This window comes from Lynx rufus, unplaced genomic scaffold (assembly GCF_022079265.1).
Source record: "Lynx rufus isolate CCGP_SWC_20201006 ecotype Redwood Valley unplaced genomic scaffold, mLynRuf1.p SCAF_13, whole genome shotgun sequence".
In the NCBI taxonomy this organism is placed as follows: Eukaryota; Metazoa; Chordata; class Mammalia; order Carnivora; family Felidae; genus Lynx; species Lynx rufus.
The window spans coordinates 53,242,737-53,386,915 of NW_025814827.1; the positions used below are offsets into that span (position 1 = coordinate 53,242,737).

Genomic DNA, 144,179 nt, shown 5'->3' on the forward strand with positions numbered 1-144,179 from the left:
ACTAACTGATGTATGGTTAGTGCTATTATACTTATTTTATGTTCAGGAAACAGACCCAGGGAAGTTATGTAATCTCCCCCAAGGTCATGAGCTAGAAAATAGTGAGCCAAACTTTAGAACCTAGGTGACTATTCTCTTAGTGCCATGCTCTTTAACCATATCACTCCACTGCAGTGGTTGAGAATGCTGATTCTGGAATCATTGCTCTTCTGTCTCTGTTAGCTTGTAAGTATAGGCATCTATAAATTGAGGAGAAGAAAAGTACATCATTTAAGATTGTTGTGCTAGAATTATATAAGCTATTGCATGTGGAGTACCTAGCAGTGCCTGGCACATAATAAGGGCTCACTACATCTTTGCCTAATCTTATCATATCAGAAATAGATTCAAAAGGCCACAGAATAATTAGGACTTGCTTGAGGAGGCATTAGACAATTATTGCAGCTTCTTGAACCAAGGATTGACATGTTCTGTTATAAAGGACATAAGGATATACTGTTCTTTTATAAAGGACAAAGGACAAGAGGGGAAAAAGGAAGGAAGACTGGAATCAAGGAGGCCTCCAAGAGGCAGATATTCAACAGATGACAAAGTGTGATTTTATTTGCCCCTAGAAACAAAAGTAATAAATATTGATTGGGGATAATTTTTAGATTTCAAAAGAGGACAAGGCAGAAAATTACAATCTCCCATAATACCATATCTAAGAGATAATCACTGTCAGTATTTTGGTATATATCTATCCGGACTTTTATGTTTTTGTGTTTTTGTGTGTTAATTCACATTTTAAGTTTATCTTATTTACCTATATTTAAAGTCACACTTTTGGTGTACTATTCTATGAATTTTGGCTAACACACACTGTTATGCAATAACCAGCACAATTAAGATACAGAACAGTTCCATCACTTTAAAATTTTTCTTTTGCTGCCCTTAGTCCTCTTACTGCCAACCCTTGTCCCTGGTGACCAATGATCTGTTTTCTGTTCCTACAATTTTGTCTTTTCTGGAATGTCATATAGTGGAATTTTATAGGATTTAGCCATTTGAGTCTGGCTTCTTTCACTTAGCTTTGGCATTTCAGATTTATCCATGTGTGTATGAGTAGTTCGTTTCTTTTTATTGCTGAGTAATATTTCACTGTATAGATGTACCACAGTGTATTTCTATTCACCAGAAGGACATTTGAGTTGTCTCCAGTTTTTAGCAATTTGAAGAAAGCCACTGGAAAATAAGTTTTCATTTCCTTTAGGTAATACCTAGAAATGGGTTTGCTGGATCATATGTTATGTAAATGTTTATAAGAAAATGCCAAACTCTTTTTCAGAGTGGCTCTACCACATTGCACTTCCACCGGCAAGTATAAAGTTTCTAGTTGCTCCACATCCTGACCCAAACTTAGAATGATCAGGTTTTTTTTAAGCCCCTCTCATAGATATGTAGTGGTATATAATGGTGGTTTAATTTTCATTTCCTTATACTAATGTTGAGTATCCTTAGATGTGTTTTATATCTTTGAACAGAGAAAATTTTATTTCTCCTTTTCCAAGTATATGCCTTTTGTTTCTTTTTCTTGACTTATTACATTGGCTAGGACCTTATGTCCTAGGAGTGATGAGAATAGACATCCTTACCTTAGTCCTGTTCTTAGAGAGAGAGTATTCATTCTTTCACCATTGGGTATGATGTTATCTGTAGGTTTTTTTTTATAGATGCCCATTTTTAACATAAGGAATGTCCCTTCATTTTCTAAGTTGCTAAAAGTATCATGAATAGATGTAGAATTTTTTTTCAAATGGTTTTGTGTAATTATTGAGATGATCTTACAATTTTTCTTCTTTAGTCTATTGATGTAGTGAATTACACTGATTTTCTAATGTTGAACCAGCCTTGCATTCCCATGATAAGTCCCACTTAGCTATAATAAACTATCTTTTATATTTGTTGTACTTAATTTAATTGTGTGTATATGTGTTTTTGTGTATGTATATTTTTTAAAATAGTCCCATACATACTTGTTTGTAGTCTTTTTCTGAAAACTCATATTTTCTTTAAATGTAGAAGAAATACATGTTTGTAAGCTGCTCTCTGATTACTTCAGGAAGTTCATTTTTTCCCTATGTGTTCTCTTGGTAGAAGATAGGTACCTCTCTAGGTAGAGGTAGTTATTATATGTATTTTGTTTCAGTTTCATTAAATTAAAAAACTGGAATGAGAAGTTTCCAACCCACATAAACAAACTCTTAGCTGATAAATTTTGAAAAGAACTATTTGCATCTTGACAAAATGTGAAGAGAAAACTGCTGTAAGTTTTGAAGGCCATTATAAATGCTGAAAGCAATGGAATGAAGGTAGACCCCTGAAATGTAGCTATTCATCAGGAATCTATGGAGTCTAAAATTTCTGTCATATGATAGTTACCTTAAATAACTGAATATACAACAGACAGCTCTGATGTTTATGAAGTAAGTTTTCTTTCTTCCATTAATAAACACTTGGGGTACCTGTGTGGCTCAATCAGTTAAACGTCTGGCTCTTGACTTTGGCTCAGGGTATTATTTCACAGTTGGTGGGTTTGAGCCTGCATCGAGCTCCATGCTGACAGTGCAAAGCCTGCTTGGGATTTTCTCTCTTTCCCCTCCCCTGTGCATGCTCTTTTTCTATCTCAAAATAAATAAAATTTAATAACCACTTATGTAGATAGATAGAGATATACATATGCACATACATAAGCTTAAAGAGAGCATCAACAACTTTTTGATGAATTTTATTCTGAAGCTTTCTTTTTTTGAGGTATTTCTTCCCTGGACAAGTAAGGTTTTTTGATTAAAAAAAAATAGAAATATGAAAGTTTTCTACTCCAGAAAAATGCTTTCAATACTAATATACTCCAGGCACCCACTTTAGGCCTATTTTTAGAATTCCAAAAATCTAGTTTTTTTGCAAGATTTATTTTAGAAAATACAATCTAGTTACTCTTCACATCCTCATAAAGAAAATGGCATTGCTTCATTTTACATGTGAGACAGAGTTCCAGATCATGGTAAATCTCACCAAAGGTCTCAAGGACACTAAGCATGAACTTTGGGAGGAGTTTTTTGGGGTTTTGTTTCTTTTTTTCTTGGTGTCTCTCATTCCCAGTCCAGGTTAAGATGGGTCTGGGTCTCTCAAAATGTTTGCATGAGAGGATGAACTTCAATGTTTGCATCATTTCCCCTGTTTTACACTCTCCTCGCATAGACCACAGCTGAGACTTTTAGAGAAAAGGCGCTTTGGGCAAGTGCAAAGTGGTATTGTCATGTTGCTACTGGAGCTGTCTGTGAGAGCCAAGAAAATAGGACAGAATGAAAAGGAAGTAAAATAAGTCATAGTGAAAACTTCTCCCTCAGAGGAAGGAAAGCAAACATTGAAATATTGCTTTTTCCTGGCTGCTTATTAAAGGGGAAATTTGCCTACTGTGCTGGAAGAGTCTTTTATTCATCGTTCTGTTGATGCACAGCATCCAAGTTCAGGTTTGTTTTTGTATGCATAACCCGTTCTGTTTCTTAAGGTGAACTCTACTGACAGTAAGTATTGAACAGATTCAGGATTTCTCTGATTACAAAACATGTTGATTCGTTTTAATCGTTCAATAATTTATACTAGATCAATTCCCCAAAACAATTTAATTTAAACATGTGTTGCTGCAAAGTCTGTCCAAATTTCTAAAATATATGAAGTCATTGTTTATATGAGAGTGGACGTCTTATTTTATTTTTAATATGGATCCCTTTGTTTGAAATAAGATGCTACTTGGATATTTTTGTAAAACTTACATAATTTTGTCACTTTCAGAAATGTTTAGGTACAGGCTATTGTAAATTAATTAACTAGTATGAAAACCTTGAATTTATAGGTATAGAATTGTAGTGCCACATTATGCAATTAAATACCCCACATTCTATTTTCACAAGTATAAGGTCATTGGTCTACAATTACAATTATATGATTTCTGTTATGATTATTGGTGATTGGTATAATTTGACTAATTATTGACTAAACAATAGAAGTTGGCTGGGACTCAAATTGCAACAAATGCTTTTTTATATGAGAAGAGCAAGGAAACTGAATGCTTTTCTTCTTTTGTCATTCATTATGATGGGCTGCAATTAATCATAGATATTGCACTGGGGGGTGTAGAAAGCTTTCTTTATTTTCCAGGACCATCTTGCTTGAACAGGATAGAAGGAAGCCCTCGAGAGAAAAATAAATGATTGTGTTTAGAGAAACATCACATTGACTGACTAATTGGAAGGATAGTGGAAAAATCCCACAGGAAATAGTCTGGAGCCTGTGACTTTTATAGTCAATACTCTTCTTAGACAGAGCAAACATTCCTTTTAATGGCATAAAAATCCATTTAAATTAAAAGTACCATCTGCCAAACCTTCTTATCTGACCACAGGGTCAAGAATAACCACTGTCAGATAAGGTAATAATAAAAATGTTTTGTAAAATATAGGAGAAACTTGTGTCTACACAACAAGAGTGCAGTTACAACTTTGCACTGCCTTTTGAAAAGGCACTTGTACTTTTAGACAACTACATATTACATAATTTACTAATACCTTTTTAGCCTTTCCAACTAATTTCTTTGGCTGTTTTGACCACAAGCTTTGAATAAATCGGTGATAAGAGAATCTGGTCGTTGTCATTTTCCAAAGGCCTGGAGATATGTGTGAGTGTAGATAACACAGAACGCCACAATTGGGAATAGAAAGGTAGGGAAGAAAATAGTATGCACTATTTAGCTGTGCACCCGAACATGTTGGAAATTGCACAGGGTTCTTGGAATTCCTTGGCATCTCTGCTGGGGCTGAGGAAACCACTGGCCCCTACAAGTGAGTAGGGAGCTGTAAGGATCCACTGCTGAGGTACTGCTGGGACATCCTAGGCTCAGAGTTGGTGACAAGTTCCTCCTGAGAGCCTCTAGGCTGTGAGGTTTTCCAAGTTAAAGTGACAGAAGTGAGAATTCAATCTTATGGCTACTTCCCACAAATTCTAGGAAAGGGTTGCCCCATCTTCTCCAACACCTTGCAAGGAGACTTGTCACTTGGAGTGTGTTGAAAGAGGCCCTAAGTCCATGTCTCTAAATGTTGTAGGCTCAATGCAAGAGAAATTCCTATTGAAAGAATAATATTGTATAGGGCAAGTTTTCCATGCTAATATCACATTCCCAAATTAATAGTATGGATTCTGAAGTACTGAATGAAATAAATTGCCTTTAGTACTGCACAATGTAGCATAAATAAAAATGTAAGTTCCTCATTTAAATCTCATTTGAACATTTTACGTTGCTTACCTTAGAGATTGTCTCATTTCCTTGGCAACTAATCACAGGTAGGCAGAAACAAGCTAACCATTGTAGAGCTGGACTTTGAGGAAACAAAAGAGGCCTTCTGGGAGGTGGTATATCATATTGCTTAAACATGTCAGATCTGGAACCCTGTGGCCTCAGTTAAATTCTTATCCTGCCATTACCAGCTATGAATCTTTAAGTTGCTTAACTTTTTGGACTTCTGTTTTCTCATGTGTAAAATGAAATATATAATTATACCCACCTCAAAGGATTACTATGGAGATTAACCAAGATCTTTTGTGTCAAATACTTGATAAATTTTAGCTGCCAGTATTATTAATTCATTTCATCTACTTTGATATTCCTTCTTCTAGCCTTCCAGACCCCGAGATTATTCAGAATGATTATTAGTTGGAATTATTATTGAGAATCATTTAGCCTACCCGAATTCTGAATACCTAAACAATTCTAGAAAAAGCTCTTTACTATTTAGGTACAGAATAGACACATTTCCACTAAAAGCCTTTCTGTGTTTCTCTCAACATTGATAGGATATTCTTACACCATAATTATACTCAAAGTTATTTAAGTGGGCCCAATGCTTCTAAGAAATGAGGTAAATGCAAATTTTGCAGGCCAAGTAGAACTCTGACGATTTCTGAAAGTCATGATTACAGATGTCCCTGGCCCACTAGGGACATACATACTCTTCTCATTTGTCTTGGTAGAGAGAGCTTTGTAGTTCCACTGGCCCCTTTCAGACTCACAGAACTGGTTTTTTTTTTCATCTTACAAGATAAACTAAAATGTGAAGGGAGAAGTTACTTGAGCGCCTACATAGCCTAGTGCCCCCCCTTGGCCTTTGATGGGTTGTCAGTGGTTTGGTTCTGGAGTTCATATTTTGAGTTATATGTGGATTAGAGGTTATTGGCTGGCATTTTTTTTTAAAGCCAGGCCAAAAAAAATTTCCTTTGGTTTTTTTTAGGTCATAACATTTATGAATGTTATTAAAGATTAGTATGGAATATAAAAAAAATTGTTTTCCTTAGAATTCTTGACCTAAAAAAGTAACCTTTTCATTTTAACTTCTGAGCTTACCTTGCAATACAAGTAAATAGACTGTAGCAATATTACACTCCTTAGCTGCAGCAGAAAACATTTTATCTTTCTTGGATGCTGCAAAATCATAAACTGGAGAAGTCAAAGTCAATTTATGAACCCTCCAAGATCTTGCTAAGGAAATAGCTAGAAAAATACATAGAAAAAGAATATTTATCCTTATGATACATACGAAATAATCTCAGAACACTTCCCTAAGTGACTCTACTATGCTACACAGGCTATGTAAGATTATGAATGCAATGAGTTTACTTAATATGATGCTTTTGGGAATGTGGTATAATTGAAAGCTTTGGAGATAAAACTAGCATCAATTGAGTTGAAAAGTTCCTTTTTAAATAAGAGCTGTTAAATTATACTGCAAAATGCTGGAGAAAATATTACACACTATCTAAATGTGAAATTAATGTCTCCCTCAACATTGCTATAAGTAGTGCATCTCAACTTAGTTCATAATTGAATGAATGTGTTTTTTTGTTGTTGTTTCTGATGATTCAGATTTCCTGTATAACAAAATACCTTTTTCTCATTTCTCTGTAACCAAGTTCTGCCACTCAACTAGGCTGCCTGAACTAGCAAATTAATGCCTCCAAGGAAGGTGTTAATAAATTACAGGGCAAAGAGGAACATTTCCAAGGAGGTAAATGTCTACACAGTTTTCTGATAAGTACAGCAAGTTTGCTTCATGATTTTCCTCAGTGAGTTAGAACCATAGCCATTTCACCGGTGCTCTTTTTTTCTCTTTTGTAACTTGCGTCTTCATTTATATGACTCATTTCACTTGTTAAGCTTGTCTCCATGCACACTAACTGCCCAATAAGTCACACTTGGCATTTTAAAACAAGATGTAAATCAACAATTCTCAACCTGTGTTTTCAGTATCCAAGGATGTATTGATGTAAATCAAGGGGTATCTTTAGTTCTTTAAAAACAAGCTCAAAATAGCTCTGGACTTCAAGATGCAACTGAAAATGAGAATGAATGATTGTGTAACAACTTGCTTTCTAAGATTGGAAATACTATGTACCTGAAGAAGTCTTAGTCTATAGGCAACTACCTGATTGAAGAAATTGGTTGCTAAGCAAACAACTGAACTGTCTTAAAAATATAACTGAAGTTGGGGCGCCTGGGTGGCGCAGTCGGTTAAGCGTCCGACTTCAGCCAGATCACTATCTCGCGGTCTGTGAGTTCGAGCCCCGCGTCAGGCTCTGGGCTGATGGCTCGGAGCCTGGAGCCTGTTTCCGATTCTGTGTCTCCCTCTCTCTCTGCCCCTCGCCCGTTCATGCTCTGTCTCTCTCTGTCCCAAAAATAAATAAACGTTGAAAAAAAATTAAAAAAAAAATATATAACTGAAGTTATACCTGCTTTCATTTTTGGATTCCATCCCCTTCCCCCAAACCCATGATATTTGGAGGCACTGTGTTGATATAAAATTTATAAAGAAAGTAGAGTCTGCTTCTTTCGTTTCATCATTGAAATGTTTAGACCGTTTAACTCATTATCATTTAAAATATTGGCTTTCTGCAGCCAAATAAAATCAGAGATGTGTGATTTTAGAAAGTCTTCATTTTACACATGAGGGGGCAAAGTCCCACAACAGTTAAAGGAACTGTTTGAGTTTACCCAACTGGTTGGCAACAGAGTTCTACCAAGGCCACTCCCACCAGTATTGTATTTTTTCCCCACTACAACAGACTACCGCTTTTACTCATACCTCTACTACTATGGCATGGCTCCATCTGATTTAGAATAAAGCAAGTGACAAAGCAAGGCAATAGTTACCTGAGACTTGGCAATTCGGGGTAAGGTCTGTGACATTGTTTCTTAAAGTGTGATCTGAGGACCACTTATATTAATTACCTAGATGCTGTTAAAAATATTGATTCCTGGGGGACGCTTGGGTGGCTCAGTCAGTTAAGTGTCTGACTTCGGCTCAGGTCACAATCTCATGGTTCATGGGTTTGAACCCCACGTCGAGCTCTGTGCTGACAGCTCAGAGCCTGACTGCCTTTGATTCTGTGTCTCCCTCTCTCTGCCATTCCCCTGCTCGTGTTCTGTCTCTCTCTCAAAAATAAGTGAACATTAAAATTTTTTTTTTAAATGTTGATTCCTGGACCCTACACAGACCTATTGAATCTCAATCTTCCAGGGATGGGACCCAAGAATATGCAGTTTGAACAAGCTCTCTAGGTCATTTTTCTTACAGTTTGCATTCCATAGACCAATGATATCTTACATGTTTCATTAGAAACTTATTTAATAAATTTTAAATTGTCACTATAATGTGATATATTCCCATTTGAGAAAAGTGTAATGTTTTGCAGTGGATTCTTTTTTTTTTTTTTTTTAAGTTTATTTATTTTGAGGGAGGACCAGTAAGGGAGAGGCCAAGAGAAATGGGGAGAGGGGATCTGAAGCAGACTCTGTGCTGAGAGCCCGATGCAGGGCTCGAACTCTAGATGGTGAGATCATGACCTGAGCCAAAGTTGGACACTTAGCTGACTGAGCCACCCAGTTGCCCCTGTTTTGCAGTGGATTCTAAGGAATGGTGCAGAGGAGGCCTGTGGTGAAAGGGAAGAACATTGAGTTTAGGTTCCAATACAGGCTCTACCACCTTGCCATGTGGGGCTGGGCAAGTGCCTTAAGTCTCTGAGCCTCCAATTTTTCTTCTTTAAATAAGAATAATGCAAACTTTACAAGATTACTGAGAGATAATGGATATAAAATACCTGGCAGGCACTGGGCCTAGTGTAGGAGAGGCCTGTACCTATTAATTACTGTCATTACCTAAGCTAATATAACTATTATTTTCCAGGCCTCTTCCCTTACTTTGTAAGGTGCAGTACACTGGATTCTACATTGTTTCAGACCTAGCTACCATTTGTGGATTATTTCTGTCCTTTGTTCCTCCTCCTCCCCTCTGTGGCCTCCTGCCTACCTTTTGGCTACTTTACTGTTCATTAGTCACCTCCACCAGAAAGAAAGGGAAAATAAGACGTTCGACTCAAGGCATCCATTTTCCTTATATGTTATTACTCTTACTAAAAGGTTTGGTTTGAGGGAAAGAGGCTGAATTACTGGCCAAAGTACTATTTTTTGTTTTCTGAGAGTTTAATTCACCTATTTTTAGATCATTTCTATTCCTACTCTTATAATGGATAACTTAACATACCCTCATTTGAAAACAGTGATTTTAATCAACATTGCATGATAAATGGACATTTCTAAATGAATCATTTTGATTTGGTTTTTAAGGAAACTGAGAAGTTTGGTTTAACAAAACTCATTAAGATCCTACGGAGAAGGAGCCAGAGTATGAACTAGGTCAGATTCTATCTTCCTGGTCATGCCCTACAGGCATTGCTGACACGAGTTTCTAGCTTGACAGAAGCGGACTGTGTGTGGATGGATTCCTAGATTGCAGAGCTCCTCCGTCCAGGCTGACACCTAATGGTAAGGTGACTCTGCAGGGCGTGTGGTCAGGAGTCTTGATTTTCATGTAAAATGTCCTCAGTTTTTTCACATGTTTGGGTTTTGCCTCATGAAAGGCCCTGTCTCCCAGGTGCTTGGTGTTAGGTATCCACTGGTTGGAAAGAAGAGCCACGAACTCAGCTGCAGCCACCGAGACTCCAGAGCCTGTAACAACCCAAAGCCCCACACGAAAGTGAGTGTAGCAAGAGGGAAAATTTTTCTTAACCATGCTGGTACGTAGTCAGACTCTGGCAGGAGAGCAGGGGTGCAAGGTAGGGGTGGGGAGTGGCAGCTGTCCGGAGGCCTGGTCTTGTCGGCTCCCCATTCTTTACCTATTGTCAGGCTTGTGTCCTGACAGGATGTTTGATCTGGAATGTTGGCTGACTGTTGATCTGGTTGAGACGTGTGGCATGACTGAGCCACTAGAATGGCATCTTCTGGAGGCCAGGTATTTTTGTCTGCTTATCCACTGCTCTAATCCTACACCCGAAACCAGGTCTGGCATAGAGCAGTCACTCGATATATATTTATTTGTTGAACAAATGGATGAATTAATTATGAGAGTTAATAAATGCTTGTTGAAGCAGAGAAAGAAAAAGGGGGGGGGAGATGGGAGAGGAAAATCGTGAGATGATGATGGCTTGCTTGAATCAATCTGATTATGTGAAGACTGCCTTTTTCAGATAAAAGAAGATACTTCTTTGGTCAAAGGCATATGAGATTCCTGCTACTGTTAGGCCCTCCAAATAGTTTTAGTGTCTACTCCTGATGGTATTAATGCTGGTGACTGGTTGGTTTGGAAAAATAACAAAAATGAGGATAACAACAACAGCAGCAACTAACATTTATATAGCATTTACACCATGTGCATTATCTTTTCCAATCTGTTTGTAAAAACTTGATGAATGATAATACAAGTCTAATGGCACTTTGCCACAGCAGTGTGAATATTATATCCCATTTTGATATTACATGGTAGCAAGGCCATTTAGTCACTGGAGTGTGATGTTATAAACAGGTCCTAAAGGCAGAAGGCAAGCCTGGTTTCTCTAAAAAGATACTGTCTGTATGTGTGGGTATACATCTAAATGCCTAAAGCCTCCTCAAAATCATTTTAGTAATAACCTCGATTCTGGAAGTTGGGTTGCTAGGTAAGGCTAAGTGTCATTTTTACCTTAATACAACATCCTTTTATTCAGATCATAGTTTTCTGGGAAGTTTCCCAAACCACAAATGCAAATGACACATGCATCTCTAGAAAATTCCCTTTTAGGAGAATGGCAGTATGCCAACAAGGGTGAAGTATAAAGCATACTTTTTAAAAAGATCCCCAACTAGGCCTGTATTTTATAGATCTGCTGTGTGACCCTTATTTTGTCCTCTGTGCTGCTTTAACACTTTGGCTCTTAAAGGCACTTTATTTAAATTCAGTGAAGGCAAACTGGAATGAATGGAACCATTAAATAAATTGTAGTGTCCTTGAGTGTGTCCTCTGTGAAGGGCCATGGGTTTTGGAGGAAGACAAACCTGACTGGTGTGAATTCCAGCTCTGCCAGTGGTCACTTGCATGACCTTTGATAATTTTCTTAGTAAACAGAATTCTCCACAAAATAGAGAGTAATAACTTCTAAGGGTTGTTGTAAGGATCAAGTGGTTAATATATGCAAAAATGCATAGCACAATAACATGGCAAATACAAGGTGTGTACATAATTATTTCCCTTATTACCTGGTCTTATTAACCCCCTCAGCATCCTGCACAGTAGAGACTGCTTAAATACCTGCACATCCTAGAACTAGAGGAAATTAAGGAAAAAATTAATTGTTCCTTCTGTGTCTTCTGCTTTACTTTCACACAGAACACTTCACTTCTGATACTTCTGGTCACCAAATGTTTGTGTTTTTTTCACCCACAACAAGCAATTCTCTGTGACATCCGCTGGGTGTCCTACAATTTAACTCAATTGTGACCCTATCTATTTGGAGACAGTATGTAGATCCCACAGGTTAAGTGCTCACTGCCACAAAACAGCTCCCATCCCACTTCAGATGCCAGTCATAAGTAGTACATCCCCAGGTTATCCCAAACTTTTGTCTGACTCAGTTTCAAGTCAGAGGTTCCCACTACCCCCCTCCTCAGGTTTGATTAGTTTGCTGGAGCAGCTCACAGAACTCAGGGAAACTCTCACATTTACCACTTTCTTAAAGGATATGGTAAAGAATACAGATGAACAGCCAGAGGAAGAGATACTTAAGTCTGGGAAGGTCCTGAGTACAGGAATTTCTGTCACTGTGGATATGGAGTGCATCACTTTCCCGATGTGGATATGTTCACCATCCTGGAAGCTATCTGAACCCCATACTATCGGGATTTTCTGGAGGCTTCCTCATATAGGCATGATCAAATATTAACTCCATTTCTAGTCCCTGTCCCCTCATTGAAGAAGTGAGAGTGGAGGAGAGCTGAAACTTCCAAGCTTCTAATCATGGCTTAGTCTTTTTTTTAAGTTTTTTCTTAAGTTTTATTTATTTATTTTGAGAGAGACAGAGACAGCATGAGTGGGGAAGGGGCAGAGAGAGAGAGAGAGAGAGAGAGAGAATCCCAAGCAGCCTCCACGCTGTCAGCTCAGAGCCCAATGTGGGACCCGAACTCACGAACTGTGAGATCATTACTGAGCTGAAACTGAGTGGGATGTTCAACTGACTGAGCCATCCAGGCACCCCATCGCTTAGTCTTTCTCGTGATCATCCCCCAAACAGGGGCCATCTAGGCACCCACCCAGTGTCACCTCATTAGAACAAAAGATACTCCTAGTGCTCTTGTCACTTAGGAATTCACAATGGTTTTAGGAGTGCTGTGTCAGGACTTGGGGACACAGCAAATACATATTTCTTATTATAAACCACATTATCAAGTAAGAGCCTCAGGGAAGACCATTCTTTCTCTCCTATACTGTTGCAGTTAGAGCTAGACATTGTACTCCGGCCCACTCTCTACATTGACACAAGCATTACCTTCAACACACATGCACACACACACACACACTTTTATATTCCATACCCATGTTAGCTTTCTGCTGCCTACAGGATAAAGCCTAAGCTCCTTGTTGAAGCATATAAGCCTTCCTCTCTAGCTCTAGGTCTGTTGACTCGTTTCTTGCTGATCCTGATGTGTTTCTTCAACCTTGCTATGCCCTTTTATACCTCTGTGACTTTGCATATGTTGTTGTTGTTGTTGTTGTTGTTGTTGTTTTGTGTGTGTGTGTGTGTGTGTGTGTGTGTGTGTGTGTGTGTAACAGCTTAGAATGCCCTTCTGCTCTTCTCCACCCAGGGAATATCCACTATTCTTTCTTTCAAGACAAAGCTCAAAGCTCAAATGATATCTCCTCTATAAATCATCTCAACTGCCTGAAGCCTTCCTAGCCTGAAGCCGACTTCCCTTTATGCCTTCCTAGCTCCCATAGTTCTTTGCTTATATCTTTATTATAGCAACGTCATGTAGTAATTAAACTCAAACATGCCTAGCAATGCCACTTTCTGGATGTGTGACCTTGGGCAAGTACTTAACTTCTATTAGCCTTGTTGTCTTAATTTGCAAAACGGAGGCAATATTAGTGCCTAACTGACAGAGTTATTTCAAATATTAAATTAGATGCCTAGAACATGGTCTTTATCTTAGACTTTATGTTAGACTATAAGCTTCTTCATTTTTGTATCCCTACTACCTAGCACAAAGTCTGGAACGTAGTAGGTATTTAATATATGTTTGTTGGAAGAAAAGAAGGAAGCAAACAAGCTACCATTCATCCATAAAGAAACAGAAAATGTTAAACCATATTTATGAGGAAGGGTTAACTGTCTTTTCTTTCATATTTTAGTTAATTTTCTTGGATCTTAAGTTTCACCAGCTATAAAATGCATGCTCTCTCCCCTCTCCCCAAAAAGTTTACAAGATATAATATATAAAAATGACACTGCCTTAAGTCCTGTAGATATTTCTTAGCTATATAAACTGAGCCAATACTGTCCCAAAAAAGAGAAGAAAAATTATCTCCTATTTTAAGAATACATATAGGGGCGCCTGGGTGGCGCAGTCGGTTAAGCGTCCGACTTCAGCCAGGTCACGATCTCACGGTCCGTGAGTTTGAGCCCCGCGTCAGGCTCTGGGCTCATGGCTCAGAGCCTGGAGCCTGCTTCCGATTCTGTGTCTCCCTCTCTCTCTGCCCCTCCCCCGTTCATGCTCTGTCTCTCTCTGTCCCAAAAATAAATAAACGTTGAAAAAAAAAAAAAAGAATACATATAAAAAGTGAATTAATCAAACTTGGTAAAATGGAGGTCAGATAAGCCATTCAAAAGCATTTCTAGAATCTTCTGTTGTTGTATATAGTGTCAACATTTTTGTCTTCAGGAAAATTCACTTGCCCAATTATCAATTCTTTTCTAATTAATTGTTAATTAGGGGCGCCTGGGTGGCTCAGTCGGTTGAGCATCCGACTTCCGCCCAGGTCATGATCTCACGATTTGTGAGTTCGACACCCCCCCCCCCCCCCCCCCGTGGGCTCTGTGATGACAGCTCAGAGCCTGGAGCCTGCTTTGGATTCTGTGTCTCTTTCTCTCTCTGCCCCTTCCCCACTTGTGCTCTGACTCTCTCTGCCTCTCAAAAATAAAATAAATGTCAAAAAAAATTTTTTTAATTGTTAATCAAATAATATTGTTGTCTTCTACTTAAAATTCAAGACCCAATTATTAAAAATGAACACAATGTTTCACTGTAGTGGTCTATTTCATCTCATTTATTTCTGTTGGTTTAAGTGTATTTTTTGAGAGAGAGACAGAGAGAATGAGTGGGGGAGAGGCAGAGAGAGAGGGAGGGGGAGGGGGAGAGAGAGAGAGTCCCAAGCAGGCACCACACCATCAGCATGGAGTCTCATGTGGGGCTCAAACTCACGAAATGTGAGATCATGACATGAGTCGAAACCAAGAGTCAGACACTTAACTGACTGAGCCACCCAGGTGCTCCTGTTTGTTTAAAAGTTGAGCATCATCATGGGGCGCCTGGGTGGTGCAGTCGGTTAAGCGTCCGACTTCAGCCAGGTCACGATCTCGCGGTCCGTGAGTTCGAGCCCCGCGTCAGGCTCTGGGCTGATGGCTCGGAGCCTGGAGCCTGTTTCCGATTCTGTGTCTCCCTCTCTCTGCCCCTCCCCCGTTCATGCTCTGTCTCTCTCTGTCCCAAAAATAAATAAAAAACGTTGAAAAAATTAAAAAAAAAAAATAAAAGTTGAGCATCATCGACAGTGTGCAGTAAGATTTTTGAGTTCTAGTGCAGGAGCAGTTATTGACAAATTGATTAATCCAGCCAGGTTTATAATTTACCATATTCATAGCACTGCTGATTATCTCTCAGATGCTTTGAAATTTTTAACACAATTTTTTCTACAGTTCATGTTCCTTCTTTGCAAAAGAAGAAGGTACAAATACTTATGTGAGGGTATGAAGATTAGAGTGAAGGTTAGATGAATAATATATATATAACATCTAATATTATGCTTTGCATGTAGCAGACACCTAATAAGTATTATGTTCTTTCTCATCAGGATTTTGCTTACAACACCATGTTTTATTAAGATCAACCTGTTTACATATGCGTGTCCCTTACTCTGCTATAAACTCGCCCAAGACAGGAATTATGTCATACTTATCTTTGGATCCTGAGCATCCAGCACACTGACACATTACAGGTGTTGAATACATAGTTATGAAAGGCAGGAAGAAAGGATTAGAGGAGGGGTGCCTGGGTGGCTCATTTGGTCAAAGCTTCTGACTCTTGATTTCAGCTCAGGTCATGATCTCGTGATTTGTGAGTTTGAGCCCCGCATCAGGCTCTGCACTGACAGCGTGGAACCTGCTTGGGATTCTCTGTCTCTCTCTCTGCCCCTCCCCCACTTGTGCACTTGCTCTCTCACTCTCAAAATAAATAAATAAACATTAACAAAAAAACCAAAAACTATTTAAAAAAAAAGATGGTAGGAAGAAGAGCAAGAAGAAAGGGAAAAGAAAGGAACTAAATACCATGAGTACCATGGGACAAAAATGCTTGTGTGATTATTCAAGTTATTGTTTTGAATATTTATGTTTTCTCATATTAATTCCAAAAATTCTAAATTGCCATCATTATAAAAAATATAGTTGAATACTCTTTCATACCTTTGAAATGAAAGAGACTGATATATGTCTTCTTTTGTTTTATGCAATTTCATATGAACAAACATTACTGAATGAAAATTGCTTGTCACAAATGTAACAAATGGGAGATGGGGCTGTGATTTTGATGGCATGTGTCATTTATGCCAGCAAAATGAAGAGTGTCATCATGTTTCAGGGCTCTTATGTGGCAGTTAGAAAACCCTGCCGTGTGCAATCTACTCATTCTGTGACCTAGCCAAGGTGATTTATCACAGGTAAAAAGCGTATGTTTCATGCCTTTTTAGTGACATGCTTGACACGTATTACAAAATGATACAATCTGTATGGCATAAAGTTGCAGTGCATACCAATCAGAGTTGTTATGCTTTGGGGTTACACAATGCACTGTTTGAAAATACCTTATCTGATATCAAGAAAAGATCAAGAAGTGGCTACCAAGATAGTTTTTAGTCTTCTCAAATAGACTTCCAGTACCCTTTTTCTGATGTGTACTGTGGCTCCTGACTTTCTTCGCTTTAGGCTTTTTGTTGCATTGCTGTTCTTTTCTCTTGGTTAACAGTTAGTGAATACTGTTTACTTTTTAATTTTTAAAACAGTTTTAATCATATAAATGACAGCAACATAAAAGCTTGAGAAGTAACAAATTTCCCCTTTGATATCTATTTACCCCATTTTCATGCATTCTATCCACTTTCTTCCACAGCTGGGCATCCTTCCCAACTTTGCCTATATATCAGATGTATAGACATATGTACATGTACATGCACATACATTTTTGAATATAAATGGGATCCAGCTATATACATATGCATTATTAAGCAAAATTATTTTCTCACTTAATATGCCTTGGAGATTTTTTCATGTTAGTACACATAAGTAGATCTCATTTTTTTTTTTTTTTTTTTTTTTTTTAAGAGATAGAGTGCATGGGCGCCTGGGTGGCTCGGTCAGTTGAGCATCCGACTTTGGCTCAGGTCATGATCTCTCAGTTTATGAGTTCGAGCCCCGAGTCGGGCTCTGTACTGACAGCTCAGAGCTGGAGCCTGTTTCTGATTCTGTATCTCCCTCTCTCTCTGCCCCTCCCCCGCTCATGTTCTCTCTTTCTCTCTCTCTCTCTCTGTCAAAAATAAACATAAAAAAAATAAGAAAAAAAAAAAGAGAGAGAGAGTGCACATGTGCACGTGAGCTGGAGCAAGGCAGAGAAAGTATCTTAAGAAGGCTCCATGCTCAGTGAGGAGCCTGAGGTGAGGCTCAATCCCCCAACCCTGGGATCATGACCTGAGCCAAAATCAAAAGTCAGACCCTCAACTGACTGAGCCACCCAGGTGCCCCTACATTTCATTCTTTCTAATGGTTGTACAGTATTCCATACCATTGTTCTAACAATTGATGTACCCATTCCTCTTTTAATCAGAATAGTTTGTTTTCCTGTTTTCATGATATAAATAATACAACAATGGACATTCTTGTCTATTTACATCCCCATAGGACAGAGTCCTAGAAGTAGAATTGGCCTGTTAAAGATCACACCGTTTTTGGAGTACCACTTAGAGCAGTCTTTTGCAATATTTAGTAACCATTGCATTTTGTCATTCTTTCCCATTTTACATGGGTTGGAATTTTACTCTGGTTTAATTGATTCTTCAAATACTATATTGAGATGTCAGCATAAAGAGAACTTAGCTTCTTAAACGGAACGGGGAAAAGGAAAGATTGTGCCACTAATGTTAATTTAATCAGCAAGTTTTAATGATGTGATATTTGGATTTTCACCATAACAAAACTCATTTTAAAGTTGAATTCAGCTTAAGTTTTATATTTATTTTATGTTATGCCACATCTAAGGAGATTTTAACTATTTGAATGGGTAGTCTTATCTTAAAAAACTTATCCTACATCATGGATTTGAAGGGGAGGGTGTTTCAGGCAAATATGGGATGAAGTGCTTTTCAGCATATAAGACTATTGCAATCCAGTTCTGTTGAAATGCTACAAAATGATTTCTGCTAAATTTAATGTACATTTTCTGTTTTGTTTTCTTTCTGTTTTTGTGTTGAAACAAATACTTCCATTATTTCCTTTGTATTGAATAAAGGGAAGCACCTAAGAATTCTGAACTTCTAAGTGTTAAAAATGAGGAATGTAGGTTATCATTATATGGGCCATATTTTGAGCTAACTTTCAAAAAGGGCCATATTTTGAGCTAACTTTCAAAAAGGTAATGGAGATTTCTAAGAATGGGGATATATCGCAGCCTCTCAAATGGGAAATTATGAATAATGTTCAAAGAGGGTTGAGGAGTTAGGGTCATATTGGCTGATGGTTTTTATGGGCTGTTTGATGATGCCTCTCGGATTCCCTCCTGTATTCTCCCAGTTCCTTTCCCCACCTATCCTGACTGCTGTAGTCACAAATGAAAGTTGATCTTTTTCTTTTTTTAAATCACTTTATTGTTACATTTGTGTCACTGCTTTAAAAATCAGAAGATTTTAAAGTGGATAAAGAGTCCTTGGCCATTGATTCCTTTCTCTTGCCCTGAAGCAATAAAACTCTAGTGTAAACACAAGTTATCTGTCTTTCCAAATGATTCCTACTGAATTTCTTTCAGCTTTTTTGTAATTAAGAAAACTTGATGGCTGATGAGAATGGAGTGATCAAATCAGACTCCTCCCTCTCCTTGCCCTCTGCACACGTGCCCATTCCTTGATTCTTTCTGACTTCCTTCACCATTGCAGTTCCTCCTCTTCCTCCTCTTTCAAGCTCTGGATGGAAGCATTCCTTGCTACATCCTCACCCCAGAGGAGACTCTTCTTGCATCATGTTTATCACTATGATTCGAGATGGTTCTCCTGTTTGTCTCTCCAATTAAACAGTGAGGAGAGGGAATGTGTCTCTTTCTTCATATGTCTAGTACCAAGCACAATATCCAGCTCTCAATAAATGTTTAAATGAGTGAGTGAATGAACAATTGACTGAAAAAACCAATGGACAAATACTCCATCCTTAGATATCGTAAATGTATTTCAATCTAGAGGAAGAAAGATGGGTTAGAGGTCCCTCTCTATTTTCTGAGTCCATGTTAAAGCAATAATCCTCTTATTTAGACTCTTTAAAGTCTTTGTGTGAAGATGATAACCACTCACTTTGGACAATGACTACCGCATGATTTGGTGTTTGTTAATGTGCCAAAAGGCATCATGACAGCATTTGTCCATCCATCATTTGGTAATTTCCTGGATTCTTAGGCAATGGAAGTGATTCCAGAGGTTTGTCGTAGAGACTTCTGATTGTTTGGATTGGGCCGAACTAATTTATACAAATTTGAATCTTTAGGGGGCATTTGTACCAAGAAATATTCTAAAATTTGTGTGTGATTAAGTCCAGGTTTGATTGCCCACCCCCCCCTTTTTTTTAATTTGTAAGTTGATGGCAAGATTGACAAGACAAAATATGTCATGAAAACTGCTAAACAGTGGCACTTGGGAATCATGGTGTGTGCTTTTGTGAAAGTGATTAAACTGAAACAGGATTAGCAAAAATTTAGGGTTCAAGATTAGCATAGAAATTAATTTCTGAACAAGCAGGTTGTCTTGTTTCATTTAATAGCTTCCTGTGTGATTATGTAAAGTTGAAATTAATTTCTGAACTTTTTTTAGGCTTGAAATAATAGTAGTGTCTCTCCACTTTCTACTTGTGTTTGTGTCTAGATTCCCATCTTGTGTCCTCCCCTCATGCAGTGGCCAATCAAGAGTTTATTTTTACCCTCATGAGTTTCTGAGCAGTTGCTTCTGCCCCTATTTATCTCATGTGGCACTTTCAGGTTGTATCTGAACCATTCCTTAATCAGTATATTTTTGAGGAAGATCTTTACCCTGCTAAGCAATCCTGGGAAACTTTTATGAAGAGACTGCTCAGCAGCCTTGAATTCGCAAGTGCTTAATCAGAGCACAAACTTGCTCCAGCTTGCAGAGTCAGTGTCCTGAATGCATCCAAATCCACACAGCAGAGTGACTGTGCAGGGGGCCAACCCCTTACAGGGACTTGCAATGTGGACCCATCATCCTACTTCACTGAGGAAGAAGAAAGATAAAAAGAAGAAAGAGTTGAGTTGACAGAAGTCTCAGGTGCTATACTTCCTGGCTCTACAGAAGTTTTCTGGGTTTTAGTTCCTTATGATTTAGGCTCTATTTTTTTCTCCTTTCCACTGCCAGCTAAACCCCTGCCTCTTTATCATGCCTATCTTGATATGATTCCTTAGATTCTTAATAAAATGTTTTATGCCTGTGTGAAGTGTAAACATACTAAACCCTTGTTAAACTGGTACTAGTTTATTCTGGACAGAGTTCTCTTGATCCCAATTGAAAGCTACTCTTCTTCCAAGTACATTAGGTGCTCAGTTGAGCTTAAAACATTGGCTACCCCAAGTTTCTTGAAGGAGAAATATCTTTATTTCTTAACTTCTAGTAGCCTAAAACAAGATATTTTCCTGTAGTTAGGTTTTAAAATGATGGTGCAATTACAAATAAAAGTTATTCCTATGGCTACCTGAAATATCCACTGAGAGTTCAAAGTGATCAAGAAGAGGAACAGATGTGTGCATGGCATTTAAATAGTACATATGCATACTGGTGTATAAGGTCATATTAGTTTTGTATATAAGCTCACTTCAGGAAAAACATAATCAGAAGAGTAAAATAAATGCTAAAAATAACACTAGAATTTGCTGAAGAAAAGTAAACATATCAAACAGATATATAAACATTAAAATGTGACTTGATATTTAAAATTTTTAAAGTACACTTATTGGGGCAACATTCAGTTGGTTGCACATCTGACTTGATTTTGGCTCAGGTCGTGATCTCACAGGTTTGTGGAATGGAGCCCCAAGTCAGGCTCTGCACTGACAGCATGGAGTCTCCTTGAGATTCTATCTCTCCCTGTCTCTCTGCCCCTCCCCTGCTCTCTCTCTCTTTCTCAAAATAAGCACTTAAAAATAACAAACTAACTATAGTATATTTATTGAAATTTACTAAGAACAGCACTTAATAGGATTCCAGTAACTCATTCACTCTCAAAATTTTCCTGAAAATACTATTTACATGCAATAATATTAATATTAAATATTTAAGGTAGAGTTTAACTTCAACATTTAAGAAACACACAAATCCTGAGATAGCAGCATTATAATCTTTTAATCAATTACAATCAAATAGCATAAACTAGAAAAATACTGAGTTAATAGTCATCAGTAATTAGGACAGTGACAATTTTGGATAAGAAAATCATCTGCCATGATTATTTCAATAACTTACTCATTACTGTGAAGAGAGCATAAACAGATTCTTTTACTGTTCTTTTCGTGTTCTTTGCAGAAATAATCAAATGACAGCTCCACTCTAAACCATGTCACTGACTTATTGGATCCTTTGGACAGCCTTCATTGTTTCCATCAATAAGGATAAACATGTTGAAACCTAATTTTTAAGATCTATTGACTAAATGAAATATAAAAAATAAAGCAGTATTTAAGTATAGGTATACTGGATATTTATAATGGGTTCACTAAACATAAATACATAGCAATATTGACAAATTTTTTATAAGAACAACTTCCCTAGCATGAAAAGCATATTAATAGTGCCACACATTGACATTTACATCCACATATGGCATTTAAATCCAGTTACATATGGTTGCTTAATAAAGGACCTGATACAATCAAAGAAGTTTTAGAGCTTAAAGGATTCTTGAGAGCAGCTAGTCCAACCTCCTTATTTTATGGATAAAAAAAATTATGGTTCAAAAAAGCGAAGATATTCACTCATATGTCCAAGGAGTTACTGCAGATCTAGGTGTCCTTGGCTAGGTGGGGTAGTTATTCCCTTAGAGGGCTGACTTTTGTTGGGACCTTTGAATACATATGCCAAACATTGTCTGGAAAATTAATACATAACTTTCCACAGGTGCAACTTTTCCGATGTATATATGCCACTGGGATTAACAAAATACACTCTTTTTAAAAAATGTTTATTTATTTTTGAGAGAGAGAGCATGCGTGAGAGCAGAAGAGGGGCAGAGAGAGACGGAGACACAGAATCTGAAGCAGGCTCCAGGCTTCAAGCTGTCAGCACAGAGCCTGATGCGGGGCCTGAACCCACAAACTGTGAGATCATGACCTGAGCTGAAGCCAGGCAGTTAAGCCACTTGAGCCACCCTGGCGCCCCAACAAAATATAGTCATTTTAAAATGGTTTTAAGAATTGGTGGTAGTTTTTTGTTGTTGTCATTTTGTATTAGTTTCATCAGTAGATTCTCAAAATACAAAATATCACATGGAAACCATTGAAAAATTTTGAAGTGAATATGAAGTTGGGCAACCACAACCCAATATTCCTTTTCCTTACCTATTTATTGAAACTCATAATGATTCAAAATGTCACAAAAATGGGAAAGGGATAATGATTTATTTGTTACCGATTGTTATTATTATTACTATTATGATGATGATCATGATGATGAACTGAAGGAATGGAGGACCAGTAGTACTGATCAAAAGATAAGTCTGAAACTAAATGAAACAGTAGAATATAACAGTAATTCTGATATTGGTATGTACCCCAGGCCACTGGAGCATTATTACCATGTGCTCATATCAAGTGAAAGATAATCTTTACACACTTGTTAAGATACATGGAACATTTGATTTTAATGGCATTTTCCACTTAAGAGTAGCATCATAGGAATATCTGCCTAATCCTTTATCCTGACTTAACAGCAGCACCCCTGACTCTCTCTCATTTTTAAACATCTCTAGAGAAACCTGCAAAACCCTATGGGTATCTAATTTTTAAAATCAGCACTGGCAGGTCTTCCTTCTTTTTAACCTTATGGCAGGGTAAGCTTATTTCCTTTTGTTCATTCATTCTTCATTGCATTCTTTATATGGTTAAAAGTAGTATTCCTTTTCTCAAGCAAAAGAATCCAAGTTACTTCAGCTCTTATAAAGCATCTTCCCCACAAATTAGCACACTCAAAAGTATCTGTATAAAATCTTGCTCTGTGAGTAGACCGTGAGCAGCACATCCCTAGAACAAAACACTCTGCCATGAGTCTGCACAAAGGCAGGGTTTGAGAAAATATGCCAAGCCTTTCCCAGATGAAATGAGGACCCGAAACACAACCCTTATTACAATTCAACAAACCAATTGCTCATTCACAGTCAGAATGTTCTCAGAGTCTCCTCTGCTATTATATTCTGTGGGTTCCATGCTCGCCTTGATGAGTGTGCCTCATTCCCATTAACTTTAATGAGTTTTACCCGCACATCAAAAGAGACTGACCCACTGTATGTGGGGAACTGCCATAGGCTTTATTTCTCAGGAAACAAGATGCCACAGGGGTAATCCTACACGGTATGATAGCAGCAGTCTTCCTTAAGGTCTCCTCTCCATAACAGAATCTGTTCCTGTTTCTCTTTGTATTTAAAGTGCTTGGAATCCAAATAAACTTTTGCATATAAAAGAGAAACTAAGATTTTTAGGCTACAAATTTGGCAACCCAGAAAAACCTAGTTTTCATTTCAACAATTTGAGAAATAGCACAAATTGCTAAAGAATTGCGACTATTATTTGTATTGAATCAACTAATACATGTACAAAATGACATTTTTAACTCTTGGATTTCTTAGATTTGTTTAAAAGGGTTGACATTTTATGTGCTTAACTATCTTAGAATTATTTTTCTATACTACTCTTACTACTGGTCTTGCTGTTACTACCGTTAACATACTACCAAAAGGACTTGCTGAATAAGAATTCTGTTTTGCTTGTCTTAAACATCTCCCTTTCTCATTTTTTTTTGGAATGTCCTGCCAAAAGTTTAGTTACATTGAAGGAAATGGAAACAGTATATGAAGGAGGGATGGCTTTTATGAAATGGAATTTGTGGAATGCCCTTATTTTGGATGAGTTGCAGACTTCCAAATTCCATAGAAACCCAAATAAAAACAGTTATATGCCAGTTAAAACAAGACTTCACTCAGACTTGGAACAGCCTCTGTGTCATTTGGTGGTATGGCACTAACCTAAAGACTGCAAAACAAAGCCACAAGACTACAACATTGACAATGGAAGAGAAACATGAGTTGATTCAAAGTGCCTCTAACATTCAGCATGTAAGTCTGAAAATATCCTGATCACAAAAGTAATTTGAGCAAGCTAGTTGTTTAATTTGATTAAGAAGAAATTATTGCCCATTCAAATTTGTCATTCTTCAGCAGTTTATCTACCTATCTACCTATCATCTATCTATCTATGACCTACCTACCTGTCTATGCTTGTCATGTTTATAATAAGAAATTATAAGTGATTAAGCTATTATCAGATAATAGAGATTGAAATACTTATTTGCTCTTCATTAGAAGATGCAATCTATGGGCCTACTTCTAGGACACGATCCCATCCTGACTTGAAAATGAGCTCATTACAATAGGAACCATGACTTTCATGTTTATATTTCTGATTTGAGTACAGTCTTTGGCACATAGTGGGTACATATTGATGGTTATTGAATTAGAGGGCATATCAAAATGGTATTCCAGGGATGCCTGGGTGGCCCAGTTGGTCGGGCGTCCGACTTCAGCCCAGGTCATGATCTTGAGGCTTGTGGGTTCCAGCCCTTCATCAGGCTCTGTGCTGACAGCTTGGAGCATGGAGCCTGCTTTGGATTCTGTGTCTCCCTCTCTCTGCCCCTTCCCCAGCTCACAGTCTCTCTCTCTCTCTTTCTCTCTCTCTCAAAAAAAAAAAAATAATAAACATTAAAAAAATGGTATTTCAAAGAGATAGTCTACCTAAGTTTCAAAACTCCTGTTCAATATATTCTGCCAGTCAATGTACTTTTAAGGAATGTTGTGAATGAGAAGGTATAATTATGTGCAGCATTACAAAAAATTCTCTACTTTAAATTCTAAGAAAGAATGTAGATATATGAGAAAGTATATATGAGAAAGTATATAGGATGCACATGTAAGAAAGAATATATGACAATATATTCTCAGAGTCTCCTCTGCTATTATATTCTGTGGGTTCCATGCTCGCCTTGATGAGTGTGCCTCATTCCCATTAACTTTAATGAGTTTTACCCGCACATCAAAAGAGACTGACCCACTGTATGTGGGGAACTGCCATAGCTACTGTTAATGTTTTCACATATTTTTCCCCAGGCTACTTAAGTATTCATATTTTTTTATATTAGAACAAATTTGGGATAATATCAAATTTCCAGAATATATCAAACTCCAAATATGTTTCATATATAAAATAATCCAGAGTAAACTGAAAATAACTACCCTATAACCTGCATGCACTTAATATATATCACTTTCAAACAATAAGAGTTCTCAACAAAATTAATCTAAAAACTTAAAGCAAGTAGGATTTGGATCATTGTGATGATTTAGCTAAAAATACTCATCTGAATGGCATGGGCTGTGGCAGCTGATTACAGCCGAGTTAACTGATGAGATGACTGGGGAAGGTGAAGAGTTTTACCCTAAGGTAAAATCAAAGAATTGTCAGCAGCCTGTTCCAATACAAGGTGAACATACAGAACACTGTCAAAGCCAGAGCTCTTTTATTAGGATTAGGATGACACTTGGGATACATACCACAGTAACATGAACCCACAGGCCACACCGTGGATGTACACATAGTAAATCAGAAGGGAGGACTGAAACTGCAGTAGCCTCTTTTCTTTCTAATCCCTAAATCACTGTGGCACATGATTTCTTTGGGGCCAAGAAGTTGCCTTGCACTGCAAAATATTAAAAGGCATGGCAGTATTTTGAGGCATCAAATGAAAAGATCACTTTGAAGTGCTCTAAAATTATACTCCTTTGGCTGAAAAGAGTTAACTCACTTTCAAAAATACTTACAACTGAAAACGAATTAGGCACCATGGAGAAGAAGATTAGTTGCAGTTACTCACTTTTGATTGAAAAGACTCAAAAGTCTTGCTCAAGGCTCATGTTATTGAGATCCTAATTGGTGTGGATCAGGGAGCTCACTGTTTAATAATCCTACACCAGTTTTTCTGATAGAATGAATATACTGTTTCCAACAATAAGATCAAATGGGATAATTGGCTTGATGCTATACTGTTTGAATAAGGAGGAATTGGGAAAGAAAGCTTGATAAACAATGTATTGCCAAATAAATAAACTGGCTATAAGAATGCCCTAGAAGGGTAAGTATTTCACTCAATGACGTTTTATCTTTTCCAACTTTTTGCAAGTTGGGAGAAAGAAGTATTACAAACATGCAAGGAAGTGATTCTTGGGAAGTATTGGGAAATATTAAAATAAAGTCATAGTTGCAGGACACCTGCAACTATGTGATAAACACATAAGTGTTAAACACATAAGAAATGCTCAACATCACTTGTCATTAGGGAAATGTGAAGTCAAACTACAGTAAGACATTACTTCATACCCATTAGAATAACTTTAATAAAAAAGGCAGACAATAACAAGAATTGGCCAGGTTGTGGAGAAACTAGAACTAACTCTCATACATTGCTAATAAGACTATAAAAATGGTACAGCAAGTTTGGAAAATGTTTGGAATTTTCTTATAATATTAAATATAAATTTGCTATAGGGGCGCCTCGGTGGCTCAGTCGGTTAAGCGTCCGACTTCAGCTCAGGTCATGATCTCATGGTTTGTGAGTTCAAGCCCCGCGTCTGGCTCTGTGCTGACAGCTTGGAGCCTGGATGGAGCCTACTTCCGATTCTGTCTCCATCTCTCTCTGCCCCTTCCCCGCTCATGTTCTCTCTTTCAAATATAAATAAAACATTAAACAATTTAAAAAATATATATATATATATTTACTATATGACCCATTAATTTCATCCATAGGTATCTAAGAGAAATAGAAACATATATCCACACAAATATTTGTGTATTCAGAGCAGCATTACCCATAATAGCAAAAAAGTGAAAACAATCTAAATGTCAACCAACTAGTAAATGGATAAATAAAATGTGGTATATGCATATAATAGAGTACTAGACAGCAATGAAAAATAATGAATTATTGGTGCATGCCAATATATGGATGAACCTCAAAAATGTTATAGCAAGTAAAAGAAGCCAGATGCACAAGACACATATTGTATGATTACATTTACATTAAATGTCCAGAATAGGCAAATCCCGAAAGAAACAAACAAGATTAGCAGTTGTCTGGGGCTGAAGATGGAAACAGGATTGTCTATATGGACGCAGGGAGAAAAGACATGGACTGTCGGGACCCAGTATTGACTACTTGGATGATTTGGATTATACTGTTTGAAGAGTATGCAAAGTGATGAATACATTGTGGGAGAGTTGTGGACTTAGAAACCACAAGGCAACCTTTTGTCAAGGAAGGTTCAGAGCACTTGACCTTATAACAAGGAAATCCAGAGGTTCAAACCTAATGAAATAGATTTTAGGGATGAATATTAGAGTATTAGAGTATTAGTATTAACTTTCTTTCATTAGGATAAAGGCTTTTTTGTTTTGTTTTTTTTCTCTTTATTAGGGAGAGTTGAGGTAAGGGCCCTAGACAAAACCAGTAGGGAGACTAAGAGTAACAGCCTTGTCTGGGTGTGGTGGTGGGTATGGGTAGGTGTTTAAGCGCAAACCAGAATGAAGTGGTCCCTGGGCTAACCCTGCAAAATAATTTCAAACTTAATAATGTTAGAGTGGTAAAGGCCCCATTTTGTGGATGCAGAAATTTCAGCTCAGAGAGCTTCAATGACTTCTAAAGGTCACACCATAAGCAGAACCTGAGATACTAATTCAGGTCTCCTGACTCCCAGTTTGGGTCTTTCTACTACAAATGAATTTGTGCCCCAGCATTTCTTTGCAGTGTAGTAAGACCATTTTTGCCTGTTCTTTAAACTGGTAATTGATTATCCTGTGCTGAGGAGGATGCAGTGAAGGAGGAGTACTACAAGATAAATGCTCTGACTGAAAACAGCAACCCTCAGTTCCCTGGGGTGATGGAAGCCAAAGGTAACTTCCAAGTATCAGGAAATCCACATGGGAAACCATCCAAATGGAACACATTTTATCATAATCCTTGTGGTCCAAAGGGGAATACCAGAGCATGTGGAAAGATCAGTTCGGCTTTATCAGCAGTAGAAATTCTATCTATTGTCTATGTCAGAAAGCTTTTGAACAGTCTTAGTGTAGAAACAGTTTAAAAATAGAATCTGTGCCATGAAATCATCAGCAATATAGGCAATAATATGGGCAGATTTATATAATTAAAAATAAAGTCATTAAATATAACAAAATGTACATTCTTTGATATATTTTGGTCTGTAGGACCTTTAAAAAAAATTCATCAAAGACAGGCTACAATCCAGTGGTGGCAATATGTTTATCCAGGCCATTTCATTCCATTACCTCAGAGGTTGCTGCAGATGGAACCAGTCAATGCCCAAGGTGGCCTGTAAAAGGCACAAGAGATAATTAAGAGAGTAGGAAAAGCAGATGGAGAATCAAAAAGGAAGGAAGGAAGAAAGAGGAAACAATCTAAAATAGGAGTAAGAGGGAAAAAAGAGAGAAGTAAAGGAAATAATAAAAGAGAAACGAATAGAGATATATGTGGTAGGCAGTTCATTGCTTCAAGAGAATTTATCTCATCCTGCTTTATATATTCTCTCTCCATTTTCAACACCACCATAATCCAACATTTTATTGCAGAAGAAATAATGTTTGTTGTAAAAAATTAGAAAATATAGAAAAGCAAAAAGAAAATTAACATTAGCTATAATTCCACCATCTAGATTAAATCACTGTCAACATGTCAGTCAATAACATTGTCATCTTATTTTCAAAACATTTTCTTTTTACAAAAATGGAATCATACTACCTTTATTTCTCTGTAGCCTGATTTTTTTTCACAGAAATCATTATAGATATTTTTCTACCTCAAAAATATATACTTTTAAAATATTTTATTATTACTTTTTTAAAGTTTATTTATTTTGAGAGAGAGTGCCTGTGTGTGCACACTTATCCGTGCAAGAGAGGGAGGGGCAGAGAGAGAGAGGGAGAGTGCAAATCCCAAGCAGGCTCCACTCTGATAGTGTTGAAAGCGTGAAGCCCTATGTGTGGAGCCCGAAGTGGGGCTCAATCTCATGAACTGGTGAGATCATGACCTGAGCTGAAATAGAGAGTCGGATGCTTACCCAACTGAACCACCCAGGTGCTCCTAAAATATTTGAAATATTTGCCTGCATCGTAATGTAATTTCATAAGAATTTGATCTACAGTACACGTTATGAATTTTTGCTACTTTACTTTTACTTTGTTACCATGTTTGTAAAATCTCAGAATTTCTAATGTAAATACTTTTTGAGGGAAGAAAAGAATTATTTGTGGGTACTAAGGCTAGAAATAAATGATTTATATGCTGAAGTCCTGTACTAGACTGTGCTGAAGAGAGATTGGAAGCCTATTTGGGGAAAGAGGAATATTATTATTCCTTACTATGTAATAGATGTGTTTGAAAGAAGTTGTGTGTCCATCAGAAAAACCACATTATTATTTGAGAAGCTTTTTGAAGAAAATGCAGAAGCATGGATTGGCAAAGCAAACATTTATCATCTACTTGCAACTTATAATAATAGGGAAAAATAACAAAGCCTTAATTATGAAGTGATTATACAGCTTTTCATTGATTTCAGAAACTCTTATGCTGCACCAGGTCTTTACAATGTTCCCTGATATTTCAGATCCACAGTTATTTGTTGCTAGTAACTCACATTTACCTTCTAGAGAGATGTGATTTAGAGAAATATGGGTTGTACTCAGGGAAGGGCATCTAACTTGACTTTCACCGGCTAATTCAGCGACTGCTTTAAGTGATTTGTATTTTCCAAAGTGATTATCTCAGCTGGTATTTCAAAATATAATCTAAATCCTTCTGTTAGTAATAAATCCACAGAAATCCATAAAACCTAAAGTGTTTCATGTTATTATTATTATCAAACATTCATTGAGCTTTCTGACTATGTTCCAGGTATTGTATAGGGCCAAATGTTCATTTGCGATTCTTACCTAGAGGGGCTCACAGTCCAAATTTGGCCTAAAGAGAGCAGGAATAAGAGATATTTACAAAAAATTATGTTCTTGTGGTTAGTCAATGAATACAATTTCCTGTTTCTCACTGTAATAATGATTTATGAATGAAGGTGGTAACAATCTCAAAGAGACAATTCCGTTAGCAACCTCTGCAATTATTTTTTAGCTTTGTGGGGTTAACCTTATTGGGGTTGATTAAATTCAAGCTGTGATATTTCATAAAAACTCAATGGAGGGTCCAGATGGCCCAATAATACCTCCTTTTGTGAGAGAAAATAACTTGAAGATTTTTGTCTAAGGTATTTGTGCTGGTGGGACCTGAATGAATTGTTATCCCTTTAAAAGGAGTCTGCATTACAAATAATTTTTATAAAATACTAATTATTAAAAAACAGAATTCTGCTTTCACTATTTCAGTTATGTTCTAGGACCAGAGTGGCAAGAACATGACATTTTGAAACTAGACTCTGATACCATCTTTGGGATTTCAGTCTGAAAATACAATTCTGGAAAATCAACAGAACAAGGCTCTGTGGAACAAAATGCCAGGAAGGTCAATGCATTACATTCCTACTGTTCCAGTCCCATGCTCACAATTACCTTAACTCTTGTCAAAATATTTTCTACAGTAACAGCCAAGACATAATTAGCACCTTTTCTTCACGCTGAAAATATCATTGGTAGCCATAAAACATAAATAAATTTGGAGAAAGCCTTTCAGCACCCAACTCAGCAAATGGTTACAGGGGTTATTGGGTATATCACGATTTGCCTACTAGTGGGAATAGCACCCCATCTTACTCTGGCTTCTGTTTGTCTGGAAGTTCTACCTGTATGAGACAGGGAGAAAGAGAGAACTTTCTCTTTCAAAGGTGGGGGTTGGTGGGAGGTGGAAATGAGTTATGAAATTCAACAGGAAATTACACAATAAACAATCATTCAGTGCTTTAATTATTTGGTTAATTTTCCTTCCTTATCCAACTTCTTTGTGTATTTTGTGTGTCATCAGGCGACATTGTGAAGTAGTTTGTTCTTCAAACTACTTTGCCTGTCTTGTATCAGAAGGGCAAAAGGTATTGGTCAATTTTGTCATGAATGCAAAGGCCCTTTATTTGGCTTTTTGTATGTTCTTGGTGGAGGCTACAAAAGCGAAAGTGGTTATGATCAGAGATTTCCAGCAGGGGGTGCAGCCGCTTCTATAGGGTAAGTTCTTTTGAAGCCAAATCACATCAAACATCTGAATATGCAGATGGAATTTTGATAACATTTATGGCTGCCTTCTCTTTTGATCCTAGAAAAACCATGCATATTAATATTTTGTTAGGATATGTTAAAGAACTAGAAATTTGTGGAGAATATTTAGATTAAAAACCTAAAATGCCTGACTGAAATCTTATTCTGCTAATTTTTTCAAAGTAAATGACAAACAAAGCTTCGGGTAATTTTAATTATCCAGTAGAGTGGAATAAGTGGTTAAATTTTTTATTTTAGATAAGAAGAGTAGATGGTCTGAGAGAGCTTGGTAATATTTACTCATCTCTCACTCTCTCTCTCGTGTGCATGTGTAAAGAATAAATCACTTATTTTCTCAAAATTTCTCCTTTGGGTGGGGAGGGTGAGTGTTTAAAGCTATTTATCTGAAGGCCTGGCTCCTGATAAACTTTAGGAGATGCCATCTTATTCTTTGTCTTTTATTTTTTCCTCTTTATTGCCTTTTATTTGTAGATATCTAAGCATTTTCAGCCATAGGACTTTGGCCCCCAATCCTCATGTTCAGATTTTTATTTGTACAGAAAACTATATGCTTCATTTTTTTAGGAGAGTAATATAAAAACAATAAAAATCTGTTAACTTTTTCATAATAGTAAGCAGTTTTAGACTATGTATTAATAAGGAGCAAAGTTCTAAATTTCTATACCCCTTAAATCAAGATGGATGATGGACTAATAGTAATGTCAGCTCTGAAAATTATCCTTTGAAAACTATGGCTATGTTTGTTTGTTTGCTACATTTTCTGGGTCTTCATTATGAGATAATGAGATTTCAAGTCTTTTTTTCCCTCCAGATTCAGGTCTTGATTCTTTAGTATCATGTCCTGTTTTAAAGGAAACATCATCATATAAAGAAGGTATAATTTTCACCTTCTTTATATGATGATGTTTCCTTTAAAAGCCCTGATTTATTTGACTTTGGTTTATGTTGATACATGTCCATGGTTAGGACATTTCTGATTATTTAGGGAGTAATTTTTTAAGTATCTTTCGGGTGGACACCTTATAACACTTAACATTTCAGAGTCAAAGTTGTGACTCTGAATCAGCTTACTGTATTTTTAAGGACTCTTAGTACAAAGGTCATGAAATGCATTTAAATGCATGAACTCTCTTACCTGTACAAGTGGTATGGGTACTTTAGGGCATCAGTACCTCACTTTGATGGTTCCACTCCCTTTCCCCAATTTATTCCTCTTCTCTTTTTCTCCTTTCCTCCCCTCTATATTTACTTTAATTGTAAGTTTTCTTTTGCATCCTTACCTGTGTATGGTTTGATAGAAAATAAGTACCTACAATCCTTAACTACTTAACATCTTTGGCAGCAAATGCAAGAAAGTGGCTACAGTAAGGAATTTTAGTGATGCCTTTTTACAGTTAGGGGGTAAGAGACAGAGGAATTAAACACCTCTCTTCTGCTTTGTCTATTAAGTTTACCTTTGAGAAATAATGCAGAGTAGAGGGGCAAGGGTGTGAACAAACTTGTGCTGGAATACTGGAATAGATTTACTGACAAATTTTGTAATTTTTACGAAAAGGCACTTTTGTTTTTCTAGTTTAGTAACAGACCATAAATGTACTTCTGGTTGGCAGCAGCTGCATCATTATAACACAAAAAAACAACCTTGGCTACCTCCAGTACCTTATGTAAGAAATAAAGAGTAACTTGAATTTAAAAGACTTTTTAAATGTTAACTTTACTGATGATTAACTGTTTTCAGCGTAGAAAACAAATCTTCCCCCAAGAGAAATTCTCCCCCAAATTACTTCTTTTAGACTTAACAAATTGGGGTAGATTCATGTTTTTGCTCATTTTTTATCTGCTGGCAACTATTTTCAGATCTCTAAGATTCTGATGACCTTGGGAAAGTCGCAGGACTTCAGTTTCTTCAATGGTAAAAGGAAAGGCATTTTTCTACTGTCCGTCCTTTCTCCACCTTTCAGTACCAATGCCCAGAAGAGAAATACATAGAAAGCCCAGGGCACCCCCAAACTTGTAAAATTTCTGTAAGCTTAAAAAAATATTGAATATACTTAAGGCTGTATAATAGAAGCCTGGTGGCCGATGTTTCCTAAGATTGGGCTGGTAGTGGTGTGGAGCTGGCGTCTTTGGGGCCACTTTAAACCCCTAAATCTTGGTATCTCGCTCAACTTCCATTAAGAATGGAATAAACCACGGGCCTGTGCGTCTCTGCTATGTCGATGGAGAATGGGATTCTTGCTCCCATGGAGTTTTGCCTTCTGGGTGAGTATGGCACCAGGTCCCGGGCGGGTGATGTCTGTAGTAAGCGAGCGATCCCCAGACAGGAAACTGGCTGCACATGCAGAAGTATCCATGCGAGCAGGTCCCCGCCAACGTGTTAGGGCGCATATTTTCCTCTCTTCAATTCTTTAATGCTCTGAGACCGTAGGGGAATTTACCGAAAATCTTTCAGTGCCCGTGCGATGTTTTGCAACGGCTAACACGGTATCAGGTTCTTTTGCAGTACTGTGGTTTGCTCTCAGTTTCAGCCAGAAACCGGAACAGAAGGAAAGGGAGAACGCAGGGAAGGTTCGGAGACTACCGCGCTCAGGGCTGCATGGTCTGCAGCTTCTAAAGCGTGGAGGATGGGACGGAGGAGGAGAATACGGAGAAAGGGGAAAGCGGAGGAAAAATACCCACGCCAATGGGTAAAAGGGAAAAGGTGAGAAGGAATGGAGTAGGAGAGGGAACCAATGGGTGGGAGAGGCGGAGGAAGAAGGGGGAGGGGCAGAAGCCAATCGAGGAGCCCGGACGCGAGCGAGGACGCGGCCCCGCGCTTGCTCCCCTCCCTCCGGCCCAAGCGCTCGCGCCTTCCCAGGCTCCCCGGAGACGAGGGCAGGGGCGGGGCCCAGCCGGGCGCGCGGCGCGGGAGGCGCCGCGAGGTGAGGGCGGCGGGGGCGGGGAATTGTGGGGAGGGCGGTGCGGGCACGCGCGCGCGCGCGCCCCGTCGAGGCTGCGCCGCCGCTCCGCCCCCGGCCGGGTGTGTGGCTGCGCGCGCGCGCGTGCGTTCCGGCGGTGCGCGCCGGGAGAGATGCTGAGGTAAAGTTCGGGAGAGAGGGAGAGAGATCCGTCAGCGCGAGGGAGCCCGAGTGGCCGCCATTACTGAGCCCGGCGCGGCGGCGGGCACTGGGGAAGGGGGGAGGGACGGGGCCGCCGCTGGTGGCGGGAGGGAGGGAGGGAGGGTGGGTTACCCGGCAGCGGGAGCTGTAGGGCTTAAGGTTTCGGGGCGTGTGTGTTGGGGAGGGCGGGGGGAGGTGGCTGAGGGGACGCTGCGCTGGGTGAGCGCGCCGGGGAAGAGAGGCGAGCAGAGAGTGGAGGAGGAGGCGGCGGCGGCGGGAGCGCTCCCCAGGAATGTCGCTGCCGCCGCCACCGCCGGGGCCGCTGCCGTTGAGGAGGAGACGGAGGAGACCCACGGTGTTAGGTAGGACCTTGCCATCTCAGCCCCTCCGGGCCTGCCCGCTCGCCCCCTCCCCGACCGGGACCCTCCCGCCACCGGCTGCCCCGCTCGGTCGCCGCCGCCGGTTGTAACCAGTTCAAGGCGCTGGGGCCCCGCAGCCACGGAGGGGAGCCTGGCGCCGCGCTCGGTCCTCGCAGGCCGAGCGGGGAGCGGTTGCCGCGGGGGGGGGATACGGTCGGCGTGAAGGGCAGAGAGGCCGGGGGAGGGGGCGCTTTCTCCACAGGTGACGCGGCCGGGGTCGCTGGAGGCCTGGTTGTGGCCGGGGATCGCGCCGGCCCCGCCAGGCGTCCGCTCTCGCCCGCCGCCCTCACTTGCCCTGCTCTCCGATGGTACGTTGGGGAGGGAAGGTGGCGGTGTCTGTTGGCTGGGTTGCTGCTGTTAACGAGTTCCACCTGGAAGGGGGAGCGGGGGGGTGGGCGCATATTCATGGAAACACAATCTTCATTGCAAACTTAAGCGCTTTTCAGGGGGATCGGCCCTTTCACTTTTCCCCGATCTCCCCCACTCCAGGGTTCACTCCCTGGGTTCTGTTCACCAATTTCCCATCTGCTGCGAAAGCTCGGGCAAGGGTGTGAGAAGTTGCACTGCGCAACCAAAACACGGGAGTCTTCTGGGTTGACTGCGTCCGGCTTGAGGCTTTGATACTGAGTGCTTGCTAGAATAACCTTTAGATTCTTCCTCTGTTTCCACTAAAGAAAAGTATCGGGGTGGGGGTGGGGAACAGCGCGGGAGCGCGCGCGCACTTATCCACACATAAATACTCACTCCCTCACACCCTCCCTCTTCAGCGTTATTAGAAATGCAAGTGAGGTGGAGGCTGTGGGTGTAGCTGACGCCGAAAGGTGCTCGGAAGTAAAGGCAAACTATTGGGACGTTTGCTAAAATTCCGACAAAGTTGTAGGGAGACGCTTATACTTTTGCCATACGATAGAAATCCAGTTTTGGCTCATGCTTAATAAATGGGAATTTTAAGTGTTTTAAGTCTCGACCAAAATAGACCTACGTACGCCCGTTTTTAAGTTTAAATTCCTAAATATAATTTGCCTTTTTCTTTGTGATAGATAGGAAACGATGTCATTTTTTAAAACTACTCAGTTGTAAAACGGTGGAATACGTCGTTGTATTTACTGGTATTTGCTTATGCTGCCTTCTACAGGTGTGTGTGTGTGTGTGTGTGTGTGTGTGTGTGTGTGTGTGTGTGAGGGGTTTGCCGGCTTCACCTAAAACACCCAAAATCAGTACTCAGTTTGAAAGTATATGGGGGGGGGGGCGGAGGAGTTATTTGCATTGAATTCATTTGTATTCACTTCTGGAAATATTTCTCAAAATCTTCGTTTAAAATGGTTCTTTTCACAAAAATTTGATCCAGATGCAACATTTGGAAAAATATTTGGTTAAGATATATTAGTAAAATGTGTTTTGGAGATGTTTTACTGTCAATTTCACTTGACTTCACTATGATAAAACTGTATTCTTAATGAGTATTTTTAGATATACATACCATATAGGTAATCTACTACTAGACAGTTGCCAAATTAAGGTTTTATTTCCATTTTAAATTGCTTTCTCATTTTTCGCTCTTTCAAATTGACCCACATTTCCCATATGTGTAGTAGAGCAGAGGAAGAGAGTGTTAAGTGTGGATCACCAAAAAACTTGCACAGGCCTTGGAGCACTTTATGAGACTAAACGTACATGATTGAAAATCTGCGTAACCTATGTATTTAACTTTCAAGAAATAGCACTATTGATCTGACTGACTTAAAGCAGTCTTTAGTCAGAAGGACACAGATGACTAGATGACAGTTGATTTGGTTGTCATGTGTAGGCTACATTTTTTTAATCCACCTTAGCATATATTATTTTACCATTCTTTGTATATGTTAGTTATAAGAGCATTGGGGAATGGATCAGTTATACTTTGCTATAAGAAAGAATTGTTGCAGAATTCTGATATGTTTGTCATTTTTTAGTACCCCACTCCCATTTAAATTAGGGGTTTTTTTTGGTTTTGTTTTGTTTTTAAGGAGAGTGTGCAAGCGGAGGAGAGGGGCAGAGGGAGAGAGAGAAAGTCATAAGCAGGCTTCACACTAAGCTCAAAGCCAGACTTGGGACTCCATGCCACGACCCTGGGTCGTGACCTGAGCCGAAATCAGGAGTCGGATGCTCAGCCGACTGAGCCACCCAGGTGCCCCACTTTAGCAATTTAAAAAATGTATTCCAAAATTAATATCTTAATTCTGTCACATCTGTAAAATGTTTTAAGCCCCACACTTTTTTTTTTTTTTTTTTCTGTTGTAAAGCAGAGTTAGTACACTTAACCCTTTTGGAGAAAATAAATTATTTTGACCTTGAAAATTAAGATTTTTTTTTTTTGAGGAATAAAATACTGTGTTTGCATTACTTTTTTGGAAGTTGTGGTACAGCTTAGAATAATAGTTTTTAACTCATTTTTTTAATACTGAAGGAAAAGTTATGTCTCAGGAAGACTACTAAGCTTTTTCAACATTAGCAGGAGTTCGGGTAAGTGTTGCCTTTAGTATTCCTCACTTAAGTATGAAATGGCATAATACAAATTTTCTTGATAGCTACAGAGTAAGTTTCATTTGTTGCAACTTCAGTTTCCTTAGAAATTTTAAAAAGTATTAGAGCTGTAAGACCCATGATTTTTTTCTTCGCACACAAGAAGGTATGCAGAGAATATAATTGACTCAGGTGTTCTGCTTTAGTAGTATCGATGTTTCTAAAAAATGTTTGTAAAATACATTTAAAGTACACTAAGAAAATTTGGTTTTCTAAGAATGGTGAAGAAACCTTGATAAAGTCATTCATCATATGGTGACTTGAGTAAGCAAGCTTCTATTTGTTTAAATGCAGGTTGTAGTTAATCATTTTATCAAACCAGGAAAAACCATATTAGAAATTTAAAAAGTTCAGTGCTAAAAATATTAAGTATGAACTTTAACTCAATTGGTTTTAAAACTCTGGTACTTGAACCCCTTACGGATTTTTCCTGGATGGCATGAGACCTCCTTTGACAACCCACCCTCCCAAACCACAGTCACTTCTATTTTTGGTAAATCTATTGTACTTAAATATGAAAATTCCTTTGAAAAAAGAAATCTATGTGTAAAAGAAGGCCTTTGATTTGTTATTCATTAATTCATATTATCTTTATTTAGCATTTGCTGTGCGCCTGGCCTTGAGGATACCAAGATAAATTAGAGATTGTGTAGCTTGAGCTTTAGTTGACAAGGTAGTAACTATAAAGGAGTAAATACGTACAAGTACTAAGAGATGCAGAAAAGAGAACAACTATTTCTATCGGGGTCTCTTTGGGAATCGTTTACAGAAGAATTAATCATTTTAATTTGGATATATTAACTGCAAATAGAAGTTTGAGATGGTAAGCAAGGTTGATTTTTTTTTTCCCCCTGTATTTTGGAGGTTGCCTGTCCACAATACTTAGATTTGCAGTAAAAATAGATTATTAATGTTTGGTCATGTCTTTGCGTTGGACTCCTTAGAACTATTACTTGGGAATAAGAGTTATGAATAACTTTATAATTTTAGGGTTAAAATATGACCCGTATGTGTCTCTTGGTTAGATTCTACAGCTTTCATCATGAAGAGTTAATGGTAAAAGTGAATTTTCATTTTTCTAGCTTCATATTAGATTTAGCATATTTTATTCCTGAACAATAATTTATTGAGCAGCTATGGCACTGTAAGTGATACAAGGAAATATAAAATATTACTCCCTTAAAAGAGCTTATAGCTTTGTTGGAAAGAGAGCTGGACAATTTAGCAATGGTTAGATGCCAGCTCAACATAGAGTAGAAGGAGCCATATAGAAGGCAGGACATACTGATTTAAAAATCAGTGTAAAGGAATTAGATAAAAAAGATAAGATTTGGAAATTGAAGAGGATTGGAATAAGTAAGGAAAAAACAACTAGATAAGTTAATGACCTTGTAGACCAAAAGCACAGGGAAGTGAGGATAGGTTGGCAGGTGAGAGGAAAATATAAGGTAAAAATGTAAGAGCATCAGTTTGTACCTTTTGAGAAAAACTGAAAGATGTGGGGAAAAGTTAATAGGTTAGATAGAAGGTTAATAGAAGGAGTGATGGGGAAAGAAACAATTTTTGCGTTACTATTTATCCTCTTTGCTGTATTTGGCATTACCAGCAGCCTTGAAAGAAGTTGTACGTTGGTTCTGATAGTTTGTTAGTTCTCTTCCCGTTTATCATATGTTCTTCCTGATCCAAAATTTTGTTTCTTTCCATACTTAACTTTTCAAAGCCAAATAATAGCTCTTTTTATTTACTTATTTTTATTTTGGTTGACAGTTTATAGAACTAGTGGAAAATTAACATTCCTATATGATCTGAGCTTTGAAAAATCCAGATTTGCTACTCTTCTTTGTTGACTAAGTAATTACTTAGATGTTTTTTATAAGAGTAGTAAATGATCTCTTACATAATTTTCTTAAGGTTATGATCTTCAAATTTATGTTGCTAATCTTGATGTTGCCTTATTTCATTTCTTTATTTTGATTTTTCTTCAGAAATACTGTCACCTGAAACTCAAGTGATACTACCGTCTGTTGCTGAAACTGAGTTTTTCATTAAGAAACATTGACTCATTTGTCTTTATTATCATTAGCAGCCAGTCACCAAATTCTTTTTTCTTGGATTGCTCTTTTCATTTCTGTGATAGTTCAGGTGTTTCAAGTCTCCAGTATTTGTCCATCTCTTGGGCTTTGTGCCTCAGCAAATCTAATTTTGTATTCCACTGCTAGTTTATAATGGCTTCCTATTGCTTATTACAAGGTTTAACTCCTGCTTGCCCTTGAAGACCTTCTTATTGTTGTACCATTTATATTCAGAAATAAGTGAAATAAGAAATAAGTCTACTTTTCATCGTGACAGCTATGCTCAACCACTCCACCCTAATCACACACCTAGAATTACTTCTTTTTAAAATTCAAATCCAGTCTATTTTTCAGAGTTGCCTCCAGTCCTTTCTCTACTCTGAAACTTAATCTATTCCAGGAGTTTCCAAGTTATGACCCTTGGACCAGATCTGGTCTTTTGCTTCTGTATAATGGCTTTTTACATTTTGAAATGGTTAAGAAAACAGTTAAAAGAATAATATGTGTGATATGTTAAAGTTATATGAAATTCAAATTTTAGTTCTCAGACACAACCATGGTCATTCACTGAAGTATGGTCAATGGCTGTTTTTGCGCTATGACCACAGAGTTGGATTGTTCTAACAGACACCGTATGGACGCAAAGTCTAAAATATTTACTGTTTGGCCTTGTGCAGAAAAAAGTTTTCCAAACCCTGATCTATTCCAACTTGCACTGATCTTTCATTTTTTTGAATTCCTATTGCACTTACCAATTCCATGGTATAACACATTGTCTTTGTCTTCTCAGTTATGGTGCTGTAAAGTTTCTTTAAAAACAGTGGAGGAGGTACTTTTAAGCCTCCCCCCCCCCCAATATATACCTTCTTTTTAGTCTATACATCTTCCTGAGATTCTTATTCAGCCTCTTAATGTTCCCATCACGGAGAAAGTTGTTAAGCCTTATTTAATGTAGTTTGTATCATGAAAATAATGATTTCCCTCTGGTATAGCATTATAATTTTGAATGTGAAATCATGCCCTTCCCTTTACTTCTCTGTTTTCTCCAAAGCGAGAAGACTCAGACTCTGGAAGGGAGGTGAACATTTTCATAGTGCCAGCTTAGTGGACTTTCCTGCATATACCTTTGTACCCTCAAAACTTCTGACATAAAGCTGAGCAGATAGTGGTAACCACAGTAAATACTTAATGGATTGTTTACATAGGTTGATATAAATCAGGCGACCTTTGGTTCTTCTGTTTTCACCGGAGTGAGGAAATGGTCTAGAAAGAGTTCAGAATAACTTTCATACCAAGGCGTGGGACATAACATGTTGTTAGAGGAAAGTGTCGATTAAATAATAGGGTAGGCAGTAATTCTGTTTGGAAATATTTTAGGTCATTGGTTTTCAAATATTTTATGCAGTGAAACTTTTTTCAAAGAATAAATATTTGAAATATCAAAAGATAAAAATGAATGAAAACAGAATTATCTTTACTGAGTAGGGCTTGGGGAGGGAGCTCCGGAGTACTGCCTACTTGGACCCTCCTGGAAATACTTCCATTGAGCCTTCAGGCTTGCCTAATTTGTGTTAACCAGCAAACTGTTGGTCTTGGACAAATCTGGACTTTTTATATTAGAATATTATGCTATACTAATAGACTTAGGGCCCATAGCATTGTGCAATTTTTGTTAATTTTGACTACAAATACGACTTCAGTGGTTTAGGATCTGAGTTTGAAGACTGGTCCAATTACTCATCAAATATTTGAGCAGCCAGTTTGTGTCAGGCACTGTTTAGGGTGTTGGGAATGTGGTAAAAACAACAACAAAATCTCCATTCTAACGTAGTTTAATTCTAAATCCTAACCAGGATATGCTTCCAGGTTATTTAGTCACTACATAAATTGTTGAAATTTTTAATAGATTCTCTTCATTCACTTGATTATAATCTTGTGTAAAGACCAATTCACTGGAATGATGTCTTTAGTGTTCCTTTCAACCTTAAGATTATGTGCTTATGTGGTAGAATTCTTGGTCAAAGAAAATGTTGTGGAATATAATTGACTCTTCTACAAGTATTACATTGTTAAATGACTTAACTATTGTATATGTTAAAATGGCTTTTTCATTTCCTCTTCTAGTTTTTCGCTAATAATAAATTTGTTAATTAATAAATTTGTTACTGAGAATAAGAATTAAGTAATACTGTATCAATATTGTACCATATTCATCTTTAGTAAATCAGTTGATAACTTTTATTAAGCTAGGTTACATCACCTGAGACTGTGAAATATATGACAGTCTTCGGGCTCCGATCTGTCTTTTCTCAAATATTTGATTATGTAAGAAATAACTTTGTTTGACTTAAAGAAGCTGGAGCACGTAATTACAAAGATCCTTCTGTTTAGTTCTGGAAAATGTAATTTCTTATAATATTTCTGATTCTAAAAGTTTCAAAAATTAGGGCTAAATGTATTATAGATCATAGTCTTTATTCTGGTGGCTTAAGTTTTGACTGTTTTTGGAATCTTGAAATAAATGTGCATTTCTTCCATTAGTAGCTTTAGATTAATATATTACAGTGCTTATTCAGTAAACAAATGTGCTTTCCTCTTTTTTTGACCAAAGAATTAAGAACATTTTGATTTTAATATTTATTAGCATTCATGCATTTATTGAGTACTAAGTAGGAGGCACTGTTGGAATCTTGTGGAATATATTGATGAAATAAAGATTTATGCCTTTGTGGATCTTTGTTAAATCTGGAGTAGGGGTGGGGAGAGGGATAGAGTCTAATGACAAGTAAATAAGTTGCAAGTAAATTAGGAGGCAAGGTGGACTTTGGAAGTTATTAGGAAAAGTAAGTGTAAAGGCAGAGGCATGCTTAGCATGTTAAGAAACTGTGTTAGTGTTCCTCAGTGTGTTTAGAGCAGAATGAGTGTGGGAGAATATATGAGAGTAGGTCAAAGAATAAGATAGGTTTGGAGAAGGCAGATCTTATGCCATAGAAAGGATTTGACTTTTAGGAGCCACTGGAGGTTTTCGGACCTAAGAATGGGAAGCTCTGACTTTCGTTTTAAAAGAAACTCTGGCTGCTCTGATAGTGATAGGGGAAGGGGAGCAGGAGTGGAAGCACGGAGATTAATTGGGAAGCCTTGGAATAATCTAGGGCCAGATATGATGGTGGATGGGTCAGATTAGAGCACTAAATGTAATGAAAAGTGATAAATTCTAGATATATTATGAAGATAGGACCAACAGGAATTTCCTGACATGGTGTAATAACTTAAAAGTGTAAAATAATTAAGATATCACACCTTTTATCTATGAATGCAGAAGTTTTGTGAGAAGATAGAAAACAAAGTTTTAGTTTAAATCCAGAATTACTAAGAATTTATTTTTTTCAGTTTCCTAGATTCCTTGTAGAACTTAAAAAGCTTTTGTTTTTGTTTTTCATGGAAAGCCACTTCATGTTATTAAAACTCGATTAAGAGGAACAAGTTGTGTTTGAATGACTTAGTAAAATATCTTTGAAAACTTAGTTGTATAGATCGCTTCATTTCTGAGACAATTGTAGGGACCACTCAAGAAGAATATTAGGCAAATAGTTGCTCTCTCCCTCCAACTCTCTCATCAACTGTAGCTCCACTGAAGTTAAACGTTTTTCGTTAATTTCTGTGAAGATACTTAATCTAAACATTTCCTTGAAATGGTTATAAGGTAAACTTAAAGGCAGAATGAGAAAGAAACTGCATTGCAAACATAAAAAGCAGTAGTCCTGCTTAAGAAAATAAAGATGGGTCATCCAGAGACTCATTTTAACTGGATTGCTTTGAGTAGGTCATTGCTACTTTTGTCTTGGTTCCTTCATGGGTATAAAAATATGAGAAAATGAGAACAAGTTATATGAAAGAAAGTCACACCAAAAATCAGAAAGATGTAGGAATCAACATTATCAGATATTACCATTACACATATCTGAAAGGAATTTTCAAATTAAATTGAATAATCTGCGTATATATATTAGCCATTAGTTTATTACTGGGAGCACACAAAAAAAGAAAGGATTTTTTTTTTTTTTTTTTTTTTTTTTTTTTAAGCACAGAAGAAAACTGCCTCAGTTGGTTAATGGACAGGAATTTTGACCTGGATGTTGAGGGCCAGAAGGTAATTATGTAAGTATATACTATCCAGGTGTCTGAAATTAAATGCCCTTATAACCTATTACAGTCAACCTCATGAAAGCTATCTTTCTCCCATGAGGTGGTAATACCATACTCACCTAAACAAATAGCAAAATGTTTTGGATGACCGGTGACAGTTTTTTTTTTCCCTAGTCTATGGTTTCTCAAACTTTTTTAAAATCTGAAAACATTTTTTATTACTATATTTTATTTTATTTTTTAACATTTATTCATTTTTTTTGAGAGAGAGAGAGAGAGGGGGAGAATGTGAGTGAATGGGGGAGGGGCAGAGAGCCAGGGAGACACAGAATCCAAAGCAGTCTCCAGACTCTGAGCTGTCAGCACGAACCATGAGATCATGACCTGAGCTGAAGTTAGAAGCTTGACGGACTGAACCACCCAGGCGCCCCTGAAAACATTTTTATTAAATTAGGGCTTTTGAAAAAAAATTAAAAATCTTTTGGGTTAAGTAAACTTCTAAATTAGATAAAGAGTGCACTGCTTTGATGAGAGATTTGGAGGGAGAGAGCAACTATTTGCCCGGTATTCTTTTCTACCTGTAGGTGAAAGAATTTTCCATCATTGTTTGAAAATCACTATGGTGACTCATGACATAAAGCTCTGCAGCTGACTTCATAATACCAGCAGGTAGCCTTCTTGAAAGAAGAACATGGATGTTACTTAAGTGTCTAATTGATAGTTTACTGTGAATTTGGTGTGAAAACCATAAATGTCATGTAGAGCTACCTTATTTCTAATTTAAACTTTAATATTCATGATTCAAAGCCTGCCACTATCAAATTTATTAGGATGTGTAGAAGCCTCATTATAAAATTTGATATAATAGTTTTATTTCTCATTAGATAAGAAGCTTTCCATTTTTCACTGACCTGTGAAAGGGTGGTAACTTCATGCCTTCACTCATCTTCTTTTAATTTTAAGACCCTTTTCTTTCTGAAATTTTTATTTTTAATGTTTCTTTATTTTTGAGAGGGAGAGCTCAGGTAGGGGGGCAGAGAGAAGGGGACAGAGGATCCAAATTGGTTCTGTGCTGATAGCAGTGAGCCTCATACAAGGCTCGAACTTGTTAACTGCGAGATCATGACCTGAGCTGAAGTCGGACGCTCAGCCAACTGAGCCACCCAGATGTCCCTGTGAAACTTTTAAAATACATTCTACGATAAGAGTGTTTTCATTTCTGCTTACACTCTATAGCTTAAGATAGAAAGCTACCTCAGTATTTTGAGGTACATGCTGTAGGAGAGCAGAAACGTGTCTGTTAATGTTTGGGTAAGCATATATGAGGAATGAATAGTGACTGTTAAGGCAAGGGATTAGGTTTGTAGTTGAGAATTTTCTATAATACTTAGGTTCATATGACAATGTACTGTTACTTTTCTGTTAACTTTGTGTCTCTTAAACTGGAAGGCAGGGGACAGTCTTAACATGCTTTGAATTGCTTAGTTTTCAGAATAGATGTTTGTTTAATAAAGAGCCATATGTAGTGCTAGTGTTTATGCTGTTGAACATGAAAATTCCCCAAAGTAATCACTAGGTAGGTTTTCTTTTGATGTACATTTTAAAGAGTATTGTCTGCAGTTTTCTGCTTTTCTAGTAAGACGAAAGGATTCTATTCCTTGTTTTCGATTTTTTTCTTAATTGTTAGTTATGGAATCATTGTGTTGTTTTCCCAAACTAATTTCCTTTTGCCTTTTTATCACTGTATATAATGTTGTTATCCAGTTCATTCACTGTGTTTTCTTACCAGTAAATACAAATATTCTTTTACACAGTTTAGGTAAAGAAAGTTAAACTTGTGCTAGGTGTAAATACCCAATTTGACCAGATTAAGATTTTTTAAAAGGTTTATTAATGAAAAAGAGTTAATAGGATTGGAGGGACTGCCCCAATTTCTCTTACTTCTAGTTATCATATACATTGCTGCCAGATAAATTTTTTTAAATCACAGGTCTGACCAGATCATTTTTTTGAAAAAATCCTTGACAGTTTCACTGGTTCTAAGAATCAAATTAATAAACAGAACTAATGCTTATTAAACCCTTTGTTGGCTAGGTGCTTAACATTTAAAAAAATGATTTACTTCTTAAATTTGTATAGATACACAGCCCCATTTTATAGATGGGGAAAACATGTATCAAAGCAGTTTTGGTTTTACTGTTGTCACAAACTCAAATAGATTTGAAAGAACTTTAACTATTTGTGTTGCTTTTTCTACATAGGATTATTTTATTAGGAAAGTGAATCTAGTAAATGCTTTGTTTGAATGTCATATGGCAGATGCTAGTATTTATAGTTGAGGCTAATAGAATAAAGTACATGAATACAAAAATCTGAAATTTTACTTTTTAATATTATTTTACCAGAAATGTTAGTCATAATTCTGAATTACAATTTCTGTTACTCATTAGTTGTTAGTATAGTAAATGTACAGTATATTTTGAATAAATGTTTACTTGCATTTGAGGTCAGTGTAGAAGCCAGGTATTTGGGGCAAGTGGTGGTTCTTTTCTTTGTATTTTTTCTCTATGTACTTTATTTTGTTTGAACGGAAGATAATTTTCACATATGTTGATGTCCAAATGATATATTGCTTTTAATTCAACCTCAAAAGAATGAGGAATCTATAAATAAGATTATTCTAAAAGACTGATTCATTGCTTCCACATAAATAACCTAAATTAAATTGCATGTAGTTCTTCCAGGTTATTTAATGTTGCTAGTGTATCAAATACTTGTAGAAGATTATCTCAAATATATAATCTCCAAATTCTTTAGCTTACTGCTACTTAAAATGTGGTCCATGAGCTTTTTGTAGCTACTCTTAGAGGAAATAAATACAGAAATCAAGAACATTTAGAAATAATTTGACAGTGGTGTTATGTCTCTTCAGTCTAATAATTGGGGCTTGGATTTTTAAAAAACTGCATTTACTGCATTTTGCAAAATTGAACGTGCAGATATGAAATAAAAATTGATCCTTTGATAGTTTGAGAAACTTTGGTCTGGTTAAATACTCTCAGTATTTGTATTAACTGTCCATTTCTACTTACCTATTGAAGTGTGTGAATATTTTAAATTTGTTTTTGGGCATAAAATTTTATAGATTTCACAGGAGCATGTTGAAACTTTATGAAAAATTTTATTTAATTCTAACATCTTGCTAAATTTGTATGAAATTCCATTTTAGGGAACAAGTTTTGGGGAATAATGTAATAGAAAGCAGGTTGTTTTGAAAGTTGTGAGGGAGTTGTTAAGGCAACTAGTTGCTTTAGTTATCAGCAAACATACCTCCAGTCACAGAAGGCAGGAAAATTGAGGGAGGGGAAAGGACTAGTTGTTTCTTCAAACTTCTAGGAAGGAATAGAGACAAAACGCACATTTGGTCAGTAGGGGCTTAGTTTAAAGCTTGTGAAACATTAAATTTTGTATGTAATTATTTTAATTATTAGATTTCTCTTAAATTTTGAAGTCCGGTTGCATTTATAATGGTAAATCATAAGCAGTGTTTAATGGTGGTTTCAAACCTAAAATACATGTAACATTAATATCCATAGTGCTTTGTTACGAACATCTGTAGTATGTATATAATTTAATATGTAATTCCTGATTAAGTTTTGTCCTTTTTCTCCTCTTTCTAGGAAGATGATTGTTATGATCTTGAAGACCTTTCTGCATAGAAATGAGGGAAGTACAAAGAACCAAATATAGTTCTGAACTTTCGGATCTGTATTTTGAGATGATTTTATTTTCAGAATGAGAAGTATATCTGGTTATCTTTATGAATGTAGAGACATGAGAAGAGAGTTATGATGGCAAAAAACAAAGAGCCTCGCCCCCCATCCTATACGATCAGTGTAGTTGGACTCTCTGGGACTGAAAAAGACAAAGGTAACTGTGGAGTTGGAAAGTCTTGTTTGTGCAATAGATTTGTACGCTCAAAAGCAGATGAATATTACCCAGAGCATACTTCTGTGCTTAGCACCATTGACTTTGGAGGACGAGTAGTAAACAATGATCACTTTTTGTACTGGGGTGACATAACACAAAATGGTGAAGATGGAGTAGAATGCAAAATTCATGTCATTGAACAAACAGAGTTCATTGATGACCAGACTTTCTTGCCTCATCGGAGTACGAATTTGCAACCATATATAAAACGTGCAGCTGCCTCTAAATTGCAGTCAGCAGAAAAACTAATGTACATTTGCACTGATCAGCTGGGCTTGGAACAAGACTTTGAGCAGAAGCAAATGCCCGAAGGGAAGCTCAATGTAGATGGGTTTTTACTGTGCATTGATGTGAGTCAGGGATGCAATAGGAAGTTTGATGATCAACTTAAATTTGTGAATAATCTTTTTGTCCAACTATCAAAATCAAAAAAGCCTGTAATAATAGCAGCAACTAAATGTGATGAGTGCGTGGATCATTATCTTAGAGAAGTTCAGGCATTTGCTTCAAACAAAAAGAACCTTCTTGTAGTGGAAACATCAGCACGATTTAATGTCAACATCGAGACATGTTTCACTGCACTGGTACAAATGTTGGATAAAACTCGTGGCAAACCTAAAATTATTCCCTATCTGGATGCTTATAAAACACAGCGACAACTTGTTGTCACAGCAACAGATAAGTTTGAAAAACTTGTGCAGACTGTGAGAGATTATCATGCAACTTGGAAAACTGTTAGTAATAAATTAAAAAATCATCCTGATTATGAAGAATACATCAACTTAGAGGGAACAAGAAAGGCCAGAAATACATTCTCAAAACATATAGAACAACTTAAACAAGAACACATAAGAAAAAGGAGAGAAGAATATATAAATACTTTACCAAGAGCTTTTAATACTCTTTTGCCAAACTTAGAAGAGATTGAACATTTGAATTGGTCAGAAGCTTTGAAGTTATTGGAAAAGAGAGCAGACTTTCAGTTATGTTTTGTGGTGCTAGAAAAAACACCTTGGGATGAAACTGACCATATAGACAAAATTAATGATAGACGAATCCCATTTGACCTCCTGAGCACTTTAGAAGCTGAGAAAGTCTATCAGAACCATGTACAACATCTAATATCAGAGAAAAGAAGGGTAGAAATGAAGGAAAAATTCAAAAAGACTTTGGAAAAAATTCAGTTCATTTCACCTGGGCAGCCGTGGGAAGAAGTTATGTGCTTTGTTATGGAGGATGAAGCCTTCAAGTACATCACAGAGGCTGATAGCAAAGAGGTGTATGGTAGGCATCAGCGAGAAATAGTTGAAAAAGCCAAAGAAGAGTTTCAGGAAATGCTTTTTGAGCACTCTGAACTTTTTTATGATTTAGATCTTAATGCAACACCTAGTTCAGATAAAATGAGTGAAATTCATACAGTTTTGAGTGAAGAACCTAGATATAAAGCTTTACAGAAACTTGCACCTGATAGGGAATCTCTTCTACTTAAGCACATAGGGTTTGTTTATCACCCCACTAAAGAAACCTGTCTTAGTGGCCAAAATTGTACAGACATTAAAGTAGAGCAATTACTTGCCAGTAGTCTTTTGCAGTTGGATCATGGCCGCTTACGGTTGTATCATGATAGTACCAATATAGATAAAGTTAACCTTTTCATTTTAGGGAAGGATGGCCTTGCCCAAGAACTAGCAAATGAGATAAGAACACAATCCACTGATGATGAATATGCCTTAGATGGAAAAATTTATGAACTTGATCTTCGGCCAGTTGATGCCAAGTCGCCTTACTTCTTAAGTCAGTTGTGGACTGCTGCCTTTAAACCACATGGGTGCTTCTGTGTATTTAATTCCATTGAGTCACTGAATTTTATTGGGGAATTTATTGGAAAAATAAGAACTGAAGCTTCTCAGATCAGAAAAGATAAATACATGGCAAATCTTCCATTTACATTAATTCTGGCTAATCAGAGAGATTCCATGAGTAAGAATCTACCAATTCTCAGGCACCAAGGGCAACAGTTGGCAAACAAGTTACAATGTCCTTTTGTAGATGTACCTCCTGGTACATATCCTCGTAAATTTAATGAAACCCAAATAAAGCAAGCTCTAAGAGGAGTATTAGAATCAGTTAAGCATAATTTAGATGTGGTGAGCCCAGTTCCCACCAGTAAGGATGTATCAGAAGCTGACTTGAGAATTGTCATGTGTGCCATGTGTGGTGATCCCTTTAGTGTGGATCTTATTCTTTCACCGTTCCTTGATTCTCATTCTTGTAGTGCTGCTCAAGCTGGACAGAATAATTCCCTAATGCTTGATAAAATCATTGGTGAAAAAAGGAGGCGAATACAGATCACAATATTATCATACCATTCTTCAATTGGGGTAAGGAAAGATGAACTAGTTCATGGGTATATATTAGTTTATTCTGCCAAACGGAAAGCGTCAATGGGAATGCTTCGAGCATTTCTATCAGAAGTTCAAGACACCATTCCTGTACAGCTGGTGGCAGTTACTGACAGCCAAGCAGATTTTTTTGAAAATGAGGCTATCAAGGAGTTAATGACTGAAGGCGAACACATTGCAACTGAGATCACTGCTAAGTTTACAGCACTGTATTCTTTATCTCAATATCATCGACAAACTGAGGTCTTTACACTGTTTTTCAGTGATGTTCTAGAGAAAAAAAATATGATAGAAAATTCCTATTTATCTGATAATACAAGGGAATCAACCCATCAAAGTGAGGATGTTTTTCTACCATCTCCCAGAGACTGTTTCCCCTATAACAACTACCCTGATTCAGATGATGATACAGAAGCACCACCTCCTTATAGTCCGATTGGGGATGATGTACAGTTGCTTCCAACACCTAGTGACCGTTCCAGATACAGATTAGATTTAGAAGGAAATGAATATCCTATTCATAGCACCCCAAACTGTCATGACCATGAACGCAACCATAAAGTGCCTCCACCTATTAAACCTAAACCAGTTGTACCTAAGACAAATGTGAAAAAACTGGATCCAAACCTCTTAAAAACAATTGAAGCTGGTATTGGTAAAAATCCAAGAAAACAGACTTCCCGGGTACCTTTGGCACATCCTGAAGATATGGATCCTTCAGATAACTATGCGGAACCCATTGACACAATTTTCAAACAGAAGGGCTATTCTGATGAGATATATGTTGTCCCAGATGATAGTCAGACTCGCATTATTAAAATTCGAAACTCATTTGTAAATAACACCCAAGGAGATGAAGAAAATGGATTTTCTGATAGAACCTCAAAAAGTCATGGGGAAAGGAGGCCTTCAAAATACAAATATAAATCTAAAACCCTGTTTAGTAAAGCCAAGTCGTACTATAGAAGAACACATTCAGATGCAAGTGATGATGAGGCTTTCACCACTTCTAAAACAAAAAGAAAAGGAAGACATCGTGGAAGTGAAGAAGATCCACTTCTTTCTCCTGTTGAAACTTGGAAAGGTGGTATTGATAATCCTGCAATCACTTCAGACCAGGAATTAGATGATAAGAAAATGAAGAAGAAAACCCACAAAGTAAAAGAAGATAAGAAGGTAAGTTTAGCTTATAAAACTTTACTAAACACTAATAATGTTTATGAAGATGTTTGTTTTGCCTTTTAAAATACATATTTTTAAAGGTAACGAATTGAATATTATTGAGAACTTAGGCTGCATTATGTCATTCGGTAAATAATTAGCTCTTTTTAATGTTTTTAGTATTTTGTGAGGGTGAATTATTTTCATTACTTTTTAAATTGCATTATTTTTTACTTGTGTCTTTAGAAGTTTGAATTCTTATTCTTCAGTGTAATTATTCTAGGTGAATATGCTTATTTTCCTTTTAGAAACGGAGATATAAAGTGATTTTGCTCTTTTTTTTGTTTTTACATATCCCATTTATCTTTTTGCCTTCTTGACCTAGCAGTTTTGCAAAATTAATTTGACCTACCAGTATCAAAGATACTAAAATATAATTAATAATTTGTAATATTGGAAATTCTTCGCAATTTTGGAATTTACAGTTCCAGGAAGCTTCTTTGTGGATGGTGGTGTAATGCCTAAAGACATGCAGAAAGGTTTCTGAAGTTTGAATTGTAACGTTCTGACCAAATAGCAATACAGTATCCATTTTCAGTAGATATTAATTTACCTGATGGTATTAAGCATTAAAAGCTTAAATATGTATGCTATTAAAGTTATAATTAATAATTTTAATTAGATCTTTATCACAGTGGTACCTTAGCACCTTTACTTCCAGTACTCTTTGACTCTTGAGTGTGCATAAACTTTCTTCAGATTTTTTATGGTTTTAAGATAGTCTTTCAGCAGGCTTTCATTGTCCATGTTGGTAATTTTTTCATCAGTTATGTATGTCCATCATCTTAGTACATATTTACTGCAGGTACTCACAACACATGCTACTAGCTAACGATCTTTCATACTCAGCTATTAATCACTAGTTTTTACTATACATTTTATCACCACCAAAAGACTTCAGCATTTTTTCTTAGGTTATTAAAACTACTTAATGCATATTAACAAAAATAAAGCATTTACAGCCTTTCCATTTTAAATTGCTTTTGTGTATATGTGTGTTATTTTTCTATTTTTGATCATAAGTTTACTTAGTTGTTTTGGTAACTTTTTTTTTTTTTTAATTTTTTTTTTTTTTAACGTTTATTTATTTTTGAGATAGAGACAGAGCGTGAACGGGGGAGGGTTAGAGAGAGAGGGAGACACAGAATCTGAAACAGGCCCCGGGCTCTGAGCTGTCAGCACAGAGCCTGACGCGGGGCTCGAACTCACAGACTGTGAGATCATGACCCGAGCTGAAGTCGGACGCTCAGTCGACTGAGCCACCCAGGCGCCCCGGTAACTTTTTATTATAATTTCAACTTGGAGAATAGTTGCAGGAAGGATAAAAGCTTTTGTATATTCTTTACTGAGATTTACCCTCAGGAAGCATTTTGTCCTGCTTCCTTGACCTATTTGATGTGTGTGTGTGTATTGAGGTTTATTGTTTTGAGCCCTTTGAGATTAAATTGGAGATGTTGGACTCTTTCTACCATTAAATACTTTATTTTGTGAGAACAAGAACATTCTCTTAAATAGTAACAGTACAGATACCAAAATGAGGAAATTTAATGATGGTGTAGTACTATTAGTTAATATACAATCTATGAGCAAACACTTAGGTTTTCAACATCTTTCTCAATAGTTTTCTTTATATTTCCCCATTATTCCTAATTTTTATTTAGTTGCAGTAGTAGTGTATATGTGCTTTTTTATTTTTTTCACTTAGTTGTATTTTTCCATATTGCTCCATAGTATTTCAGTTAATACCTTTACTTATTACATTGTTTTCCATTTAACAAATTGTTTTAAAACTGGGTGGCTAGGCTTCTAGGTTTTTAATTTTGCTATCATTTTTTTATTGCAGTGGCCAATTTGCATGAAAGATTGTTCTTTTTAGATTATTTTCTTTTTTAAATGTTTTATTTTTGAGAGAGAGAGCATGCGAGTGAGCACGGGGAGGGGCAGAGAGAGAAGGAGACCTAGAATCTGAAGCAGGCTCCAGGTTCTGAGCTGTCAGCACAGAGCCTGATGTGGGGCCCAAACCCACGAACTGTGAGATCATAACCTGAGCTGAAGTCAGACATTTAACATACTGAGCCACCCAGGCACCCCTAGGTCATTTCTTTAGGGTAAACATGTTCAACAATTGAATTCCAAAGACTTAAATGACTCGATATTTATTATTACTATAGTTACTTTAGTGTTAATTTCTTAACTGTGACCACTGTGAGGAAGGAATATACCAAATTTGTATTTATATTCTGAAATTTTAGCACATTACCTGATTTCAGTTAGTTTAGTAATAATATTCCTTGAATTAAATGTTTCTCATACATGATTTGTCTTACATAGTCACTTAAGTATATACATGGTCCTTGACTTAGGATGGTTCCAACTAAGATTTTTCAGCTTTATGATAGTGCAAAAGCAGTAGCACATTCAATAGAAACCATACTTAGAATTTTGAATTTTGGTCTTTTCCTGGGCTAGTGAGATGTAGTACAATATTCTTGTGATGCTGGGCAATGGTAGCAAGCTGCAGCTCCATTCAGCCATGCAGTCATGAGGGGTAAACAACCATTCTTTGCCCACAAAATCATTCTGTTTTTCACTTTCAGTACAGTATTCAGTACATTTCAGAATATTCATCACTTACTAATAGCATAGGCTTTGTGTTATGTGATTTTGCCCAACTGTAGACTAATGTGTTTTGAGAGCATTTGAGGTAGGATAGGCTAAGCTATGATGTTAGACGTGTGAGGTATATTAAGTGGTTTTTTGATTTAATGATACGTATTTTCAACTTACAATGGGTTGAGCAGGATATAACCCCATCCTAAGTTGAGGAAGTTCAGGAAGATAAGAATTTTACTGAATCTAATATCCAGTGTTAATTGATATTATAATTAATACAGGATTTTATTGTTTCTTTTTTAAAGATACATAAAGTAATGTTGGTATTTACATTCACCACATCTTAAAATCACTAAATACAGTAATTTGTCTTTAATTTTTGTTATTATTCCACAGAGAAACATGGGCCTAGGTTCTCTTCTTCTTCACTTGCAATGGTTCATATATTTGCTTCTACTCAGCCTTTTGTATAATGTACCTCTTTTCATTTGGTGTCAGTCTTGTCCTCACTTCTATTGAAGTGGTGCATTGGCTTTGGGTCGTATTTATAATCTGCTTTCAGTTGACTTAACTCACGGTAGTTTACGCTATTTTAATCTTTAGAGCTATTTTAGAATTTCCTTGTACTTTCATATAACATTGCTTTAGTTTTTAGATTCATGTATTAGAATATTTGAACTCTAAGAAAATTGAAGAAATTCTATTTTAGAAGTTTTTAGGTCTGTAAATAATTTTTAATTTTTTAATTTATCGCTTAAATGTTTAGTTTCTATACCTGTGATCTTAAAAAGATAAACATAGTTTACAGTGAAATTTTACAGAAACAGTGTTGGACCACAGCTATATTTTATGGATTTGTGTGTATATATGCACAGTATATGTCTTAGCTCACTCCAAAGCTAACTTTATATAAGTTATCCATAATATTTTTTGTTTTCCAAGCAAGGCTGGAGCACTTTAGTGCAACTTAATTTTCCTAAAAATTATTTTCATTGTGTAAGCTGGACTTGAGTAATTGTCGTCTCATGTTTCAGTTCAGTAAGCATTAGCTAATAACCTGCTAAACACTTAAAGTCTGTGCAGAAAGTTGTTGAAGGATATAAAAAAAAGAACACACATCCCCTTAAAGAGTTTAAATGGGTAGTTAGAGAGACCATACCTTGTGCTTGGGGCAGTGTTAAGAAAGTACTACTAGAACAATTTAAGGAAGCATAGTTAAGGGCACATGGTTTGTTGGAGCCAGACTTCTGGGATTTGAATCCAGGCTCTGTCATTTACTAGCTGTGTAAGTGTGTAATCATTCTGCACTTCCAACTAGGAAAATGGAGATAAACATATTTCTTGGGACTGCTATGAAAAATCAGTTCATATTTATTTATAGCAGTGCCTGACGCATTAGTAAATTTGTTAAATAAAGTATGTACACTATTTTTTGATAGTATCACTTAAGTATAAATATTAAAGGAATACAGGCTGAGCTATTACCCTAGAGTTTATAGTTAATTTCACAAAGCTTCATGAAGAAAGAGGTACGTCACCAGTTTGGGGTATTTTGGTTGGCTTTAAAGAAGGAGAAAAGATTTTAGGTGGGGAAAATCATGTTTACAGAGGCATAAAATTGTTACTAAGTAAGGTGAGAGATGATAGGAAACTGCCCTTATTTTGGGGATATTGTGAAATAACACTGCATTTATAAAAATCTGCTAAGTTGAAGAGCTAGTTTAAATCCAAAAGCAGTTAGTTAAGCAAGGCCTGAGGAGTAAGGAAAGTTGTGTTGGATTTCAGGTTGCAGGTAGGGAAGTGATTGGCCTCACATAGTCTAGGTAGGAAGCTGATGTATATACTCCGTTTATTTTTACTTATTTTTTTAAGTAATCTGTATACCCAAAGTGGAGCTCGAACTTAGAACCCCAGGATCAGGAGTCACGTCATCTACCGACTGAGCTTCCTTACATATTCATTTTTGAAGTTAGAGAGCTACAGAAACCAAATGAGAAGTCAATAAAGCTAAAAGTTGACTCTTTAAGAAGACTAGAAAAGTAGACAAATGTCCTTCAAGATTAATCAGAAAAAAAGAGAAGGCATAATTAAATACTGACAATGAAAAAGGGAACATAATCACAGATAGATTAAAAAAATAATAGAATATTGGGGCACCTGGGTAGCTCAGTTGATTAAGTGTCTGACTTCAGCTCAGGTCATCATCTCACAGTTCATGAGTTTGAGCCCTGCGTTGCGCTCTGTGCGAACAGCTCAGAGCCTGGAACCTGCTTCAGATTCTGTGGCTCCTTCTCTCTGCCCCTCTACTGCTCATGCTCTGTTTCTCTCTCTGTCTCTTTCAAAAGTAAACATTAAAAAAAAAAATACTTAAAAAAAAGATAATAGAATACTATCAACAGTTTTATGTCAGCATATTTGAAAGTTTAAACAAAATTAACACAAACTCAGAAAAATACAGACAAGAAAGCTTTGAATAATCCCATAACTATTTTTGTTGTTGTTTTTAAAAGAAGGAGAGTGAACGCAGTGGGGGGTGGGGGAGGGAGAGAGAGAGAATCTTAAGCAGGCACCACATCCAGTGCAAACATGATGTAGGGCTCAATCTCACGACTCTGAGATCATGACCTGAGCCAAAGTCAAGAGTCAGACACATAACCAACTGAGCCACCCAGGCACCCCAGCCCCATAAGTTGTGGAGTAATAGTTTTATCTTGCACAAAAATACCAGGCTCAGATCATTTGATAGGAGACTTTTCAAGGAATGGATGATTTCAGTGTTCTTCAAACTATTCCAGAAAACAGAAAGCAGGAGAATACGTTCTTTAATTCATTTTCTTGAAGTCATCTAGTCTTAATTTCAGAATCAGACAAGGATGGTATAAGAAAGTAAAATTATACCAAAAAATTATGTCCTGTTTTGCTTAGGGGAGTGTACATGCAAAAATCCTAAATGAAATACAAATACAGGTCCACAGGCCCTTGACTGCAGTTTTGAAATCCAACAACTTCTGAAAACCAAGTTTTTTGTTTTTGTTATTTTTTTTCAAACTTTGCGACACAATCTGATTTGACCTGCTCTTGGTTGCAGAATCTTATTTGAGGCTATTTTTAATCATTGCTGATCTTATTTAGAGTAAATATCCATACAGTTCACTGCAGAACCGACCCACACTTTAATGGGGTTACATAATTGACAGTTTTTGTACTGTACATTATGGCTAATGACTAAAAACTTCCAAATGCTAAAACATATTTTCCTCAAGGGTTTTAGATAAGGGATTTTGGACATATAATAGCAAAAAACATGCAGCAACAATGTATGAAAGGCATTTTATTAAATTTAATAAATTCATAGAAAACTATATTATGAATAGATAAGAACCTTAACTTGGAAAAAAGGTTTCTACAAATAAACAATTGAAGTCTGCAACAAATATCCTGCAACAAATGCCCTAAATGGGGAAATGGACTCTCTTTTCAACCAGGAACAAGATAATGTACACACTGTCACCACTTTATTCAGTATTATGTGGAGGTGCTAGTCAAAGCAATAAAATAAAAAAAATTAAATGCATGAATATTAGAATGGAGGAAGCAAAATTGTCATTATTGGCTGATGTGATTGTCTATGTAAAAGCCATAAAGGATCAACAAATAAATTAATGGTAGTAGAGGAGTTAACAGAAATAGTTTGAGTAATATCAGTTACCAAAAGTCAATTGCTTCTCTGTATATTGGGAATAAATAGTAAAAATAATTGGAGAAGATACTAGTGCACACCACTATGTGGAAAGGTATTGAAAAACAGTGAAAAAGATCTAAATAAATGGGGAACTCTAGTGCTTTCCTGTCCATGAATATAGCATATTATGAAGAAGTCATTGCTTTCAGACTAATCTCTGGATTCAGTGTTTCATTCAGAGTGTCAGGGTTTTTCAGGTTACTTCACACAGTGTTTTTAACCCACGTATGGAAGAGTAAAGAGCCTAGAATAGGACACTTTTTAAAAAAAAAGTTTATTTATTTTTGAGAGATAGCAAGAGAGGGGCAGAAGGAGGGAGGGAGGGAGAGAGAGAGAGAGAGAGAGAGCGAGCGAGAAACCCAAGCAGGTTCTGCTTAAACCCATGAATTGCGATATCATTACCTGAGCCGAAATGAAGAGTCAGATGCTTAACTGAGCCACCCAGGTGCTCCTCGAATAGGCCACTTAAGAAGAAAGGCAGAGGTGGAGTGGTGGTGATGGGTGTATGTGCTTATTTTATCAGATAATGTAAAACTTTAGCATGTAAGACTGGTATTGGCACAGAGATAGGCATATTGACCAATAGAATAGAAAAGTACACCTCAAAACATCTAGTCTTCTGTCTTGGAACTGTTATTCCAGTATGGTAGCCAACGGGGCTATTGAAATGTGGCTTATCTGAATTGAGATGTGCTAGTATAGAGGGTGAGGAAAGGCCTCCCTGAGAAGTGTCATTTTAAGTCAGATATGATGGGTTAATAGGACTTAACTAGTGGAATGGTTGGATGGTTGGAAGACTATTTAATGCTGAATGAGTAGAGTGTTCATGTTGTGAGAGGGAATGTGGTATGTTCTTTAAAGAGGTCACTGTAAGTGGTCATTAATCTAAGGAAGGTACTGGCATACTTTCCATAGAGTCAGGTAGTATTTTAGGCTTTGCAGGTAACGTAGCCTCTGTTATAACTGTTCAGATCTGCTGTTGCAGTATAAACACAGGCAGCAGGCTGAATTGCTTACCCTTAGTTCTGTGGGAAAGAGTAGTACAAGGAGAGACTCGCTAGTTGGGACTAGACTTGGACCTTTTTAGCATTGTTAGACATTTCTGTTATTTAGCTTTGAAGTGATACACTAGACAGTGGATGGATTTGAAATCACTTGGTTTCCATGTGGTGAATGGGTTGAGCCATGGAAGACCAATTAGCATATTACAGTAATCTAAATAAATCATGATGAAAACTTTTGAGTAGTTGGAATGGGAAGGGAGAATGATGGCAGTGGAGGGAATGAGATGGATTTAAGAGTACCTAAAATCTCTAAGATTTGATGGTGTATTGTGTGGGGAGAAAGAGTGAGAATGGTAAATGAGATAGGAAAGATACCTTCTTGGTTTCTGGCTTATGCAGCTTTAACAGTGTTGATGCTGTTTATGATGTAGAACATTAGAGATTTACCAGGTTTAGAGTTGGGGAGTGGAAATTATAACTTTGGTTTTAGAGTTCAAGTGGAGATGTTAATTTGCAGTTAGATGTTCTCACAGGAGAGGTCTGAGTTGGAGATACATATTTAGGACACACTGAAGTAGAGATGGCAGATGAAATTGACCTTGGGGAGTACAGAGGAGCGCCTACCAGAGCCTTGAGGAACTGCCAGTGTTGAATGACTAGTCTTTTGTTCCATTACGGTGGATTAGTTTCTATATTCATTTTTAAATTAAATACTCTTATGAATTCTGAACCCAAGTTTATACATTTCTTTGTTTCTTTTTCCCCTCTAAGAGGAGAGGTCATTCTGTTTATCTTCGTTCTTTGATTCCAAGATGGGAGCTGTAGTCTTAAAAACCTTTTTTCAGATTCCTTAATACCTAAAAAGTTACGACTTTTGGGCATTAGTGGCATCTAAGGAAGATCTGTTTCTCTTAAAGTGGGCTTATTTGTCATTCCTGCCAATCAAAGAAGGCTTTATGTTTGATCGTCCTTTATTCTCTGCTCCAAAATGAGTTTAGTGTTAGTTATGAAATCAAAACCTTTTAAGACATTTCTTGATTGCAACCATCAGAATTACTTTGTTTATATCATACACATAAATATTTCTCCATAAATGAAATCTCAAAAAACAATACTGTATACATTATTTTGATTTTCTAGTCCATTACAGTGAAATAAAGAGGTGCTGGTTGTGACCTACTGAATTGATTTCATAACTTACAGGTGTTTGAAAAAGTGCTTTAAGACCGTGAACTGAATGAGAAATTTGAGTTGCATTGGTAAAATTGCCAGTTTTTAATACACTTATTCAATGAAATGAGGTATACCTGTGATCAAGCCAGTTTGGTTTTTCTTCAGTATCTATTTCTGTTACGCTAGCTTGACTCAGATCGGAAATAGTAAATTATTTGTTGAATTTTATGGTGCATTAGAGTGAGTTGGTATTTCAGCTTCTTTTAATTTTTTTTATTTTTTTAATTTGTTTTTCTGTCTTGTTTCCAGGTCCTGAGTCTTTTCATCCTCTTATTTATATTAGTGACTACCAATTCCTCTTTTATTCTCAAATGTTGCTTCTAGTCTATATTCTTCTCGATGTATTTTACTGCTTCTTTCTTACTAAACCTGATTCTGAGATAATGCCTTAGAAGATTCTGCTGCTTTAGCCCTTGTAATACGGTTTGAGGAAGAATACCAAAATAGGCATGTTACCTTTAAAAAAAAACCAAAGAGGTAGATGCCTATGTATGTAATGAGTCACAAAATGTTAATTTAATATTAATAGTGAATTGATACCTGCTATTAATACTTTAGATTCTTTTGAATGTAATGAATCTTAGGTTTAGTTTTTACTTCTGACTTGTAGAATCTGTCTTTATTAAATAAAGTACTTTTAAATATACTGTTAATCAAACAGTGGTGGCCAGAATTTTTTTTGATTTATAAATTGTTCATTCCAGATATAAGAATGAGATATATATCTGCATTGAACTGTTTTGTCTGTATCAAAATGCATAAGTTACAGGGTAAGTTTGCCTTTCACGTCTAGTGTGTATCCCTTAACTTATTGACAGTTAATTTGATGGACTATCGGTGTTCACATCTGAGAAAAACTGAAATTCTTTAAAGAATTTTAATTAAGGCTAAATAAAAATTGGATGCTAAAAAGCTTACTGTAGAAAGAACAATACTTTTAGATCAGATACAGATAGAGTAAGCTTAGACTTTGTTTAATGAGCAAGGTCATTTAATGGAGCCTTGAACTGCTTGGAAGTTTCAGGTTTTCTATTTTATACATATTTTGGGAGAGTACCTTAGTTTTCTTGTTGGCAGAGTACCCATTATATTGATTATTATCTTGCAGATATTCCTTAGGGGAGAGAGAGTGTGGGTCACTCTTGTAAAGGTGATATATTCAGAAGAAAGGGAAAGCTGGTTTCCCAGACTCTCCTCAATCAGCGTCTTTTCTAGACTATGTATCTTGATTTGGGACTGTACCCATTTGTAGCCAGGGAGCTCTGGCCGGGAGAATAGAGTTTATGGTACTAAATATAGGCCTGAGCCTTTATCCCTAGAACTTTGGGTGGAGTTGCCTTTCCCCCAAATTGGGTAATTTGTTAAGGGATGAAAACCATAATATCTGTTACAAGGAAGATTTATATCTTGTTTATAATACATTTTTATGGCCTGATACAGTATGTTGACTGTTGTCAGTTGAAGTCAGTATGAGTATGTGGCTTTGTTTCTGTAGTGGTGAAAAAGAACCCTTTATGTTTGTGTGCTTTTTTTTTTTTTTTAAGTAATTACCATTTAGTTTTGACTTAAGGAAACTCAATTTATTCAATGAACATCTTATTGAATGCCCACTATGCTTGAGCGCTGTTTGAAGTTAAGGGTACAGGAATGAATTGGTGTGTGGGCTCTGCTGTCAAGGAATTCAGTCTAGTAAAATTTGTTGTTGAAAATTAAACATTTTATACTTACATTGAGATTTAGCAGAACTTATGGTTCTTTAATATTTCCATTCTCATTTGGAAAGCATTTGGTGAGGTGTTCTTTAGTAGCCATTTCAATTGCTTTCTTACTGGCTACTGGCTAAATTGGTCTATGCCTGATTATTTACATGAAGTTCCTAAAATTTCTCATAAAGTTGGTGACGTTTCTGGTGCCAGATACATCAATTTATGACATTACATAGGTGTGGATATATTATGTGAGTATTTCTGTTTATGTTTTACAATTTGCTATTTATTTGTGCTGTCCATTTGACCATGATTTTTAACTTTTCAAATTCATATTGAAAAGTAACTAGATGGGTAAGGTTTTTTTTTTTTTTTTTAATGTTTGTTTATTTTTGAGAGACCGCATAAGTGAGGGAGGGGCAGAGACAGAGGGAGACACAAAATCTGAAGTAGGCTCCAGGGTCTGAGCTGTCTGTACAGAGCCTAATGCAGGGCTTGAACCCACAATTGTGTGATCATAACCTGAGCTGAAGTTGGGATGCTTAACTGATTGAGCCATCCAGGGTCAGCCCCTATATGGGTCAGTTTTTAAAGTATATTTATTTTACTCATGTGTTCTAATGAGGCTTAATTTAAATACTTGTATCATTGGTGTGCTTTTTTTTTTTACTAACTTAGAAGCAAATGGAATGGCACCTGGATTGGTCATTTGGTTAAGTGTCAAACTCTTGATTTTGGTTCAGGTCATGATCTCCCAGTTTGTGAGATTGAGTCCCCAAGCTCCGCGTCAGACTTTGTGCTGTCAGTGTGGATCTTGCTTGTGATTTTGTCTCTCTCTTTCCCTCTGTCCCTCACATATGCTTACTCTTTCTCTCAAAAAATAAATAAATAAATTTAAGAAAATTAAAACGTAAATTTCTCCAGTGTGGCATTCTTTTCAAACTTTTTTTCTTTGCTTTCATAACAGCATATTTTGAATGTTTAGCAAAAACTGGCATAGCACAAATTCTGAAATTTTGTTTTTTAATTTTTTTTAATGTTTATTTTTGAGAGAGAGAGTGCGAGCAAAGGAGGGATAGAGAAAGAGGGGGGACGCAGAATCTGAAACAGGCTCCAGGCTCTGAGCCATCAGCACAGAGCCCAATGCGTGGTTCACACCTGCAAACTGCGAGATCATGACCTGAGCTGAAGTCAGACAGACACTTGTCTGACTGAGCCGCCCAGGCACCCCAGTATTGAAATTACTCTTAATTCTACAGCACACTGATTGTAATTGTTAGAATATGTTAATATATCAAGGAGTCACTTAACTCTGTTAACATAGAAAATTAAAGCTTATAATTTTCTATCCGTGGTCCGTTGTTACTGTTCTAAGACTTACGGGTAATTTTACAGGGCTGTCACTTTTATGTACTCCAAAATTTGGTATACTACAAATTGTCCCACTTTAATCCTAGAAGAGTTATTTCTGTAATAGGTATAGTTTTATGATTTCTAACTCTAATGTTTTCTTGTCATCTCAGCTGATGTTGTAAAGGAGTCCTCGAGTAAAAATGACTTAATTTATGAGTGTGAAAAGAAAAACCCCAAAAGACTGCTTTTTAAAAATAGTAATTTTTGATGTTTCCAATTTTTAAGGACAAAATATAAGTGTAACAAAAGTGATGTGAGTGTATCTAACTTTATCCATGTGGAAGGTAAACTTCGAACATTTTTTATAAAGTAATTGTTTTGAGCTTCAGGGGAATTGTTCTTAACCTTTGAAAATTTGAGGAAAGGTTTGGGTATTTTCCCTGGAAAAATGAACATGCACAAAATTTTAAGGGTTTCATATATTTTCTAAAGCTGTGGACTCTAGCTTAAGAACCTCTGTTGAGGGGCACCTGGGTGGCTCAGTCGGTTAAGCGTCCGACTTCAGCTCAGGTCACGATCTCGCGGTCCGCGAGTTCGAGCCCCGCGTCGGGCTCTGGGCTGATGGCTCAGAGCCTGGAGCCTGCTTCCGATTCTGTGTCTCCCTCTCTCTCTGCCCCTCCCCCGTTCATGCTCTGTCTCTCTCTGTCTCAAAAATAAATAAACGTTAAAAAAAAAAATTAAAAAAAAAAAAAGAACCTCTGTTGATAATGAGGAAGGAAGAAGACACACTGAAAAATTTATCTATTGATGCTCTGATTGACAATCGTTAGAGTAACAAAGTACCTAACAGATTAGTTGTGAAGCAAAAGAAAAATCAGTGGTTTTAAAAGGAAGTGCTGGGAGGCTTCTGGGGGGCTCAGTCAGTAAGTGTCCCAACTCTTGATTTCGGCTCTGTTCATGATCTTGTGGAGCCTGCTTGGGATTCTCTCTCCCTGTCTCTCTGCCTCTTCCCCACTTGCTCTTGTGCTTTCTCTCTCAAAATAAATAAAAATTTAAAAATAATGGAGTGGTGGATATAATAGAAAACATTTTTTTTTATTTTTATTTTTTTTTTTCAACGTTTATTTATTTTGGGGACAGAGAGAGACAGAGCATGAACGGGGGAGGGGCAGAGAGAGAGGGAGACACAGAATCGGAAACAGGCTCCAGGCTCTGAGCCATCAGCCCAGAGCCTGACGCGGGGCTCGAACTCCCGGACCGCGAGATCGTGACCTGGCTGAAGTCGGACGCTTAACCGACTGCGCCACCCAGGCGCCCCTAGAAAACATTTTTATGTGAATAATATGTATTTGAGGAAACTGGGAGGAAAGCCATCCATTATTTCTTTTATTTTATTTTATTTATTTATTTTTTTAAAATTTTTTAACGTTTATTTATTTTTGGGACAGAGAGAGACAGAACATGAATGGGGGAGGGGCAGAGAGAGAGGGAGACACAGAATCGGAAGCAGGCTCCAGGCTCTGAGCCATCAGCCCAGAGCCCGACGCGGGGCTCGAACTCACGGACCGCGAGATCGTGACCTGAGCTGAAGTCGGATGCCCAACCGACTGAGCCACCCAGGCTCCCCAACCATTATTTCTTTTAAATAACTAGATGTTTTGCTAGGACCCTCCCCAGATGATTCCATGTTTATTTTTTGGTTGCTGAAGTTGTTAATGGCATTAATAAAATAGCTACCAGGTAGATAATTTATATTGAAATGCTTTATAGGAAGATGGCATCTTAGAGATGAATCATTGCTAGAAACCAGTTTGTCGGTTAGTATGAACAAGAACCCAGACCACATTTATTTATCCTCAGTTACTGTCTCTTCCTTCTTTTTGCTGAGTGGTAGCTTAAAGGGTGTGAAAGAGCCTTCACAATATCCCTGATTTCCAAAGTGTGTTTATACTCTCAGCTAGCACCTACAGCTTTTATAGACTTTTTGAAAAAGGATTGAAGAAGCCTTCGGGGAGTCTTGGCTTCCATTTAAGGCTTTTCTTCTCTTTTTCTTTTCTTTTTCCCTTTCCCCTTTTCCCTTTCCCTTTTCCTTTTCCATGCCCGATGTGGGGCTTTGAACTCATGACCTTGAGATCAAGAGCGGACACTTACCTGACTGAGCTGCCCTAAGGCTTCTTTCTTATACTGACGTAAGTGTGTGATATGATATAATACTTACTCCTCTCACCTAAAGTAATCACTTTGTAGTAGTTTTATCACTTTGTAGTTTTTTTCTTACTACACTGTAAGCTTTTTGAGGAAAGTTCTGATTATCATTCATCTTTGTGTACCTTACAGTACTATTTCTCAATCTTGAGTTACCTATTGACCTTTTTTAAAGTTAAAATTCTCACACTTCCCAGAAATCTGTCTCTAGCTATCTCCCAAACTTGAGTCCTTCATCCTTGTTTTTATTAGCCTAGCATGATTGTTCTCAACCAGGGTCAGTTTTGCCCTCCAGGGTACATCTGGCAATGTCTGGAAACATTTTTGGCTGTCACAACTGGGGTAGGGAGTTGCTACTGGTAGCTATTGGGTAGAAGCCAGGGATTCTGCTAAACGTCTTAATGTTTGTGGCACTCTCCCACAACAAAGAGTTATACAGCCCAAAATGTCAATAATATGGAAGTTGAGAAATCCTGTGTAGCAGAATGTGGTCTTTAAGGAAATTCCTGTGAAATTCTAGAAGTCAGTCATACAAGGCATGTTTGTACCTGCTCTTTATGAAAGGCAAGATTTCCTCATAGGTCATAGATTTTACTTCCCTCTCCTTAGCATGATTGGATGAGAATGTATTTTCAGGAAGGAGCTACTGTGGGCCAAAGCTACATGCAATTGCTGTTTATCCTACTTAGCTGATCTTTATTCTGCTATAAAGTACATTGCTTACATTTCATTGTCCTAGTCTTTAAAAAAATTTTTTTATTGTTATTACATGATGAGATCATTTAATTTAATCTACATTGGTGTTCATTATTTCAGAAGAGATCTCAAATCCCTTTGTACTTTCTTTTTTACAGGCACTATACTAGATCTTTGGAGTATGTTGATGAACAGAGCAGATAAAAACCCCTGCCCTTGTTTGGAGCTGAAATTATAGCAGGGGGGCACCAAAAGATATGATAATAATATAATAAAAATACATGAGTAAAGTATGTAGTGTTGTGGGTAGAAACAGCAGTATAAGGGATTGGGAATACTGGGCAGGAGCTAGAAGACAGGCATTAAAATTACAGTTTGTAATACAGTGTAGGTAGAGGTAGGCCTCATTGAGATGGTAAAGGGAACAGCCAGTATAAGAGTCCTAGGTCAGGAGCATGCCTGATTTATTAAAACAAGTTAGCCATGTGGATGGAGGAAGGGAGTAAGTGATGAAAAAAGTAGAGGGAAATGAAGTCAGAGTATAAGAGACCAAGTTCAAGGCATGCAGATTTGTATATGGCTTTATAGGCTGCTGTTTGTGTAGCCACTATCATTCTGGCTGCTTTGTTGAGAATGGTCTGAGAGGATGGTGATAGGACCAGGGGGAATGGATTGAAGCAGTTGATACAATAATCTAGATGTGTGAAGTGATAGCTTTAAGAAATAGTTAGATTCTATATCTAATACATGTGCTTGACAGTTGGAATTAGAGTATGAGAGAAAAAGAGGGATCAAGGCTAAGACCAAGATTTTTATAGCCTGAGCTACTGAAAGGTTGGAATTGTCAGTATCTGAGGGATAAGGCTGCATTTGGGGAACATTTTAAAGAAATCAGAAGTTTAGTTTTGTACATTTTTTTAATGTTTGTTTATTTTTGAGAGAGTGAGCATGCGCACATGGGAGAGGGGCAGAGAGAACAGGGTACAGAGGATCCAAAGCAGGCTCCATGCTGACAGCAGAACTCCAAATTGGAGCTCAAACTCACAAACCGTGAGATGGTCACCTGAGCCTAAGTCAGATGTTTGACTGAGCCACCCTGGTGCTTCTAGATTTGCACATATGAAGAACGATATGTCTCTTAGAAATTCAAGTGAAGATGTCCAATAGAATGTTTTAGATGAGTCCAGAGTTCAGGAGAAAGAGCTGAGCTTGGAAGTATTTGGGTTATCAGCAATTGGATGACAGTATGAAGAGGGCTGGGACAGATGTTGAGAAAAAAAAGATGGTCAGGGACTGAGGCCTGGGATATTCACAGCATTACAAGGCTGGCTAAAGGGGACCAGCAGAGACAAATAAGGGGAGAGTGAGTGAGGTCATACAGGTGGTGTTCTGAAAGTCCAGTGAAGAGAGTGACTGCTGAAAGGTCAGAGAAGGTGAGAGTTGGGAACTAACTGTTGCAAAACAAAACCTTGATAAGAATAGGTTTATGGAGTAATGAGGGTGATAGACTAATTTGAGTACATAAAAGAGGGAATGAAAGAGGAATTGGAGACCTCTAGTCTATATGACTTCTGCAGAGTTTGTCTATAAGAGAAAATGGCATTATGGGGCAAATAGGAGAAGATGATTGAGACTTTTTAATGTGAAAGTAGAAGGGGTGCCTTGGTAGCTCCTTCATTTGGGCATCAACTTAGCTCAGGTCATTATGTCATAGTTCGTGTGTTCAAGCCTTGCATGGGGCTCTGTGCTGACAGCTCAGAGCCTGGAGCCTGTTTTGAATTCTGTGACTTTCTCTCTGTCTCCCCTGCCCTCTCTCTTTCTCTCAAAAATAAACATTAAAAAATAAAATACAGTGGAAGCAAGAGTAGTTTTTGGAGTGTGTCGTAGGAGTGATACAGTAGATGAGGGATCTCTGATGATGTTTTTCACTTTATTCTGATCTTTTCAATTGAATCTTCACTAAAGAGGTTTTCATTTCTTTAATGGGTTTTTTTCTTCAGTTTCTTTACATTTTGCTTCCTCTTGTCTCATTTTCTTGATGTGTTTTTTTGTTTGTTTTCCTCCCAAGAATCCCATCTTAAGAGAGTAGAGAAGACCAGATATTCTTGTTTCTTGGATTCATTCTTTTGAAAGCCAAGTTAGCTGCTTTTTGCTATTTTTTTTTCTTTGGTTGGTTGTTTACAAATGAAGCAGTTGAGGCATTATGTTTTTTAAGTGTTATTAATTACAGTAGTTATTTGACAGTGTTGCTTATTAGATGCCCTTCTTTGTTGTGTTGCTGATCTTCGCGAAGCGGGAGCGCAGCTCCTGGAAGAAGCTATTTATATACCGTTTCCTGGTCCTGTTTTCTTACACTAATGATAGTTTTTAATATCTGCTGGACATTTAATTGATAACATTGTTTACATTATTTGTGAATGGGATATTTATTTTATTGCGGACATTCATTTGTAGCAGACATGACATGAGATTTGCCTAAGTGGCCAGAAAAAAAAGATGGTGGGCATTTGCATTTAAGCAGAAATGAGGATATGTGTGACTGTAGTATGAATTAAAAATTGGGTTATCGTAAATTAGATGTTTTCCTGCTGGCGTAATTATTTAATTGGGGCTGCCATTTCTGACAATGCTTCTTTAATAGCTGTGGAAATAAATTAGCAAATAACCATACTCCTCTTTTTTTTCTTGCCTTTCAGAGAATCTTGATAGCATTTTTTATAGCAATTGTAATCATCCAACCTTAGTTTAACTTAAAACATTCGTTTTTGAATTGGTATAAATTTATCGCTATAGATCAGCAACTCTCAACCAAGGGGTGTATATCAGAATTATGTAAAGTTTTTTAAAATTCACATGTTTTAAAAGAAATCCTTGAATTCTGACGATTAAGAACTATCTCTGTTAGAAAAAAGGAATTGTATATATTTTTATTTATCATAAAAGCTAACACAGGAATGTCTAATCCAAAACTTTTTCTGCATAGAATTTTCTTTTATATCCATGTCAGTTAGTAGAAAAATTAGTAAAATCACAGAACTTTTTACCCTTTTTTCCTCCTAATGTATATGAATTAAAACTTGAGCTGTCAGGGCAGTTCTGTGTTAGTAAATTATCCCTTTAGAGTTTGCCAGAAATTCCATGCTATAAGACATTTAGCCTTTCATTACCTTAGAGTACTATCCCTGAATCTTGGTATAACTACAGAATTAAATAATTTGCCCTTGAAATTTTACAGACCTTGGGGGATGTTCCCTGAGCATAAGCCACAGAATCAATCTACCTTACTTTGCTTCCTGTCTTCACCCTCCCAATTTCAGTCAAGTATTCAGTGCTTACTAGATGAAGTTTACACTTCATTTTTTCCTCCTTTGTTATGATTCCAAGGATAAGGGGTGGAATATTTTTAGAGTCATCTGAAAGTTTAGATTGATTCCTAAAGGGCAGTATTAAAAAGAGGATTTCTTAAGAATTGACTGGAACATTTAGGACCAACCAACTTACTCTTCTTACAACTGTGTTCTTTAAGTGGCCAAGATGTATTAAGATCTTTGTATCACTTCATTCCTGTTGCTCCTACCATAGGCTAGACATTGCTATTTTCATTAATCTACCTAAGTATAATCTTTTTCATTGTTGTATTAACTCTTTAAAGAAAATACATTCATCTTTGCCTCAGTTTTCAGTTTTCTAATCAAATTTTGCAGCTGATAGTTTGCAGTCTAGAAAGAGGACTCTGCCACTATCCTATCTCATTTTTGAAATTACAGTGTCTTCATTTCCACTTCCTTGCATAATGTTCTGCTTTGGTGGTGGTGGGAGTGGAAGGATTATTTAAGGAGTAAGGATCTACACTACCGGTGGGTTTAGGTCTTGACCCAGATCAAACACTCCAGTGCTTTCTTGGCAATATCCTAGATACCTAGTTATATTGTATATGATTTGTACACACCAGGTTTGTATATAATCCCTATCACCATTGAGATATAGTACATGTGGATTTAGAAATTGGGTTTCATGAGCTCTGGAAGTTTGCTAGGTGGAACAGCCTAAAATTGAAATGAAGAAAGGACTTAGTTAATTATTTAAGATAGCCAGAGACTTGGAAGAATACATTGGAGGATCCATCCAAAGGAGAGACTCCTCCAGGAGGAATGGGAAATTAAGATGAGGAGTATTGCTTTAGGGATAGAAAGCTCTCCTATGTCTGCCATTCTCCCCTTTTCTGATAAGAAATGTTATGTTTTTATCCTATTTATAAGTCAGTAATGATACTTATGACAGATATGAATAGATCTGTGATTTATAACAGAAAATAAAAGTTCGTAGGTAAGCTAAAAAGGGAACAAGGGCTGTCAATAGAAGTGCTCTGACATCTTTGGATTTCTGAAAATTTACTTATCTTCATATATTTTAGAGATTCTCAATGGGGGAATGCATAATAGAATTATCTTTGGAGATGCCTGTAGTATCCTACTCCAGAAAAACTGACTCAGAATCTCCTCAGCAATTCTAAACCTCCATAGGTTTTTCAGATGTTCACTTCTTGGTTAAGAACCCATTTTCTCCCAGTGCTATATTGAAGTTAAACTCTAAAAATCAGTATTTCATTTTGTTTTTACTATTGTGAAAATGTTTTATCAGTTACTTAAGAAAACTATTTTAACGTTTAAGATATAGTCAGTACATGGGAAGAAAATGGGAAAATGAGAAAAGACAAATGATGGGACTAAAAGTCATGAAGTTATATAGCTTCATTGTATAATCAATAATTAAAGTTATATTATGTTTTTATAAATAAACCTATATGCGAAAAACTCGCTTGGACCTGCCCTAAAGACCAAATAGAGTTAGTAAACCACACCTAAACTGAATTGAGCATTGCTCACTTTGAGCTTTTCCTTTGAGTTGGTATTGAAAAATGACCTTTTCTAATTTCCCTACCTATCCAGTTTCCTATTATTTTCTAGAGGGAACATTTTTTTCTAGTCATATTTCCTCTGTTCACTTTTTGTCTCTTTCCGTTGCTCAGGTTGATGCTTCTGGCAGAATTTAACTGAGTCCCATATTGATGGTCATTTAAGTTAGATGTGGCTTTTAAATGAATCTTTTGATACAAAATGTGTATTTACATTGCTTAATACTCATGCTATTTTGAAGGAAATTAATTTTAATAGTTTTAACTTGAGTATGTTTTCTTATAGCAGAAAAAGAAAACTAAGAACTTCAATCCACCAACACGTAGAAATTGGGAGAGTAATTACTTTGGGATGCCCCTCCAGGATCTGGTGACAGCTGAGAAGCCCATACCACTATTTGTTGAAAAATGTGTGGAATTTATTGAAGATACAGGTAGGATAGAAGTATCATTGCAGAGATTTAATTTAAAATTTCACTTTTGCTATACCAACAGTTTGTCAAATGTTCATGATTCATAAAAGCTAAGTTTTGAAACAGATGTGTAGTTCTCATTAGGATTGATTGTGTTGAGTGTTCACTCTAGACATAACTATCTGATATTTGCAGAAAACTTTGTTCTTAGCCATTAATGCTTTTGTTGGACTTCTAATAAATGGGTAAGTTGAATGCTAAAATGTTAAACTTCTCTTATCTGGAATTTAGAATAAGTTGATGATTAAATTATGCTACTATTTAATCATAGTTAATGATTTTTAAACAGATAATTTGAAAGTTTTGAATATTTTTTAAGTCTAGTACTATTTTTATTACCCATTTTACATATGAATATTTGTTTTAAATTTCATAGCAATATTTATAAACGTATGAAAGACTGCTGATTTGAGATGTTACCATTTATTTGTTAGCAGCACTAGCTCTATGTGGTTTATTTGCTGTATTTTTAAATATTTTTTGATAGAGAGAATGGGAGTGGGGAGGGTCAGGGAGAGAGGGGGACAGAAGATCTGAACCATGTTCTGCGCTGACCCCAGCAAGCCAGATGCAGGGCTTGAACTCAGGAGGGACTGTAGAGATCAAGACCTGAGCTGAAGTCAGGTGTGTGCAGATATCCTCGCTATTTTATTTTTTTGTTTTTGTTTTTAATTTTTTTATATCCTCACTATTTTAAAAACAAGCCTGTGTTACGTTTACTTTGCCCAGTGTAAACTATTAGCTGAGGGTTGGAGTAGTCTAAAGTTGAGGAATAAAGGTAGAATATTATCATGTTTATTTGCATTTAAAGTGAACATGAGTTAATCATGAAACCTCAGTAATTGACTGGAGTATAAAATTGGATGGTTTGAAAACATGAACTAATCCCATCTTAGCTTTATTTGTTCTTAATGATCTTCTTTGATAAATAAGCATTGTTTAAAGACAAAACTAGGATGTCTGACCTATCTAAAATGTCAGGCTCATTTTTACTTCAGTGTATATTTTAGCCTTTTTAGTCTGATTATTAGCTAAGTTCTATACTAATTGGGTTGTCTGGTGAGAAATGCTGACTTCCTGTTGTGAAAAAGAAGTGGAATATGGGGCATTAACTGTTATCCACTAGTGTTAGAGTTGAAATAGCCTGTAATCTTCTCCCTTCTTTTAATAAGTGTTAATTTATAGAGCATACATTTGGATATACTCTTAATCATTTGTATTTTCCTTCAACAAAGTGTAGTTTTAGCCATATTTCTTATCTATATTTGTATCCATCTTTAGTATAATAGAAATGTAAAGGTTCTTAGAATATTAGCTTTCTGCTCTGAACTTAAAGAATTCTTATTTGCTCTAATAATATAGTTAGGCTTTATGGAAATAACTGAGAAATTAGGAAATATTTTTCTTTAGTAATTAGAAAATAATAAAGTAATAGTGTTTTATACATTTATTTTTATAATTAAAAATTCTCATTTCTTGAATATCTTCATGGTAATTGAGTGATTTGGTTTGAGGAAAATGAACGAGTTCCAAATGTAAGATAAAATGAAACTCTATCCCATATTTTAGCATAATTTGAATTATTTCATTTAACTGACAGATAATTTATATATTTAAGTGCTTTGTTAGAAGTATACTGAGGTGGGGCTCCTCGGTGGCTCACTCGGTTGAGCATATGACTCTTGGTTTCGACTCAGGTCACGATCTCACGGGTTTGTGAGCTCAAGCCCCACATAGGGCTCTGCCGCTGACAATGTGGAGCCTGCATAGGATTCTCTCTTTTTCTCTCCCTCTCTCCCTCTCTTTCTCTCTCCCCCTCTCCCTCTCCCTCCCTCCCCTCCCTCTCTCCTTCTGTCTCTCCCCCACTTGCACACTGCTCTTTCTCTTCCTAAATCAGTAAACAAACATTAAAAAAATAAAAAGAACTATACTGAGGTACTGTAAGATCACAAGAATAGTTATATAGAAGTTTCAAGTCCACTTTTGTGTTGTTGGTGGTGGTAGTTCTAATTGATTTTACTGATTAATGCTGATCAGTTTTAGAAATTCTCAGTTGTTTGAATTCAATATCAAATTCTCAATATGCACTGTGGCACAACCATCTTCTGTTGAAGGTTCAACTTAATGTAAATATATATCAGATACTTACTGTTTAAAAGTTGAACTTGATTGTAGATCTTTAGGCATAGTAATATAAATGAGCAGTACTTTATTGTTATAATTAAGTCTTGTTTAAAGAACTAAACTTTTTAAATAATGTTGAAGAAGCTATTACAGTAGTTTTAAAATTCAACTTTATTGATATAACTTACGTACAGTAAAATTCATCAATTTTAATAGAATGGTGAGTTTTGATAACTCTGTAGTCATTTAAGCACCACCACAAGCAAGATACAGAACATTCTCATCACCCCAAAAATCATCCAGTGTATTATCATTAAGTATGGTGTTAGCTGTTGGGTTTTTCATAGATGCTCTTTATCAGGTTCGGAAGTTCCTTTTCTTATGTCCAAAATCGATGTTGATTTTGTTGTGATTTTTCTTCATTTGTTGAGGTGATCATATGGTTCTTTTAAAAGTCTGTTTAATGGTAAATTATATTAATTGATCTCCAGATGTTAAAAACTTGCATTCCTGAGATAAACACAACTTGGTTATAATGTTTTGTCTTTTTTATATGTCACTGGAGTTAGTTTGCTAAAATGTTAAGGATTTCTGCTTCCTGAGGGATATTGGTCTATGGTTTTCTTGAAGTGTCTTTGTCTGGTTTTGGTATCAGAGTAGTAAAACGGACACCACAGACTTGAATCTATTTTCTAAAAAGGTTGTACAAGATTGGTAATATTTCTTTCTTAAATTTGATATAATTCACCAGTGAAACTGTTTGGACCTGGATTTTTATTTCTGAAGAGGTTTTTAACTGTGGATTAAAATTTTTTTTAATGTTTATTTTGACAGAGGTCACACATGTGTGCAAGTTGGGGGAGGGGCAGAGAGAGAGAGAATCTCAAGCAGGCCCTACACTCTCAGTGCAGAGCCCACATGGGGCTTGACTCATGATCAGGTCATGATGAGATCCAAGACCTGAGCTAGAATCAAAAGTGGAATACTTAATCAACTGAGCCACCCAGGCACCCCTGGATTAAATTTTTTAAATAGATACAGGGATGTACAGATTTTTTATTTCTTCTTGAGCAAGCATTGGTTTTCAAGGAGTTTGTCCATTTCATCCAGGGTGACAGAAGATTGTTTCATTCCTTATCAGTATTTTAATGCCTGTAGCATCTGTAGTGATGGCTTCTCTTTTGATTTTGTATTACTAATTTGCGTTTTTTTCCCCCTTCGTATTAGAGATTTGTCAATATTACTGATCTTTTCAAAGAGCCAGCTTTTGGTTTTATTGATTTTTTTTCCTTTTGTCTATTTTTTAATTGAGTGAATTCTGCTTTTAATTCCCTTTTTCAGCTTTCATTTGGCTTCTTTTTAGTGTCTTGAAGTAGAAGCCTAGATTAATGATTTTGACCAATCTTATTTACTATATTTTCTGTTAAACATTTTCCTCTAAGCTTGTTTTAACTGCATGCCACAAATTTTGGTGTTTACATTTGCATTCAGTTTCGAATACTTTGTAGTTTTCCTTTTGATTTTTTTTAAAATTTAACTCATTGGTTATTTTATAAGTATTTTATTTCTAAATATTTTCCAGGTATTTTTCTGTTACTCATTTTTAGTTTAATTCTCTTGCAGTTGGAAAACGGCAGTTTGATTTCACTGTAAATTTATTGAGATTGCTTTATAACCCAGAATATAATCTGTGTATGGTGGGACCTTGAGTAGAATGTTCATTAATATTTCAGGTGAAGGGTTCTGTAAATGCAAGTTAAGAGGTCACATTCTTTGAGAGTACCGGTCAAGTCTTATATATCCTTAGTGATGTTTTTGTTGTTGTTGACTTGTTTTTTTTTTAATTACTTAAAGAATACTAATGAAATCTGTAGTTGTGATTATATAGGTCTTTCTCCTTTCAGTTCTCTTAGGTTTTGCTTCATGTGTTTTGAAATTTTAGTTAGGATTATGTCTTCTTTATGAACTGAGCTGTTATTATTATAAAGCACTCTCTTTATGCTTCATAATACTTATGAAGTCTACTTTGTGTAATACTAATATAGCCAATGGTATTTTCCTTGAGTAATGTTTGTGTAGTGTATCTTTTCCATCCTTTTAGCCTATTTGTATCTTTATATTAGTGATGTACTAGTATTTGAAATATGTATCTTTAAACACAGTTCATTATCAAATATTACACCACTATCATTTATAATTTAAGAACCTTGTAACAGTATATTTAACCTTCTGATCCCTTTTTCTTTTGTTACACATTTTAATTATATATTTTTTCTTTTATTCTTTTTTTTAAATTCCAGTATAGTTAACATGCAGTGTTATATTAGTTTCAGGTGTACAATATAGTGATTGAGCCATTCCAGAAATCACCCCATGCTCTTCATGACAAGTGCACTACTTAATCCCCATCACTTATTTCACCCATCCCCCTACCTACTTCCCCTCTGGTAACCATCAATTTGTTTTCAATAGTGAAGAGCTTGTTTGGGGGCATTTGGGTGGCTCAGTTGGTTGTGTCCAACTCTTGATTTTGGCTCAGGTCTTGATCTCCCAGTTTTTGTGAGTTTGAGCCCCAGGTCAGGCTCTGCTGATGGTGCAGAGCCTGCTTGGGATTCTCCCTCTCTCTGCTCTTCCCCTGCTTCTGCTCTCTCTCTCTCTCTCTCTCTTTGAATGAATGAATGAATGAATGAATGAGCAAGCTTCAAAGAGAGAGTGTGTTTCTTGGTTTATCTCTCTCTCTCTTTTTTTCCTTTGCTTGTTTGTTTTCTTTCTTAAGTTCCACCTATGAGTGAAATCATGGAATTTGTCTTTCTCGGACTTATTTTGCCTAGGATTTTACTCTCTAGCTCCATTCATGCATTACAAATGGCAAGGTTTCATTATGACTTAATATTCAATTGTATATATATACCACTTCTTTATCCATTCATCTGTCACTGGAGACTTGCACTGCTTCCATAATTTTGCTGTTGTAGATAATGCTGCAATAAACATAGGAGTATATATATTCCTTTGAATTTGTGTTTTTGTATTTCTTGGGTTAAGTACCTGGTAGTGCGATTGCTAGATTATAGGGTAGTTATATTTTTAACTTTTCAAGGAGCCTCCATACTGTTTTCTAGAGTGGCTGGATCACTTTGCATTCCCACCAACAATGCACAAAGGGTTCCTTTTTCTCTGCATACTCCCCAACACTTGTTGTTTCTTGTGTTACTGATTTTAGCCATTCTCACAGGTGTGAAGTGATACCTCATTATAGTTTTGATTTGCATTTCCCTGATGGTAAGCGATGATGAACTTCTTTTCATGTGTGTGTTGGCCATCTGTATGTCTTTGGAGAAATAAATGTCTGTTCATTTCTTCTGCCCATTTTTTAAATGGATTATTTGGTATTTTGGGGTGTTGAGTTGTATAAGTTCTTCATATATTTTAGATACTAAGCCTTTATTGGATATGTCATTTGCAAATTTCTGCTCCCATTCTGTAGGTTGCCTTTTAGTTTTATTGACTGTTTCCTTTGCTGTCTAGAAGCTTTTTATTTTGATGAAATCCCAATTTTTGCTCTTATTTTTCTTGCCGCAGGAGACATATCTAGAAAAGTGTTGCTGTAGCTGATGTCAGAGATGTTATTATTGCCTGTGCTCTCTTCCAGAATTTTTATGGCTTCAGGTCTCACATTTAGATGTTTAATCCCTTTCAAGTTTATTTTTGTGCATGGTATGAGAAAGTGGTCCAGTTTCATTCTTCTGCATATAGCTGATCAGTTTTCGCAGCTCCATTGGTTGAAGAGACTATTTTTCCTATTGCATATTCTTTCCTCCTTTGTTGAAGATTAATTGACCATATGATTGGTTTATTTCTGGATTTTCTATTCTGTTCCATTGCTCTATAATTCTACAGTATGTTTTAAACATCACAGTATATATTTATAATTTTTGCTTTGAAGAGATAATTGTTATTTTTAAAAGATATTTTCTTTCAAAAGAAAGAAAATATTACAGTATAAATCTTTTTATTTAACAGCTTTACTGAAATATTCATATATTCTATAGTTCATCCATTTAAAACGTACAGTCCAGGGGTGCCTGAGTGGCTCAGTTGGTTAAGCATCCGACTTCTGCTCAGGTCATGATCTCACGGTTCATGAGTTCCAGCCCCACATTGGGCTCTGTGCTGACAGCTCAGAGCCTGGAGCCTGCTTCAGATTCTGTGTCTCCCCTATTTCTGCCCCTCTCCCACTCACACAAGTGCACGCGTGCTTGCGCTCTCTCTCTCAAAAGTAAGTATTTAAAGAATTAATAAAAAAACTGATCTCCAACGTTTCAATGCAGCCATTTACCGTTTTAAATACATACATACATACCTACATAAATAAAATGTACAATTCATTGGTGTTTTAGTACACAGAATTATGCAACTATCAGTGCAACCCATTTTAGAGCATTTTCATTACTCTAAAAAAGAGCCACATACCTATTAAGCCATCACTTCCTATTGCCCATACCCACCCACCCTTAATTTTCTGTCTTTTATTGATTTAACTGTACTGGTCTTTTTGTGACTGGCTTCTTTTAATATAATATTTTCAAGGCTCATCCATATCATAACATCCAGTAACACTTAAATTTTATTGCTCAATAATTTTCCATTGGTGAACATTTGGGTTGTTTATACTTTCTGAATATTGCTGCTATGAACATTCCTCTATAAGTTTTTGTGTGGACATGTTTTTCACGTGTGTATATATCTAGACATGGATTTGCTAGATAATATGGTAAGTCTGTGTTTAACTTTTTGAGAAACTACCACTATCATACAAACTAGCTGTATCATTTCACATTCCCACCAATAATATATGAGTTCCAATTTCTCCACATCTTTGCTAATACTTATTTTCCTCTTTTTGATTATAACCACCCTAGTGAATATGAAGTGATATCTCATATGGTTTTCATTTGCATTTCCCTGGTGACAAATGATGTTATGCATATTTTCAAGTGTTTATTTTCATATCTTTGCATATCTTCTTTGGAGAAATATCTATTTAGATCTTTTGCCCCTTTTTAAATAGAATTGTTTATCTTACTTTTAAGGGCTCTTTATATATTCTGGATACAAGTTGCATTGAAGTATGAGTTGCAAAAATATTTTCCCAAAAACACATTCCTTGATGGTATCTTTTGAAGCACAAAAGTCAAAAATTTTGATGAAGCCCAATTTTTTTTTTTTTTTAATGTTTGTTTAAGGGCTCCTGCAGTGGCTCTGTCAGTTGAGCATCCATCCAACTTCAGCTGAGGCCATTATCTCGTGGTTTGTGAGTTTGAGCCCCTCATTGGGCTCTCTCCTGTGAGCACAGAGCCTGCGTCGGATCCTCTGTCCACCTCTCTCTCTCTCTCTCTCTCTCTCTCTCTCTGTACTTCCCCTGCTTGCACTCCTCTCTTCTCTCAAATAAATAAAATTTAAAAATAAAAACAAAGTGTTTATTTTTGATAGAGCACAGGTGGGGGAGGGGCAGAGAGAGGGACAGAAGATCCAAAGCAGACTCTGCGCTGACAGTGTGAGCCCTAGGAGGGACTTGAACTCAAACCACAAGATCATGGCCTAAACTGAAGTCAGATGTTCAACTGACGGAGCCACCCAGGTGCCCCATGATGAAACCCAATTTTTTATGATTTTGTCACTGTTAATGGTATGATATCTAAGAAGGTTTTCCTCAGTCCAAGATTACAGAGATTTTTATTCCTGTATATTCTAAGAATTTTACTTGCTAGTGCTCTTACATTTAGGTCTGTGATTCATTTTGAGTTTATTTTTGTCTGGTAAAAGAAAAGGTCCAGCTTGATTCTTTTGCACTCAGATCTCCATTATCCAAGCACCATTTATTGGATTTCCTTGTCATTCTTTTTGAAAATCAGTTGACCATAAATGTGAATATTTCTGGGCTTCTCCTTATAGTTTGCTCATCTATATGGTTATCCATATATGCTGGTACCTCTCTATTTTCATTGCTGTAGCTTTGTAGGTAAGTATTGAAATCAAGAAATATGGAGTCCTCCCACTTTGTTCTTCTAAGTATACAGTTATAGGCTAATGGATTTTTTTTCTTTTCATTCAGCTTTCTAAAGACTGTTCATTGTCTTTTTCATGATATCTAACAGTTTGCTGTTATTCTTTTCTGTGTTCCTCTGTGTGTGATGTGTTCTCCTTTCTCCTAAAACTCACAGATGCTTTTAAGGTTATTCTCTTTTTTTAAAAAACAATTTTATTTAAAATGTTCCTTAACATGTGCTTTTTTTAAAAAAGAAAATACTTCTACTTGAGGTTTCTGGACCTCCTTGGATCCTCTTGGTTTGAAATTTTGAAATTTGTAAAATTTTAGGCCAATGTTTATTGAGATATCTTTTTTTTGTTGTCTTACTCCCCCTACTTCTGCTCTGGACTCTCAACTACATGTATGTTAAACCTTTTAAAATTTTCCCACAGCTAACTAAAAGCTGTTTGTTTTGTTAAGCCTTTTTTTCTTTCTGTGTTTCATTTAGACTGTATATCTATTGTTTTCTCTTCTAGTTTATTGATTTTTTTTTTCTGTATAGTCAAATCTAGAAGTTCCATTTAAGTCTGTTTTTACTGTGTGTCATTTTTCTTCCCATCATGTTGGTGGGTTTTTTTTTGGTTTTGTTTTTTTTACAGCTTTGAGTATACTTAAAAAATTTAGGGATGCCTGGATGTCTCAATGGGTTAAGTGCCCAACTTCAGCTTAGGTCATGATCTCACAGTTTGTGAGTTCGAGCCCTGTGTTGGGTTCTGTGTTTACAGCTCAGAGCCTGGAGCCTGCTTCGGGTTCTGTGTTTCCTTATCTCTCTCTGCCCCTCCCCTGCTAGCACTCTGTCTCTCTGTCTCTCAAATAAACATTAAAAGAAGTTTTGTTTTTTGTTTTTAATTTATAATAATTGTTTTAGGTCCTTGTTTTACTACTCTTGCGTATTTCATTTCTGGATCTATTTTTTTTTTCTGTTGGTTTTTTTCTTGATTATGAGTAACTATTCTTGGTAGTTTTGGTTTGATAACAGATATTTTGAATCTTACATTATTGGGTGGTGAGTTTTCTAAGTGTTCTTTTTAAAGAGTGTTTAAATTGTTTTGTCATGTGTTAAGCATTTGTGAATCAGTTTGATAATTTCTAGGCTCATATATTTAAGTTTGTTTTGGTGAATCCAGAACAGCTTTTATTCTATTGTTTATTTAGATCTACAATAAAATGAGAACTTGACCCTATATCCTGTATATTAAAGGTCTTCTGAGAATGGAACTTGAACTATTCTCTGCCCCATCCCCAGGAAATTTCCTTTCCTACATTTGGAGTATTCAACCAAAGATTTTCTGCACATATCTGAGGGTCTTTCTCTGTGTATCTCAGCTTCTTTTTTGGTACTCTACCCCTTAAATTTTGGCCTTCTCATCCTTTTTGAACTCCCGTCTCCTGTCTTCTCAACTCTGGTAGACCATTGTGCTCTGTTGTGATTCTACCTTTCTGTATGTTATCTAAAAGCTTTTTCCAGGCACTAAGTTGGATTATTCAGACAGTTTAACTTATTAGCTGTTTTTTTCCCCCACAGATCACTGTTTTGAACTGCCTGTGTCTCAATGTATGAAAACTTGTTTTACGTAATTTTTCCAGTTTAGTTCTTTGCTGAAGTAGAGCAGTTTGCATAGTAGTTCAGTCCTTCATGGTGGAATCAGATGTTTCTATAACAGTTTTTTGATAGTACTGTATAAGTTGTGTTAAGGTCTAGTTGAGAATGACCCTTGAAGTATGAGTGTAAGTTGAAAGTAGACAAAAGTATGTGGAGGAGAGAGATTAAAAAGAAAGGGAATGATAGACTTCTCTCAGGGATTAGGATGATAACCTGATAGATAATGAGCTTGAAAGATAACTCAAAAGTGCCCCTCATATTGCAGGTAGGGCAACTGTAGGTGTACCATTAATGAAAACAGAAATTGTAGGATGAAGAGTAGAAATGATATTTTGATAATGGGTTCATATTATGTACATGTTAAATCTTCAGGTGCCTCTGGGTATTCCATTTAAAAGCCCCAAGACTCCACTGGCTGTGTGGCTATGGATCTTTGGAAAATGGTTTAATCTTAAGATTTTGGCAATTGTCATTGTATAGATATTAATGTAAGTTATGTGTAAGCTATGAAATTCAGGGTGAACATACAGAGTAAGAAGAAAAGTTCAGCACAAATAAGCTGTACAAAAGAATGGAGCTCTAAAACTCCAGAGAGAAGAAAAATTTTAATAAAGAAGCATCGTTATTAACATTGAATATAAAGTCAGGCGACTTAGAATGATACTTTTTAAAACATTTTTGTTTAGGTAAAATTCATATGACACAAAATTAACCATGTAAAAATATACAGTTCAGTGACATGTAGTGCATGTACAGTGTTGTGCAACCACCTCCTTATCTAGTTTCAAAGATTTTTATCACCCTAAAGGAAACTATACCCATTAACTAGTTACTCCTTTCCCTATTCTTTTTTTTTTTAATTTTTTTTTTAATGTTTTTATTTATTTTTGAGACAGAGACAGAGCATGAATGGGGGAGGGGCAGAGAGAGAGGGAGACACAGAATCGGAAACAGGCTCCAGGCTCTGAGCCATCAGCCCAGAGCCCGACGCGGGGCTCGAACTCACGGACCGCAAGATCGTGACCTGAGCTGAAGTCGGATGCTTAACCGACTGAGCCACCCAGGCGCCCCACTCCTTTCCCTATTCTTAATTGGGCCCAGGCTGGCATCCCACCTACCTGTTTTCTGTCTCTTTGGATTGACTTATTCTGAATACTTCATACAAATGGGATCTAATATGTGACTTTTTGTCTGTCTTCTGTTACTTTGCATAGTGTTCATTTATGTTGTAGCATTTCTCATTGTATGGATATACCACATTTTGTTTATCCATTGATAAGTTGGTGGACATTTAGTTTGTTCCACCAGTTAGCATTTGCAAATACCACTGCTGTAAATATCCATATACAAACATTTGTTTGAGTGCCTGGTTTCAGTTATGTTGTGTACATACCAAGGAGTGGAATGTTGAGTCCTGTGGTAATTCTTTGTTTATCTTTCTGCATAGCTGTCAAATTATTTTCTACAGTGGATTCACCATTTTACATTTCTACAAGCAATGCACAAGAGTTCAAATTTGTCCACATCCTTGGCAAATGGGAAAGGCAAAATAAGATTATCAGCAGGAGGAGGTGCACTGATAAAGCAGGAAATTCAAAAACTATAAAATGTAGGAAAAATCCACAGTCTCTGATAGGAATGCCTCAACAGATTCTAAAGGTAGCACACTTTAAAAACCAGAGAAAATTTTCACTAAAATACCATTTTAAAGGAGGAGATGAAAAAGAAAAAAAAGGGGGGGGGGAGGAGGAAATGCTTAGAAATCTGCTGTGAGTCAGGAAAACGTGGCAGACTTAGCCTTAGTTGTGCTTTTGGTTAGCCAATGAGATTCTCTAAATATTGGTCTGAAAATTGTGTTTTATTGCACACATCAGTGATGTGTGAAATAATTGAAGTGTATGAGTCTTTGTTTTATTGCTGAGGTGAATATAACTGTATTAACTAAAAGCCTTTTTATTTAAACTTCAGCGTTCCTACTTGCTGTTTGGAAGAACTCCCATTTTTTCATCACTTGAACATTTTTTCACAAATATTGTTACCCTATGTCTTCTCTCCTCTTTTGACTTGCCTACATTTCTGAGTCCATTTTTAAGTTCATTTGCTTGCATACTTCCTCAGCCCCCACCATGTTACTCACTTGTCAAAACCTCAACCTTGGTTCAACTAACCCCCTGCCTACTCTGTCTTGGACCAGCAAGTGGGTTATGGCTATGGATAAACATAAACCATGTATTTCACTTTAAGTATATAAATGCACATCTGAAGAAATCCTACAATTCCTTAGTTTGTTCTCCTAAAGGATTATTTCTTTTTTAAATAAGTATTTTGTCTTCATTTTTTTCCTCATACTTTGGAACATATTTAGATCTTCACAAATGTTACAAGGATAGTATGGCTAAACATTCATACACCTTTCACACTTATTTTTGTCACATTTCTTTCTTTTTTTTTTTTTGTCAAATCATTTCAGTAAGTTATGAGAGATTATCACACTTCACTCTTAATGAATCTTTTAGTGCGTATCTCCCAAGAACTAGGACATTTTCCCCACATAACCACAAGTGTCACCTTCAGGAAATTTAACATTGATAAAATTTCCTCTGTTGTCCCATATATTATATATACGCATATATATCCCATTATATTTGGTCGTGTGTGTGCATATATTATATATATACATATATATATATACCCATATATATACATATGTGTATATGTGTGTGTGTGTGTGTATGTATATGTATACATGTATATATAATAGGATATTACCTCCTAAGACCTTTTTTGTTCTTTCAGTTCAGATCAAGTCAGGAAGTTCCCTAGACTTGTGTGTGTGTTTTCATGACACCTTTTTTGAAGACGTTAAGCCTATTTTTATAGATTGTTCCTAAATTTTAATGCCTGGTCAGATTTAATTTAAAACATTTTTTGGCTACATAGCACTGATGTATCCTTCCTAACACATCATTCTAGGAGACCCATGATGTGAGTTCCTAAAGGACTTTTTATGTTGCTTTTGAAATTCTAGGCTTTCAGGGCACCTGGGTGGCTCATTCTGTTGGTGAAATCAAGATGGAGCCCTGCGTTGGGCTCCACACTGACAGCATAGAGCCTGCTTGGGATTCTTTCCCCTCCCCCATTTGTGCATGCATGTTCTCAAAAATAAATAAACTTTTAAAAAATGGAAGTCTAGGCTTTTATTAACCTCAATAGTGTTGAAGAAATGCTAAAAGTTGGTATCATTGACATCTGAATTTAATGATTCAAGTGTGACCTGTTTATTTTTGATCTAGCAAGGAGGAATTATAAGTTAGTAGTCCCTTAAAGAATTTCTTTAGTTTTAGTATGTTGTATCTAGCAGAAACTCCTTGAGTCTCCAAACATTCAATATTGGCATTTATCCTTGAGATTTTCTGGTATATTAATACTACTTTTTATGGTTTATGGCTCTGGAATATGTTTTTATCTGTTAGCTGGAACTTTGTCTTCTTGAAGTAGCTAGTCATTGGGCCTTAGAGTAATGCTTTGTTGTTGTTGGTTTTTATACCATAGCCATTAGATAATAATCTTGATGTGAGTAAGGACCCTGAGCTCGTAAAACCCATGGCTGTGGTACATATAATTAAGTCCTTACTTAATGTTTAAACAGTTTTTTCATAATAACTATTTGTCCTTGTGACATTAGTTATACATGAATAATATTTTAGTCTTTATTTTCTAAGCTACAATTAGTGTTTGTTGTTTTTCCATACAAAGAATGCATAATAAGTGCAAAAGATGAGAAAATGGAGGCATTTGTGCTACAGTGAGATTTCTTAATTTAAATATGTATCAACTGAATAATTTGCATTATGCAGAACCCCCCCACTAAGTTATAATATCCTGAAAACACGAGTTTTGCATTGTAATAATAACATGATCAAGATGATACACAGTGTGCAAGATGTTCTCTGGTTTTTCTGTGGAGACTGTTCTTAGGTGAAAGCTATTTCAAATGCTTTATATGTATAGTAAATTTTTAGTATTCTATAAAATAACTTGTTCATTTAATTTTCATACCTCTATGAGTTGTGTGTATAGTTACTGTATCTAGAGGTGGAAACAGGTTTTACAGAGGTGGAAACAGGCTCAGAGAAATTAATTAATGCATATGAGGTCACACAATTGGATTCTAGCTCCACTTAAAATTACTGCTTACAAGTGACTTTTGATAATCAGAGTTGTTTTTTATTGTTAAGGAAAGGAATTATCTCTTTCATTATAGCCAGAAAAAAAATACAAATAAGTCCAAAAAAACCTGAAAAAAACACTTGTAATTTTATGATCATGAGATAAGTTTTATTTTTGTACATATTTTTACAATATATAATACACTTTTAAACATACTGTAGCTTTTTCAAAAGGGGATAATTAAACAAGGTTTTGTAATATTTTTTTAATGTTTATTTTTGAGAGAAAGAGAGAGACAGAGCACGAGTGGGGGAGGGGCAGTGGGGGAGAGGGAGACACAGAATCTGAAGCAGGCTCCAGGCTCTGAGCTGTCAGCACAGAGCCCAGCGTGGGGCTGGAACACATAAACTGTGAGATCGTGACCTGAGCCGAAGTCAGATCCTTAACCAACTGAGCCACCCCAAGCACCCCTGTAATGTTTTTAGTACACAAGCAACATCATTCCATGCAATAAGATAGTTGTCTTTGGAATTACTTTTTATGACCTGTCATATTCTAACATCTTGATAATCATAGTTTGTTCAGTTATCCTATATTTCTGAATTAAGTCTCCACAAACATTCACTATTGGCAGTTATCCTTTCATATATACATGTTTATATGCTTGTATTTCTGGGTTGTTGTTGTTTTTTCAGGAAAAAATGTTAAGACACAAGTTTTCTATGTGCAACCCCTAATGGTAGAAAGTATGTAACATAAAATAAATGGGGAGATAATATATTGAATGTGACAAACTAATTACTGTAACTTGTCTAATGTGTGACCTTGAGAAAGTCATTTCACTCTTCAAAGCTTGTTTCCTTTGACATTAAGGCCTCTAGTCAGTTATGTTGCACATGGAATGAAAATGATGCCTGAACTAAAATTTTTTTTGATTTAAGTAATCTCTACACCCAACATGGGGTTCAGACTCACGGCCCTGGGATCTAGAGTTGTATGCTCTACCGACTCAGCCAGCCAGGCACTCCTACGTTTAATCATTATAGTAAAGAAAGTAACAGAATGAAAGATTAGAAAACTATTGTTGTTTTTTCTCCTATATTAAAGATTTAATGGCTAGGAAATATAGTGACGTTTTAATTCAGTAGATTGAAGTTATAATAATTAAATAGTAAATAATAAAATAATAATAAATACTGCCTTTAGCCTTATTATTCCTGTAGTAGCCTGTGCCTAAAATGTTACTTACCATTGCTGGAAGATTCTTACTGCATTGATGTTACTTCTTCTTTATAAACTTGATGCATAGATTTTTTTTTTTAAGAGGAATTTTAGGTTTACAACAGAAATTTCCCATATATTTCCTGTTCCCACATGTGAACCCCACCCCCACCCCACATTACCACCTTTACTCACCAGAAAAGCACATTTTTTTTACCAAGGATAAATCTACATTAACACATCAAAATCACCTAAAGTTCATGGTGTACATTAGAGTTCACTCTTGGTTTTGTATATCCTATGGGTTTGGACAAAAATTCTCTGTGCTCTTCTTCATCTCTCTCCCACTATCCCTAACTCTACCGTAGGCAACACCTGATCTTTTTATTGCCTTCCATCATTTTGCCTTTCTACACTATCATATAGTTGGAATCATATAGTAAGTAGGCTTTCCATATTGGCCTCTTTGACTTAATAATATGCATTTTAAGATTCTTCCATGTCTTTTCATGGCTTGATAACATTTCTTTTGGTACTTAATAATGTGCTAGTTTGTTTATCACACACCTACTGAAGGACATCTGAGTTGCTTCCAACTTCCAGCAGTTATGAATAAAAATGCTATGAACATTGTCTGTAAATTTTCATGTAGACCTAAGTTTTTAACTCCTTTGGATAGATAACAAGGAGTGTGATTGTTGGATGGTATGATATATGTTTTGTAAGAAATGCCAAACTCTTCCAAAGTGCCTGCAATTTTGCATTCTCACCAACAATGAATAAGGCTTCCTGTTGTTCTGTATCCTTGCCAGCAATTGGGGTTGTCAGTGGTGTTATTCTAATAGGTATGTAATGGTATCTCATTTTAATTTGCAGTTTTCTAGTAATGTACTCTTTGGAACTTCATACATTGTTTGCCATCATCATATCCTTCTTCATGGTGTCTCTTAAGGCCTTTGGTTTGTTTTGTAATGGAGTTTTCTTATTACTGAGTTTGGAGAGTTCTGTGTATATTTAGGATAATACTCCTTTATCAGATGTATCTTTTGTAAATATTTTTTCCCACTTTGTGGCTTGTCTTCTAATTCTCAAGATATACTGTCTTTCACAGCACAGAAATTAAAGTCCAGTTTATCAGTATTTTCCTCAGGGATTGTATTTTAAAAGCATCACCATAACCAAGGTCATCTAGGTTTTCTGCTGCTATCCTCTAGACATTTTATAGTTCTGTGTTTTACATTTAAGTCATTTAATTTTTTACATTTGTAATCCATTTTGAGTTCATTTTTGTCAAGGTTGTAAGGTCTTTGTCTAGATGCTTGGTTTTTGTTTTTTTAACGTAGATGTGTAACTTTTGTAGCACCATTAGTTGAAGAGACTATCTTTGCTGTTGTTGTATTTATTGCCTTTGCTCCTTGGTTAAAGATCAGTTGACTTTTAATAGATTTCTGTTTCTAGGCTCTCTATTCTGTTCCCTTGATCTTTTTGCATGTGCTTTCCTCAATAATACATTGTCTTGTTTACTAAAGTAGCTTTATAGTAAGTCTTAAAATCAGGTAGTGTGAGTCCTCCAACTCTGTTCTTCTCTTGAATATTGTGTTTGCTTTAAGTTTTGACTTAATCTTTATATAAAATTTAGAATCAATTTGTTGGTATTTATAAAATAATTTGCTGGGAATTTGGGATTGCATTGAATCTGTAGGTCAAGTTGAGAAGAACTGACATGTTGACAGTATTGTGGCTTCCTATCTATGATCTGTCCATTTAACCTAGTTCTTGGAGTTTAATTCATCAGAGTTTTGTGGTTTTCCTTATATAAATCTTACTCGTGTTTGTTGATTTTTTATATAATTTTGGGGAGTGCTAATGTAAATGGTATAATGTTTTTAATTTCAAATTCCATTTGTTCATTGATATATAAAGAGAACAATTGACTTTTATATATTAACCTTGTATCCTGCAATCTTGCTGTAATCACTATTAATTCCAGATTTTTTGCCTCTTGGTTTTTTACATAGATGATCATGTCATTTCTTCCCAATCTTTATGCTTTTGATTTCCTTTTCTTGTTTTATTGCTTTGGCAAGTATTTCTAGGATAATGTTGAAGGGCATGGTGAGAGTAGACATCCTTGCCCTGTACCTGATCTTAATGGCAAAGTTTCTAGTTTCTTACTGTTAAGTATGATTTCAGCTGTAGGTTTTTTACAGTCTTTATCATATTAAGGAAGTTGTCTATTCTTGGTTTACTGAGAGTTTTTTTCATAAATGAGTGTTAGATTTTTATCAAATGCTTTTTCTGCATATTGGTATGATTGTGTGATTTTTCTTTTTTAGTCTAATGATTTAATGGATTGATTCATTAATTTTTTTTTTAATATTGAACCTGCCTTGCATATGTGGGATAAATCCTTCTTGGTCATAGTGTATAATTCTTACACATTTTTTGATTAAGTTTGCTAATACTTTGTTGAGGATTTTTGCATCTATTTTCATGAGAGATACTGGTCTGCAGTTTTATTTTCTTAAAATACTTTGGATTTGTAAGTTTTTTAGCATGTAAAAAATCATCTTGAGATTAATGGACATATTACCTCAGCATTTGTTTTAAGACTCAACCGACATGTTGAATTATATACTGTGTCTTTTTTTATTTTTTCTGTTACATGCATATTCTAATACATAGCACATAGTAGGCATTGTATTAAGGGATATTAAATTCTGTTTCAAATCAAAACATATCATATTAGGTGTCCACATGTTCATATTTTTTCTGCATTTATGAAGTACACCATTAATTTGAGGAAGATATAGCTGTCCCATTTAGTGTTCATCTCATTTATGCATACTCTGTTAGACATTTTGTTTTAGGCTTGGGGCATCATGTCTAAGAGAATAACTCCCAGATCTTTTTCTCACATCCCAGTGTTTTCCTGTATTCCTGACTGCCTACTAAACATTTCTATTTGGATGTAATATCTTGGGTTTTATTAAAATTTAGTTATTTTTCCCCCAAGCCACTTCCTTCTCTTAATTTCCTTTTTTCTGATAGTGCCAGTTTGTTTTTCCCAGTTTTATGGGTGAAGGCATTTCATTAATCTGAGTCCTCTTTCACCCTTTGTGCCCACTCATATGCCATTAATTGCTAAGCATTGCCCTTAGTATTTTTCTTACATCTCTTCTCTAGTGTCACTACCATATAAAGATCTTTTTTAAAAAATCACATGTATACTGTTACTGCTTCCAATCCCTACCCCCAGATGTCTCTTCTACTTAAAAATATTGAGCCCTTAGGAGAAATCAAAACAACTGAATTCCATAGCCTAAGAATTGCTTTTAAAATCTTAAATTATTTTGGTTGCAAGAAACTAAATGCAAAAAATACGCTTAATTGAAAGCATACTCATCTGTGGAAGCCAAGAGTCCACCCCAGTGGACTAGAATTCAGGTAATACTATCATCTGTTTTTCTGTGTCCTTTTCTCTCTCTTAGACTTACCTTGTCTATTTACACATCCTATATTTTTTGTTTTAATTTTAATTACATCTTAAACCTAACCAGATATCTTTTAGTCTCCAATTCGAAATTCTCAGAAGAGAGAATCTTATGAGTACAACATAGCATATTATATTGACTAGTTTGTTGGTTTAGCATTACCAGATAATCAAATTATTTAATTTTTTAAAATAACCAGGGGCACCTGGGTGGCTCAGTCGGTTAAGCATCCAACTTCAGCTCAGGTCACTATCTCACAGTTTGTGAGTTTGAGCCCCGTATTGGGCTCTGTGCTGACAGCTCAGAGCCTGGAGCCTGCTTCAGGTTCTGTCTCCCTCTCTCTCTGCCCCTCCCCCACTCACACTCTGTCTCTCTCGCCTTCAAAAATAAATAAACATTAATAAATAAATAAAATAACTGATTAATGTAGAATATGTGTTGTTTTGTCTAAATGTATATTGCATTGTGCAGTTTTCTTGAAATATGATTTTGCCTTAATACTACTTTTTTTTTTTTTTTTAATTTTTTTTTTTTTCAACGTTTATTTATTTTTGGGACAGAGAGAGACAGAGCATGAACAGGGGAGGGGCAGAGAGAGAGGGAGACACAGAATCCAAAACAGGCTCCAGGCTCTGAGCCATCAGCCCAGAGCCCGACGCGGGGCTCGAACTCCCGGACCGCGAGATCGTGACCTGGCTGAAGTCGGACGCTTAACCGACTGCGCCACCCAGGCGCCCCCCCTTAATACTACTTTTGACCCATCTACCTCCCTCTGTGGTTTTTACATTTCTATCAAGCAATAAGAATACATTTTTTATTGTGTAGCATCTAGCTTGAATAAGCTTATATCCTACCAATTATTCATTTTTTTCCCCACAGGAGCTTTTTAGGGTGGGTTTTTTTTTTTTTTTTTAGGTAAAAATCATATAACCTATAACTTAACCATTTGAGAAGAGTACAATTCAGTAGCATTTAGTACATCCACAGTGTTGTGTAACCATTCGCCTCTAATTAGTTCTAAAATATTTCATCACTCTAAAGGAAATCCTGTACCCATTAAGTACGCAGTTATTCCTCATATTCCACGTTTTGTTCATCCATTCATGGCTCTTTGGGTTACTTCTGTTTTGTGTCTCTTGTGAATAGTATTTTTATGAAGATGTGTGTACAAGTATTTGAATACCTGTTTTGAGTTCTTTTAAAGTATATGCCTAGGAGTATGTCTAACTTTTTGAGGAATAGGCGGTACCATTTTATATTTCTGCCACCAGTGTATGAGAGTTTCCATTTCTCCACATCCTTACCACCTCTTGTTGTTTTCCTTTTTTTTTTTTTTTTTTTTTTTTAGTATAGCCGTAATTCCTTCATTTACACCTCTTTGTGATTTTGGTTTACATATCCCTAATGGCTAATAATGTTGAGAATCTTTTCATGTGCTTGTTGGCCATTTGTATATCTTTGAAGATGTATCTTTTGCCAATTTTTACGTTGGGTTGTCTTTCTGTTGTTTGGTTATGAGAGTTCTCTGTATATTCTGGGTATTAGACCCTTATCATGCAAATGATTTGCAAATGTGTTATCCCACTTTATAGGTTGTCTTTCATAATGTTTTTGATGCAAGTTGTGAACTTGGTAAATGTTTCTGATGAAGTTGTAAATTTTCATAAAATTTATTTTTATTTTGTTCCTATTGTATTTTAAGATACATGTCTGCCCATTAACATAGATTTATAATTCTTGTTTCTTGCATTTTTTTTAATCCTAGAGAAAAAGATGTTACAAATCAAAATTGCAATACTACTGGTTTATAAAAAAATTATCTGTAACTACTTTTATTTTAGTTATTTTTTTGGTGTGACTTCAGGTTAGTGTCTGATGCATTATTTCAGCTTGGAGGACTCTAGCATTTCTTGATAAACTTTGTCAACTTCTGTTTACCTAAAAATGTCTTAATTTTTTTCTTCATTTTTGTTTTGCCAGAATTCTTGGTTGATAGTTACTTTCAGGACTTTATATCATCTTACTGCCTTCTGGCCTCTGGTTTCTGAAGAGAAATAAGTGTTAATCTTAATGTGGATTCCTAGGATATGGTTAAGTTTCTCTTGTTTTTTTTAGTGTACCTCTTTTTGAGTTCATCCTGCTTGCAATTTGTTGACATTCTTGGATGTATGCATTTGTGGGTTGTTGGGTTTTTTTTTTTTTCCATATTTAGTTTTAGCCATTATTGCTTTAAATATTTTCCTTTCCATTTAGGAAAGCCCTTGCACATGTGTTGGTAAACTTGATGGTGTCCCAGAAATGTCTTAGGCTGTGTTCATTTTTCTTCATTCTTTTCTTCCAGACTGGATAATCTCAGTTAACCAGTCTTTAAGTTCACTGGTTATTTCTTCTGCTTGCTAAAATCTGCTCTTAAACCTTGCCAGTGAAGTTTTCATTTTTGTTACTCTACTTTTCAGTTCCAGAATCTCCTTAGTTCTTACTATAATTTCTTTGTATTTATTGATACTCACTTTATTGTCATCCCTCTGGTTCCTTTCACTTCTTTGTTCATGCATTTTTTTAAAGAGTTGATTTAAAGTCTTTGTGTAGTACAAAGACTGGGTTTCCTCACAGACAGTTTCTGTTCATTTCTTTTTGTTCCTTGAGCATACCATATTGTTTCTGAGCATACCAGTTTTATTTCTTTCTGTGCCTTTTAATATGTTGTTGAAAATAAGGGGTTTTGAATTTTGTGTTACCTCTGGATATCAGATTCCCCTCCCTTACCAGGGTTTTTGTTGCTGTTTATTGGCTATGTTTGCTTGTTTGGAGACTTTCCTAAACTACTATTTTAAAGTCTGTATTCTTTGTCATTTGTGGCTACTGAAGTCTGTATTCCATTAGCTTAGTGGTCAGCTAGTGTTTTGACAGTTTGTTTAAATGCCTGAAGTCATTGGGAAAAAAATTCTTTCCAAGTCTTTGCACATTGTGTTCACTTACTCTTTTAACACTTACCCAGGCCATTTATAACTCTGCTTGAGCCTTCACTTCCAGCTTGAGCAGAGCTTGTGGTTAGCCAGAGGTGAAAGTTTCTGATCTTTTCAGGCATTTTCTGAGGATGTATCCGGCTTTCGGCATGCATGTGGGCTTCTTGATTCCCCCCATATACGTAGACGCTTTTAAACTCCGTAATCCCCCACTGTCTCCTTTTGCCAACATCTTCCATGATAGGCTTTCCCTCCCATTGCTGATCCTGTTGTTCCTGTCTCCACATTGCTGCAGCCAGTACTTGTGCCTTTACATGCCAGTGAAGCCACCTCAGCCCTGGGAACACTTCAAGTTGAGTGAAACATGTAAAAAGCCCTTGTGTTGTTCCATCTAGGAGACTGGTCAAAACCCGTCACCATAGTTCCTTAAGAATAAGATCTGTATTGCTTCCACTTTGCCCAGAGTGCAGGCTGCCATCATCATGGTTGTTGCTAATCTGAAGTTTAAGGGTATGGTGGGTGGATAATTAAAAGCTGCTTTCTTTTTGGTTTCTTTCTTCTAATGGTTGTGATTTTCTTTTTTTTTTTTTTTCTTTTACTAGATTTCATCCTTCTGCAAAAATTGATACACTTTTTAACAGCTCATTAGTTGCTTTTTTGAGGGAAACAAGCCCTGAAATTCCCATTTCCATCTCTTTACTGATGCCATTTCCACATGGACGCATTTGTCTAATTTATGTGTTATTTACACATTTTACTTTTTCTCTTACACACTGTAGTCTATTTTGTGGCTTAGTATTATTTCATCCTGAAGGTACAGAAACAGGCTTTGAAACTCTTATTTCATTTTCTTCATTAGCAGCTCAGATAGAGCTTGGACCATTTTAGAACTTCAGATACCAATAAGTTTGTACAGCACAAGGTTAGTTACTTTTCTAATAAAAGAAAAAAAAAAGGATTTGGCTTAAAGTTGTTTTCAATTTCTACATTTTTATGTATAGTTTCAGAATATTGGAATATATTTCTAATGCCTTTATTTATTGCTTGGAGACCCATGATAGATACCTTGGGTGATTTTAAGTCCAAGTAAAACTTTGATAATTCACGTCTTGATAATTGAGTTGGGGATGTTTTTTCATTTTTTTTTTTACATCATTTAATTATTAGTAGATGGAAGGCAAGATTTTTAGTGTAGATGATTAAGTACCTTAAAATTTTCACTAAACAAGTAATACTAAATGCTTATCTCTGTCAGGAATTGTCAACCTCAGTTAATGACATTTGGAGCTATTTAATCCTTCATGAGAGGAGCAGTCCAGGATATAATTTAATTTAGGTGTATTGCATTTAGTGATCATGTCTTTTTCAGCTCATTTATTTATTTAATTTTTTAGATGTTTTTATTTATTTTTGAGAGCGAGAACACATGAGCACGAGTGGGGGAGGTGCAGAGAGGGAGACGCAGAATCTGAAGCAGCTCCAGGCTCTGAGCTGTCAGCACAGAGTGCAGTGTGGAGCTTGAACTGGTGAATGGTACGTTCATGACCTGAGCCTAAGTCAGAGGCTTAATTGACTGAGCCACCCAGGCTACCCTTTTTCAGCTCCTTTAATTAAAAAGAATTTTTGAGATTATCTTCAGACTTTTAGCCACTAGTTTTAGACTTCATTGATTTTTTTAAATCTAATTTCTCCTGTGTTTATTGGTTGACATTTCACTATATAAATGAACTACTCGTCTCCCTCAATTTGAATATCATGTTTCCTCATTATTAGATTTGAATTATGCATTTTTGTTAGAAATACCATCCAGGTTGTTGTATCTTTTTAAGTATGTCGTAACCTGTTGAGACAGTGTATCAATTTGTCCCAATAATTTTGATTATTTGTTGGTGTCTGCCATATTTCTTCATTGAAATTAAAACTTTAATTTAGTAACTTTTTATTTATATTGGTATGAGTTCATGTGTTCTTGTATTCAATGAGTTATAATGCATTAATGTTACTCAGATCATCCTAGCTTAGACTCCTTCATGAATTCTATGTCCTTTGAAGATACATCTCTATAATTCTTTAAGTACTTCCTCAACTTTCTGGCACAAGATGTACCAGGCATGGCTTATACTTTCCCTGATTCATCCTTGGAATCCACCTTTTCTCCAAATTGCTCTGGTTTGTTTTGGTAGAGAATGGTATTTAGAAACCAATATTGGGGCTACTTCTGGACCATCTCAGCAAAAAAAGCTAAGAAAGCTAAGAAATGTATGTGTGTATGTATCTATACTTATTTCTGTGGCAGTTTGTTAAAAACCATGAATTTATGTTGTTACCTTCAATTTTAATCTAACACCATACAGTACATTTAATTCTGGTTCCCCTTTTGTTATTAATTCCCTTCTTGAACAGTGAGAATCCATGCTCCTTTTATTCTTCACATATTTACTCATTTGCTCAAGTCTGAAATATGCAAAAAGTATACATACTACTCTAGATTTGAAACCTGCTAAGTAGAGTTCAATAATTTATCACAATTTTTCAAAATTTTTTATGGTCCAGTTACATAGAGTGAAGTTCACCAAACTTAAGGGTACACTTAGATTGACATGTGACAAATTCATTCCCCTGTTTAATGCACACACCTGTCAAGATACAGAACATTTTCATGACCCTTTATGTCTCTTTCCAATTGCTTTTCCGAACCACCCAAGGTAACTCGTCTAACTTCCCCCAGCCCCCACTTATAGATAAGTATTACCTTTTTTAGAACTTGATATAAATGGAATCACATAAATAAATTCTTTTGTGTCTGGTTTCTTTCAGTAATCACAGGTGAATTCATGTTGGCTATGTCAGTAAAACCTTGTAACATTTAAATAACATTAGGGGCGCTTGGGTGGCACAGTCGGTTTTAAGTGTCTGACTTTGGCTCAGGTCATGATTTAACAGTTCCTGAGTTTGAGCTCCATGTCACCTGCTGTGCCAACAGCTTGGAGCCTGCTTCTGATTCTTTGTCTCCCTCTCTCTGCCCCTCCCCTGCTCACCCTCTGTCTCTTTATCAAAAATAAATAATAAACATTAAAAAATTTTTAATATAGCAACATTAGCCCATGAAACTTTGTCAGATTGGATTTTTGCTTCCTTTTATATGTTCATGAATTTCTGAATATTAACATTTTCCTCCCAGCATGAGATATACTTCATTCTTCTTTCATATTGTTATGTATTCTTTGTAAAGACTAAAATAATTCTAATAACTAGGTAAGAAATTAGAAGGAATTAAAAATACATTGTCCCATGGAAGCTGTGACATTGGTCAAGGAATAAGTTTGAGATAATCTACTTTTTCATTGATTTGGTTTGTTTTTATTTTTTTGTAACTCCTGTGATCAGAAGAGTATATAATGCCTTACGAAATTGAGTCTTTTTTAGAAGTGCTTTAAGAAACTTCCTGTTGAGCACAGACAATAGGTATAGACTTTTGGCCAGTGACATAAATGTTAGGTCTTTTTTTATTGTCCATAATTCCCTGAGGCCTTTCTTTTTTCATTCTTCCCCCCCCCTCCTTTTCCAGTATAAATTTCTTTATGTTGTTTAGTCTCTGTAATTTCTATTGATTTATTTTCAAGGTCACTCGTTCACTGCTCTGTCGTCTCCATTCTATTTCTTTTCCTTAGTTCTAAAGTTTCTAGGTCTTACTATATTTCTGATTTTTTATGAAACTTTCAATTTTTTCAAGTGTGTTTATAATTGTTCATTGAAATATTTTATGATAGCTGCTTTAAAATCCTTGTCAGATAATTCCACAGCTGGCACCTTTGTATTGGTATCTGTTAATTATCTTTTCTCCTTCATGTTGGAGATTTTCTTGGTTTGTGGTATGATGAATAATTTTAGCTTTATTATTGTATCCGTGTCATTTTGGATATTATGCTATGAGACTTTGGATCTTCTATTTTAGTGAACCTCTTCTGACTGCACCAGCAGTTGGGGATGAAAGCCCTGATGCCCTACTTGGTCTCCATAGGCCTCTACTGACACTACCATGGTGGGGAGGGTAATTTCCCTCTTACCTCTAGATTCTGGTCTCTATTCACCCCTATTGACACCCCAGGAAGAGGAAGGGGGGGTGTATGCCATTTTTACCGCTGGGTAGAAGAAGTGGAATTCTGATCTCCCTACTGGGTTACCACTTGTGTGTGAGGAGTGGGTTTCATGGTCTTCGGCTAGAGGAAGGCAGTTCTAATAAGAAAAATGTTTTGTTTTTGCTTTCTAAGGCTACACCTTTCACAGTCCTTCCACTTGAGAGAGCAAGCTTTTCTTGTGGTTGGTTTTCTGTTATTTTTTCTTTCTCTTTTTTTGCCTGTGCTATGTGATATTTCTGGGTTGAAGCTTCTCTGTTGTCCAGTCCAGTATATATGAGGCAAAAAGAAACCCCAGAGAACTCACTATCATTTTGTTCTGCAAATTCCAGTGTCATTAGACAGTCTATCTCCTCTCCACCATTCAGAGAATCTTGATGTTTGCTTTTTATATATTGTGCTCAGGAATTTTAGCTATACTTAGTGGAAGAAATAGGAAGAAACATGTTTTTTCATTTTGCATGGAACTGGATGTCCTAAATGATTTAAGAGAAAAAGTGGTCCATTAAGAATTTCAAAACAAATGCCCCAAAATTTTTAATTCTTAATAGTTTTTTACCACCATATTTTTCTAAGTTACTAAGATGTGTTTAAGGTTGAGTGTATTCTGTTGTATATATGTATGTATGTATGTATGTATGTATGTATGTATGTATAAAAGCTTATATATTTCTTTATTCTTATAGGATTATGTACTGAAGGACTTTACCGTGTTAGTGGGAACAAAACTGATCAAGACAATATTCAAAAGCAGTTTGATCAAGGTGAGGTATATAAAATACAATCATTTTTAAATTATTTTCCTTACTGAAATTTCATGGTGGGAAGACTGATTTTTATAAGGAAGTGGGATTTTGGGGAGGAAAGAGTCTTGAAGCAGGATTTTAAATGTGTGATAGAATATTTACCACAGTCAAGAATAGGAGAGCTATAAATCCGTTACCAGAATTAGAAAAGCAATCAATTGACTTAGGACAAATCAGCATCTTTCTAAGTCAGAAATAATACTTATTTAAAGGTGCAGTTTAATTTTTTTTCCATGCTTTAGGGCCAGCTAACCATTAGGAATTAAAAAAAAAGAAATCAAAGTTTTAAATGTAAAAAAACTATAAGCACTATGGAGAAAAATGAGTGAATATTTTATAATCTTGGAGTATCAAGGCCTAAGCTTGATATGAAATGTAGAAATCCTAAACAGGATGATAACCTGGACTGCTATCTCTGTGTGAGATAGTGGATAAAACGTAAACAAAACCGGGAGACAAATGATAAACTTGAAGGAAGTGTGGAATAATCTTGGATGGGATAAGCAGTTCACATCAGAAGAAAGAGACCAAAGAGTATATGAAAATATGCTCTGTCTCTATGATTTGTAGATACAAACACTAAAATAAAAAGAGTTGATTTTGATTTATTATCAGAGTGAAAAGATTGTTGACAGAGTGTAGAGAAGCAGGTATGTTGTACACTGTTGGTTGTGGATACCTTTTGAGAGGTAGTTCATGTATAACTATTAAAATTCAGATACTTTGCTCCAGAAATTCCACTTGCAAATATTTATGTTACAGAAGTCTTTGTATAAGCTTACCAAGATATACTTGAAGGAGCATTTATAGCAGTGTTGTCTCAAATTTTTTTAAAAAGAGGAGGGGACCTATCCACGTTCTTTATAAGTGGAATACTAGATTCCTGTGTAAAATAGTGTAGATTTATGTGTGTTAAAATGGTAAAATGTCAGTTGTTGAGTGGTGTGAAAGCTTTGGAAGTATTTTCTATGTATAGGACTTCATTTTAAATTTGTGCAATTTCACTTACAGTAATTAAGGAATAGATTATAGTCAATACTATGGCCTCTTGAATTATACTTCATGGTTTTGTTTTCTCGTTCTGTCACTTACTGTGCCTAGGGCAATTAATTTTTCTAAACCCTAACTTTTTCATATCTAGACTAGGAGTGATAAGAGGAACTGGGATGAATAATGAGATAATGAAGAGTTTTCTGTGCCACACACCATATCAAATATTCATCGGATAGCTCTTGTTATAGAAAATGTAGCCTAAGAAAATAAGCTTTAGTATATAATAGTGTTTATCATAGCATCTTTAATGTTTTTAAATAAAATCTAAATGTTCAGTAATAAAATATTATGTAAATTGTTAAGTCTTGGGGAATATTTTGTGGTCATTATAACCATTTAGGGCAAAAGGTTATTAATGGGTTAAGGATGTATGAATTCTTAGTACTGTTCTTGCAAATTTTCAGTTATGTTACAATTAAATGTTACCTGGTACACACAGGAAAGGTTTTAAACGTTTGCTTGTGAAATTTTAATCATCTTAGATAATGCCTTGAAAACAAAATCTGGTATAAAAATGTATTTATGATTTTTCTAGTTTTTTTTTTTTTAATGAATAAAAAGGGATGAAAGGAAACATGCCCGAATAAATAAAATGTAATAGTGATTGTTAGGTGATGGGGGAAATTTTTTTGTTGTTGTTGATCTGTGTTTTTACATTTTCTGTCACAAATACCAAAATTTGATATCATAAATAATCAAAATTATAAAAAGAAAAAATAATTCTTTTAATAGCAAATTAACCTTGTGATACACCTTTAGTATATTCCATTCTTGTTTTTTAAGTCAGAACTTCCCTGAAAAGGGTTGAAATGAAACTATTCCATACAAAAAAATCAAGTGTAAGCTAGAAGGTGTAAACTCACTTGATTTCAGCAAGTAGAAGTAGAAGGTTTAAACTAAAATTTATATGCTTAATTCCTATCTTTTGTCTTTCTGTTTTTTTATGGCCTTTTTAAAAGTTTGTTTTGAAAGAGAGAGAGTGGGGAAGGGGCAGAGAGAAAGGGAATCCTGGTAACCCAATTGACTGAGCCACCTAGGTGCCCCTGTAAAATAGCTTATGTAAACAAAATATTTTAAAAGGTAGGTATTAGTGAATGCTAATGCTCTATAACATACTAATAAGCCTAACAGCCTTTTACATTTGCTGTAGTAGAAGATGCTTCCTGCTTGGTTCTCTCTTCCCTTATGTAGGCAAACTTATTAAAACAGAGTAGGAGGGGCTCCTGAGCATCTCAGTTGGTTGAACATCTGACTCTTGATTTTGGTTCAGGTCATGTCACAGTTCATGAGATGGAGCCCTCTCCATGAACTAGTAGTGCAGAGCCTGTTTGGGATTCTCTTCCCCACTTCTTTCTCTCTCTCTCTCTCTCTCTCTCTCTCTCTCTGCCCCTGCCCCATGTGCTCTCTATCTCTCTCTAAAAAATAAATAAACTTAAAAAAAAAAAAACACACATTTGGGGAGGGGTGAATCAGCCTGTAAAGAAACACGGCTGAGGAGAAGACTCTATAATTAATTAAAATTATATTATATAAATTATAAATTTAAATTTTTGTCTTGTAGATCATAATATCAGTCTCGTATCAATGGAAGTAACAGTAAATGCTGTAGCTGGAGCTCTTAAAGCTTTCTTTGCAGATCTGCCAGACCCGTTAATTCCATATTCTCTTCATCCAGAACTATTGGAAGCAGCAAGTAAGTTGTAAGCCTCCTTTTTTGGAGAGAGATGATGATGGTGGGTTTAATGTACTGATTGCTCTGTGTTAAAATCATCCATACACTAGAATGTGTAGCTAGTAAAAATTCAGCTTATAAGACTCTTTCTTAAAGGTTATTTTCCTGCAAGTAAACAAAATCAGAATCCGGGGGAGTGATCCCCAGAAATATTTAGTTGTAGCTGGTCTCTCAGGTGACTCAGTGCTTCTAGCAATTTGAAGATCATTGTACTAGAAATTTGTGATTTGTATTTTTATTTCAGACTTAGAGGCTGTGTAAGAAAATTAAATGAACTCTTCATGTGAATATCTCTAACATATTTCAGTAAAATATTAACCTTTGTATGGTGTGTACACATGTGTATTTAAGTTTTTTAAAGTCAAATTAACTTTGGCCTCATATCTTAAGTCATTTTTTGCAAAAGTAAGGTAGGAAAGTAGGTGCTTATTCAGTATAACCATTTCAAATTTTATCATCTCTGAGTCAGTTTGACCTTGTGATTAGCTTTACATGCAAAAAGGCTATTGTAATAGATAATGTATTTAGCAGGTTTCTTAGAACATTTTGTTTTTGTTTACTTATTCTCATATGCTTCAAACAGATTCTTCATTGTCTTTTACAGTAAGCAAAGCAGGAAGCTTTATCAAATATTTTTAAATGTGTGTTTCAACAAATTCCTTCCTACTTTGATTTTACAGAAATCCCAGATAAAACAGAACGTCTTCATGCATTGAAAGAAATTGTTAAGAAATTTCATCCTGTAAACTATGATGTATTCAGATATGTAATAACACATCTAAACAGGTATTTTTATTTTTTGTTTATGCAGTTGCACTGTAAATTTTAAACTTGCAATTTTAAATTGGGTTAATAATAAGATAGAGAAAAGGAGACAAACTAATTTTAAATATAGTTGAATTTTGGGTCTTCTCTGGATTTTTAAAATAGACTTTTCACAACTTGTTTAAAGAAAGGTATATGATGGGGCGCCTGGGTGGCTCAGTCGGTTGGGCGTCCGACTTCAGCTCGGGTCACGATCTCACAGACCGTGAGTTCGAGCGCCGCGTCGCGCTCTGGGCTGATGGCTCAGAGCCTGGGGCCTGCTTCTGGTTCTGTGTCTCCCTCTCTCTCTGCCCCTCCTCCGTTCATGCTCTGTCTCTCTCTGTCTCAAAAATAAATACACGTTAAAAAAAAAAAATTAAAAAAAAAAAAGGTATATGATTGTGACTCTTTTAGTACATGTAATGATTATATAAATAGTATAGTAAGTATATAAGTAGTAAGAATATTGCTATTATTCAACAGTTCTCTTCTATAGACTTAGAATTTTAGGTATGAAATGACTCTTAACCAAATGAACCTATTTGAAGTTGGAAAAATTGAGGTTTAAAGAGGGAAATTAGATACTCAGTGTCACATAATTAATAAGTGACACATCTTATGAGTAAGACCCCAAGTCTCTTAGAGGTTTCACTTAATTTTTGTATCACACTCTGTTGCTTTTGTATATCTTGCTTGTTTTGTTCGGGTATAGCCCACAAAGTGAAATTTTATCAGAAACTTAAATTCATATTACCGTCCATCCTGTTAACCTGAAATGCAGGACATTAATCCTGCACTAAAATCTTAAATATGTTAAACTTCAAGCGTATCCTTTTTTGTAAAGCGATAACTCTCTTCACAATACCATTTATTAAGTGAAAGGCAGTATTGTGTCATAGCTTAAAGCTCAGACTGTTGAGTCAGAGAGGCTCAGATGTGAAACATTTTTATTAGTTATGTGACCTTAGGCATATTACTTAACCTTGCTTAAGTCTTCATTTTCTCAACTATAAAAATGAGAAATATAACACCTCACAAAGTTGTTCTTAGGACTAAATAGAATTACTAGTATTTGTGCTAAGTTTTTCAAAAGTCTGCTCCTTATAATTTCTATTGACACTAATGAAGTTTTTTTTATTTTAACTTATAACATCAATATTGAAACCCAAGTACATTTCAGTTTTGTATCTTTTAAATGTTTAAAGTTTTATTGTTGCAATCAGTGTAGTATAAAATTATATTAAGGTTTCTAGTAACTATTCTCTGAAGTCTCCCTCCTTGAGAAAATACCAGCATACTAGTAACTAGTATTGTCATAAAATTAGTGGAGTATCATCTTTTGAAAATTATCATACAAATGGTTCTTGAAATGATAACAGATGTGTACATGGTACTGTTAGAGACCTTACCCAATATAGAGTGTAAAGATGGTTTGTGAACATATTATTGTTTGGCCATTTTAAAGTGCTGAAGTAAGAATTGGTGCTTTATTTAAAAAATTTTTTTTTAGTGTTTATTTACTTTTTGAGAGACAGAGTGTGAGCAGGGGAGGGGCAGAGAGAGAGGGAGACACAGAATCCAAAGCAGGTTCCAGGCTCCAAGCTGTCAGCACAGAACCTGATGTGGGGCTTGAACTCATGAACCCTGAGATCATGACCTGAGCCATAGTCAGACGCTTAACCAACTGAGACACCCAGGGACCCCAGAATTGTACTTTATTTAAAAGAATAGGGAAAAAAAGACCAAGGGGAAAAGCATGGTCAGAGAAGCATAGTACTAGTCCACTAGCAATATTATTTTAGACAGTACCATGTTTGGCTTCAGTAATACAACCATACAGCAGCAGAAGCATACATGATGTGTTGAGGAATGGCAGAGGACTTTGTGATTCCAGTAGAGAGAAGGAAGAACAGAGTAAGAGGTAATTACGGTCAGAAAGAGAAGAGAGACAGTGTGAGATTATATAGGACAGTACTTCTCAGAGTGTAATATGTCTAACTTTAATCTTTAAAATGTTTTACTGACAAGGAAGTTGCTTATGAGTGTATGTCGCTAAGCACACTGTTGACTTCCAACTGACATTTGTGAGGAGGTGAGGAATGAGACTTTCTTAATGAAAATAGCATTGCATGCCTGTCACTCTGAGTGGTAGGGGGACCACTGGAGAGTAAAGCAGAGAAATAATATCATCAGACTTAAAATTTTTTTTTTTAAATTTTTTTTTTTCAACGTTTATTTATTTTTGGGACAGAGAGAGACAGAGCATGAACGGGGGAGGGGCAGAGAGAGAGGGAGACACAGAATCGGAAGCAGGCTCCAGGCTCTGAGCCATCAGCCCAGAGCCTGACGCGGGGCTCGAACTCCCGGACCGCGAGATCGTGACCTGGCTGAAGTCGGACGCTTAACCGACTGCGCCACCCAGGTGCCCCTAGACTTAAATTTTAAAAGGATTGGTCAACCAGACTGTAATGGGAACTCTGTGTGCTAAGTATTCTGAAGAGTGCTAGGGACATAGAAAGTGAATAAAGCAGTCACTCATTAAGTTCTAGTATAAGAAATGAATGATAAATAAATATATAATAGATGATTGGCAAATTGCAGAAATGAATCCATGGAGTTACTCTTTTGTTATATTCTCTTTCAGCCTCCATATTCAGTGAGTTCCTGTGTTGAATCACTTTTTTCTCCTCTAATTATTTTTCCTATTTGTTCCTGTGCCACTGCTTTAGTTTAGCCATTATCATTTCTCATTTAGGTAACTCTAGTTTCATTGTAATTAAGCTCTCTTCATGCCAGTTTTCCTCTTGATCCTCCTGTGATCCTGATCTAAGAATGATCTTTCTATAAAGATGTTTTTTAATTGAATAACATCCTATATCCTAAAGAAAAAAATGTTCAACATTAAGTGGTCTAGTTCTAACTTACTCAGTTACGCCTTCTTTCCATTTCCTCTAAGTACACAACACAGCAAGTAGCTGGATTAATAGCATTTAATCAGAGGTATCAATTTGTGCCTGTCATTACATCTTAATATGACTGCCTCAGTTCTCAAAATGTAGTCCTCAAACCAGCAGTAGCAGCATCACCCCAGAACTTGTTAGGAATGCAAATTATCAGGTCCCACCCCAGACATAATTATCAGTCTCTGTTTTAACAAGCCCTCTAGGAGGTTCTGATACACACTGAAGTTGAGAACCACTGTTTTGACTGAATTACCTTCCCTTCCTACCATTTTACCAATTGCCCATCACTCTTAACTCAAACATCAGACATTACCTCTTCAAGGAAGCCTTTCCTAGGCACCCTCATCTCTTACTTGGTACCTTTCTTTTGTAGACCTGATGCCCATGCTGTAATGTCTTTCAACTTTATAGGTGTTTTTGTTTTTTGCCTTTCGTTTTTTGTTCGGTTTTCTTTTTTCAGAATCTACACTTGTCTACTGCATAGAAACACCTGAATGGACCCACTATAGTTAGTTAACTTTATTCTGAATATTCTAATTTTGTCTCTTAACAAATAGTAATAACTTTTACCATAGAACACATATTTTTAGGGCATATTACTTTACCTCAGATGAACAATTCCTGTGGTTGGGGGAAGGGGTTTCTTTGGTTTATATTTAAAATATTTTGATGTGCAAATTTAATTACAAGATTTTCCCACTACCTTCCATCCTGGATTATTTCTTTATGTGTGGAAGAGCATCAGATAAAAATACTAAGATTCTTCCCCAATTTAATAATTTTGATTTATAATTTAAGATTTTTCTCTTAGGGTTCTTATTACAATGGTAGAAGTGCTTGCTCACATATTTAAAGAGCTATATGTAAATCTGTTAATACAGTGTATAATCATTTATAAATTCTTAAGTAAATTCTTAAGTGATAAATTCTTATTAAAATTCTAACTAAGAATTTTAAGGTGGAATGTGTTTCTGTGAACTGTTGTCTTTCAAATTAAATTTGTAGCAAGGTACAATATATTTAATGATGGAAAAGATTCTTTTTTGCAATATTAGAAACTAAGTTTTTTGAAAGTTGAAAAGTCTGTTGGTTGGAGGATATGATAGAGTAATTTTTCTAAAGTTTGATTTTTCCAAGGATCAGCGAGCTGACAGTACCACGGTTTGTCTTTTAATCTCTCATAATAGTCAAGGAATTTGGATATGCAGTTAGAATTTTCGGCATCTGTTGCCAGAAACTCATTAAAATTTGTCACGTGTCCTCCTTACTCTGAGAAAAAGGTTTTTTTTTTTCACGCACATTAAGGTTTCTATACATAAATTATAAAACCCCTGCTACCACGTTTTTAAAAGACTATCTTTGATTTTTCATAAGGAATGGATTTGCTGTCTCCTGTTACTAGAATGTAGTTGAAAATCTTAGAATGCACAAGAAGAAAGATGGTTTAAATTTGAAGTTAAGATAAAAAATTTTTAAAACTAAATCATCTGAGATCTCTGATACTTAAATTGCCATGAATTTTGATTGGTTTCTAATTGTTTTTTCCTATCATAATTTCAGGGTTAGTCAGCAAAACAAAATCAACCTAATGACAGCAGACAACTTATCCATCTGTTTTTGGCCAACCTTGATGAGACCCGATTTTGAAAATCGAGAGTTTCTGTCTACTACTAAGATCCATCAGTCTGTTGTTGAAACATTCATTCAGCAGTGTCAGTTTTTCTTTTATAATGGAGAAATTGTGGAAACTGTGAACACTGTGGCTCCTCCACCACCTTCAAACCCAGGACAGTTGGTGGAACCAATGGTACCGCTTCAGTTGCCACCACCTTTGCAACCTCAGCTGATTCAACCACAGTTACAGACAGATCCTCTTGGTATTATATAAGTACGAATTGATTGCAGACAGCCTGAATTTGGACAAAAAGCAAATCTAGGCATGCATGTTTCAGGGTTCAGTAGTATACTTGATTTTTCTTACAGGTAATTCACAGTCAAAATGATGAGACATTTTCTCTTTGAACTATATGGTATAATTCCTTAGTCATTTACATTACAAATCTAACATGTGATAAGCATGACTGGAGAGGTTTAATTTTTATAAACAAAAATAGCTATAAAATACAAAGCTGCTGTTGCATGCAACCTTATTGCAATCAGTATATCATTCCTGTGGCATTTTCTGTCACATTATATTGTGAATAAAATTTTTCTATAGAAATTAAATGATTTAAAAACTCACATATATGAAACATTTAATGCTTTTCAGCCTGCTTTATGGCTGATTTTGTTATTTGATGTGCTGATTTGGGCAACTTAATTTACATTTTAGCAGTCTGTGTAGATAACTAAAAGCCCAGTTAAGTATTTTATAATTTCAGGCTACTTATGCCATGCTTGGGATGTTATTTGAAAGAAAGAAAAATACACTTATCATATTTCTGCACCTTCATCTTTACTTCTAAATAAACCTGTGGATGATTTGATGAGGGGTAAATGAACATATTTCTTGTACACGCATACCAAGGATATACTTGTGGCTAAAGTGAGTTGATAATATTGTGCAAAGGATAGTTGTCACCAACTCATTTCTTTATGGTCCATAATGAAATAAACATCTTGTATACTGTTAATTCTGTAAACAGATGCATGTTCAAAAGATCTATGATGGTCTTGTAATCTTAATCTAATATATTTTAGATATTTTAATTTTTTCCCTCTTGGGAAATACATTTAGTATAGTGTAGAAAATACTTCATGACATTTTCATATAAGGTTATATAACTTTTCGTACATAAACATGAAATTTGTTGTAGAAAATTCTTTAAACCAAACATTTTAAGCTAGGACTTCAATTTAATCTGTTCCTTGAATCTATTTTTATGTGGCCCTTAAAAACATATCCAAAAATCCATTGCTAATATAGCAATAAAAATACTTTGGGTACTGACAGCCTCTTTGGAGTGTGTATATATAAAGTTGCAAACTTGTATTCATATTCTTTTCTGTGATATGTTGTACTAAAATCCAAAATGCTTTTGCACCATTTTTTAAAACAATTTTTTCTTTTGATGTTGGTACCAGATTTGCTGTAAATGATTGCTGCTTTGGGGGTTAAACATTATGTTAGTAAAGATCCAACCAGAACACTAAATTATGGATAAAAATTTCAGAACTGGTGGCATAAATTTTTTTAGGCTTTATTCAAAATTTGTTTATTACCAAACCATGCCATTTTTTTCTGGAAAGGAAAAAAAAAATGGTTTGTTTTTCCTTGTTAGGTTATCTTTTCCTGTAGGAAAGAGGAAATTCTTTGGTCCGTGTTGTAATCCTCATTCATAATACAATTTTAAGGTTGTCTTATGTGTATTATAGTAAATAGATGATTTTGAGATTGGAGGCTCCTAAGAGTTTGATTTGCTCCATTTTTCCCTAAAATAAATACCGTCTTTCCCAACTGTTATGTCCTAGGTATTGTACTTCTAATTTTAACTTCAGAATCAAGATGTCAACATCAACCAGGCTGCTGTTGAAGTACATGTATATTATAAATTATCTTATTTGTGTTATACTCTTACATGTTATTATCTTTTCTAAGAAAACAAAGTCCCTATTATTCCTATTGCAAAGCACACAGGAATTAAGAAAGTACAGTAATTTTTAAAAAGAAAAATCCGGTAAATGTAGTATTCTTAACTTGTTCTATATTACTTAATAACCTATTGTCTATATAGCTTTAATTTATAGCTGTCAGTTTAACATTGGCATGTCTGGCAAAGAAAATTAAACTTTAAGAGTTTTATAAACTGTTTCTAGGTTGCTAAAGAATTTATTTTTCTACTATATATGGTATAGACAAAGCTCAAAACTATGTACAGGAAAAAAGCCTGACTATTTCTTTTGGAAGTAGGCTGAAAAGAGAATTTTCAGAACTGTTCTTGTCTTCAGTTCATTTGGTCATGACTTTGCTATTGTAATATGTGAATCCCAGTTTATTTAAGCTATTCTCTTTTATACTTTGTTAATTTAACTTTCATGTACATTAAGTACCATTTTTGTTATTAAAACTAGCATTTATCATTTTCCACATTAACTACCTTACACCTTCCCCAAAACTTATCTCCACTTTTCTATGCATTCTATAATTGATTGAAAAGCTTCGTAGTGGGTCATTTAAAATTCTACATTTGGTTCAATTAACCTATAGGTTTCAGTTAATTGAAAATTAAAGTACAGTTTAAAGCTCAGTCTGTTACACTGAATTGATTGCGTTTGTTTTTGCCAAGGGTTTAGATATGTTTTTAAATATTAGAAAAATAATTCTAAGAACAGAATAATATAATTAAACTTTGCTTTGGTAAGTTACTGGAAGGTCTCACTGTTTAGGGACATATTATATATGAGACTTAAAGGATGAAAAGGATATTAGATAGTCTCATAATTATGGGTAAACATTAAGGCATTATATTTTACAATTTTAAATAAAATTCCATCTACACACATGTTGCCATTGTTTCATTTAAGCTTCAGTGCTTGTAGTTACTACAATATTGTACTTAACAGTGGTTAGGTTAGCAATATAAAGATGCATAGTGGTACTCCTTTTCAAATTTTTAATAGATTTATTGGAAGTCAAATTTTATTCAACAGACACTAGGATATACAATTAATTTTAGAACAAAATTCCAGGCATAATGTATTTCCATTTGAAATGGTATTTGTTTAGTGCTTTTTCCCCCCTAACATTGACGATGTAAATACTGTGTAGGTAACCACAATCTAACTTAGCCAAAAAGCAGCTTTTATTTTCCATACTGTGTGTAAATAATGTAGACCCCTTTTTTTTTTTTAGGTACTGGAATTTAATTTCTAATATCTCTTAGATATAAACAAAAGGGAACAATTGGAATAAGATTTAGGCCTTAGCTTCCATGGTGATTTTTAGTTTTTTATACGGTAATAATTGTGATGCTATTTGTCAACTGGATATAAATATATATATAATTTTAAAAAGTCAAAAGTGCTTTGTTTCTTTGTTTATAATTAATGTAATTTTGTGCTTCACCCACAGGATGCTGCAGTAAATTAAATATCAGTGAAGCTTCTTCTGTATAAAGAATGCTCTGAATAAAACATTAAGAAGCTGTGTAATTTTAAGTTATAGTTGCCTCTAATTTTACCATTTCATTGGTAAAAGCTATTTTCTTTTTTGTGTAAAATAGGAAAATAAAAATAAATTTTTCAATATGATGAAAGTTTTAGTAGGGAGGTATATTACTAAGCTTTTATACTATACCATGAGAGGAGATCCAAAATTCATTTTGGATGTACACATACTGGTGAAAATTTAGTTTTTAAATGTTCAGGAAAAGATTGATTGCACAGATTTCTGATTCCACTGTTACCTGGACCTGAATTTTGAGCTCTGGCTAGACGTTCTTTTGAGCCACTGGAAATATTTTGAAGCCTGTTTTAGTTTATTAGCAGAGCTGCTAACATTGAAAAATATACTTTTGTTTTCTCTTAATTGGTTTATGAATATTAAGCCAAACTTTTTGGATGTATGTTCTCATATTCTGTGGATCTGATGAAGTCTGACTTTAATTTTTGTTTTTCTTGAAATTGATAATTTTAATTAATTACCTTAATTCTTAGGCTGAACAATTTCTGATTTGTTTCAACAGTTATGGGTTTTATTTACTTTTTTATTGTATTTGAATTCTTGACGTTCTCAGCAGCCTTTTCAGTTTCTCAAATGTCTGAAAATAAAATTTTCTAAGATTTAATAGGGGAAGGAACCACTCTTCAAAATGGATTTCTTATGGTAACATCGGTGTGTAGTTGAGAAAACTGTACAAGCATTAATATCTCATACCCAATATCCAATCATTAGATATCCAAGTACTGTGATCTCTTTACATTAGTTAAAATCTAATTAACAAACTTTGAGGATATTTACTATTAAGTTGAACCTTGTCATCATCCTGTAAGCATGATTTCCATCCCCACCCCCAATATTAGTTTTATCTCTGTGGGTGTGGGGGCAGGTAGGTGGGGGGATCCACAGATGTCATATCAGTTAAATCTTAAAGTGTTTAATACTAGTATTTCATAGAAATTTTTCAGGCAATAGAAATGATTTTGGAAGGCTAATGGTAGTCAAAGTTTTAAGATTTCAATCATTACTGTTTAATATATAAAATTTATAAACCCTAAAATTAATACAGTGCTAGCAATTTTGGTTGTCATTTTACAAGTAGTGCTAAGATCTACAGTAAACACACTGAGTAGTTGTCACAGAATTTGTAGTTTAGAAACACTTGTTTAATTCCCACAGTGCTGATTTTCTATTCAATTTTATTCGCCTTGTGTAAAAATTATGAACATTTTAATAATGGCTCTTCTGTTCTAAAAGTTTGCCTCATTTTTAGTTAAGATTCTCTTAGTGTTGTGACCTATTTTTTCAAAATTATTTTGTATTATATTTTATTCCAATACAAGTGATGTGGGCTTTAACAATTGACCTGTTTACTCATTGCTTCACTAGTTCATACAAGTTAGTTGTAATTATGTGTCTCCACTCACCAGATCATTTTCTTGTGACCTTAATAAACTAAATGTTTTGTCCTAATCATTTAATATGTTTTAGGTACTTGTAGTTCTTAAAAGATCTTACCATTTTAAACGTGGAGCTCTTATTTTCTTTCCCTTCTCTTCAGATTCTGGTATTTCATTTTATCCAAATAATTGTCTTTGTAGGGGTTAGTGAAGCCACTTTATATATAATACCCTAAAATTACAAGTAAAATTAGAAGCAATCCACACTATCCCTTCTGTTATTATATGTGTAGGACTTGAGTTATTTTAAATGTGTAGGTGAAAAGATTTTAAAAACAAAAACTGAAGCTATGAGAACAGAGTCATTCGATACTCAAATTGATCTCTTAGAAATTTCATTTTCAGATTTTTCATTTTTGTTGGTGTTCAGAAGTTTAGTTGCCAAATGTTTTTGGTTTATAGAGAGAAACCATTACCAGTGATGCATTTTTCAAATACAAACTAAAATGTATCCAATTCTTTAGTTTCAAAATGATGGTAGAGGGCTGCCTGGCTGGCTCAGTCTTTGGAGCCTGTGACTCTTAATCTCCGAGTTGTGAGTTCGAGCCCCACATTGGGTTGTAGAGATTATTTAATAAAATCTTTTTTTTTTTAATGGCAGTTATAAGTTACTTAACAATGTATTTAAATATTTTCATGTAGATTAAGGTGAGCAGACGTTTTCTGTGTAAGGGCAGATGGTAGATATCTTAGCAGGCCATATGATCTATGACACAATTCTGCTGTTGCAGTGCAAAAATAGCCATAGCCAGTATAGAAATAAATGAACATGACTGTGTTACAGTAAAACTGTGTTTACAAAAAAGAAGCAGCAGACTAGAATTGGCTCACAGACCAGATGATCCCTGATTGTTAGTAAAGTTCAAGTTTCCAACTAGGTGGAATAATTTATGATAGATTAATTCCAAATAATACAGGTCAAAGAAATATTTTGCAGAGGGAGATGATAATTGTCCTGTTTTACCACCCTTTTTTCCCCAAAAGGAATCATCTTTCTTAGTTTTAATAAATGAGCTATGTGGAATAGTTCTTTAGTTCTTTAAAAGATCGTAGGAAATTATTAAAACATTGTATCCAGTAGGTGGGATTGGTGATACAATTGAATATATCAAGAGCACCTGGCTGCCACAGTTTGAAAGAGTATGTGACTCTTGATCTTGGGGTCCTGAGTTTGAGCCCCACATTGGGTGTAGAGGTTACTTAATAAAACTTGAAAAAATAGTAATTGTTTATATATGTAAGAATTTATTTGCTTTCACAGCCTTCTATTCTTAAAGATGACTTAGGGTGGTAATTGCATCTCCACACACTGTACATTAATGAGCAAATGTTAAATATTCCAGTAAATTGTGACATTAATGAAGTGATTATTTTTGAAATACCCTTAAATACCAAAATCATGTCTATAATGGATCTAAAAGTATGTGACCACTATTTAATAGTAGGTTTCTGCTTCTGAAACCTTTTTTTGGCTGTTTTTAGTCTATGTAAGTGCCATATGAGGCATACAGGCAGCAAATCTTAATTCAGTCTGAAATTCAAGCAAGGTCCTTCAAGTAAAAATAATCTTAGAAGTTTTAAGAATGTGCCGGGTTTTGAGTATTTTTCTGTTTATAAGCCATGGTTCCCAAATCTCAGAATCACTAGTGGAAATCAAGACTCAAAACTATCCAGAAGGCATCCAACTATACAAATCTTTGAGGTGCAAAAATAAGATATTTATTCCCAGTTATGTGCTTATATATTCCATATGGGGAGGACAGAATGGGAGTTTCTGGAAGAAAAAGTTCACATGAGAATGGTTCATTACATAGAAAAAACCTTGATATTCAAATTTAAACTTTGGGCACCTGGGTGACTTAGTTGGTTTAAGCATCTGACTTCGGCTCAGGTCATGATTTTGAAGTTATTGGGTTCAGGCCCTGCGTTGAGCTCTTTGGTGACAGCTCAGAGCCTGGAGCCTGCTTCATGGCTTCTCTCTCTGCCCCTCCCCCACTTGTGCTCTGTTTCTCTAAACATTAAAAAAATTAAGAAACAAATTTAAACTTAATATGCAGACTCGATAGTTACTGAGCAATTTTATAATCATAAGTTGTAATAAACCAGTCAAAAGTATTTTATTGGCAAAGATCTAGCCATCTTACTAAGGAAAGTTATAGTGTTCTTTCTTAGAAAAATTCAGCTATTTATGATGTCTTAACTTTGTGAACAAACGGGTTCTGTCAAAGAAGAAACTGATAAAAAGAATTGGAGGAGTGAGTTGCATTGAAGAATGTTTTTAGTATTCTAAATTTATACATCTCACAAATTACCAAAGTCATCATTTTTGTTTTTCTACCACTTTTAAATATTTGCGTTATAAACACTGTACAGGTTCAGTGTTTTACATGAGATGTTACTGCCCACACCAGGTCAACACACAATCTAACCTATTAAAGCAGGATAATTTTCAAAAGCCTTATTTTTAAAAGCACCAGTGTGATATGGAAATGCTTACACTAGACTCACTCCCATCAGGGGAAGAACTATTCAGAGGTTAGTAGAAGATCAGAAACTTTTACCCTCCAGTTTCCTTTGTAGAAGCTGGGCTCAGTCTGGGGGTCTGGATTTGGCCTAGGCAGAGGGCCACATTAAGAGAAACCAGCTGTGCTTTTACTGAGTACACAGGGCTGGAGTGGCGAAACGAGGTTTTGAAAGCCTTAAAAGAATAGCCAGTTTATTTCTATCAAGATATTTGTTAAATGTTGAAGCTTAGGCTAAAAATCTAAGCTGAAAATTTCTGAAAGGCAAAGCTGAAGAGGATACAAAGGTCCCTCCAGTTTCTCAATTGAAAACTTTCTAGGTCCACACCCTAGAAATGGATAAATTTGGACTTTGGTCTAAATCTTACCAAAACTGCCTAACGGCAAAGGGGAACCATTTTCAGAGGAAGAAATTGTCTTGGAGATAATTTTTGAGATTCTACAGTTCTTTTGTATACAGTATCCAGCATACTGTTTAATGATTACTAGGTATGTGAAGCAAAATCATGACAACCAAGAGGGAAAAAAAATGTACAATTGAATCTAAATGATCTAGATTGTGGAGTAAGGCTATTACTTTTAAACGATTGTGATTTAATGTGGAAGAAAATGGAGAGGATTGATATATGAAATATGTCAAGGAATGATTCATGTTTTGTGTGAAAGGACATCTAGAACTCAAAAATTAACTCCTCATGACCCAGAAGACTAGATTATCACTGGATAATCTCAGGATATGTTCAAAGTGTCTGACATGTATTTTGGAGTCACAAAAGGAGAGCACAATTGGGGTAGAAACAATGCTTGTAGAGGTTATGGTCAGCAGTTTTCTAAAACTGATAAAAAGCACAGACTAAAGTTCAGACAATCCCAGTCCAGGAGAACTGTTTGAAACTATGCCTAGGTACCCATGATAAAATTATTGAAAATCCAAAATGGGCCATGTTTTTTAAGCAGCTTGAGAAAAGATATTCAGTATAACACCAATAAGACTGACAGTTGATGTCTCAGTAGAAATGATCAAGGACAGAAGACAATGGAATGACATCTTCAAAATGCAGACATGGGGCAGATACAGTATCTGCCAAGGAAAAGGCCTTGTGGAATAAAGATGGATCCAGACAAACAAAAGCAAAGATACTTCATCACCAGTAGGGCTGCAATAAATAAAAATCAAGGAAAGCAGAAGTGGTCCTTAGGCAATTTAGTATTGTCATTGAGATTTCCAACTGTTCTTGGGAGACTGACTTTTGAATCAAGTTCCCTCTAAAACCCACAAACTTTGGAGGTTTTGGTGTCTTGGATAAAAGCACTTAAGTTGAGCCTGAAGAGATCAGTCAGAGACTCGAACCCCTCTTCTAGCAACTCTGATCGGAACTTAAAGACAACCTAACCTTCTTCCATCTCCTGTGGAAAACAGAGTTAAGAATATAGGCCAAGATGAAATAAAGTAGGAAAGACCTTGCCCACCAATCAGTACTCCGGTTCTTTTGAAGAATTCGTGTACAAAAATTATATGTATATGGAATGTGAGCAGGTCTTCAATCAGAAGCCGTTTGAACATCAGACAATTCATACTGGAGAGAAACATGGTAACTGGGAAATTCAAGTCTTAATATCTGCAGCCATTCAGAACAAAAATCTTATACATGCATTAAATATGTAGAGACATTTACCAAAAGGTCACACATCTTTGCATACTGTAATGCTCACATTAGCAAGAAACGTGTGAATGTATTGAAATTTGAAAAGGCCTTCACCTGTTAAGTCAGTCTTGGTTGCACTTCAGAAAATTTACACTGGCAAAGAAGCCATGTGAATGCAGTAACTGTGGAAAAGCATTCACCCAGAAGTCACAACTCCATGTACATCAGAGTTTCATACTGGAGACAGACTAATACATACTGAGTTTGAAAAGTCCATCAACAAATCAAACTGGCTTACTGAGTGATAGCCAGCCATTGAAATGGCCCTCATGGCCCTGGCTTCTGTTGTTCACGTTTTTGTATGGTCCTGTACCTTCTACCACGATTGGTCTTGTGTGACCAGTAGCAAACAGCAGAAGTGATGGTATGTTAGATCCAAGACTAGACTATAAAGGACTGTGATTTCCTCTCTTGGGCACCCACTCTAAATGATCTCCTACTCCTACTCTCCTACTCTGAGGCAAATTGTCATATTGTGGGGTGCACGTGGTGAGGAACCGAAGTCTACCAGCAATTGGGAATGAGCTTGGAAGCCTCCAACTGACACCTTGAATGAAACATCACAAGATAATCAGAACTAGACCTGTGCAACTAGACTTCTCCCAATTCTCGTCCCTGGTAAATGTAGTAAATGTTTTAAGCTGCTGAGTTTGGGGGTAATTTACACAGCAAAAGATAACATACAGTTGCACATTGCAGTTCATACTGGGGGCTACTATGTGTTTCTTAATTTCCAAGTCACGATGCCAAGTGTATCAGAGACTGCACACAGTGAAATCATATATGTGGTGAGTTGGAAAACAGTGCTAGATTAAATGTGAGTATCAGAAAACCCACTGGAGGAAAAACTATGCTTCTACTAAATAAGAGTGCCTTCATGGAAAAATCTTGTTTTAAATACATGTCAGAGAACATACTGTAGTAACTTCTCTAGAAAATGCCACAGTAGCATCAGCAGATTGACAAAGGAGAAAAAACTATGTGTTTGTGTGTGTGTAAAGCTTTCCCCAACAGATTGTTTGATATGACCAGGGTACCTGAGCCACTATTTACTGTGGCAGAGACTTTGGCAGTAGTTTCCAGTATATATCAAGAGTTCATAAATGAGAGAAAATTATTTATTCAAAGTAAGAAAGCTGCTCACAGAATCAGTGTAATTACACATTATAGATTTTATGTAGCTCAGAAATTATATGGATATATTTGTGAGAAAAATTCTGAAGAGAACATCTAAGAATGTGTTGAGGAAAGGGCATCTTAAGTAATTCACAGGAAAAACTTGCCAGTTTGAAATATTAGGATGTGGACTGGCAAACTTTATAAAGGGCCAGATGATAAATATTTATTATATTTTTAATTGAAATATAGCTGACAAACAGTGTTACATTAGGAGGTGGTAAATATTTTAAGCTTTGCAGCCCGAGAGGCCAAAAGCAAGGATATTCTATAGATACTTGGGGGGGGGGGGGAATCCATAAAATTTTTGTTGGCAAAAATTTAAAGTGTTATTACATTGCAAATTAATCATTTCCAATTGAAGGTTGTGTGGAAATTTCACATTCATATGGTTAAAATATATTTTGAAATATAGAAATTTCCTTTGTAAGTTTATCAAGGTCCAAAAACTGCTGCTGGAAGTATAGGATGAGCTTGGAAAGTACATCTAATACAAATTTGGAAATGATGAAATTATTTTTTTTGTTTTAATTTCTGATAGTACAGAAAATGTATAGAGCAACTGAACATTTGCTTGTGATTCAGACAATGTTACTTATCATGAAATGCATTCCCTGCAGCATAGACTTTGCATGTTATCTACTTTGCCTTGTAATTTTAGGTTGAATTCCTTACAAACCATCAAGTCAAGAACAATAAGCTAATTTTGAAAAACATTCAGTGTTCAATAATGGTGGTTGGTGTGGGTCCTCTCATTCAGAAAAGTTTCAGTCCTGGCCCTGAGCTCAAAAATGTGCAACCAAACTTTATCATTGCTAAGAAATTGAATTGCTGTGTGGAAGGGCAAATCAGGACATTTGGCTTCTTCTGATAAAGTCACGGAATTTACAATTGATAAGTCTATAAAAATTGATGAAGTCTACCATTGATACTGCTAAAACATGATAGTTCAAATATTTTCCATAAAGGACCTGCTGATAAATAATACAGTGAGTAACCACATATTTGAAGCCTTAATATTGAAAATCTTGATAAATTTGTTGGACAAAGCTTCTTTCTGTTCTACACCTATATTTTGCCACCATCAGTTGTAAGATCAGATTCCATTTAAGGTTGTACTGAACATTTTCTCAACTCTCTTTAGTTGTTACACAATACATCCATTGAGGTTATTCAGTCAATTCAAATTCAGCATTGACTGAGTAGACAGCAACTGAGCAGTCTTGGTAATATCTTCAAACCCAAAACTCAAGGCAAACCACTTGGAATAATTTGCATTGTATTTAAATTGATGTCACCTAGTGCTCTAAACTAAGCAATTATTCTCACCAAAAAGCTAATAGCCTTAACAATTTTCATCTGGACACATTTCCTAGGCTGCTTGTAAACATGATTTCATTAACTCACCAGATGTTAACTTTACAGTCTCTTCAAGAAAATTGAAGAGGAGCATGTGCCAGCATTACCCTGATACCAAAACTATATTAGAAGAAAACTATAGACTAATATGTCCCCTGAATATAGATTAAAAAAAAGTCTTACCAGCAATTTAGCAAATTGAAACTATAACAATATACAAAAAGGATAATATGCTATGAACAAAGATGCAGAGTGAGTTTCACATTCAAAAATGAGTTATAAATGACTTCAGTGAAATTGGCACAGTAGATAGCTCCAAGGGCCATCTCTCTACAAAAGAAAGATAAGTCAAGAATTTTATATGAACATAAGATGAAATTTGAAAGGAGCCAAATTTAGTATACAAGTTTTTTTTTCATTATTATTTTTTTTTTACCACAGTTCCCACATATCTTCACCTTTCTTATGCTACATTTACAGGAAGTCAGAATCCTATTTAGTTAGAATGTAAATGGCTTAAAGCAACAAGAAAGAATTTCCATTTTTAGTATTGCCAGGTAATATCATTTGGACTAATCCTCCAGCTTAGGAAACCTAGAAAAAAGATGGACAAAATTGCTTCCAAACATCAGTTTGAAGGCCATCAAAAAACTAACAAGATTGGGATGCCTGGATGGCTCAGTTGGTAGAGCGTGTGACTCTTGATCTCAGAGTTTTGTGTTCAAGCCCCATGTTGGGTGTAGAGATTACTAAAAAAAAAAACAAAAAAAAAAAGCCTTTAAAGAAAAAAAAATCTAACAGGATGGTGAAGGATTACAGCCAGCATGAGGGGGAGAAAAAAAGGCCCAGATAGATAAACTCTCCTTTGGGACCACAATTCTTTAAGGGGTAACTGAGAGGCTGAACAATACTTCTGATGGCCTGCCATAGGTGTAGGTGGACAGGTATTGGATTTGAAGACCTCAAAGTATTTCTACAGTTTCGCAAATTTGATGTCCTACCCAAAATAACAAGGCATGTGTGCAGACAACCTGAATTAAAACTAACAACACAGACTGTATATGCTAAGTCCAAGGAAATAAAAGTCAAGATACAGGATTTCAGCAGATGACTACAAAAATACATAAAGGTACCAAATGGAAGTTAAAGAACCCAAAAATATATTAGCTGAATTTAAGGACTCAAAGGATTGACTTATAGCAGATTAGACACAGCTGAAAATAGAATTCATGAATTGAAAGTGGTTAATAGAAAATACAATAAAAGAACAAAAACTGAAAAAATTAAAATGTAGTGAAGAGAAAGTCTTGTCATAAATTTAATTGAATTTCCCAGGAAGAGCAGAGAGAGAAAGAAGCAATATATGACTAGATAATGGCTGAGATCTTTCCACAGCTATCAAGACTACAAACAACTGTTTCAAGGGCTGTGAATCAATGACAAGCAAGAAAAAAAAAAAAAAAACAACACATACTGAAACATACCATAATAAAACTGAAAAATAAAAAATTAAAAGCAACAATAGAAAAAGGATTCCCTACAAAAGAGTACCACTTAAAGCTGCTTTCTCAGTCAAAATATTAGAAGCCAAGTAGCAGTGAAATATCTCCCTAGCATTCAATAGAAAAACAAAAAGTCTTATAGAATAAAGGTAAAATCAAAGATATTTTCAGACAAAGTAGAAAATGATTGTAAAATGAAGTACTGAATACTTTTTCAGACAATAAAACTCTCCAGATGAAATGTAGATATGTAGGAAAGAATGAAAGGCAATAGCAATGGTAAGTATGTGGGTAAATCTAATGTTAATGATAAGTAAAAAGAGTGTAACATTGAAGAAAGAAAGGAAAAAATGGAATAATAATAAATGTTTAAAAAGAAAAAAAGGGGGCGCCTGGGTGGCGCAGTCGGTTAAGCGTCCGACTTCAGCCAGGTCACGATCTCGCGGTCCGTGAGTTCGAGCCCCGCGTCAGGCTCTGGGCTGCTGGCTCAGAGCCTGGAGCCTGTTTCCGATTCTGTGTCTCCCTCTCTCTCTGCCCCTCGCCCATTCATGCTCTGTCTCTCTCTGTCCCAAAAATAAATAAACGTTGAAAAAAAAAAATTAAAAAAAAAAAAAAAAGAAAAAAAGAACAGAGACACATAGGACAAAAATGTATTACAGTACATTTAGATCCAAACATAATAACAAGTACATTGAATTAAAAAAAAATTAATGTTCTAAGTAAATGATGAAGTCCGACTGGATTCAAAAAATGACAAAATCACATTTACAAGGGCCACCAAAAGTCATAAGGATACAGAAAGATTAAAAGGATAAAGATGGTATTATAAACAGCTGAATGCCAATATATTTGAAACTTTGAGTGAAATAGAAAAATTCCTCCAAAGTACAACATATTAAAACTTATATGAAAAGAGTAGGAAATACTAACATTAGCTTGATATGTATTAAAATGAATCTATAACTTCAAAGCTTACATGCATTCATAGGCCCATATATGACTTTGCTGGTGAATTTTACTAAATAAGAAATAGCACATATTTTTTATAAAGTCTTCAGTAGGATTGAAAAAGAGAAAACACTTGATTTTAGAAGGCTAATATAATCTTGATAAATTCAACAAGGACATAATTATAGGGCTGTGTCATGAATATAAATATCTTTATGTTTCACAAAATGTTTAAAGGAACATACATATTTGGTTTAACTTTCTTTTTTTTTTTTTTTTTTTTTTTTTTTTTTTTTTTTTTAAAGTTTATTTATTTTTGGGACAGAGAGAGACAGAGCATGAACGGGGGAGGGGCAGAGAGAGAGGGAGACACAGAATCGGAAACAGGCTCCAGGCTCTGAGCCATCAGCCCAGAGCCCGACGCGGGGCTCGAACTCACGGACCGCGAGATCGTGACCTGGTTGAAGTCGGACGCTTAACCGACTGCGCCACCCAGGCGCCCCGTGGTTTAACTTTCAAAAATCAGTCACTGTAATGTGCATTTATAGAATAAGAAAAATATACTGCTATATCAATAGATAAGTATAAAGCACTTTATAAAAAAGATACATCATGCAAATACTAAGAGCTGATGTTGCCATACTATTATAAGACAGTAAAATGTAAGGCAAAAAGCATTACTGGAGATAGAGAACATTTAATAATGATAAAGGTTTAATTCAGCAAGAAGAGAACAATTCTAAATTTGTAAGCACCGAGTACCATAGCATTAAAAAAAAAAAAATCGCTTCTCGGCCTTTTGGCTAAGATCAAGTGTAGTATCTGTTCTTATCAGTTTAAAATAAATAAAACCAAAAAAAATGTTGGAAATACAAGGAGAGATAGAAAAGTCCACTATCCAAGTAGGAGATTAACACATGGAACAAGCAAATAAAAAATATCAGTAAAAGTATTGAAGATTTCAACATAAGCAAACATGACATAAGGAACCTATTTTAGAAGCCACACCTGATAACTGTAGATAATTACATGAAACTATTACAAAATTGAATATAAGCTGAACCACAAAGGAAATCTCAAATTTCAAAGGATTAAAATCACAGAGAATTTGTTCTCCGGTTATAGTAAAAGTTAAGATAAAAGTTAATAGCAAGATAAGAAAATCTCCAAATGTTTGGAAATAAAGTGTATACTTGTAAAAATGTTCATGGGTGAAAAAAAAAGTAAAGAATGGAAATATTTTGAACTAAAAGGTAAAATAAATCTTGAGGGTTGCTGAATTGTGGGAGGTAACCATGCTTGGAGATTTATGGCTTTGCATACAAATATTATAAGCAGAATTTCATAGCTTTGAATCATCCGTTAGGAAGCCTAAATTGTCATCAGGGAGAAAAAAGTAAAAATTAATGAAGTAGAAAAAAATGTACAGAGAAAAACCATAACTCCTATCTTTGATAATACAAATAAGTATTTGTATAAGTAGTTGCCTATATTTTTAGAAAGGCCCTTATGACAGCACATTCAATGGTATTGGAGGATTCTATAATGGGAAAAGACAACATGGAGTTTATGGAATTCCCCAATGGGAGAATTACAGCATAGACTCTTAGGGTTTTGGAGCAATCCACACCATTCCTACAGAGAATTATATACCTTTCAAGAAGTTCTTGGTATGCTTCTACACCCTGGAAAAGACACCATGACCATGGCTTTCAAGTGGCCATGTGGCCAGAACTACGATAAGGTAGGTTCCATCAGATCTATCAGGTCATAAGTCAGATGGACCCAACAGCAATCTATCGTAAGATGGAAGTGGTACGTCTGTGATTGGGCATTAGTGCCAGAGGACTCCATTAAGTTGCATGAGCAAGTATTCCTGATCCCTATCTCATCAACTACTGTTGCCCTATCAACTGTTAGTTTTCAGTTGCTGCACTTTCAGAATTCACTACAACATTTAAACTCAAGACACACTGTTCCTGGGCACCTGTAGCCAATGATCAACTAGTGGGTGGATGTGGACAGACATTAGGAACTGGACATTTCTGTATTCACCAAGAAAGACTCCCTGACCCTGCATTTCACAACACCATCAGGAATGTTTTTATGAGAGGGACACCATATCAAAGAGGGACACCAGTATTGGTGGCTTCTGTCATGTGTAGGCTGGGGTTGGTGGTAGGAAAGGTGGTCACAGAACTGAGCTCATTAACAGCAATAAGGATAATATTATCTCAAAGCAGGTGGTACACTAAACTTCTAGAAGCCACAGAGCCATACTTACCATAATGATCTGCAAAGTTGGAGAGAGAGCCGTGAAAGCTTAACCCTCTGGGCAAAGGGGGTGAACATTCAATGATGGTGCTACTCAACATCTAAAATATTCTTAAAGAGCAAATATGGGGGCGCCTGGGTGGCTCAGTCGGTTAAGCGTCTGACTTCGGCTCAGGTCATGATCTCGCGGTCCGTGAATTCAAGCCCCGCGGCAGGCTCTGTGCTGACAGCTCAGAGCCTGGAGCCTGTTTCAGATTCTGTGTCTCCCTCTCTCTCTGACCCTCCCCCATTCATGCTCTGTCTCTCCCTGTCTCAAAAATAAATAAACGTTAAAAAAAAATTAAAAAAAAAGAGCAAATATGGAGAAGGAAGAGGCCAAGGGCAACCTTACAATAAAAATTAAAATCCCTGTTCGATTCCCTGACCTGAGCCAGTGACAAAACCAAACCAACTGACTAAAAAGGTGAACAAATCTCCAGGAGGAAAGGCCTTACAATACCCCAGCAAGTATATAAGATTTTCCCCGTAATTTCCCAAAATGACCTAGGCTATTTAAGTAGATGATTGTACATTGGGGGAAAGGAGGATCTTACATTTTGAGGAATATTAGACACAAGGTCTGAGTTGATGTTTGTTATCTAATGATCCCAAAGCATCGTTATACTCTTTGTTAGGATAGGGGGTACATAGGGGCCAAGTAACAAAAAGAACCCTGTCGAAAGTCCAGCTTATAACGGGTCCACTATTTCATCAGACCCCTACAGTGGTTATCTGACCAGTCCTAACGTGATGGGATAGACATACTTGGTGGTTGGACTAACCATCATGTGGTTCTTGGCCTGTGGAATAAGATTTACTATAGTGGAAAAGACAAGATGTGATGGTATCTTCAACTTTTGCACAAGATAGTAAAGAAAATACATTATCTCATCCCAGAAATGGGAGTAGCAGAGATTAGTGCCACCCTTAAAAAGCAAAGCGTGATAGTCTCTATCAAATCTCTAATTTACTAGTCTGGTTCCTGAAGAAAGCAGGTGGATCCTGGAGAATGACTGTAGACTTACTGTAAGTTCAACCAAGTAGTAGCCCTAATAACAGCTGTTATGTTAGACATGATACCATTTATAGAGCAGATTAGTAAGTCCCCAGGTACATGTTACGTGGCCATTGATTTGGCAAGAATAAGAATGTCTCCAATTAGGGAAGAGAATGAGAAACATTTTTCATTCAGGTACATCTGACAATATTTATTTACAGTTTTACTTCAGAACTATGCCAGTTCTCTTAATATCTGTTATACATTTTGAAGAGAATTGATTGTCTGGAATATCACTTTGATCCATTACATTGATGTCATATTGATCAGACAGGGTGACTAGAAGATAGCTAGTATTCTGGGGTCCCTAATAAGACAATATACTCCAGAGGAAAGAGATAAATCATACAAGGATCAGGGTACTCTCACTTCAGTAGGGTTTTTAGGGGTCCAGTGGTCAGGCTGGATATTTCCTCCAAAATAAGAGAAATTTGCAACATCTTGTATCCATCCTACAGATAAGGAAGCCCATCACCTGGTAGGCATCATGCTCTGAAGGCGACATATTCTACACCAGATTTTCTCAACTTTGGCACTATATTGGAATGTTGGAACAGATAATTCTTGGGTGTTGTCTTGTGCATTGTAGAATGTTTAACAGTATTCCTGGCCTCTACCTAAATTGATGCCAATAGTACTCCTCTTACTCTAGTCATAAAAATTTTTTTTAAAAAAGGCTCCAGACTGCCAAATGTCCCCTGGGGAGCAAAATCATTTCTGGTTTAGAATCATTATTATATACCTAGGAATTCTGCTTGAACCCACATAACAACTGAGAGGGAAGGCTGCCAGATTTCAGGGTTGTCCAGAATAGCAAAGAATCCCATAGAAGATACAGGCTTTGGTATATGTAATTCTGCTTCTTGAGCCATGCTATCCAGAAGACTCTATGGTGTTGGAGGTATAAATAGTGGGAAAGATATAATAATGTAGAATTTATGGAAAGTCTTAAAGGGACAATTAGAATTCAGGTCTCTGGAGTTTTGGAGTAAGGCCATGCCATCCAGAGTATAAATTTATTATGTCTTTTGAAAAGTAGCTCCTGGCATGTTCCTGGGCTTTGGTAGAGAAAGGAACAATTGAACATGGACACCAAGTGATCATACATCTGGAGCTGCCCATAATGAATGAGTTCTATCAACTCTCAATTCATAAAGATGGGCAGGCCCAGAAGCAATCCATTGTAAGACAGAAATAGTATATGTGGGATCATACCTGAGCAGGACTCTAGATTGCACAAGTAAGCTAAATAAGCAAGTAGTTCAGATTCTTGCATCACCCACCACCTTATAAGAGGCCTCCTATGACCAGCTGAAGGGAAGAAAAGAACACATGCACAGTTTATAAATGGGATATTTCCTTTCACTAAGTGGGTACAAATTGAAAATATATGTGGCTGCATCTGGAGTGATCTTGAAAGACATTGGTTCCAAATGGGTGGATCTATGAGTGGTGCTCCTGATCATTCACTTTTTGTAGAAGTAACCTGAGGTGAGAGAATCTATGGACACACAGACAGTGGTGAATAGCCTGGCAATCTTGCCAAGGGGCCTGAAAGAGGAAGGACTAGAAAATCAGAGATAAGGAGGTCTGGTGTTGAGGCATAGAGCTGGGAATATGGGAGTGGATATGAAGTATGAATATTTTTTGTATTACATAATAATGCCCATCAGAAAGCATTAACCATGGAAGAGGCACCGAACAACTAAATATATGAAATGACTTGGCCAGTTGACATTAGCCACCCTTTGTCATCAGTTACCCCAGTGGCAAAGTGAGTTCATAAGCAAAGTGGTCACTGTAGAGAGATGTGGGCACAATAACATAATTCCCACTTAAAGCTCACCTGGCTACTGATTCAGCTGACTAAGCTAGTCTGAATATCCAATTTGTTGGCAAGAGACAGCAAGGCTGAGCCTCCAATATGGCACTATTTCTTTTTTTTTTTTAAATGCTTATTTATTTTTGAGAGACAGAGAGAGCATGAGTGGGAGAGGGCAGAGAGAGAGAGAGGGAAACCCTGAATGTGAAGCAGGCTCCAGGCTCTGAGCTGTCAGCACAGAGCCCAACATGGGGCTGGAACTCATGAGCTGTGAGATCATGACCTAAGCTGAAGTCGGAAGTTCAACCGACTGAGCCACCTAGGCGCCCCGGCACTGTTTCTTGAGGAGACAAATCAGTAACTTGGTAGCATATTGATTACATTGGTAATCAATTGGTAGCATATTGATTATAGATATGGTCCTCTGGAAGGGCCCAACAGTTCATTCTCACAAGAACAAACAGCAATTCCAGGTATGGGTTTGCCTTTCCCTATCCCCAGAACCTCAGCCGTCTCACTATCTGGGGACTCATAGAGTACTTGGTTGAGAGTCATGAAATCCCACATAATGTAGCATCCAATGCAGAGATTTACTTCACAGTAAAAGAGGTGCAGGAGTGGGCCCATGACCATGGAATAAATACACTGGTTCTATCTTGTTTCACACAATCCAGAAGCTACTGGCCTGACAGGCTTTCTCTGCTTATTCTTGCTCCCTCTTCTCATTATCTTTTACAGGGTTTACCTTCAAAAATGTCTTGCATTTTCAACTCTGTCTTGGTGTCTGCTTCCTTGAGAACCCAAACTAACACAGGCTATGATCAGATGATGGAAGAGAAAAAAAAATCTAGGTTTTTTTCATAACTGGATAGTCTTAGAATGTGGGTACAAACCAAAAATTGACTATAGCTTCACCTCAGCTTCACTTAGGCATGGCTTTAACAGATAGCAATGAGAAGAAATCCTCCTGGTAAGCAGAGAGATTCAAGTGGCATACCTGATCATCCACCTTCATAGAGAGAATGGACTCAGGTTAGCATATATACAGACTCATGGGCAGTGGCAAGTGATCAGAAGGGAAAGAAGAGAGGATAAATATTGGAATTTTAGGAAAAAGGATGTCTGGGGGAGAGACATTTGGATGGACTTATTGGAGTGGGCACAATATGTGAAGATCTTTGTATTGGATGTTAATGCTCACCAGTGTGCATATGCCATGGAAAAGACACTAAACAACCAATTAGTCAGAATGACTTGACTGGTTAACATCAGCCAAGTTCTATCATCAACTACCCAATGCTGGCACTGGGTACACAGTGAGTACACAGAGTTACCAAGATGGCAGGGCTGGAGGCTATGCACTGACCTAACAATGCCAGCTTCCACATCCTGAGCCTGAACTAACTATGCCACTTCCAAATGTCCAACCTGTCCAAATTTCCAGCAACACAGATCAAAAGTGAGTCCCCAGTACCATCTTTCAAAGAGACCAATCAATGACTTGGTGACATGTTGACTATTTTGCAGCCCCTTTTACTCTGGGAGGGGAAGTCACTTATTTTAATTGGAAAAGATACATTTTCTGATATGGATTCACTACATGAATGCTAAAGAGTGTGTGAACCATCAACAATAGGTAGAATACATGAGTCTAGGAACCATAGGATTGTTCTTAATAGGCCTTTGGAGAATTTATTCTTCCTGTTCCCACAGTCCTGGGTTCTGTGGATTTAGAGGTTGTGTTTCTCAAAGTGGGGATGCTTACACAATAAGAGCACTATTGAAATTTAAGCTATGGCTACCACCCAATTACTTTATGTTTCCACGTCAAGGGATCCAGCAGACCAGAAGAATAATCTCACTACTTTGATAAGAGTAATTAACCTTAATCCTCAGAGGGAAGAGGAGCTTCTGTTACACACTGGGACCAGGAAGGAATAGGTAGGACACTCATGTGATCCATTTGGGTGTGTTTTGGTACTCTTGCTTAAATTTGACAATAAACAAGCAAGCACAGCAACCATGACATGAGAAGCGCATGGTGACCAGAGGCTCAAAGTTAAGGATCTGAGTCATGCCACTTGTAAGTACCGAAAAGAGCAGACGTGCTAGCTCAGGGCAAGGGAAATCCTGAATGGAGTGTAAAAGAGGGAATCTATGAGTATCACTTGTGGCCTCGGTAACAACTACAGCAGTGGGCCTATAGTTTGTCCCACTAAAGTTCTTCTTGTAAGTTTTTCCCAGAGAAAGAGATCTACTGAAAAGGAAAAATGGTTCTAGAATTTATAAGGAGTGGTTCTGAGCTGTGAAAAGTGTGGACTACAGTGGATGCTCTGCCACACTGCCCACCCCTCCTCATAGCAGCGAAAGACTCAACTTCTGAGAGTAATGCAGGATGACAGGCTTCAGCCGTCAGTCCTCTCCAGGAATTATCCTTGGCTAAAGAGGACTACTTGGCCTAATGTTGCAGTCCCTTTCCTGGGAGTAGTCAGCATCCAATTATTGGTAAATATGTGGGTATAAATACCCAGCCTTTTTACCTCAATTTGGGATAACTCTGAAGGGCCATGTCAGTTTCAGAGCTCACGATGCAGTTCAGTGAGGTCTTTGTTGTGAGTATATCTTAGCCCACCACTTCCCTTTCTTCAATTCTGCTTTCTTCTCTTCCACCATTGGCAGTGGTGTCTTGGAGTGAGTTTGTACTGGATTATGGGAGCCAATAAATAAATTTGCAGAGATCTCGCAAGCTTATTGATGTCAGATTGTCAGCTTAAAATCAGTCATGGTGGGAGTATTTACACCATAGACATCAGCAAACTCTACAAATCAGGGCTTCCCACCAATGCCACCCCAGGGAAACAAGTTAGTATTTACCAGTACAACACTACCCACAGGTGTTGATCAGAGTGTTCCCTTTTAAATTTACTACGTATGAATCTGTGTCTGCGTCTGCTTTCCAGGGAATCTGACTTGAAAGATGTAGATCTATCAGGTAGTGATAGATCTTTAATTTATTTCTATAACCTAGTACATAGAAAGGAAGCACAAGAAGTACTTGAGTCAAGGCACAAATTCTAATCAGTACTTGGTAGAAAATAGGGTGATCAACTTGTCCTGGTTTCCCAGCGCCTTCCCTGGTTTTGGCATGAAAAGTCTCATGTCTCAGGAAACATTTCAGTCCCAGGCATACCAAAATGGCTGGTTACCTAGTAAACAAGTAGGTAATCTAGAGCAGAAAAGGCTAAGCTTAAGGTATTGGGCCGATTTGGTGGTTAGGGCAGGTGTTTTAGTGCGGAGCCAGCAGTAAGCACATTACTTGGGAATTACTTTTGGGGATTGCAGGGATGGTTGTTGATGGTGGTCTGATCAAGCAGGCCGTAGGCTTCTAAAACAAGGATGCAGTCATGGGTCTGGGATTTGAGGGCAGGATTCTAGTACCCCAGAGCATTAGTGAAGGTAAGACAGTACTCTGGTCAGGGAGGAGAGAGCAGAACGTGAAGGAAAGGACACAATGCAGCGATTCCCCTGCTGTCTGAAAATAGATGGTGTAAAGTGAGCAGTTACCATGAATTTATTAGGAAAATTATTGGAGCGTTCTCAGACCCCCCAAAAATCACCTCTCTTAGGCTTTTCTGATCCCTTAAGAAACATCTTGCTAAGGGATGCACAAAATACATTGAGACAAAGCACACATGCTCACAGACACCCTTCAAAGCTATGGTGGTCCGATGCTGACAGGCTGAGTGTAGTTTCAGGGGAAGGAGCTTGGTAGGACCACTCTTGCTGCTGGGATGCGTGGTGCCTGTACAATGGATCACTGCAAAACAAATGCAGAATGCAATATTTTTACTTTCAGACTTTTTCATAAAAGCAAAAGTCCTCCTTGCATTTCTTTCAGTTAGAAAAATAGGGGGTAAGGTGGGTCTGTGATAAAAGTGAAGTGGCCTAACTCTAACTTTCAAAACACGGTACACACCTGTGTTGAGATACCACTTGAATTCACAGCTTAATCACAGAGAACCAAGTATGGGCCTCATTTCTACAAGGTGTGGAGAATTGGGGGTAGTAAAATCTATAAAACTTGATTAACTCACAGTTGCTGTAAGTTAGTGATGGGGTTCTTTAATTCATCTTTGAGCCTAGGGCAAAGCTGCACCTGTAGGAGCAAACTAAATGACCCTGGCTGTAGGCTTTAGAGGGCTTTATTTGGGTAACTGCTAACACTGAGTATTGAAAGTTTGTTTTTTTGTTTTTTTGGTTTTTTTGTCCTGAGCACTAAGTGTACCTAGTCCACGAGAGTGAGGGTGACACAGTGTCTGAGGTCCAGACCCTGTCTGGAGCCCAGGACTCAAGTTTGTAAGGAACACAATTCATATCAAAAATCCAAGTCTGTCATCTAGGACAGTGAGGCCATGACCAAATCAGAATGATGTCTCTGTCTTGTAACAAATCCAGGAGGTATGTCTGTAATCTCTTTACAACCATCTTCGAACAGGAAACACCAACCAGCCTAGAAGGTGGGCAAATTTTTCTTTCATCTTGTTCTCATCTTCCTCTTCCCAGCTCCTGGCTAACAGAACATTTCCAGTCTTGATACCTGACAGTTTAATTTGTATTTTCCCGGTCCAGAATGGAAACTTTAGTCAAATACAAGGAAAATTTTAAAGTATCGCTATCCAAAAGTTTTTTATAATATGGCCAAATTGGTTATTCTCCATATTAGGCAATAGTCTCTTGAGTCAGAAATATATTTTATATTAGTAAAAAGAAAACTCAGGATTTTTGTGGAAGAGCAAGGAGCCAAGAGTACTAACTAGTGAGAGTGAATATAGGAAGAGGCTCATGGTCAATGCCATTGATAGCTGTATAAATGTGCTTCATTTTTAATCTGGGCCATGTTTCAAGAGAAAGCCCTTTAAACAACATTCTCTGTATTAATCTCTAGTCCCACAAGTGTTAAATGACAGCATTCTTTAATCATATAATGAGTTAGATTAGAAGCTGAATTACAGCTTGGTAGAAAATGGCAAAGAAAATATTTGATTAAAATTAGGTTTTTATAGAAGTCTATTTATAAAAGCATTTTTATGTATTTTTATGATATTAAAGTCTATCCATTTCAACACAGAGTGTTTGGCTGCCTTTTATTTGGAGGGCACCATGATAAACCTATGGGATATGTTCTTAAATGAGTACCACATAGCCCCTGTCCTTCAAGACCTTATTATAAAATAGACAACAGGTGAAATTAAGCCTCAAGCCTGATTCTTCATCCCTTTAAAGGGAATTGAGATTCACCATTCATTTTTAGCAGATGAAGACTTGATGAAATAAATGTTGTAAGAAGATGAATTAGGTAATGGAACTTCACTATAACTTTAGGTGGTAGTCTGGGCATGGGGATCATCTAGGTTGAGACCATTACAAAGGATGTGCCCTCTGTCATTTCCATACTAATAGCCCACCAGCCATACTGCATCCATCTGGGACCTGCTACCAGCTTTTCAGGTACTTGGAGCTTCTTCTCATACCATATCCCTTTTCTCATCCAGCATATATCTTTGATGTGCAATATTAACAACAATGCCACCCACAAATGATTTTTGCAGACATGTATACAAGTGTGATAAGGAAAAAAACTGGTTTATTATTTATAATTTCTGAGGAGAATGATTCAGGATGACAGGAGCAGTTTATTTACTTTTTCGCTGAGGATGCTGTCAAGTGATAGGTTTGAGAAGACAAAATGGGAGGAACTAAAATGCTTTGTGTCAGGAAAGGAGAGTGGTGAACAGAGGCCCTGGAGAGGTAAAAGCAGCCTCAATGGACACTGCGGGTGGTGGTGGGGGGTGGGGGGGGTGAGGGAGAAGGAGACTAAGTGGTCGGTGGCCTCCGTGGAGCTTTCAGACAAGAACCTAGAAATCTGCTGACGACTTTTGTCATCCAAGTAATATGTACACTGTGAGGTAAGCCTCCTTACATATCTCCCTCAATGAGACCAATAAAAATCTCATTTGCTCACTGGTGTTGGTGGAGAGGCTGTTTTGTTTTGTTTTGTTTTGTCTGAGACTGTAGGATGGAGACAACAAATACTCCGTCCTTTAAAAACAGAGGCTGCCATAGACACCCTCCCCAACACTGCAGCTTAGAGCCTTCCTTCACTTTCCTGTTTCCAACAAGTCCTCCTTCTCCTACTCAGGGTTGTTGAGGCCCTTCAGATGCAGGGGGTGGGGTTGGGGTGGTGGGTAGTCCTGAAGGAGGAAAGATCCTGGGGAGGCAGCAGGGCCAGGCCCTGAAGGGATTCCATGACAACCAGGATTCCCCAGCTCCCCTCAGTTCTGCTGGGACAGGACCGCGCCCTCACCCTCCTCCTTCCTTTTTGCTCTTCCCCATCCACCAAGCCCCTTCTCTCACTACAGAGTCACTGCTTAAGTACAGGTGGCATATTGGAGAGCAAAAGTCAACCTCCACAAGCTAGCAGGTGGAAAAGAGGAGGCATTCGAGAAGTAACGAAGAAAACATTGAATATTTTATTACGTGCTTTTACATTTCATCTTTTATAGGTGAAAGCTATTATTTATATTTTATAGATAAAGAAATGGAGGCCAAGAGGGATTTGGTGACATGCTTGATGTCATAGAGCCAGAGACTGGGCAGGTTATTCTTACTGTAAATTTTGTGCTATTCCCTCGACCCACTACTATTCTGCTGCACAGACGAAGGTGGGACGCTAAGGAAGATATTGGAACTTCATATTACAGAGCAAGAAGACACCTTAAAGATCCTTGATGTTTTATCCCTGAGGCAGCTGAATCCAGAGATGTGACTACTTTACTCAAGTCATCATCAGGTTTATGGCTACCAAGTTAGGTCTCTTTTACTCCAGGTTAGTAAGTATCTCACTTCATAAAATGAAAATGATTTCATTTTCCCTATGGAACATTGCTACACCCAATTTTGGGGTTATTTAGTACTCTGAGTATAGTACATTGCAGGTGAAAGATTTCTAGGCTGGTTTGATAAATCTTTCTCTTACATGATGCCTTCTGAGTCCTCAAAAACTGGCTTCCAAAGCAAGCTTGAACACCAGGAACTGTCTGTTGTGTGTGTGGGTATGTGTATGAGGTGAGCTGCGAGGTCTCAGATTTTAGAACCAGGAGAGAATCTTACCCTCCACCCCTGCCTCATACCTTTCTGCCAGTTCACATGGAACAGCAGCTTTCATTCTCATTTTGACCATGACCCAGGGTAAGAAATACTTTTGACATCATGACCCACTGTGTGTATGTACATCCACACATCCACACTCAAACATTTAACACAGAAATGAAAGTTTCCTAAATATCCCTCTATATATGTTTTCAATATTGATCATAACCAACTAACCATCACTGCCGTCCTTCAGAGCAGGTGATTTCACAATCCAGTAATAGGTTAGGTCCCCAACTTTAAAAGAAACCAGAGGTGCCTTGGTGGCTCAGTCAGTTAAGCATCTGACATTGGCTCAGGTCATGATCTCATGATTCGCGGGTTTGAACTCTGCATCGGGCTCTGTGCTGACAGCTCGGAGCCTGGAGTCTGCTTCAGATTCTGTGTCTTCCTCTCTCTGCCCCTCTCTGCTCAAGCTCTGTGTCTCTTTCTCTCTCTCAAAAATAAATCAAGCATTTAAAAAATTGAAAAAATTGAAAAAGCAAAGAAACCCAAAACATCAATGTTGAGAGATACTGTCCTAGGAATTCTAGACTTGAAATATAGCTTGATAACAATATATACTCAAAGATTAATTTGTCAAATATGAACAACTTAGTGGAAGTCAGTTGTTTGGACAGAAAATAGATTTCCCACAAGGGGAACATATCTTTAAAAGTTTCAAGCAAGCCAGTTCACAAAAGTTTCTTTTCATATATTTATACACACGAACAAGACACTAGTACAGTGGCATATTGGTGTGGACAGCCAGCCACTTCACGGATAGCCTTATGACTTCTCTTGTCTCCTCCCACAGCCATTTCAAAGCAGGAAATTCTCTGTTATAGTACTAATCCAGACTTTAAAATGCTAATCAGCCCCCCTAGAAAGTATGATAAAACCCAAAATGCAAAATTTCTCAAAATTGAACATTTTGGTCCAAACAGTAGGATTATTAAACACGTGATGCATACAACTCCCTAAGCCACATCCTAGGGGGAAGCATTTTCATTGTACATAAGTTATACCTAGTTAGAAATAGGTTTTGCCCACCAATACTGAGAAAGGGTCAGGGATGAGAACTACATTATAGAGCACCTATCAACTCCACAATAAACACTTTGCATAAAAACACTTCCTGTACTAAATCCATCTATGAACAATCTCATATTTATTTGGCAGGTGAGGAAAATGAGATGCACAGATATTAATGTAATTTTCTTAAGATCATGCAAACTCCATGGTGGATTTGAACCTTGGTTGTTGTAACTTCAGAGCCCATGTTTTTGCACAGTCTCATCTGTTTCTCAGTCATTTGATTAGTTAATTGAGCGAAGATGGTGCAAACTCTTGGTCAGGTGATGAAGAAGTCCATATAGTGTGATGAGTTCTTATTGCACCAGGAAGTGGAGGGGGAGCCTGAAAAGCTGATATTACTCCAGTTTTGATCAAACTGGAAAACATCCAACTCCAAAGTTAATGCTCTATCGCCTAAAACTTGAATTTGTGAGATTGCACAAAATAATGAACAGAAAATGAGTTGTAGAGGCATTTTTTTAATAGGAACTCATTTAATTCCACACTTGATATTGCTTTCCGTGGTCTATAGGGTTCTGGTATTTAAGCCTTTTTGCACCCCATTCCCACCCTTAAATAATACTTAATTTGTCTTTTACTCTACCATCACAGATTTAGCATGTAATTTGAGAATTCAGGCAGTCCTCCTTTCTCTAGTCAGGAAATATCCAAACAATCTTGGAAAGATCATCAAAAATATCATCTCTGTTTCATGTGAGCCTGAGAATTCTTAGTGAATTTCCAATTTATACCATTCTGTAAAAGTATCAGTCTGATATAATTTAATGTTTTCCTGGGTTTTTCCTTTCATCTAAACTTTCAAATCTTTTGACACAGTTATTCACATTTTTTTGTCATTTTATTTCCTGCTTTATCTGTAATGTGCCCCCCACTCCACTCCAAACATGGCTTGTTTATACCTCTTCTCTTTTTGTCTTGATTATTCTTGTCCAAAGTTTATCAGTTGTGCTAGTATTTTCAAAGAAAACTTCTTGCTTTATTGGCTCTTTTATTATGTGTTTGTCTTCTGTTTCATTTGCTACTTTTATTTTTTTTTTATTTTGCAGAGAGAGAGTGTGTGAGCAGGGGAGAAGGGTAGAGGTAGAGAGGGAAAGAGAGAGAGAATTTTAAGTAGGCTCCACACTCAGCATAGCACCTGATGTGGGACTCGAACTCATGAAACGTGAAATCATGACCCGAGCCGAAATCAAGAGTTGGAGGTTCAATCGACTGAGCCACCCAGGTGCCCTCATTTTCTACTTTTAATCTCTTATATCCTTCTACTTTCTTTGGGTTTGTTGTGTTATTTTTCTAATTTCTCCCCTTGGTTGCTTAAATCATTCATTTTTAGTTTTCCTCTTTTTTAAATATGCATTTAAAGCTATAAGTTTCTCTGTGTGGGGAAATTTGCCCATTCTGATGTACAGTGTTTTTAATCATTGTTTTGAAATATTTTCTAATCTATGTGTTATTAGAAGTATTTTTAATATTTTGTATACAGAATATGTATAGTTACGTTTTTGTATTATTTCCAATTTAATTGAATTTATTAGAGATCATAGTCTTTCTAATAACACTAATTTGAAATTAGTTGAGATCTATTTTGTGGACAGCATGAGTTTTCTTTCCATAGGTGTTTAGAAAGACTGCACAGTCTCTAATTCTTGGGTACAACTCATATTCTGTATGTGTCCATTATACTAAGCTTATTAAATTGTGGTGCCTGAATCTTTAATACTTTTACTGATTTTTCAGGGATCTTTTGCTCTCTGTTACTAAGATAAGTGTGTTACAATCTTCCATATGGGGAACCTGGGTGGTTCAGTTGGTTAAACATCTGACTTTGGCTTAGGTCATGATCTCATGGTTCGTGAATCCCAGCCCCTCATCAGGCTGTCTACTCTCAGGGTAGAGCCCACTGCATATCCTCTGTCCCTCTCTCTCTCTGCCCCTCCCTCACTCATGCGCTTGCTCTCTCTTTCTCTCTCTCTCAAAAATAAACATAAAAAAAAAAAAACTTCTATATGATGTTAAATTTGGCAGTTTCTCCTTAAGTCCTGTCTGTTTTAGCTTTACATAATTTAAAGTCCTTTTATTAGGTACATAAAACTTCATAATTATTAAACTTTCTTGGTGGATAATGTTATCATCTTAGAATGTCTTTCATCTCTGTTTATGCTTTTTGCCTTAACATCTATTTTATTTATCATTAATACACGTCTGCTGCTTTCCTTTGGTTAGCATTTACTGGGTGTCTCTCTTTTTTAATCATTTATTTATTTTTTTAGATTTTATTTTTAAATAATCTCTACACTCAAAATGAGGCTTGCATTTACAACACTGAGATCAAGACTCACATACTCTTTATCTCAAACTATAGATACTTCTTGTGTAAATGGCATAGAGATGGATTTCTTTTTATCTGAGAGCAGGTTTTGCATTTCAGTTGGAAAGTTCTACCATATTTCTTAATTGTTTTTCAATGTTTATTTATTTTTGAGAGACAGAAGAGACAGAGCATAAGCAGGGAAGGAGCAGAGAAAGAGGGAGACACAGAATCCAAAGCAGGCTCCAGGCTCTGAGCTATCAGCACAGAGCCTGACATGGGACTGAAACCAACAAACCATGGGATCATGACCTGAGTCAAAGTCAGAAGCTTAACTGACTGAGCCACCCAAGTGGCCCTTTGTAATCATATAGATCTTTGGATTTCTTTTTACCATCTTATTTTGTGTGTTCCATTTGATCCACCTCCTCTCTCCCTATTTGTCTTTGTTTCTTGACTGTTTTTTTGGCTTTAACTGAGTTTTTTATTTTATTTCTCCTCCTCTACTAATTGGAAATTGTAGTCTATTTCTATTCTTTCAGTGTTATTCTCAAAAATTTCACATGCATTTTAACAAATCCTAAAATTAGCCAATACATTTATCCTTTTCTAGATTGTCACAGGAGCTTGAATGTTTGTTTTATAACTCTGATTATGCGCCACCCTACCTATGTGTTATTGTTTTCCAGTAATTTAATTTATAGCCCAATAAATTAATTCCCAGTATTATTATTTTATACAGTAAACATTTGGTTTTACTTATCCACATTATTACTATTTCCTTTGCTCATGGTTCCTTCCTTCATCTTAGATCTTTCTGAGTTTGTTTTCTTTCTTCTGGAATACATTCTGTATGACTTTTTTTAGTGAGAATTCTCAGTCTAAATTTTTCAGAAAACATCTTTATTTTGAATTTATTATTTAAAAAAAGTTTCACTAAATAAATGTTTCTAGGTTCATAGTTGATTAAAAAAAATTTTTTTTACATTTATTTATTTTTTGAGAGACATAGAGAGACAGAGCACAAGTTGGGGAGGGGCAGAGAGAGAAGGAGACACAGAATCTGAAGCAGGCTCCAGGCTCCAAGCTGTCAGCACAGAGCCTGACGTGGGGCTCGAACTCACAAACTGTGAGATCATGACCTGAGCCGAAGTCAGACGCTTACCACTCAGGCGCCCCCATAGTTGATTTTAAAGACATCATTCCATTATCTTTTTCTGCCATTGAAGCTGAGAAATTAGCTTTCAGCATAATAGAGTTCCTTTGTAGATAATCTGTCTTCTCTATCTGCCTTTAACATTATTGTTGTCTTTGGTATTCTGAAATTTTAGTATGATATGTCTGAGTATGTATGTATTGTCATTTATACTGTTTTGGATTAAAAATTTTTTTTTCATGTTTATTTATTTTTGAGAGGGAGAGAGACAGAGTACAAACAGGGGAGGGGCAGAGAAAGAGGGAGACACAGAATCTGAAGCAGGCTCCAGGCTCCAAGCTGTCAGCACAGAGCCCAATGTGAGGCTCAAAATTACAAACCCACAAACCGTGAGATCATGACCTGAACCAAGGTCGGATGCTTAACCCACTGAGCTACCCAGGCACCCCTCTGCTTTGGGTTTTTTAAGTTTACTGAACATCAGTTCTAAACGTTCTCAATTATTATTTTTTTTAAATTTTTTTTCAACGTTTTTTAATTTATTTTTGGGACAGAGAGAGAGACAGAGCATGAACGGGGGAGGGGCAGAGAGAGAGGTAGACACAGAATCGGAAACAGGCTCCAGGCTCTGAGCCATCAGCCCAGAGCCCGACGCGGGGCTCGAACTCACGGAGTGCGAGATTGTGACCTGGCTGAAGTCGGAGGCTTAACCGACTGCGCCACCCAGGCGCCCCTAAAAGTTCTCAATTATTATGTCTTTGAATAGTCTCTTCCTCCTTCTATGTAGTCTTGCCTACTTTTTAAAAAAATATTTATTTATTTTTGAGAGAGAGAGAGAGAGAGAGCGAGCATGGGGGAGGGGTAGAGAGAGGAGGAGACACTGAATCCCAAGCAGGCTCTGCATTAACAGCATAGATGTGGCTTGAACCCATGAACCATGAGATCATGACCTGAGCCAAAATCAAGAGGTGGATGTTCAACTGACTGAGCCACCCAGGCATCCCTAGTCTTGCCTACTTTTATGGACTACTGTTATGGACTGAACTGTGTCCCACCAACATTCGTACATTAAAGCCCAAGCCCCCCAGTATGGTTGTATTTGGAGATAGGGCTGTTATAGATGTAATTAAGGTTAAATGGGGTCAAAAGGGTGAGGCTCTAATCCAATAGGACTCTTGTCCTTATAAGAGAAAGAGAGACCGGGACTGATGGTCTCTCTCGCTATAGATACACAAAATGAAGACAGCTATATACAAGCCAGGAAGATAGACCCCACCAGAAACCAAACCTTTATCTTGGACTTCTAGCCTCCAAAACTTTACATGTTTTAATATCTGTATTCATCAGTAGTCTCCAGAGAAACAGAATCAATAAGATGTATCTATCTTTCCCTACATATATAACCAATAAGATATACTTATGTCCATATCTATATTTATCAAGAGAGACAATGAAAGAAAAGGAGGGATGTATTATGAAGAACTGGCTCACATGACTATGGAGACTGAGAAGTCCTGCAATCTGCCATCTGTAAGTTGGAGATCCAGGAAAGTTGGTGGTAATTCTAATCTGAGTCCAAAGGTTAAGAACCAGGGGAGTCAGTGGTGTAAATCCCAGTTTAAAGGCAGGAGAAGATCAATGTCCCAGCGCAGAGGCAGGCAAGAAGGGGACAAATCCTACCTTCTTCAGATTTTTGTTCTATTCAAGTTCTTGCCTGCTTGCATGATGCCACTCACATGGGGAGGGCAATCTACTTTACTGAGTCCATAGATTCAAATGCTAAGCTCATCCCAAACACCCTCATAGGCATATCTGAAAATAATGTTTAATCTGGACATTCTGTAGCCCAGTCAGGTTGATACACAAATTAACCAGCACAATTATATTCTATGTAATTTTTAAAAATGTTTATTTATTTTGAAATGGGGAGGGGGCGAAAAAAGAAACCCAAGCAGACCTCACCCTGTCACTCACTCCCGTGGGGCTCATTCCCACGATCTACAAGATCATGACCTGAGCCAAAATCAAGAGTTGGACGCCCAACCTACTGAGCCACTCAGTTGCCCCTATATTCTGTGTGATTTTTAATTCCATCTTCCATTTTAGTAATTCACTCTTTAATTATGGACAATTTGATATTTAAACCCAGTTATTGAATTTCTTACCTTAGTTACACTTTTCATCTTTAGATGTTGCCTTTGATTTTTTTTTCTTTTTTTTTTTTTTTTTTGTACCAGATCAACCTGATCATTTTTTATAGTCTCTCATTCTTTGGGCAGAACTCTTGATACTCTCTTGTTTTTTAAACAAGTCACTACAATCTGGCATCACTTGAAACTAAAACTATAGTTTATCTAATGTCAATTCTGGCCCAGAGGCCAGAGGATGGTGGATTTGTGATTAGGAAATCTCAAGAGAACATTTTTCCCCACTCTGCTCAGAAATAAAGCTGAGACTGGCATGTTTCTTAATTATCTCCCTTTATGTAAATGGGTTTTGCCCCAAGTTCATCCTTCCATTAGAATGACGCTTCTCAGAGTCTTAGCTTTATGCCACTATCTTATTTTGATTTGCCACTTTACATAAGCCCTCAGTTTTGTCTCCTGCCTCTTGCATGCAATCAGTTAAAACCAAAAGCTGTATAACACTGGGGCCTGTCAGATGCTTCAGGCAGCTCTCAGCCCCAGTGCTCATTATCTGGAGGTAACTTTCTTGCCGGCCCAGCTCTGCATTTGTGGAGACTTTTAAATAAGACTTATCCATATCTCCCTCCCTCTTTCTCCCCTCGTGTGTGCATGCGTACGTGTGAATATGTGTGATACACTGAGACAATTCCTCAGGGTATCTGGTTTTCATATTACCAGAAATCATATTATACAATTAATAGTCAATACTCTCTGATGTTTTGCTTCCAGGATATTCAGTTTAATTGTACTAGCAAACTCCTCACCACAAATTCAGATTTGTGAGTTAATAGCTAACCTCTAGACATGCCTAAATTTTAACAATGGAGCCTATTTAAGTCAGTAACGTGTATGACTGATTGAGCCTGAAATTAATTCTTTCATTTAAATATGTAATTCTGTTATATTTGTTATATGTCAGTTTTGTTCCTGGTGCTCTTCTAGGAAGTAGAGATAAAAAAAGAAAAGAAAAAGAACTGAGATATTAACCCCAAGGTTTTCATGATCTACAGGGGAAGACAGATCAGTAAAGAAACAATTACAGCTCAGTGTTACAAGAGCTTTGAAGACAATTTCCCCAGGGAATACGAAGGCTCAGGAAAGGTCACCTAACCCAGTAAAATGGGATGACTCCTAGAAGACCAGGTTGGTGCAAAAAAAAAAAAAAAAAAAAAGCTCCATGGTTAACAAGATTTGATTTGATCAATTGATTGGGATAAGTTGTTTTTGAGAGCAAAAAGATAAATTCTTTGCCACAGAAGCTTCTTAACTTATCCTAGCCCTGATCAGATTGCCTGTAAATGCACGTACCTGGTGACAACCAAGGGCCTAGGCAAGAGGGAGTAAATGGATCCATCAAACTTTCAGCCTTACTAGAGAAAAAGATCTTAGAGCAGATGTCTCACAGCTCCTATATGGATAGAAACAGTTTTTGAAATGAAGGATAAAGGGTGTTTATTCTAGTGAACATGAAACTATGGCTCCTCGGTAGGGCATTGGAAAGTGAATTCAACATGCTGACAATTTTTTTTAAAATTTTTTTTTTTCAACGTTTTATTTATTTTTGGGACAGAGAGAGACAGAGCATGAACGGGGGAGGGGCAGAGAGAGAGGGAGACACAGCATCGGAAACAGGCTCCAGGCTCTGAGCCATCAGCCCAGAGCCCGACGCGGGGCTCGAACTCACGGACCGCGAGATCGTGACCTGGCTGAAGTCGGACGCCCAACCGACCGCGCCACCCAGGCGCCCCAACATGCTGACAATTTAAAAGAAATTATTTTGCTGTTCCCTCTGGATTCTGTACATGAACAAATTATATCCATATCTTACATACCTTTCCTGCTGGGGATACCTCTCCTGCTCTCCTCTACCTTTAAAAACTATACATTTTTAATTAAGACCACGTGGTATTGGCACAAAGGATAGACCAATAGATCAAAAGAGCCAAAAGAGAGACCCATGCTTTAAAGGTCAAAGCTATACACAAAGGTAGCGTTGAAGGTCAGTAGGAAGGATGACTTGTTTAATAAATAGCATTGGTTTGCTAGTGTATCTATACAGAAAACAAGTCTTGATTTCTGCCTCACACCTTACATTAAAAAATCTTATTCCATAGAATCTATATCCAAATATGAAAAGTAAGATAATAAAGTTTTTAGATAATAATAACATAAGAAAATATAGGGGCACCTGGGTAGCTCAGTCGGTTAAGCGTCCAACTTTGGCTCAGGTCATGATCTCACAGTTTGTGGTCCAAATCTGGTAAGACTGAAGAACTTAGCACTCTATGAACTATATGAGCTCCTGGAAATAAATCCTAGAGAAAATTTCACATATGTACATGAAGAGACCTTTGTAATAGGTCATCAAATTGTTTTGGTAAAGGGACAAATAGTAAATATTTTACGCTTTATGGAATTATTATGGTCTCTCACAACTATGCAATTTTGCTGTATGTGCTTTAGAAAATACATAAATAAATGGCCATTGTTATGTTTCAATTAAACTTTATTTATGGACACTGATTTGAATTTCATATAATTTTCATGTGTCACAAAATATTAGTATTCTTTGATATTTTCAATTATTAAAAATTGTAAAAACCATTCTTAGCTCATGGGCCATACAAAAATAGGTAGTAATGGGATGCCTGGCTGGCTCAGTTGGTATATAGACAACTCTTGATCTTGAAGTTGTAAGTTCAAGCCCCACGTTAGGCATAGAGATTACATTAAAAGAAGAAGAAGAAGAAGAAGAAGAAGAAGAAAGGAAAAGAAAAGAAAAGATAAAGAGATGCATGCTAGTTTTAGCCCATGGTGGTAGTTTGCCAATTCTTTTTCCATAAGAATGTTTTCAGTAGCAAAATAATTGATGAAATCAAAGTGTTTTTTTTTTTTATTTTTTTATTTTTTAAAATTTTTTTTTTCAACATTTATTTATTTTTTTGGGACAGAGAGAGACAGAGCATGAACGGGGGAGGGGCAGAGAGAGAGGGAGACACAGAATCGGAAACAGGCTCCAGGCTCTGAGCCATCAGCCCAGAGCCCGACGCGGGGCTCGAACTCACGGACCGCGAGATCGTGACCTGGCTGAAGTCGGACGCTTAACCGACTGCGCCACCCAGGCGCCCCCAAAGTGTTTTTTATGGGAGAGTAAATAAATTAAAAAATTAGTGGTATATTCAGGCAAGAATACTGGCCAGGAACTACATGTATTAGCATGAGTGAACATCAAAAATATAATTTTAAGCCAAAATAAAAAGTTGCAGAAGCATAATATGATACATTTTTTTAAGTTTATTTATTTATTTTGAGAGAGAGAGAGAGAGAGAAGCACAAGTGGGGGAGGGGAAGAGAGAGGGGGAGAGAATGAGAATCTGAAGAAGGCTTGCACTGTCAGCATGGAGCGTCACGTGGGGCTTGAACCCAAGAACTGTGAGATCATGACCTGAGCTGAGACCAAAACACACTTAACCAACTGAGCCACCCAGGTGCCCCGATATGATTCAGTTTAAACCAAGTTTTTAAACCCACAAAAGAACACTATATATTGATTATGGGTGTATATATATGTGTGTGTGTGTGTGTGTGTATACATAATTTATTTTAAAATTCATGGAAATTGGTATTTGGGAAGAGAGGAAGAAGAATGACAGCTGAGAAAGGCACATAATGGGCCTAAGGTATATCTGTAATTTTTACTATTTTTGCAAAGTTTGAAGCAAATTGGGAAAATTAAGATTCTATATATAGGTTTTTCTTATTCTCAATACTTATATATTTGAAATATTTTATAATTTTAAAAGTTAAGATTTAATTAGTTTGCATATTGATATCAACATGGTGTAAATTGCACATCCTGCTTTGGAAAAAAAGTTTGGGGAAGTAAAAAGACAGGAATGAAACCTCAAACTTTTTTTTTTAAATATAATTTGTTGTCAGATTGGTTTCCATGCAACACCCAGTGCTCATCCCAACAGGTGCCCTCCTCATTGCCCATCACCCACTTTCCCCTCTCCCCCACCCCTCATCAACCCTCAGTTTGTTCTCACTATTTAAGAGTCTCTTATGGTTTGCCTCCTTCCCTCTCTGTAACCCTTTTTCCCCCCTTCCCCTCCCCCATGGGCTTCTGTTAAGTTTCTCAGGATCCACATATGAGTGAAGACATATGGAATCTGTCTTTCTCTGCCTGACTTACTTCACTTAGCGTAATACCCTGCAGTTCCATCCACGTTGCTATGAATGGCTGGGTTTCATTCTTTCTCATTGCCAAGTAGTATTCCATTGTATATATAAACCACATCGTCTTTATCCATTCGTCAGTTGATGGAAATTTAGGCTCTTTCCATAATTTGGCTATTGTTGAAAGTGCTGCTATAAACATTAGGGTACAAGTGTCCCTGTGCATCAGCACCCCTGTATCCCTTGGGTAAATTCCTAGCAGTGCTATTGCTGGGTCATAGGGTAGATCTATTTTTAATTTTTTGAGGAAGCTCCACACTGTTTTCCAGAGCAGCTGCACCAGTTTCAGACAAACTTTTAAATATGTTTGGATCAAATGGAAGGAGTCCTTTGGATTCACAGTGTGTCACCTGTTAGCAATCTGAAAAAAAAACAAACAACACTCTAAAAATCCAAGCAGGTATTATTTTCTGTTTTCTTGAGACACATACACATACACATTTTAAACCTTT

General features: G+C 36.4%; 1 protein-coding gene and 1 pseudogene across 3 annotated transcripts; both read left to right on the forward strand.

Moving 5' to 3' along the window:
• The first annotated feature begins 34,578 nt into the window (after positions 1-34,578).
• Positions 34,579-109,552, forward strand: ARHGAP5 (Rho GTPase activating protein 5). Of its 3 annotated transcripts, none has more exons than XM_047075583.1 (7): positions 34,579-34,597; positions 47,497-51,384; positions 71,183-71,330; positions 97,861-97,938; positions 100,595-100,726; positions 101,446-101,551; positions 106,093-109,552. In XM_047075583.1, the coding sequence occupies exons 2-7, from the start codon at positions 47,665-47,667 to the stop codon at positions 106,418-106,420; spliced, it is 4,512 nt and encodes a 1,503-aa protein (XP_046931539.1). In that variant the 5' UTR covers positions 34,579-34,597; positions 47,497-47,664; the 3' UTR covers positions 106,421-109,552. The 3 variants fall into 3 exon arrangements, with proteins under 3 accessions (XP_046931539.1, XP_046931538.1, XP_046931540.1); XM_047075582.1 differs by lacking the exon at positions 34,579-34,597 and adding an exon at positions 34,869-34,979; XM_047075584.1 differs by lacking the exon at positions 34,579-34,597 and adding an exon at positions 34,869-34,979 and having other exon boundaries at positions 71,186-71,330.
• Positions 109,553-121,146: 11,594 nt separating this feature from the next.
• Positions 121,147-121,263, forward strand: LOC124509045 (uncharacterized; annotated as a pseudogene).
• Positions 121,264-144,179: the final 22,916 nt, after the last annotated feature.

What these genes read in the sequence shown, in the direction of transcription:
- ARHGAP5 (XM_047075583.1), top strand. Translation starts at nt 47,665, where the DNA reads ATGATGGCAAAAAACAAAGAGCCTCGCCCCCCATCCTATACGATCAGT. An exon ending in GGAATTTATTGAAGATACAG is followed by an intron (nt 71,331 to 97,860) that starts GTAGGATAGAAG and finishes TTATTCTTATAG; the next exon opens with GATTATGTACTGAAGGACTT. An exon ending in GTAATAACACATCTAAACAG is followed by an intron (nt 101,552 to 106,092) that starts GTATTTTTATTT and finishes TCATAATTTCAG; the next exon opens with GGTTAGTCAGCAAAACAAAA.